Source organism: Mus musculus, chromosome 19 (genome assembly GCF_000001635.26).
Source record: "Mus musculus strain C57BL/6J chromosome 19, GRCm38.p6 C57BL/6J".
NCBI classification, from domain to species: domain Eukaryota; kingdom Metazoa; phylum Chordata; class Mammalia; order Rodentia; family Muridae; genus Mus; species Mus musculus.
Window position 1 is genome coordinate 12,537,401 of NC_000085.6, and position 144,179 is coordinate 12,681,579.

The following is a 144,179-nucleotide window of genomic DNA, read 5'->3' on the forward strand; positions in this document are numbered from 1 at the left end:
ACAATTGCTTTTGCTTCCTTAATCTTATCCTAATTATATGGCACTCTAAATACAGGAAGATAAAAACTCAGGTTTCATGAAAATTTAAAGGTACAGGGTAAAGCTGCTGAAAGTCTTATAGATACAAGAGCTGATATATCTTGTATCACTGGAAAAGGCTGGCCCTCCTCTTAGCAATCTCAAAGTACCCCATCAACTTTCGTTCACTTAAGACAAACTGCCAATGTGGCAAAAAAAATGCTGAGATTTTTAACAATGCCATATGAAGAGTCTTCTGGTTCTTTTTGTCCCTATGTGATTCTATCTTTACCTTTCATATTATAGGGAAGAAACATTTTGGAATAGATGGGGGTTCCTTTAATAATTCCAAATTATTAAGTTGCCTCTCAAGTGATACAAATGAAACCTGTTCCCAGTATGAGACTAAGAAAAAAATCGTCAAGGTATTACAGAACCCATACAACCTAAATGAAATAACAGAGAGGGATTAGGTTTTGATCAAAGTTTTTTCCTAGGATCCACTGTTGAACTGGCTGCTGACCCCATCCATTATTTAGAAATCTAAGCCTCCTCTTTGAGTCGACAATGGCTCCTGGCTATAGAAAAGATACAAGCAGTTACAGCTCTGGTTAATGAACAATTACAACTGGAACATATAGAACTTTACAACAGTCCCTGGAATATCCATATATTTGTTATTTTAAAAAAATCAGGAAAGTGAAGGCTCCTATAAGACTATCCTTAAGAATTAAGGCTGGATAAGCTCATAACATTAAATAATTTTCAAAAACTTTTAGGGATATAAACTTTCACGAGACAAAATAAGCTCTACAATAGGTACAAAAAGAAATTTCAAGCCAACAATTAAAGCAAATTAATTACACACAATCTTGCAATTTGGTTGTTGTATCCACTCCTCATAGTCCCACTAGATGCCTCTAGTAAAACATGCTACTTGAATAGATTTATTTACCCTCTCTGTACTCACCTCTTTGATTCTTATAGATATTCCATATAACCCATAAGGACAATCTATTATGGAAAGAGATTATCAGACTTTAGAGGGACATATTACTAAATTATAAAAAAGAAAATTTAACTATAGCTTCCACATCATATTCTCCAACATCCCCTTCTTGTGGTCAATCATTGTGGAAAAGGCCCCAGTGTACTGTTAACTGCTGGTCGAGGTATGCTTGCGTTTTCTCACAGGATGAAGACTCTCCTGATCCAACCCCATGGTGGCTTTCAACCACCTCAGCAGCAAAGCCAGCAGCTAAATCTGGTTCCACCCCCAGAGTATGAAGAAGCCACTGCTGACAGCAATGAGTCCTCCGTGAATATTAACCCTTTCTATTCAAGCCCAGAAGCTATGGTTGCAGAGCTTGTACCCCGATTTCAAAGACTTCTGATTTTCCTAAAATACCTTCTGAACTTTTACCTCTAACTCTGAACCAGCCTTGGTATGATGACCCAGGAGGTCTCCCGGCAGCAAATTTACATTGTCTTTTATTCTAGATGCCATTTTAAGCCTAAGTCACTTTCTATCTCTAGAAGTTAAGGACCTTATCTTCTATAGTCACAATGCCGATTTATTTACTCAAATAAAAATAAACAGAGATATAAAAATCATTTTTCATTAACTATTTTTTATTTCTTTATTAATTTTATGTGCTTGTGTGTGTGTGGGCATTGCACCATGTAAATGAAAGGCCCATGGTAACCAAGAGAAGGGTGCTCAATTCCCTCAAACTTGAGATTCAGGGGGTTGTGAACCACTATTGCTGGGAACTGAATTTATCACCTCTGTAAGAGCAGCAAGTTCATGCATTTAACTGCAGACTAACCCTATTCTTTTAAAGAGGGCTCTTCCCAGGCAGCCTGATCTTGTAATCATACTCAGTGAGGGATTATAAGCCAGCTACCACTAACATGATGTAATTGTGCACTTTCATAGTCTTTAATCATAAAATTATTAGTCTATTGAAAAGAACATGGAAATTGTCTCTGGAACTGTCACCCATGGGTTGCTTCTTCACATTATTGTTTAAGTGATACACTAAGCTGAGTGGGAGCCATTCAAAGACTATATCCATGATCTTAACCCTTCTGTTGTAGAATCTGAGCCCTAGATTTCTGCCAATAACTACTGCTACTAAGCTACAATGGAAATCTATGTAGCCTCTCTGGACCTAGTTTCCTGTTTGCAAAAAGCAGCAGCAACTGTAAATGAGACAAATATATCCTATGGTGATATGTCCAGAAGAGTGAGTGCCCATGAGTCTAGGATCACCTCAGACTTCACTCACAGCTATATGGTCTTGAGCATGTTATTTATTTTCCACCTCTTTTTCACCCCAAAAGGCATGGCATAGACTCACCATCAACTATTGTGAAGATTAAAAATACATCATGCAAGCTGGGTATGGTAACACATACCTTTAATCCCAGTGCTCAGGAGACAGAGTCAGACAGGTCTCTGTGAGTTTGAGGCCTGATCTACAAAGCAAGTTCCAGGACATCCAAGGGCAACACAGAAGAAACCTGTCTTGAAACAAAACAAAACAAAGCAAAACAAATAAACAAACAATATGCAGGCAATGGCTTCAGGCAATGACTGCCTGTGACAGATTGATTAGGGAATATTACTGTTATTGATACTGTTATCAATACTAAGACTTAACTAGGGACACTCTTAGAACAGTGGAAGTTCTGGGGAAATGAAAATTGGAAAGCACATGAGGAACTGGACTGTGTCATAGTATTTCTGAGGCCACGGATTTATTTCTCAATCTGTTAGTGAACTTGGGGGTTACACTTAGGAAAATGAACTGAGCAGAGGAGACAGGGCAAGACAAGGCAGAGGTTCCATCATCTTATATTCTTGCTGAGGTTATTTTAGGTTTAACTCCAATTTGATCTCCTTGAAAGAATCCTATAGAAAATTCTTGCTGAGCAAGATAGCAGGCTGTGATTTTTGCCTTTAAAATCCCCTTAGTCTAAATGCTCAGGGATGTTATACTTGGGCCCCCGACTACTCTCAGCCAGTTGGAATAAAGACTTTCAATTGGCTATAGACAGTGTCTGAGTGGCCATCTCTGTTGGACTCCCTCTCCCACAGACAACAACATGAATTTTCCAGTTCCTTTGCAAGTGTTTTAGCAAGAGTTAAGAGGTTAAGAATCTACTCTGTATCCATTTCCCCACCTCCTAGCTTTTCCCCTATCCAGACAGAATCATGTTATAGCAAAATATTCAATGCTTGCAGCTATCCTAAGCCAATCCAGGAGGAGCTAGGATTCCACTGACCTTAATACAGGAGTTGCTGCCTCTTCTTCAGTGAAGTCACAAAGTAATGGAGCCTGTGGAGGGTTCCCTGACCAGTCTCCTGGCCCCACTTTTCACCACCGCAGCCAATTACCCTTTAATTTCTCATTTCCCTTTTCTCTTTCTTTCCTGTCTTCCTTACCCCTCTTCATTTACATCCTCTGCCCTACCCCCCTTAGTTCTTTTTTACGCCCTCTTACACCCCCACCCCCATTTCTTGACCAATCTTAAAGATGCTGAAAGCTTACTAGCTTGACTGATTTCTCTCTCTGTTTCGATTTCCTCAGCCAGAGTTTTAAGAAACAAGATAAGAGGAAACTGAGAAAGCTGATAACATTTGAAATGTAAATAAAGAAAATATCTAATAAAAAAAAAGAGAAGAAACAAGATAAACAGATAACAGACACCTTGTCCTAACCCACCACATTGCTGCCTCCAGGACACAGTGGGACAAGAAGCAGCCACTGAAAACAAACTTATGCTTTCCTGGTCCTCCAAATGAATGGCACTTCTGTCCTTTCCAGCCCAGGGGTTCTAGTGCTGCCAAGCCCTTGTCCACCCTGGAAAGTACCTGTGTAGTCTCTGCACTTACATACCTGCTGCACATATTGCTCTCAGCCAGCAAACCCAGCCCCTGACTCAGGTCAGCTCTTCTATGAGGAGTAATCAATTAAGCATCTCTCAGAGACATAGTCTGGTCAATGAGAACGCACTCAAGGAAGGTCTGAGTAGGTAAGGGAGCAAGGCAAAGGAGAAGAGAGGGTGGGTGAAAGGAAGCTACACCCTTAGAAAATTAATCTCTGGCCAACTGGTTTGTTTTATGCCATTCCCACCTTAAGTTTCTTTTTCTCCATTTTATTTCTGACTTTTAAGAAGGAGGGAGCACTAGCTCTCAAACTGAGTTTCATTACTCTTCCAAACCTTCCCTCTTCCTTCCCAGTCGTCCTTACCCCTCTTCATTTACATCCTCCTCTGCCCCACCCCCTTACTTCTAGTTTACTCCCTCCTAGCCTCCCTCCCCAACCATTTCCTGACCAATCTTAAAGATGCTTAAAGCTTCCTAGCTTCACTGATTTCTCTCTCTGTTTCAATTTCTCTGCTCACCCTCCCAACACCTTTCAGCATTTACATTTGCCCCATTCTCTGCTTCTTTGACAGTTGAAGAGGGGGGATGGGCTGTTTCCTGGGTGGCTAACAAGGGGCAGATCTTATCTGTCACACATAAAAGCACTTCAAAATGTAATCATATAATAAAACAGTCTTCTGTAGCAGGTGTACCCTTTTAATCCCAGCTCTCAGGAGACAGAGCCGGGTGGTTTTCTGTGAGTTCAAGAACAGTCAGGTCTATATAGCAAGCTCTAGGTCTGCTAGGGCTATACAATAGAGAGACCCAGTTTAAAAACCCCAAAACCAAACCAAAAGAAATAAAAATCCTTAAAAAGTAAATTTGCCCATTTTATTCAGCTTTTGACAAGCACAATTAAAGAAAACAGAAACTATTACAACCTCTTTTGATCCCCTCCAGGGCAGAGAACACCTGCAGAGAAGACCTTAGAGCCCTGTACTGGTTCTAGCTGGTTGCTAACCCAAATGGGGGCTCCCAGAAATCTGGTGTTAAATAAAGTTCAGTTTATTGCCCTTGGGGTAGTTAAAACAATCACTTCATGAAATCTTAGGAGAGATTCTTAGGAGAGAGTGAGGGAGAAAGATCAAGCTGAGCTGAGCAAGACTCTGACGTGCTGACTTCTGGTTTGCTGCGGGAGATTGGTTAGCATTTAGTAGCAGAGTCAAGATTTGTGGATTACAGGAAATTTAAGATTTTGAAACAAAGGGTGAGGTAATCTTGTTTTGCACAGTGTTCTTTATGTTTTCTATTGAAGGTTGGTTGGATTTTTGAGGAACCTACTGGAAAATCAAGAGGTTTTTCACCTTTCTAGTCCATGGTAGAACATTCCTACGATAACACATTTGTGTTGATGGAAACAGTTGGTGAATAGTCGTACGGATGAAGTAGCCACCTATGTGAGTGGAGCTGCTTCCTACGCACATGCCTGAGAAAGAAATCCGAATACAGCACTTACTCTGTGACACTCAACAAAACGCTGTGGGGCTGGAAAAATAGCCTACCAGATGCAGAGGTTTATTCCCCAGCACCTACATAGTGGCTCACAAGTGTCTGTGACTTCAGTTCCAGGAGATCCAATGTCCTCTTCTGACCCCTCCAGGCACTGAATACACACAGTACACAAGCATAAATCCAGGCAAACACTCACACATACAAAATTTTAAAATAAAGTAAAATCTCAATTATGATGGAAAAATCTCAGGAGGCATTTTCATGACGTGGCCAAGATGGTTTCACAGAAATTGCTTTCAAAAAATTAGCATGGGTCTCCTTCAAGCACTGCTGAAGAAATGATTACTGCAGTTCACTTTGGCTGCAGACAGAGCTGTACTTCCCACTTAAAGCATTATAGCACATGGGTGCACAGGTTTGTCTCAACTGATCTCTGAAAAAGTAAAACGTAAAAACAAAATTCTAGGCCTTTAGGCCCAGGCTTGTGAATGTGACCTTTGTGACTCAATGCTCCAAGGTATGCTAATCATAAAACAGATAGCGACATTCCTCCACCCACCCGCTTTCTGGGTTCAAAGAGTGTTCATTCAAAGAATGTGCTATTGTTAGGGCCTCTTAGAAACTGTCTTGAGAGATAACCTGAACACTTGTGACACTTGTGACTTTGTACTTCCTTGTGACTCTTAACTGGTATCTTTGGTATTTTCCAACAATGCCCTCCCCAATTCCTTGAGTTGTGGTTTATTCCTTTAAATACCCCCTTACCCAGCTACTCGGGGCGCCACGGTCCTCTACCCTGCGTGGTGTATGACCGTGGGCCCTAGAGCACTCTTGAATAAAAATCCTCTTGCAGTTTGCAGCAAGATCGTTTCTTGTGGGTGATTTTGGGGTGTCGCCTCTCCTGAGTCAGAACGTGGGGGAGTCCTCACATTGTGGGTCTTTCATTTGGTGCATTGGCCAGGAAACGGGACCACCCTTCACACCCGAGAACCGACTTGGAGGTATGGGGATCCCCTCTTGTGTACGTGCCGGCCGGTGTCTCTGTTTTGAGTGTCTGTTTTCTGAAACAAACATTGGAACATGTGCTTGTTGTGTTGGGTTGTTTGTGTTTTGTCCTATGTTTCTGAAGCACGGCGAAGTCTGAGTTTGGATCCGTCTGAGTTTATTGAATTTGTGTCTTGGTTTCAGGGTTACGAGATCGTGGGTTCGAGTCCCACCTCCTGTCTTGGTTTTACATCTGGCAGAGTGAGGAAGGAGTGTGCTTCTCTGGTTTTGGTCATCTAGGTAGAAGTGGATGACGTTGTTGGTAGACGATGGGGTGATGGGGTTTTCTGAAATGCACGCAGTCTGTATTTGCAGCTATCCTTTTGGGCCATAAGGACCGAAGGACTGTGGTCGGCAGACGTGCTAGGAAGACCACAAGCTGCCACCCTGGGGGACGCCCTGGGAAGTAAGGAGAGCCAGGGATGCCTGACCGTCTCCGGAGATCGGTCAGAGGGACCGAGTTCTGTTGAAGCGGAAGCTTCCCCCTCCAACATCATCTAATTCTTTTGCCTGCTTGTGGAAGACAAGAAAGGGTCGAGTGTGTCTAGATCTGTTGGTTTCTGTTTTGTGTGTTTTTGTGTATGTGTTTAGAGCTATGTGAAAATCTAGAGAAGCAAAGGTAATTCTCATAGGTGCTTTATACCCTGACTAGAGATAGTTTACACCTGAGATGTGAGAGAATGGGTTTTGAGAAAAGCAGTACTCTCCGACTATCTGGGGATAATTTGGTAAAAAAATAAAATAAAATAAACAGTATCAATTGGTCTTTGGAGCCCTGCACCTGTAGTTAGGAATCTAGTGTGGCTGGAGAAGCCCTGCTAGGAGCTGATTATAAATGCTGCTCTTATAGGGACCAGCAGCTTCTCAAGTTCTATGGTAAGGGAACAGATGGCTGTTTTTCCTACAAAAATCTCTGTGCTTGTGATTATTGGATTCATCAGGTGACAAGGTGCTCCTCTCTTGAAATTACAGCTAGAAAAATTAAGAATTTTGTTTGGTTTAAATGAGCAAATGTATACGGCCATTTCATTTTTGTTTCTAAATAGTTTCAAAAGTAAAATATGTTTTATATGTCTTGGTTATAGATTAGTGGCTCATAAGTTATTGGTTATGATTAAAAATTTGTAACATTGGTAACAAAAAGTTGACTTAAAACTGGTAACTCTGAGTTAGAGTAATTTAGAACTACAACATGCAGCATGAGACAACCCATGGGAACAGGTCTCTAAAGATACACCTGAATTGGGTAATCTATGTAATTCTTATTCTAGAAACCCGACTTAAGATAGGATTTAGGGTAGTGTCTTTTTGAGGTATTGGCGGCTACACCTTCTTGTGTTTGTGTGCAGGAACAGGCAGCCAAACTTTGTAGCAAGTAATGTTTTTAGAGTTCATTTTAAAAAAAAATAGGTTGTTTACACTGTTAAAATTGGGTTTTGCTCCTCAAAATTGTGGTTGTACTCTCATGTTACAAGAAAAATTAAAGGCTTCTCCAAAATCGCAGCCACCAGCTAAATTGGCTCCTCCAAAATCTATAAAGCCTCCTGAGTAGCCTAGTCCACTACCTCCCCCTTATCCACAGCCTCAACCCCAGCCGCTGAGGGAACCCCAAACCCCTCAGGGCGTCGAGAGTTGGACCGCTGTGGGTACATGGAGCCGCAGAGCACAGAATCTGGGTGGACTCTGGACCCGCCCAAACTTTAAACGCTTCAGTACTGGTCATTTTCCTCTGCTGATCTTTATAACTGGAAAACTAACCACCCCCTTTCTCAGGATCCCCAATGCCTCACAGGGTTGGTGGAGTTCCTTATGTTCTCTCATCAGCCTACTTGGGATGATTGTCAACAGCTGTTGCAGATGCTCTTAACAACCGAAGAGCGAGAGAGAATTCTGTTAGAGGCTAGGAAAATAGCCCGGAAGCCAACGGGTGGTCTACACAGCTACAAAATGAGATCAACATGGGATTCCCTTTGACTCACCCCAGTTGGGACTGCAACATGGCTAAAGGTAGGGAGGGCTTAAAAATCTCGCCAGGCTCTGATTTCCAAGGTGCCTCAAGATGGCCCACTAATTTGGCTAAGGTAAGAGGTAATGCAGGGGCCGATCGAACCTCCCTTGGTGTTCCTTGAAAGACTTATGGAAGCCTTCAGGCGGTTCACTCCCTTTGATCTTACCTCAGAAGCCCAGAAGGCCTCAGTGGCCTGGCCTTCATAAGGCAGTCAGCTCCAGATATCAGAAAGAAACTTCAGAGATTGGAAGGTGTATTACAAGAGGGAGACAGTTACTCGATCTAGTGAAAGAGGCAGAGAAAGTGTGTGTGAGAGAGAGAGAGGCAGGAGGCAAAAGAAAGAGAAAACAGGAGGGATCATAGACAAGAGAGAAATTTGACTAGAATCTTGGCCGCAGTGATAGGAGAAAAAGAAAAAGACAAGATCTAGACAGGAAATCTAGACAACAGAAGACAGAGCCTCAGCTAAAAAGGCTCAGCTATGTCAGACTAAAGTTATCTATTTGGGATACACCCTTCGAGACGGGAAGCAGTGCCTAAAGAAAGCCAGGAAAAAGACTGTAACTCAGATCCCCACCCCAACTACACCAAGGCAAGTAAGAGAATTCTTGGGTACTGCTGGCTTCTACAGACTCTAGACACCTGGGTTGGCGACCTTAGCTGCCCTGTTGTACCCCCTAACCAAGGAAGGGGAGGTGTTTTGTGGATGTAAAAGGGAGAGCAGGGGTCACCAGAGGAGTCCTTACTCAGACTTTGAGACCTTGAAAAAGGCTAGTGGCTTACCTATCCAAGAAGTTACACCCTGTTGCCAGCGGGTGGTTTTCTTGCCTGAAAGCTATTGCTGCCATAACACTGCTTGTCAAGGATGCTAATAAGCTCACTCTGGGACAGCAAATAGCTGTAGTGGCACCCCATGCTCTTGAAAGCATTATCCAAAAGCCCCCTGACTGATGGATGGCGACCAACGTTCCTGTGACACATCAGAGCTTTTTGTTGACTGAACGAGTGACCTTTGCTTCGATACACCTGCTGTCCTCAATCTCACTAAACTACTGCGTGAGACTGCACCTACTCATCACTGTGCTGACATTCTGACAGAAGAAACTGGTACTTGAAATGATCTGAAGGATCAGATCAGCCTTGGCCTGAGAGTTCGAGCTGGTACACTGATGGCAGTAGCCTTGAGGTTAAAGGTAAGCAGAAGGCGGGGACAGCAGTACGGTGGTGAACAGAAAGCAAGTGATCTAGGCCAGCAGCCTCCCTGAAGGGACGTCGGCCCAGAAAGCTGAACTTGTGACTTTGAGACAAGTTCTATGAATGGCAAAAGAAAAGTCTACACTGACAGCAGGTATGCTTTTGCCACTGTACAGAGCAATATACAGACAAAGAGGGCTGTTGACATCTGCAGAGAAAGACCTAAGATGCTGTGGCTAAAGAAAATCAGATGGCAGATCTAACCGCCAAACAGGTGGCCCAAGGAGCAATGATGCTGGCAATCAAGGAGCCTAAAGATTATTATGACATCAGAGAGACCAGCTTTAGATACACCCCTGAGCACTATCAAGTTATGGACAGTATTTGATCCACCTGGGGGCCAAAAAATTAAAAGGTGTGGTTAGGTCCTTTGATTACTATGTTACAGGACTCTCTGACTTGGCAGAAGAAATAGTCAAAAGCTGCAAGGCTTGTGCTATGACGAGGTAGAATTTCTCCCAGGTAAATCAGGGACTGGCCAAGATATTGGGAAATGATTAAAAGTTACATTGTGCACGCAGGCCCCAAAGCTCAGGACAGGTAGAGAGAATGAATAGAACCATTAAGAGACCCTTACCAAATTGACAGTGGAGACTGGCGCTAATGATTGGATAGCTCTCCTACCCTTTGTGCTCTTCAGGGTTAGAAACACCCCTGGACAGTTTAGACTGACCCCCCTCCACTGGTAAAAATAGCCTCTGTACATAGTGCTGACATGCTGCTTTCCAAGCCTTTGTTCTCTAGGCTCAAGGTGCTCCAGTGAGTGAGACAGCGAGCAAAAAAAGCAGCTCCAGAAGGCCTACTCAAGAGAAGAAGACCTGCTACATTAGACGTCTCCACACAGAAAACCTTGAGACTCCGGTGGAAAGGCCCTTATCTTGTACTTTTGACCACCCTACTTTCTACCTTTATGGGACCCCTTTTGATTTTGCTTCTGCTTTTAATTATAGGTCCATGTGTGTTAAATAGGCAAGTCACCTTTATTACAACAAAAATTAGTGCAGTGCGGCTTTTACTTTTGAGACAACAGTATCATGCCCTAAAGGATCAAGTACGTCAGGGAGAAGATAGTGTCTAGTTCTAAGATTAGAACTACTAACAAGTAGAAGTGGGGAATTAAAAAGTAAAACGTAAAAGCAAAATTCTAGGCCTTTAGGCCCAGGCTTGTGAATGTGACCTTTGTGACTCAATGCTCCAAGGTATGCTAATCATAAAACAGATAGCGACATTCCTCCACCCACCTGATTCCTGAGTTCAAGGAGTGTTCATTCAAAGAATGTGCTATTGTTAGGAGCTCTTAGAAACTGTCTTGAGAGATAACCTGAACACTTGTGACACTTGTGACTTTGCACTTCCTTGTGACTCTTAACTGGTATCTTTGGTATTTTCCAACAATGCCCTCCCCACTTCCTTGAGTTGTGGTTTATTCCTTTAAATACCCCCTTACCCAGCTACTCGGGGCGCCACGGTCCTCTACCCCGCCCTCTTGCAGTTTGCAGCAAGATCGTTTCTTGTGGGTGATTTTGGGGTGTCGCCTCTCCTGAGTCAGAACGTGGGGGAGTCCTCACGTTGTGGGTCTTTCAATCTCCACCAGCCCAAGGGTTTCCTGCATCATTCTATTGCCAGTAAACTCCTAAGACCAGGCCTGCGCCAGCACCCAAAGGGGTAACTCAGTGTTTTTTCTTTCAACCTGGGCTGTTGGTTTCCTTTGCCACACTGCAGGACTTACCTTGCCACCCCCTCCCATCCCCCATCCACCCCACCCCCACCAGCTGCAGGAATCCAGCTGTTGAGGAAAACAAAAGCACTAAGGAACTGCAGATCTGGCCAAGGCACAGGCACAGGCACAGGCTGATCTTTTTTCCTGGTGACTGGAGAGCCTGTACCATGTGGTGTGCTCCAGTGAGAGCTTAGCTCCTGCGTCTTCTTCTTTTTTTTCCTCCCCACAATCACAGTTCTTCTACCAGCTGTGTGAGGGCTCTAAGCTTCTCCCTTGATAGAGGCCACTGTGGGACCCAGATGACTTCATCGGAAAGCTAATCAAGGCAGGGAGTACTAAATCTGACTGTGGCCCCTAGAATTGGGGGTGATTTGGAGGAGGATTTTTAGGGTCTCCTTGGGTATTATCTTTATAAGTAATGTCCTCTATTGTAATGTGGTCTCTTTCTGGTTGGGTGGTAAGAACCAACTCTAAGGCTTGTAAAATATCTCTCCCTAGAAGATTGGTGGCTATTTGAGCCACCAGGGGGCGTTTAAGGCCCGTAGCCCCATCTGGGTCTTCCCATTTGTAAGCCTGTTTAGTGATGAATATATGAGAGGTATCCCCTATGCCTATGAGCTGGGGCCCTGGGATCAGTTGTCAATCACGTGGTATCTCATGCTGTCTTATAACTTATATCTCATTCTGTCTGCTCCAGTATCCGTGAAGCGCTTGGATGTTTTATTGTCTATTTTAATGGTTAATTTTGGATGGGAGCCTTCTGAGATGCTGGACACTCATAAGGCTTCTAGCTCTTACTGTCGTGGCTGAGGGCTGCCCCGTATGGAATTTAAAGGTTCCAGTGGCTTACCATCCTTATATACAGCAGTACAGTATCTCTCCTGGTGGAGACCTTTTCTGCAGCAGAGACAGATTGTCTTAGGGAAATTAGAATCTCTTAGGGGGAGAAGGTTTTGGGCATTCATTCCTCCAATGTCCTGCCTCCTCACATTTGAAGCAGATTCCTTCTGTCTTTACTGCTGCTACAAATTTCTGAATCATCGTTGTAATCTGGTGTGATAAAGTTCCTATATCTTGGGTTGCTACCATCTACCTATCACGATGTTTCTCCTGGAGACCCTGGCAAACTAGTCTGGACTTAGAAGTTGTACCTTCCCATACGATGGTTTTAAGAAGGAGGTCTCTGGCTGTGGGGTTGGGAATTTTTCTTTCTATGCTCATTTTAGTTCTGAGAATAAAATCAGATAGGGGTTCTCAGGGCTTTTAATGGAGAAAGAGCAGAGAGGAGGCAGGGTTTTGTGACCCTGAGAGTGGAGTGAGCCTACAAGGACCTGCTCATAGTACCCTGCTGGCTGAGTTGCCTATTATATTCCAATGGAAAAGACTTCCTGGCCAAAGAGTTCATTAAAACCCCATGGGGTGTCACCTCTGACCTGGTTGTGCCTGACTTATTGGCATTTATCTTGAATGGGGCTAGGGAGGGAAGAACGACAAGTATCTCTCCAATCTTGGGGGTTATTGAAGTTGGCAATATGGCTCAGTAGGAGAGATTTTGTCCAGGGTGCATGGATGCCGTCTTCCTTCACTGCCTGCCTGAGTTTTTTTAAGTCTGAGGCTTGGAGTGGGTACCAATTAAGTGGTCTATTTTGACTGGGGTTAATATTAACTGGGTATGCCTGAGTGGTTTGGTTTTCTAGTTCCATCTCAGACTCCTGCGTAGCATAGGAGGCGGGGTTAGTTTTTGCAAGAGAGTCTCAAAAATTACAAAGTTTTTGGGTGGTAATTGGTTGGGGGTAAGGGACTATGGAGTTAGGCAGGGCTTTGTCTATGAATTTTGAAGGTATTTTGCTTTTATGGCTTGGAGAAGGGGGAGGAGCGATACCTCTCTCTGGTGGAAGTGAGGGAAGGGACTGGTGGTAGCTCCTTTGTTTTTTTAATGGAGCCTTGCCCTTGAGTGGGAGAGGGAGGGGCAGGAGAAGCAGATAGTTTGTTTAGTGTTTTCTTTGAGGCATAAGGAGGCAGAGGTGGGTAGATGGATTTTATTTTTCTTATTAATTGGGTAAGAGCTATGAGATCTGAAATAGAGTGGTTTTTAGGATCTTGATCTTTGGGTTCATCTGACTGAGAGGGCTCAGGAGCTGTGTTGCTACCAGCCTGTCCTATTTTAGATGCCCCTATGCATTGCTGAATGGTTGCTAAGACAGCAAAAAAAAAAAAAAAAAAAAAAAAAAAATCACGGAAGGGTATTTTTCCTTTTCAGATATCTCTCTTTTTGACAAGAGAAGCTACTTGGATCCCTGAGTCTGGGCTATAAATATCATTGGCCATGCATGGCACTATCTGAAGAACTTCTTCCCAAAACAAGAAGGCTTGGTGGGTTTTTTGGTTGGTTGGTTTTGGTTTTGTTGTTGTTGTTGGGTTTTTTGTTTGTTTATTTGTTTGGGTTTTTTTTGTTTTTGTTTTGTTTTTTTTTTTTTTTTTTTTTTTGGCTATCTTTATTTTGTGGTGTACAAGTTTATTTCCCTGGCCTGGGGTGATTTTTTTTTAAGTGATGGTGAGTTGCCCATGATAGAAAAGAAAAGAAAAGAAAAGAAAAGAAAAGAAAAGAAAAGAAAAGAAAAGAAAAGAGAAAAGAAAAGGGAGAGGGAGAGGGAGAGGGAGAGGGAGAGGGAGAGGGAGAGGGAGAGGGGAAAAAGGGAAAGGGAAAAAGAAGGGAAAGGGAAAAAGAAGGGAAAGGGAAAAAGAAGGGAAAGGGAAAAAGAAGGGAAAGAGAAAAAGGAAAAGGGAAAAAGGGAAAGGGAAAAGGGGAAAGGGAAAAAGGGAAAGGGAAAAAGGGAAAAGGGAAAGGGAAAAGGGAAAGGGAAAAAGGGAAAGGGAAAAAGGGAAAGGGAAAAAGGGAAAGGGGAAAGGGGAAAAGGGAGAAAAAGGGAAAAGGGAGAAAAAGGGAAAAGGGAAAGGAAAAGGAAAGGAAAAGGAAAGGAAAGGAAAAGGAAAAGGAAAGGAAAAGAAAAGAAAAGGAAAAGAAAAGGAAAAGGAAAGGAAAAGGAAAAGGAAAGGAAAGGAAAAGGAAAGGAAAAGGAAAGGAAAAGAAAAGAAAAGGAAAAGGAAAAGGAAAAGGAAAAGGAAAAGGAAAAGGAAAAGGAAAAGGAAAAGGAAAGAAGCGCTTATCCAATGGGAATGTTCCCTTGGCCTATTTGGCTTCGAGGGATTCCACAGGGGTCCAAAACGCTAAGCCTTTCCACTGATTTAGGAACTGGCAGCCACCCCGTGGCTTTTAAATGGCTGCTGCATTACCAGGTTTGTTTGTTTTAAGAAGACGTTAGATAGTCTTTACAATGCCCATTGCGGGATATTGGGATTTAGATAGAGGCCAGAGGGACCTTCAGCCAACACCAGAGAGTAGCTCTGGCCAGGAGGCTTCAGTTGCCCCTTTAGTTTGTCCAAATCCACTCGATGGCGCTTACTGAAAGCACAGTAAGAAAAGACAGATTGGTTGTTTCCAGACAGGGTTGCGGGGGCTCACTTTCCCGCAGTATCCCTTCGGTGCAGTCGTGTCTATTCGAGTCCCACATTGGACCCTAGATGTGGGCCTGTGTACCAGAGGCTGTGGCCCAGCCAGGAGCAAGAGTTCTGGCAGAGGGAAGAGGTGGGGAGCAGGAGGATAAGTCACTTCTACCTCTGTATTTGGTTCCAACTCTGTCTTAGTCTTGTCAAAAATCAAGTGAGAGTAAGTATAATAGCCAGAAGCTGGAAACAACCCAGATGTCCCATGACAGAAGAATGGATACAGAAAATGTGGTTCATTTACACAGTGGAATACTACTCAGCTATTAAGAATGAGGACATCTTGAGTTTTGCAGGCAAATGAATGGAACTAGAAAATATCCTGATTGAGGTAACTCAGACCCAAAAGGACATGCATAGTATGTCCTCCCTAATAAGTGGATATTATATAAAAAAAAAAAGTACAGAATACCCAAGATACAGTCCACAGAACTCAAAAAAGTCAACAAGCTGAAGTGCCCAAGTGAGGGTGCCTCAGTTCCACTTAAGAGAGGAAACAGCTATCACAAGTGGGAGGGAAAGTGGACAGTGGATGGGGCGGGGGGGAGGTGAGGGTCTGGGGGGGCTGTCATGGGGAGTAGGGGGAGAGGGGAACCTGATCTGTTATTGGGTGAAGGAAAAGGACTGAAGCCCTGAGGGGCAGCAGAAAGAATGGAAATAGGTAACTTCAGGAGATAGGAGGTTGGGGGGACCCTTCAGAATGCACCAGAGACCTGGGAGGTGAGAGACTCTTAGGACTCAAAGTGAGAGACCTTAGATGAAATGCTCTACAATGGGGAGAGGGAACTGGTAGAGTCCACTTCCAATAGAAAGACAGAGCATCAAGTGGAGGGATGGGGTTGCCATCCCACAGTCACAGCTCTGACCTGTAATTGTTCCTGTCTGAAAGAATTATAAGGATGGAAATAGAGAGGAACATGAAGAAAAGAAGGTCCAGTGATAGGCACAAAGTGGGATCCAGCTCAAGGGGAGGTCCCAAGGCCTGACACTATTAATGAGGCTATGGAGCACTCACAAAAAGTGACCTGTCCTGACTGCTCTCCAAAAGATCCAACAAGCAGCTGAAAGGATCAGATACAGATATTTGCACCAAACCAATGGACAGAAGCAGCTTACCCCTGCTGTTGAATTAGGGAATGCTGAAAGACACTGAGGAGAAAGGCAATCCTGTTGGAGGACCAGCAGTCTCAGTTAATCTGGTCCCCTGAGATCTCTCAAACATTGGCCCACCAACCAGACAACATACACCAGCTAATATGAGGCCCCCAACACATATACAGTAGAAGACTGCCAGGTCTGTGTTTATTCAGAGATGATGCACTTAACTCTCAAGAGACTGGAGGCCCCAGGGAGTTTAAAGGTCAGGTGGGGTGGGGGGTGGGGATATCCATGTGGAGACAGGTGGGTGGGGAGGAGGTATGGGATGTGGAAGAGTCAGAGGGTAGATGGGGGGTGGGAATAAAATATGGAGTATAAAAATAAATTAATTTTTAAAATGTAAACAAAATAATTAATTTAGAAAAAGAAAAGAAAGAGTTTTTTTTATCCAATATATTTTGATTATGGTTTTTCCCAATTCCTCCCAGTCCTCTTTGTTTCCTCCCATCCATCCATACCCATTTTTTCTCTCTCTTATTAGAAAACATCAGTGTTGGCATTTCTTCTAGGCTTTGCCCCACAACTACCTGGCAACATTCAGGCATGCCTGACTTAAAATAAAAGGAGCTTCTTGCCTGCTCCTTACTCTCTTCTCTGGCTCTCTTACCCTTTTCCCCCTCTGTCCCTTCTCTCCCCATTCCCCTCCTCCTCTCTCTCTCTATGTGCTCATGGCTGGCCTCTACTCCTCTGCTGCTGCCCCCCTCCTCTCCATGCCCTAAATAAACTCTATTCCATACTATACTGTGGCTGGTACCTCAGGGGGAAGGGATGCCTCAGCATGGGACTGCAGAGGTACCCCACCCCCACCCCCGCCTCCACGAAACATTCCTGGCTTCTTTTTATTTTTTATAAAATGCAACAAACAGTCATCTAAAAAATATATATATAAAGGAAAATGAATTAACAAAATTCAGTGCCACTTTTGGAGTTTTTTTGTCTCATATTGCTTTTTAAAAAATCCTTACAGGTTTTGTGTATATATGTTATAGTTTCTGGTGTTATAGTTTTGCTATTTCTGTATGTGCGAATATGTGTTTCTCTGTGTCTATATGTGTTTCTTGTACTTTTTCTTCAGCCCTTTTCCTTCTGTTTGTTTGTTTTGTCCACTCTTTCCTCTTTTTTTTTTTTAAGATTTATTTATTATTATATCCAAGTACACTGTAGCTGTCTTCAGACGCACCAGAAGAGGGCGTCAGATCTCATTATGGATGGTTGTGAGCCACCATGTGGTTGCTGGGATTTGAACTCAGGACCTCTGGAAGAGCAGTCGGTGCTCTTAACCACTGAGCCATCTCTCCATGCCCCACTCTTTCCTCTTAAGCATAGCACTTATATCTGAAGGCAGGATAGAATCTCACAATCCGAATGCCCATGAGGTCAATGGGGCCTTTACCTACTATATTCCTCTTTTCTGGAGTATTAGATTGGGCCTCAGTAAGGATTCTTGTGGGGAGATGCATGGCTGGGCTCAAGATGACTCCAGAACCAAACAGGAGGCACACCAAGCACAGGACCTAGGACTCTGGTGGTAATGGTGAGCATGGGCTGCCAAGGCTCTAGCCAGGAGCAAAGGACAGTTAACTTTAAGATTAGGGCAGGAACCACTGTAATTTGGGATTGTGGGAAAGGGAGAAGACAGTAGTGTAAGGTGCTTCCTAAGGGCAAAGATCTCTTGTAGGGTGCAGGCTTCAAGACTCAGTCAATCAGAATCTGCAAGTGACCTTGATTTTCTGATTGCGTACAAGTGAGTGAAGATATTTTAACCCTGATGAAGAAGATGAAATTTACAGCTGGGTGTTAATGTGAATATATGGTGAAAATGTAAAAAATAAATACCGTCATATAAAAAGGAACAGTTTGCAAATCACGAAATATCAAAGCATATATATTTATTAGATATCAAAATATCATTTTAGAATTATCTTAAAACAAAATATTAAAAATTAATAACAATAAAGAGAAGGCAAGTAGGAAGAGGTATGGTTTTTCACATATTAGCTTCTTATCTTTTTGACAGAGATGAGCTAGAAGTTTACAGATATCTGCTCGTGTTGAGGACTGTGCTATAGCCTGACTCAAGAAACCTACATCTCTGGGTCTTCAATTCTATTCCATTGATCTACCTGCCTGTCAGTGTCATTATGCAGTTTTTATTACGATTGCTCTGTAGTACAGCTTGAGGTTACAAACACACATAGTATGCACTCACTGATAAGTGGATATTAGCCCAGAAGTTCGGGATACCCAAGATACACGTCACAGACCACATGAAGCTCAAGAAGGAAGACCAAAGTGTAGATACTTCGGTCCTTCTTAGAAGGGGGATCAAAATACCTGGCTGTGAGTAATTTGCGGTTGGCACTTCCTCTCAGGGAAAGATAACTATTTACCATCTCACTCGTATGAGTGACAGGACACTCACAGGATAAAATTATGGAATGTACTGCTCACACATGCACACACTGTCTCTCATCAGGTAACAAGTCCATCTGACAAGGAGGGTAAGGATCCACCACCCGAGTCCCCTCACCAGGGTATTGACTTTTCCCTCTACCGAAACTTATAAAAAGAATCCAGCAGATAGGCTCTATGTGTGGGTTGGGGTGGAGGGTGGTGTTTGGGAGAATTTCAGGCAGAATAACCAAGAGGGGGAAAGGGGGATAAAAGGGAGAATGGTGTGATTCTATTTCAACTAAAAACACGTTTAAAATAATCATTATATATTATATAGCATAAAATATATAATGATTATTTTACATTTAACTATATATAATTATATATATATATATAATTATAATTATATATATATATATATTTAAATTTCAGAATGCAAACATATAAAACCTCAGGGCTCTTGAGCGTCCTGCTACCTGGAGTCTTCTCCAGGCCTGTGAAGTGTATTTCCTCCTTTTACTTTCATTATTAATATTACACACTTAGACTTTTACTACTTCTGCTCCTGTGTCTTGTTCGGTTCTGTGACTGAGACCTGAAACATCCCTGGACATCTCACCACAGGTCACAGGGAGACAACTCTTGGTACAAAGGGTGGCACTATTTAGAGGTAGTGAAATGCTGCCTTTGAGAGGTCAGAGCTTGGGAGAAGGTCCTTAGGCCTTTGCAGGTTCCCTCCAGGAGGCTTGTGGGAACCTGAGCTGTGATGTAATGATTTGGATCCACCATGCAGTGTTGTATTTAGGAGGCTGCACCTCAACAATGAACAGGACTGCTGAATCATGCAGCCCTTTAATACTTAAATACATAAATACCTCAGAAGCTATGAACGAAAATAGGCATTTTGTCTTTGTAAGGAATGATCCCAAATGTTTCATTACAGTGATAACAATCTGACTTTCATACGCCCTATGTACGGGAGGCAATAGCTTCTGGAGTATTGTATTGATTCATCAGCAAATTTCGACTGTTCTAATCTAACAATTAGAACAATCTAATTGTTTCAGGAAAACAATTCCCAGCTTTCTATGAGCTTCGGGAATTGTATCCTTTCACTCTTTTGGGGGATTCTTTCCTGCTTTAACACAGTTATTCATTGATTATCAGTTAGTTAACTTTCCAAGAACTAGCCACTGAAGACCTCCTAGACTCTCCTGGTAGCTGTAGCTCTCTCTGCTTCATTGCCCCTCCACTTGCACCTTGGCTCCCCAGTGCAGACAAGGTGCAGGCACTGCCTCTTTACCTTTTCTCAGATGTACATGGAAACTCTGTGCAGTGAGATAGACAGAAATAGGACTGTATTCATGTCTCTTCTCTCTTGAGGATCAGAGGTAACTATTTTGTGTTCTTGGTTGTCTAGTTTGGCCATTGCTGTTCCCTGGATCTTGCCTGTCTCCTTTTAACTATTTGTGATGAGAGAGTAAAGATTTTCTCATATCCATTTTGGCCATAGAAGTTAATTCTATTTTAGTGATATTTCTGAAAGTTTCTATAATGCCTTTTGGACTACACTCTTACCTCATTTTTGGTCAAGAGCATGGAATCTGAGTCTATCTCTGGTTCTGCAAGGAAGCAGGACATTCTAAACTTTCAAAGAATTATAAGATTATCAATACTAAAGATTCACTTAGTTCAACTGACCTGTAAATCGCCTCAAAATAAAATGTTCCTCATACTGCAGAGCCATGATACAACTGAAGACATGTTATAAAGATGGAAAGGGACATCTTTAAGGAGACATGTACCTATAGACCCTAAGAGCCCTCCCCTGGATGCAGTTGTCTACTTCTAACCCTGCCCCCTTTTCTGAGTTCTGACTCAGAAACACTCCCCAACCCTCCCCATTTTCAGACACAAGGCCACATCCTACAGGCCAGCTTGCCCTGACACTTTAGGGACTATGCTCCATAAAGACCCACAAGCAAATGCAGCTGCTCACAGACTTCTATTGATGGTCCAGGCTACTTTCTTGGCCTTTCACTCAGAAAACACAACTTCCTCTCTTTCCCATGATCATTCCCTGACTGGCAGCTGCTCACTTTGCTTGAAAAAACAAAAACAAACAAACATAAAAACCAAAACAAAACACCAAGACTAAAGTTCTTCTTAATCTGTTTTTAAATTATTTTACCTAAGGGATAACACCATAAAAGACACCTTGTATCTAAAACTTATCCTATTTACAAGAATAAGAAGAACAAAATGGAACAGAAACTCAGGAAATAGCCAACCAATGACTGACCCAACTTAATATCCATGCCATGAGCAAGAACCAATCCCTGAAACTATTAGTAATACTCTTTTATGATTGCAAGCAGGAATCTAGCATAACTGTCCTCTGAGAAGCTCCACCCAGCAGCCGACCAAAACAAATGCAGAGACCCAAACATTAGACAGAGGTTGGGAAGTCTTGTGAAAGAGTTGGCAGAAGGATTGAGGAACCTGGAGGGGGAAGGGACTCCACAACAAGACCAACAGAGTCAACTAACTTGGACCCTTGGGGGCCGTCAGAGACTGAAGCACCAACTAAAGAGCACACCAGGGCGGGACCTAACCCTTATCGCCACCCTGAGCACATATGTAGCAGATGTGTAGCATGGTCTTCATTCTGGTCCTCCAACAACTGGAGCAGGGGCTCACCCTGACTCTGTTGCTTGCTTGTGGATCTTGCTCCCCTAACTGAGCTGTCTTATCTGGCCTCAGTGAGAGATGATGTACCTAGTCCTGCAATGACTTCATGTGTCAGGGAAGGTTGGTACCCAGGGAGGACCCCCCCCCCCCCCGCTGCTTCTCAGAGGTGAAGAGAAGGGATGAATAGGGAAAGGGATGTGTGTGTGTGTGTGTGTGTGTGTGTGTGTGTGTGTGTGTGTGTGTCTGTTACTGGGCAGAGGAGCTGTGATTGGGATATAAAGTGAATAAATAAATAAATAACAACCAAACAAAACCAAAAAATAAAACAATTTTTAAAAATTGGGAAAATTATATATGACAGGCTTGTGCAGAGGTTTGAAAACACTTAAACTGGGAGAGCCTCTATCTCGGCATATATTAATGTCTAACTAAAGGTCAGTTTTCCTTTCTTTTGGGAGGAGTTGTGATGTTGAAGGAAGAATATAGTATTCATGTAACTGGTCAACCCGTGTCTATTCATGTAACTGGTCAACCCGTGTTTTTGCCAGCTGTCTTACATGTTTTGTCTGTTTGTTCATCTTTTTGTTGTTTTGTTTATTGTTTTTTTGTTTTGATTTTTTTGTTGTTGTTTTGAAGGCAGGATCTCACTAGGCTGCCCTGGCTAGCCTGGAACTCATAATGTAGATCAGACTAGCCTGGAACTCACAGAAATCTGCCTGCCTCTGTTTCCCAAGTGCTAGGATTAAAAGCATGTGCCAGCATACCTGTCTTATCACATATTTCTTTGTAAGTTTAGCTCAACAGTCTGGATAATCTCTCATTGTTTAGTGTCATTTACATTTTTGTAATTTTTAAAAATATAAAACCAAAAGAAATATATCTTTTCACAATACATGTCTTCCTTCTCCTGCATAATAAATGAGTCACTCATTAATATAGTTAATTGAGAACATCTTAAATTCTATAAGTTCATAAAGCCCTACTGGCCTTACACATTTGAATTAATCATATACTTTTCCTCCCTTTTGGTTTCATACATGTTGTAGTCATCTGGACAACTCACCTTTTTCTTCATCACTTCAGTGTGTGGAAAGGTCGTGAATCAATACATGCATAAATCTCAAAATATAAAAATAAAATAAAAAATTCTTCTAAAAACTGAGGGTGGGGTGCTATAGAGTTCTTCCAGTATGCCAAACCTTTTACTATGCTCTTGATTGAGTTCAAAGGAGAAATCAAATAAGTGTATTCTCTGCTTTCTGCAGGTAGGGTGTCATCAGCTGTGTCAAAGCTCCTGCTATCCTGACCTCTGAAATAGTGCCTATACCTCACATTATGAGCTAAAATAAATCTTTTCTTAAGTATCTTTGGTCAGACTATTCTGTCACAGCAACAGAAAAGAAACTAAGACTGTACCTGCATCTTCAGTACTTACGTTCATAGACACCTGTGTCAGTAACAAACTACAGAATTCTCAGTGATGTCACAAATCTTATCCATAGCTATAGACATAGATCGTCTTGTTCTCTAGATAAACATCAGAATTCTTTGGTATATCTAATTGCTTCCCTTTATTACCTATGATACCCACTTAAATCACTGTTAGAAAGGAGTCTGAAGTCCCAGGAAAATGACCACACACTTCACAATATTTCAGCAAGGTAAAACTCCACTTCCACAGAAGGGTGTGCCAAATCAAGCAGATAAGCACCCAGTGAGAGTTCCACTGGGTATTCATTTCCAAACTCAAAGAGATCCCCTGCTTCTCTTTGAGTGGCCAAAGATTGACTTCATATTTCTTGCCATTGGCCCATTGTGAAGTGGTACAGCAGGTAAAGGAAGTAATCTTTGAAAGTAGCATGGAACAGCAAGCACATAGCTTAAGCTTAGAAAATTCTTGACTGGGAGAAAGATTTTTGCAAGATGGTATGTTTGCAAATTTCTGTAAATATGAACTTCCTTTGTCTCATCTGACCCTTTACTAGAAAACACACGATGTATACTTTTAGGTGTACTGCTCTTTCCTGTAGCCTCTAAGGTCAGCAATTATCCCCACTTCTCTTGTAGGTATGAAGAGTAGCTTACTCAGTCTCTGTCTCTTTCTATTGATGTTCAGAATTTCAAACACTAAAATCTTTAACAATTAATTTGCAACATATTTTTAATATAACCCAAGTAGATGTTCTTGCATATTATTTGAAAGATGAAAATGAAATACAAGACAGCTTCTTTCTGTTCAGTCTCCAAACAACCCAAGTCATAGGAACTTAAGTGTGTAGAACTCACTGTTGATTTCGTTGGCTCTGCTGTGTGTCCATCAGCTTTATAGGTGTCTAAAGTTAGAGCAGCAGCAGGAGAAGCAGATCAGCCAGGGTTGCAGTGTCTGGCATTTGCATCGATGCTGTAAAGAGCTACTTTGATGGCGACCATTTCCTAATTTACCTTCCTGTCTTCTAAATGACCTCTGAGGATATGTTTTTGAACCCAGTAACCCCATTGTTGCCCCCTGAACATAATAAAAATTTAGCTCTTAGCATCTTAAAATGTTACTGTTCTTGATCCCTTGTAATACATTGCTTTTATCTGAATTAAACATGGGCTTTCTTCTGGACAATTAGATGCTAATTAGAGTGTCAGAATTGTAAAACATTTTTTCAAGTGTGCAAGACTCATCACCTGATTCAAACCTTGTTTGGATCTTCCAGATCTTTATTCCAAATACAATTAGATAGGTGCAACTGGGACTGTCTGAAAACTGGTAAACAATAAAGGAGGTCGTTTCCCTCATATGAACACACAGGCTTTTGTGTCATATCAAAGCCTGCCTAGATGCTAGGTTTTTTTTAAAATAATAATAATAATAATAATAATAATTATTATTATTATTATTATTATTATTATTGGAAAACAGCATGGACGCTCCTAACAAAGCTTGGAAGAGATCACCCTCGAGATCTAGCTATCCCACACTGGGGCATATACCTAAGGGACTCTAATCCTACTAAAGACACACTGTTGAACCATGTTCAGTTGGAAACAGCCTACATGCCAATCAATAGCTGAGTGAGGAAAGAAAATATTGAATAATTATACAATGGAATATTATTTAGCTGTTTAAGAAAAAACTCAAATAATGAAATTTCAAGTAAATGAAATAAAGTTAGAAACTAATCATTTTCCGTTATGTAACCCAGATCCTGAAAGACAAACATACTATGTTACCTTATAGGTGGGTGTTAGTTGTTAAGTCTTGTATAAACAAGCTACAAACCTTATAATCACAGAAGTTAGGTATGAAGTAAGGCATTGGGCAAAGGGAAGGACTGTAAAGGAAGGGCAAAGAGAAAACAGTTGTGAATAGATCAGCGGGGTTAGAGTGTTGGGGACACTGGAACAGGAGTGTTCAATGGAGGTGGAGAACTCAGGGGGAGTAAAGTACGGAAGAAATCAATCGACAGCTAAAATTACGGGCCATATGAGAGGTTGGATGGAAACCTCCTATAGCAGAAGCTTATTTAAATATATACATGTATGAAGGAAATATAAATGAAATCATCAAATGGCAGGGGAGACAAAGCTCCAAGTAGACATCTTTCACCACTAAATGAAACCTCCAGTGCCAGTAGTGGGTTATATCTAAGATCGAGATGCCGTATCAATCAACCGTGCAGCTGGAGAATCTCCTCAGGTGTAGGTGGGCATTTCACCCTGCAGCTGGTGTGTGAGCACAGCTGCTGAGGAGTGGAAATGCAGGGAACTTGGCTGTGCCAACATCACTGGATGCTGGACTTCAGGGAATCTCTAAACAGCACTCTGGGGCTGGGAAAATGCAGTCTAAGATGTGTGGGGCTGAACTTGGGGTACCTGAACTCGGGCCTGACTCTTAGATATTTTCTATGAAAACTAGTTGGATATTTGAGAAAATTAGTGAAATACAATATCAAACGTATTTGCAACTATGTAGTTCCTGGAAAAACAATCCTGGGCTGTTGCATTTAGGATAATGGAATAAAAGGCAATAAAAGAGTCAAGTTGAAATCCTAAATCCCATAGAGGGCTAATCTCCAATACATACAAAGAACTTAAGAAGTTAGACTCCAGAAAACCAAATAACCATAGTAAAAAAATGGAGTATAGAGCTAAAAAAGAATTCTCAACCGAGGAATACTGGACAGCTGAGAAGCACCTAAAAAAAATGTTCAACATCCTCAATCATCAGGGAAATGCAAATCAAAACAACTCTGAGATTCTACCTCACACCAGTCAGAATGGCTAAGATCAAAAACTCGGGTGACAGCAGATGCTGGTGAGGATGTGGAGAAAGAGGAACACTCCTCCATTGCTGGTGGGATTGCAACCTGGTACAACCACTCTTGAAATCAGTTTGGCCGTTCATCAGAATATTGGACATAGTACTATCTGAGGACCCAGATAAACTACTCCTGGGCATATACCCAGAAGATGCCCCAGTGTGTAATAAGGACACATGCTCCACTATGTTCATAGCAGCCTTATTTATAATAGCCAGAAGCTGGAAAGAACCCAGAAGTCCCTCAACAGAGGAATGGATACAGAAAATGTGGTACATTTACACAATGGAGTACTACTCAGCTATTAAAAACAATGAATTTATGAAATTCTTGGTCTACTGGATGTATCTGGAGGATATCATCCTGAGTGAGGTAACCCAATCACAAAAGAACATACATGATATGCACTCACTGATAAGTAGATATTAGCCCAAAAGCTCAGAATACCCAAGATACAATTTCCAAAACACATGAAACTGAAGAAGAAGGAAGAGCAAAGTATGCATACTTTGATCCTTCTTAGAAGGGGGAGCAAAATACCCATGGTAGGAGTTACAGAGACAAAGTATGAAGCAGAGACTGAAGAAATGACCATCTAGAGACTGCCTCACCTGGGGATCCTTCCCATAAACAACCACAAAAACCAGACACTATTGTGGATGCCAACAAAAGCTTGCTGTCAGGAGCCTGAGGTAGCTGTTTCCTGAGAGGCTCTGCCAGGGCCTGACAAATACAGAAATGGATTCTCATAGCCATCCATGGGACAGAGCACAGGGTCCCCAATGAAGGAGCTAGTGAAATACCCAGGGAGCAGAAGGTGGTGGCAGCCCCAGAGGAGGAACAACAATATGAACTAACCAGTACCCCCAGAGCTCCCTGGGACTAAACCATCAATCAAAGAAAACACATGGTGGGACTTATGGCTCTAGCTGCATACATAGCAGAGGATGGCCTAGTCAGTCATCAATGGGAGGAGAGGCCCTTGTTCCTGTGAAGGTTATATGCCCCAGTATAGGGGAATGCCTGGGCCAGGAAGTGGGAGTGGGTGGGTTGGTGTGTGTGGGGGGGGGTAAAGGGGATTTTTAGAGGGGAAACTAGGAAAGGGGATAACATTTGAAATGTAAATAAAGAAAATATCTAATAAAAACAAAATGACATTTGGAAAAAAAAAAGAGTCAGGTTGAGTTGGTATCCAGCTAGTACACAAGGCACTACCTTCAAAGCATGCTGAACATACCTGAGGAAAAAAAGCCAGTGTTTATAACTTACTCCTGAGATTTTATGCTTGAGACAAGCACAGACACAAAAACACCTTCATGACTGTTTGCAGAACACAATCAGACACAGGCTAGTTCATTTTAGGGAAAGAAGAGTAAAAAGAAAGTTTTCTGAAAAAAAAAATATAGATTACAGAGTTACCAGGTCTCTTTTTCTTTCTCAATCTCCTCTTTCTCCTCCTCCTCCTTCCTCTTTCTCTTTGTCTTTCACTTCCTCTTTCTCTTCTTCCTCTTCTTTTTCTTCTTTTTAACTAGAGGCTTTCCTCCTTGAGCACCACAAAAGTAACCCTTACATCTATTCTATTTGTCTTTGATCTTTTACTAACCAGAGAGCTGCAGACACCACCCAAAATGTTTGTGAGGTTTCTGCATCATTCCACCTCCAGAAAGTCCTACCAGAACTGAAAAGATAAGTCCTCAGAAAGGGTGAGCTCCATTTTTTTCTTCTTTTTTTCCCTTGTGGTAGGAATATTTTTATTTTTTTATTAGATGTATTCTTCATTTACATTTCTAATGCTTTCCCTTTTCCTAGTTTCCCCTCTGAAAATCCCCTATACCCTCCCCCTCCCCTTGCTCCCCAACCCACCTACTCCTGCTTCCTGGCCCTGGCATTCCCCTATACTGGGGCATAGAACCTTCACAAGATAAAGGGCCTCTTCTCCTACTAATGACCGACGAGGCCATTCTCTGCTACATATGCAGCTAGAGACAGGAGCTGCGGGGGTAGGGGTGGGATACTGGATAGTTTATATTGTTGTTCCTCCTATAGGGCTGTAGATCCCTTCAGCTCCTTGGATACTTTCTCTAGCACCTTCATTGGGGACCCTGTGTTCCATCCAATAGATGACTGTGAGCATCCATTTCTGAATTTACCAGGCACTGACATAGCCTCACACAAGACAGCTATATCAGGGCTCTGTGAGCAAGCTCTTGTTGGTATATGCAATAGTGTCTGGGTTTGGTGGTTGTTTATGGGATGGATCCCAGGGTGGGGCAGTCTCTGGATGGTCCTTCTTTCAGTCTTAGCTCCGAACTTTGTCTCTGCAACTCCTTCCATGGATATTTTGTTTCCCATTCTAAAAAGGAATGAAGTATCCACACTTTAGTCTTCCTTCTTGAGTTTCATGAGTTTTACAAATTGTTTCTTGGGTATTCTAAGTTTCTAGGCTAATATCCACTTAACAGTGAGTGCATATCATATGTGTTCTTTTGTGATTGGGTTACCTCACTCAGGATGATATCCTCCAGATCTATCCATTTGCCTAAGAATTTCATAAATTCATTGTTTTTTTAGTTTTTTTTTTGTTTGTTTTTCGAGACAGGGTTTCTCTGTGTAGCCCCAGCTGTCCTGGAACTCACTTTGTAGACCAGGCTGGCCTCGAACTCAGAAGTCCACCTGCCTCTGCCTCCCAAGTGCTGGGATCAAAGGTGTGCGCCACCACGCCCGGCAAATTCATTGTTTTTAATAGTATAAATGTAACACATTTTCTGTATCCATTCCTCTGTTGAGGGACATCTGGGTTCTTTCCAGTTTCTAGCTATTATAAATAAGGCTGCTATGAACATAGTGGAGCATGTGTCCTTATTACATGTTGGGGCATCTTCTGGATATATGCCCGGGAGTGGTATTGCTGGATCTTCCAGTTCTCTCAGCATGAAAATTTCCTCAAGCCCCAGAAATAAAATGGATCTTTGCCAGCAGAGAAGGGCACCTAACTAATTGGGCCTAAGGGGAAACAAGGTCACTAGGTCACGGGTGGATTGACTTTTTACAGAAAGAGCAGTTTGTAGTGTTGAGCACAGCCAACCAACCACCAGCCAGAGCAAAAGGATATAGGTGGCTTCCAGTACCCCACCCTCATCCAATATCCCTGCACTTGCCCTCTACTCCTTACTCTTTCTTGCAAGACCAACCACTTTAAATAATGGGTCAGAGTCAGCTCTACCTTCCAGGTTTCTCTATCTGGAGTTAGAATTAGCTCTACAGGGGACAAGGATCCTAGAACATATGACTGGATAGGGCTTTGAAAAGGCCCTTTTAGGGATTTTAACCTGGAACCTGCTACTGTCCAGCTTTGAATTGGCCACTTGGGAAAGAGCCTACTTAGGGTGGAGGGTGGAAGTGAACCCCAGTTGCCCCTACATCAAGGCCAGCTTGGGCAAGCCAAAACTCCTGGTTATGCAGTTCCATCTGTTGTGGCAAAGGGGCAAATGAGGCTTGCTGAGTTCGTGGGAAGATGGGAGTTAGGACACTCAGGTCATTTCTTAGGAGGCAAAAAACCCTGTAGGGTCTGGTGACCTACCAAATGTCCTTATTACAAGTCCATGTTCCAGATGTTCATCAGTTTACTTAGTTCTTACTTGTTACTGTTTCAGATAGTATGTTTTTTTCTTTAATGAACTGTTAATTTAATGTAGGTGTGATTGTTCAATACATAACCAATTTAAAAAAAAAAGAATAAAACTGCCGGAGGAGGTTTCAGAGTATGCACAAGGAGTCAGTGTTGAGTCAGGAAAATCTACGTGTCACAGGAGATGGAAAGAGCAAGGCTACTATGGTTATAATGTTAAATTAGTATTTACAGACACACTTTAAGAAAGCATTGCTGGTTGCCAGGCGTGGTGGCGCATGCCTTTAATCCCAGCACTTGGGAGACAGGGGCAGGCAGATTTCTGAGTTCGAGGCCAGCCTGGTCTACAAAGTGAGTTCTAGGACAACCAGGGCTACACAGAGAAACCCTGTCTCAAAGCAAGCAAACAAACAAACAAACCAAAACCCAAAACAAACAAAAACAAAAACCAAGAAAGCATTCTAAATTTTGAGTTATTCCTTACATCAAATGGAGCTGTGGCCTGCCCTTCTTACTGCTCCTGGGGACTAGCTGATAAAGCAGGTGGCTCAGCTTTCTGTATGGCACCACAGGCCTTGCTGTTGTGCGTTATACAGAGGAACCGTTTGACTGAGTTCTTCTCTCTCACTTCCCCTTCAGCTCTGGCCTTGCTAGCCCCTGAACACCAAGTTAGTAAGGAGCTTATCCACCAACCATAATGTAAATTCTTCTTGGCAGAGCTCCAGGAGTCAGGCTTTGAACCAAATTCCTACCAGAAACTCTCTCGGATTGCTAACTTCCACAGCTGCTGTGGAAAGCATGTCCTATCCGGACTTTTGCTTTATGTGTAACTCTCTGTCCTGATGTACCCATGCTCACAGCTTGGAATGGAGAGAATAGCCATATGCATATATTAGTAAAGGTTTTTTTTGCAGTTGAAGAGTTGAAAAACACATCCTGCTTACCCTGATCCAAAAATCTGGACCCCATTTGAGATAGAGGTGAGGGATGATAAACATGCATGAAACAGGCAGGAAAACAGCCAGTAAACCTTGGAAACAAAAGAAGTTTGAAACAAGTATAAAAAAAGAAATCAAGAAAGCTGATCCAAAATGATAATTAGAAACCCAAAATGATAATTAAGTTTACTAATTGGGGGTTTTGTTTGAAGAGTATTTTTATTGGTATCTTTAAAGCAAATTATCCTGTTTAGTAGTGCTGAATACCACTACAAAAACAAACACCATTTGAGGATGGGAGAAATACCTGTATTCAATACCTCTGTATTAAACCATGCTGGGGCATGACATCAGATATAGTATTCTCGTGGACTCAAAAACATTTCAAAAAACACATAAGCAATAAATGAATAGTGTAGGTATATGCTATTCTGTAGCACATTTTAAGTGCTTTTCATATCAATAGACTTGCATAGTTTGTTCAGTTCCAACGGAAGCTATTATTAGTCCTCCATTACATATAAAAAAATTGAAATTGCATGTAGGTTAGTCTTTTGTTCAACATCACAGAACTCTGTTATATGTGCAGCTGGAGCCATGGGTCCCTTTCAAATTACTCTTTGGTTGGTGGTTTAGTCTCTGGGAGCTCTGGGGAAGGGCTTGGGAATAGGAGAGTGGTATTGTTGAGTGTTTTCTAAGATGCTGTCCTGCTTTTAAAATGTGTTTCCAGTGGTCACTCTCTATGAAGGAACAAAACCTGCCATCCTTCCTCAGAGTCCCTGATGAGTTCTCCCTTGAAGCCACAGACAACAGTTTGTTCCCCTCTTTGTGAATTTTCTACATTTCAGAACCCTTTTCTTTTTCTTCCAAACTTGCATGAATATAAAATTGGACACAATTGGTAGATGCTTGGTCCTGGGGTTCAAACAATCGTTTATTTTCCTCTGTTTTACTTTTACATTGACTAAATGCAATGACTATGTAGCTGCCATCTAGAAAACAGCAGAGGGGCATGGCATGATTTGTGTATCCTTCAATTTCTTCTTTGCCACACCAGCATTTCTTTGCCCTATTGACTTTCTATCTTGTCTTTGGCAGGACTGAGAGTGTTGAGTTGTGCATATAAGCTACTTGTCCCATGAATGTACTCCCCATGAATGAGCACATATTTCATGTTTTTGTGTGTGTGTGTGTTTCCTATGGTTCACACCAAAGGTATTTTTCATATTTGGGGGAGGAGTCTGATCTTGCCAAGTTTTCTCAGGTGAAAGTGGTCTTTTGGCCTTTGGTGTTGGTTATATCCTTTGGCATTTTAAAATTAAATTACTTTATATATGTACATTTCAAAAGTTGTCCCTCTTCCTGGTTCCCTCTCCCCAAGTCCTTCATCCCATCCTCCCAGCCTCTCAGAGGGTGCCTCCCACCTGCCCACCCCCTATCTCACCCCTACCAGCATCCCTCTTCCCTGAGGCATCAAGTTTCCACAGGACTAAGGGCATCCTCTCCTAATGAGGCCATACAAGGCAGTCCTCTTTGACATATGTGCCCAGGGAAATGAACCAGTCCATGTATGCTCCATGGTTTTGGGGTTAGTCTCTGGGAGCTCTGAGGGGTCTGGGTTAGTTGACACTGTTATTCTTCCCATGGTGTTGCCATCTCCTTCAGCACCCTCAATCCTTTCTCCAACTCTTCCATATTGGCGTCTGATCTCAATTCAATGGTTGGCTGAAAGCATCTGCATTTGTCTCAATCAGTTGCTGGTAGAGCCTTTTAGAGTGTAGCCATGCCAGGCTCTTGTCTGCACACACAACATGGCCTCAGTAATAGTGTCAGGACTTGGGCTACATGCATAGGATGGATCCCATGTTGGTCTGATCACTGGGTGGCCTTTCCTTCAGTGTCTGCTCCATTTTTGTCCCTGTATTTCCTTTAGACAGGAACAATTCTGGGTTAAAATTTTGAAGATGGATGCCCTTGTCTCAAATGGGGGGCCATGTATATTTACTAGAGATCTCTTTCACTTCCATTTCCCCATTGTCCCCATTTTTGTTTAGATAAACTCAGTTGATATTTTATCTTCTGTCCTTGCATCTATAGTAAACTGTTAGTTCCCTTTTTATGACTTTTGGTTAGTGGCTTTACAACCTCTTGGAATGTGTTCTAAGTTGTAGATGTATTCTTGCTATCTCATAAGCAATTAACTCATGAGTCTTGAAGACTGGCAGAGTTCTCACTGCAGTTTTGACATCAGAGAGAACTTAATAACAGTCCTATTATAAAATATCTTAATAATTACTAATATTATTTCAAGAATTCTTATATAATCATCATTAATAATTAAGACCTACATAGCATCACTATAAGATTACTACATCTTTGTTTTTCTGCAAAGTTCTGCTCAAAAGGGTGGGCTAACACCTAGGGATTGTTATATATATTTAATAATAATAGTAAAATCATATTAATAGCAGGAATTTTTCCTAAAATGTAATATTCTTGGTCTTGCCTAGAGAAGCAAATCCATCAATAACTTTAACAGTTCATGGTGGAACCAATTGAGGAAGATCACCTGCTAGTTTTAGCTCCTCTTTGATGACTCCTGGTAGACTATACATTCTTTCGTAAGTTTCCATCATCTCCCATTTTTATAGAACTTTATCTTAAGAACCAGGAAAGAGGGAAATGAGAGGACATAAGTCAAGGTCTGTAAGGAGGAAAGTCTCAATGAAAACAAAAAGTGTTGACCGTTATTGTTTATAGTCTGCTTTAAAAGAACCTAGAGTCATCAGGAGATGGGTCTCTGTGCATGCATGTGGGTTTCTTAATTACATAAATTTTGGTAAGAAACAGCCTAGACATGCTGGCAATATTCCCTAGGTTAAACCCTGTATTGTTTATGTTGATGGGGGGAGAGGGGGGCTGAGCATGCCTGAACTGCTCTCTACTATTCACTGCAGATGCAACATCACTCTCTCCAGGTTCTGCTGCTGAGACTTCCTGCCCATGAGGGGTTATAGCAATCTGTGAGTCAAACAAACCTTTCTGATTTTAAGTTGCTTCTGTTGGGGTATTTCACTAAAGCAATAGAAAAAGGAAACGAAGACAGAATCTGTCTTAGTTTCTCTAAAAGACTCATTTTCTCTAAGTCATATCCATCATGAGAAGGATGCCAACAGTCAACGGGTTTGCACATCAGCAAAGTCACTAGCTAGTCATGCAATTAGCAAAGTGGGAGCTTGGTTAAAAATTAAGGCTGTCATCATTTGTAATGACAGTAACATTCTCCGTTAAACAGAAAGAAGAATGCAAAGCAATATAAATCTTCTCTGTCCAGGCAGAGTCTCTCAAAATGCATCCCTGCAGTTTAGATTTCGTCAGAAACACCCTTATTGCAAACATGGGAATATGGTAATAGACCTCCATACATTTAAATATTTCTGGATAAATATAGAATTCTTTAAAAAGGATGTTTTTTCCCTTTTTGAAGTATTATACAGTTCACTTTGGTCTCAAATTCACAATCTTCTATTCTGTACCCTGTGATGATGGGATCACAGCATTGTGCCACTGTTTCTGCCTGATGAACTGAAAGTGAAAGACGTGTCACATGTGTTCCTCAAGCCTGCTGTTACAGGGTAGGAGAGAAATAAACTCATCTCCACTTGTCATGGATTTTCTAGCTATTTTGATGCCTTGCTTTCTAAAACCTGGACACACACACACAAGAAAAAAAAAAGAAAATGTTTTGACATTGCACCTCAAATGCATGGCATTTATCTGCAGTTTTGATATAATAAAAAACATTTTAGTTTCAGAGGACACAATCATTTGCCATGACAGAGCCTAAGAGTATTAGGCTCTGAATATCTCACACTACCACGATCAATTTAAAAATAACAGGAATTACAAATCATTTGGTCATTAATATCTCTCAATATCAATGGACTCAATTTCCCAATAAAAAGACACAAGCTAGCAAAATGGACGTGAAAACAAGATCCATCATTCTGCTGCATATAATAAGTAAATATACTCTGACATCAAAGACAGACATTACTTCATAGTAAAGGGCTAGAAAAAGATTTTCCAAGCAAATGGACCCAAGAAGCAATCTGGTATAGGCAGTCTAATTGCTATTGAAATAAGGAAGGTGGGTGTGTTTAAAACGTAAACAGTCTTCAGATGGCTCCCATTTGACTCTCTGTATGAGTTACATAATATCATGAAGAAACTATCCAGGAGTGAATATTGTACAAATTCCCTTCTTAGCAGACAATGTTTTTAAAATCATCTCACTTCTTCTGAACATAAAATATACCCTAGAAAGAACCACGCCACAGCTGTGCTAGCACATGCATGTGAAAATCATCTGGTAGGCCACAGGAAGTCTTGAGTTTTGTCACAAATGTGTAAAATCTAGTCTAGAGGGAGACTGTGGGACTGAGTAATGATGTAAACTGACTTACATTGTTAAAAACCATTCTAGAATCTATGTGAACTACAAACTCTGGGGTGTGGTAGATGTGGAAAAGAGCATATAGCTAGATATATGTTTTAGGTTTTCAGAGATGTTTGGGTTCTCCAAGGTGGTAGCAATAGTTGTAATCTGCTCAGTCTCTGTGAGCTGCTATGGAAACAGGTTAGTTGATTCTGTGGGTTTTCTTGTGGTATGCTTGACCCCTCTGACTCCTACCATCTTCCTCCCTTTCTTCTGCAGGATTGCCCAAGCTCTTCCTAATGTTTGGCTGTGGGTTTCTGCATCTGTGTTTCCATTCATTGCTGGGTAAAGCCTTTCTGCTAATGATTATGTTAGGCGTCTGTCTGCAAGTATGAATGAATATCTTTAGTAGTGTCAGGGGTTGGCTTCCTCACATGATATGGGTCTCAAGATGGACCAGTCATCCCTGGCCACCTCCACAATTTCTGCACCACTTTTCCCCAGACTATCTTGTAGGCAGGACAATTTGTAGGTAGAATGCTTTGTGGCTGGGTTAGTGTCCCAAACTGTTCATTGGAAATCTTGTCCAGTTATAGAAGATTACTGGTTCAGGCTCTGTATCCCCCATTGCTGGGGTCACCCTTATAGATTCCTGGGACTTTCCACTGCCCTAGTTCTTTAGCCATGCCCTAAGCATCCTCCTTCTTGCCCCATAACAGTTGTGTCTCCCAGTAATCTCTTCCCACTCCCTGCCTGGCTCCCTCCCTCCTCTTCCTCCTTTTTAATCACAGCTCATATTTCTGGAGTGGACACTCTCTTTATGAGTAGAAAATATTTACTCCCAATGATGCACATCTGGAAAAAAATCAATTTATTAGGTCATCGAGATGACTCAGCATCTGCTGCCAAGTCTGACTGAGTTTGATCCACTAGACTCACATGGTAGGAAAGAGCCTGAATTCCTGAAAGTTGTGACATGTGGCATACACACACATACACATATTACACACAAATAATAAATTTAATACATTTTTGAAAAATGAGTCTTTGACAAGGATTTGCAGCTTCTTTCTGATTTGTTCAAGTACTGAAGCTGGTCTGCTGTGGGGATGTTACCCCCTAGAAAGGCCCTGAGTCCTCCAGCCTTCCTCCTCCTAGCTCATTCTCTTCCTGCCTGCAGCCAGAAAGCATGTCACTAACCTGCTGCCCTGGTCTCTCTTGCTATTTGGAAGAAAATCCCTGGACCTGCCTGAAACCAGGAGGGAACCCAGATCTAGTCCTGGCTCCTCAGCTTCCCACTGAGTCCAGTTAGCATACCTCATTTGACTAGGCTCTAAAAGGAGATCCCTGGAGAGTAGAGGACCACACCCACTCGATTGGCGGGCTTCCTTGACTAGGCGGCCCTTAGAGACCAGGGCGGATGCACACTGCGCTTGCTCTGGTCCAGTCCCGCGCTCTGAATGCAGCCAATGGACTGAAGCACAGCTGGTTGCTGTTCAGAGAAAGGACCAATCCGCAGTCTCTCCACCCTCTGAACAAAGACGTCAAATGACAGTCTGGTTCTGTTTTTTCTAAAAGACCCGGGATTCCAGCGGCTGGAGCGAAGCTGCCATAGAGTGGAAAGATCCAGTAAGTAAAAAGCCACTTTAAGATTAATTTCTTCATGTCAGAATGTGGTGTGCAGCAAATATTCACCAATATATTTAGCAAGTCTATTTCATCTTGGAATAAAAATACACAAGTGACAAATACTGATTTCTTTCTCAGGCTTGCCTAGCAGGTGGAGTGGAAGCTATCCATATTCGAATAGGTGGTTACTACATTAACCTGATTTGTCTGCTGTTTCCATCAACATAACCCAGTATGTTCTGCTGAGGACTAGAAAATACCAGTCATCTTTAGTGTTCTTTAAGGGCACTGTGACGGTTTCCTCCCAAAAGCAGACTTAATGCTAGATGTTGGGTTCAAGTGTAGCTGGTCCTAGCTGTGAGCCAGGGAAGGTGGCAGGTCCATAAACAAACTGTGCTACTCTGAAATGAAGAGTGGGTGAAATCTCAGGCACACTGGTGGCATGGGGGAACTTCTAGCGCTGGAAAGCCCTTGGGACAGAGGCAGAAGGGCTAACCCATCTGAAGGACCCAGGGAGCCCAGGGTTGTTTTCAGCATTCTAGCCTCAGCGTGCTGGTATTGATGATGTGGTAGTGTAGGAAGAGGCAGGCTTAGATCAGCTCTGGTCTTTGCCTCTGGAAAGCCTTTCTGAGAGAAAAGTAAGTAGGCAAGAATGTGCACATGGCTAGCCAGAAAATAAGCGCCTTTAAGAGAGGGGGAAGTGAAGGTGGGGGAGGGAGACAAGGGGCTGGAGAGGAAGTTATTAGGCAATAGGGAGGGACGGATGTGGCTCAGAAGCCAGAAAGAGGCTTAAAGGGGCTTGGTGGGGCAGGGCGTTATTCAGAAATAGGGAGAGTGAGAAAGGCCAGGGGAAAGAAAAAGGGGGCAAGAGAAAGGGGAAGAAGATGGAGAAAGCAATTCCAGGAAACTGTTAGGGAGACCGAGGATGGGACTTGGTACAGGCCATATTGGTTTATTGCTCTACTAAAGAAAGATAGTACATGTAAGTACTTTGTCTTCTCAAATTATAATGTGGTATACTCGGAGGAATTTGTATTCACATCATTCTAACTGAAAAAGCAAGGAGGAGTGGAGGCAGGAGGGGATCATATGCCGGGCATGGTGGCGCACACCTTTCATCCCAGCACTGGGGAGGCAGAGGCAGGCAGATTTTTGAGTTTGAGGCCAGCCTGGTCTACAAAGTGAGTTTCAGGATCCCCAGAGCTATACAGAGAAACCCTGTCTCGAAAAACAAACAAACAAACAAACAAACAAACAAACAAACGAAGGAGGGGATCATACAATGAACTTCCAAATACCTATCATATAGCAAATAATTCTGTATTAGAGGATATTTCCACCATTTTTTTTTGAGACAAAGTCTCATTTAACTCAGGCTGGCTGTGGACATTTTAACCTGATCCTCCTCCACATTCTAATAAAATATGACCCAGCATGAATACCGAAAATCGTTTGTGTGGGGGTAGATATGGAATGATTCAGAATTGTTTAAGCATGTGCCTGTGAACTGCCAAATTCATATTTCTTTCTGTTAGCTTTTATATTTTACAATATGAACCATCAACAGACAGGGAACCTCACATTGTTTTTCTGGTTGAACAGAAATTTCTGCCCACCAAGATCAGCTAGTCCAGACCAGTTCCTCAAGTACTCATGCACTATCATTTTCTTAAGTCCAAGGCGTGTCCCTGTGGGTAAATATTGGCCTCAATCCCAGCACTAGCAGGAATATTCTCTGAGTAATCGTTCACAGATGGCCGTTCAATTTTCACAGCAGATGAGGATGACTCTGCCCCTCCTTTTAGGGTGAGGAAGAGGCAGAAAGTAGCCAGTAGCCGGGCGGTGGTGGCCCAAGCCTTTAAAATCCCAGCACTCGGGAGGCAGAGGCAGGCAGATTTCTGAGTTCGAGGCCAGCCTGGTCTACAAAGTGAGTTCCAGGACAGCCAGGGCTATACAGAGAAACCCTGTCTCAAAAACCAAAAACCAAAAAAAAAAAAAAAAAAAAAAGAAAGAAAAAGAAAGGAAGGAGCCAGCCAGTAAGCCCAGGTCCCTGCAGCTCCAACATGGCTGCCTAAGCTAAGCCCGTACTCTTGGCATTCACCCTGCTGTGCAAATTCTCATAGGATGTCCCTGCCATATTTTTAGTTGCTTCTGCTTTTCACAAACACAGAACTAGTTCAGGGGGGCTAGTAGACATCCTTCCTAGCTCCTTAGCAGCAGTTACTGGTAGAAATCTAGGACTCAGGTGCTACAATGGAGGGGTTAAGATCATGGACACAGGCTTTACATGGCTCCCACCGGGTATGTGCTTCAATTACACATAGAGAAAAGAAGCAAGCCGTGGGTGGCTGTCCGCAGACAACCTTTCTGTTTTCGTCTGATCACTTTCTACATGGATGGAAACACGACTAAAATGCATAATTAAGTTGGGTGTGCTGTGCTCACTTTCGTCCCAACTCTGAGGAGGGTGAGACAGGAGGGTGGCCAGTTTGAGGTCATCTTGGCCTACAAAACAAGACATGTTTTAAAGGAAAAAAAAAAAATAAAGGTGATGTCTGTATCTTAGTTGCATTTTGATGTGAATAAATTGGCACTGCAATTGTACAAAAAGACAATCCTAACTTGTTGAGTGTGACTTTCATCTACTAGTTAAAAACACACTACAGGGTTTCATATGTGGCCCAGCTGTTAGAGCGATCACCTTTTATTCACAAAGCCCTGGATTTGAATCTCTGTACCGCTTATGGCAGATGTGATAGTACATATCTATAATCCAGACTGTTGAAAAGTGGAGGCAGGAGGATCAGGAGTTCAAAAGTCCATAGCCAGCCTGAGTTATATGAGACATTGTCTCAGAAAAAACAAGAACATATATTTTCGCTCGCGCGCGCGTGCGCACATGTGTGTGTGTGTGTGTGTGTGTGTGTGTGTGTGTGTGTATGAGAAAAAACTTACAAAGAAAAATTATTTGGTATATGATAGGTATTTGGAATTTCATTATATGGTCGTCTCCTGTTTCCACCTCCTTCTTGTCTTTTCGTTAGAAAATAATGTAAATATAAATTCTCCAAGATATCCTCACTGGAGTTTTGTGATTTTTGAATAGAAGTTTGAGCTCTGTAGAATGAACTGAAACTTTTAAAGCAAGGTTCCGAGAACTATGTGATGGAGCTTATGGAAACTTATCAGTTCACTGCCTACAGCACTCATTCCTTGACTGTGTCTTCTGATGGTGACCTACTGAAGAAGCACAAGCTTGCTCTCCTTTGTGGCATATGGTCTAGTGGTTCTTAGCACCGGAAGGGCCTCAAAGGCAGGAAACAGAGTTGGCAACAGTCCCCTCTCCCACTGTTAGTGGTGTCAGTATGTCATTTAAACCATTTTTTCCTCTTTTGCTTAGACAGCAGGGAGAAGTGCCATTTCAAACAAAGGACCTAAAGCAGTAACTAAGTTGGATAAACTTTCCATATTACTTTTTGATGTTTCTTACCAATTTCTTTTGTTTTCAGACCACTACTCAGTTCTCTTCATGCCTGTTTGCCTGGCCTTATCATCTCCATTTTAAACCAACAGCAGATATTAACATCAGTGTAAGTAGAAAATAATTTTGAGTTTCCAAGCTGCAAACCCTTTGTAGGGTATCTGCATCTGAATTCTCCATTTATTTCCATCTGTGGGTTTGGATGCACCATCTCCCTTGACAAGAATACCCTTTTCCCAAAACAAAATCTATATAGAACCTGCTTTCTGTGGCAGTGGTGGGGGTTAGATAAAACAGATGATTTGTATTTGGTATATATAGTGTTTGGTACAGTGCAAGACATGTTCATGGGACACGTGATGCTCTGTTCTTCTTATTTGAGCGATTATCTTGGCAGATAAATTATCTGCTTGCACTGTTAAAGTCCCGAGACAAGCAAGGCAGAGATGAAGGGGAATGATAGGACCTAGGACCCACCCAGTTCATCTCCCCTGGCCGGTGTTTCAGGTCTTACTTTTTATTTATTTTAATTAATTAAATACACAACTAGCTAATTAATTTTACATAGGTTCCCAATCCTGCTCCTCTCCCAGTCCTTCCTTACCTCCTCTACCTTCAATTCCCCATCTACCTCTCCTCCTTTTCTCTTCAGAATAAGGTAAGCCTACCTTGGATATCAACCAACCTAACATATCAAGTTGTAGTACAACTAGCGCATCTTCTCCTACTGAGGCTACACAAGCCAGCCCAATAGGAGGAAAGGGTCCCAAAGGCAGACAGCAGAGTCAGAGACAGCACCTGCTATCACTGTTAGGAGTCTGACATGAAGAGCAAGCTACATAACTGTAACATATATGCTGAGAAGCCTAGGGCTGTCCCATGAATGCTCTCTGATTGACGGTTCATTCTCTGAGCCCCTACAAAGCCAGTTGATTCTGTAGTGTGCTTGACCCTTTTGGCTTCTACAGTCCTTCCCCCTGCCTCTTCCAGAGGATTCCCCTATATCCACCTAACGCTTGACTGTGAGTCTCTGCATCTGTTTCTATCAGTTGCTGGATGAAGCCTCCCTGATGATGATTATGTTAGGCTCCTGTCTGCAAGTATAGCAGAATATCATTAGCAGTGTCAAGGGTGGACTCCTTCTATGGCATGGGTCTCAAGCTGAACTAGTCATTGGTTGGCCAGTCCCTCAAATTCTGCCCCTATTTTACCCCAGAATATCTCTGAGGCAGGACAAATTGTAGGTTGAATGTTTTGTGACTGTGTTGGGGTCCCAGTTGTTACACTGAAAGCCTTCCATGGTCACAGGGGATGGCTAGTTCAGACTTCATATCCCCCATTGCTAGGAGTCTTCACTAGGGTCACCCTCATAGATTCCAGGGAGGTTCGATTGCCCTACATTTCTAGTTAGTTGCACAGTTCCACTTCCGATTCTAATTCTCTCTCCCAGTACTCCCTTTCTCTGTCCTTCCCTGACCTGACTGATCCTTCCTGGTTCTGTTCCCATTAGATTCCATCCAATACTCCATTATGTAAATGTAGTATATTTTATCTATCTTTTCAGTTGAGTGACATCTAGGTTGTTTCCAGTTTCTGGTTAGTATGAATAAAGCTGTTATGAACATATTTAAACAAGTGTCTTTGTAGTATGGTGGTATGTCCTTTAGTATATGTCTAGGAGTGGTATAGCTGGATATTAAGGTATAAAGTTTATTCCCAATTTTCTGAGAAACTGCCAAATTGATTTCCAAAGTGGTTGTACTCATCTGAACTCTCTCCAGCAATGGAGGAATTTTGCCTTCTTCTACATCCTCTCCAGCATGAGCTGTCACTTGAATTTCTGATCTTAGGCATTCTGAGCATTCTGACAGGGATAAGATGGAATCTCAGAGTTGCTTTGATTTGCATTTGCCTGATGACTAAAGATGTTGAACATTTCTTTAAGTGCTTCTTAGCCATTAGAGAGATTCCTATATCAAGAATTCCCTGAAGCCAGGTGTGGTGGCGTGCACCTTTAATCCGAGCACTCGGGAGGCAGAGGCAGGCGGATTTGTGAGTTCGAGGCCAGCCTGGTCTACAAACTAAGTTCCAGGACAACCAGGACTATACAGAGAAACCCTGTCTCGAAAAACAAAACAAAAAAGGAATTCCCTGTTGAGATCTAGATGTACCCCATTTTTCATTTGGATTATTTGCTTTGTTGTTGTCTACTTTCTTGAGTTCTTTATATATTTTGGATGATAATCCTCTGTCAGACATGGGGTTGGTGGAGATCTTTTTCCAGTCTATAGGCTGCTGTTTTGTTCTCTTTACAATATCCTTTGCCTTACAGAAGCTTTTCAGTTTCATAAGGGTCCCATTTATTAATTGTTGGCCTAGTGGCTACACAATTAGTTTTCTCTTTTGCCAATGCATTTAAGGATATTCCTCACTCTCTTCTATAAGTTTTATTGTACTATGTTTTTGTTGAGTTCTTTGATCCGTGTAGACTTGAGTTTTGTGTAGAGTGATAGATATTGCTCTATTTGTATTCGTCTACATGCAGGCATTCAGTTAGACCAGCACCATTTGCTGAAAATGCTTTCTTTTATACATTGTATAATTTTGGCTTTTTGGGGGGGGGGATCAAAAATCCTGAGTTCATAGGTATATGGATTTACTTCTATATGTTCAACTTGAGTCCATTGATCAACCACTTTTTTATGCCAATACACATTTATGCAGATTTTATTACTATTGCTTGGAATCAGGGTTGGCGATACCTCCAGAAGTTCTTTTATTTTACAGGATTGTTTTATCTATCCTTGTTTGTTTTTTGTTTGTTTGTTTGTTTTTTGTTTTTTTTTCCATATGTAGTTGGGTATTGATTTTCAAGGTCTATAAGGAACTGTGTTCAAAATTTTATGGGCATTACCTTGAATCTGTAGAAAGATTTTATGACTGCCATTTTTACTGTTACTCCTATAGATCTATGTACATAGGAGATCTTTCCATCTACTAATATCTTCTTCAGTTTCTTTCTTCAGAGGTGTGAATTTCTTCTCATACAGGTCTTTAACTTGTTTTGTTAGCGTCACAACAACATACTTTACATTATTCGTGACTATTGTAAAGAGTATCATTTCTTTAATGTCTTTCTTGGTTTATCATTTATATAATGTAAGGGTACTGTTTTACTTTTTGTTGTTGTTTTTGTTGTTAAATCTGTATTCAGATACTTTGATGAAGGTGTTTATCACATGTAGGAGCTCCTGGTAGACTTTTTTGGGTTGCTTATATGAACTATCATATCTACAAAAGAGATATGTTGATACTTCTTCCTTTTGAATTCATATCTCCTTGATTTCCATTAGTTGTCTTATTTCTCTAGAGAAAAATTCAAGCACTATGTTGAGTAGATAGAAAGAGTGAGCAGCCTTGTCTTGTAACTGATTTTAGTGGAATTGTTTTTCTCTTCATTCCATTTGAGGTTGGCTATAGGCTTGCTGTATATGCCTTTATTATGTTTAAGTATGTGCCTTGTATCCTTGGTCTCTCCAAGACTTTTATGATGGTGTGTTGGATTTTGTCAAAGGCCTTTTTCAGAATATAATGAGATGAGCATGTTTTTTTTTTTTTTTATATAGTGGATTACAATGACAGATTTTCATATGTTGAACCATTCCTGCATCTCTTGGATGAAACCTACTAGATCATGATGTGTGATGTTTTTTGATGTGCTCTTGGATGCAGTTTTCATGTGTGCTGTTGAATATTTTTGCATTAATGTTCATGAGGGAATTTGGTTTGAAATCCTCTTTCTTTTTTTTAAAATATTTTTTATTAGGTATTTTCCTCATTTACATTTCCAATGCTATCCCAAAACTCCCCGATACCCTCCCCCCCACACTCCCCTACCCACCCACTCCCACTTTTTGGCCCTGGCATTCCCCTGTACTGGGGCATATAAAGTTTGCAAGTTCAATGGGCCTCTCTTTCCAGTGATGGCCGACTAGGCCATCTTTTGATACATATGCAGCTAGAGTCAAGAGCTCCGGGGTACTGGTTAGTTCATATTGTTGTTCCACCTATAGGGTTGTAGATCCCTTTAGCTCCTTGGGTACTTTCTCTAGTTCTGTTAAGTACGTGGTTTAGGTGTCAGGGGGACTGTGGGCTCATAAAATGAATTTGGCAATGTTTTTTTCTCTTTCCATTTTGTGGCATAATTTGAGATGTATTGATATTAGCTCTTTTTTAAAAGTCTGCTTTGGGGATAGCATTTGAAATGTAAATGAAGAAAATATTTAATTAAAAAATGCCTTTTAAAAAAAGAAAGTCTGGTAGAATTCTGCACTAGAACCATCTGGCGCTGGGCTTTTATTGGATGAGAGACTTTTAATGACTGCTTCTATTTCCTTAGGAGTCTATTAAAATTGTTTAACTGTGGTAAGTGATATCTGTCAAGAACATATAGACAGATTCTTTCAGATTTTCCAATTTTGTGGAACACAGGTTTTTGAAGGAAGACCTAGTGATTCTTTGGATTTCCTCAGTGCCTGTTGTTATGTCCTCTTTTCATTTCTCATTTTGTAATTTAGATATTCTCTCTTTGAATTTCAGTTAGGCTGAATAAGGACTTGTTTATTTTCTCAAAGAGCCAACTTCTTCCTTCACTGATTTTTTTGTACTGTTCTCTCTTTTTATTTAATTGGTTCCAGGCCTGAATTAGAGTATTTCTTAACACCTACTTGTCTTGAATGTATTTTATTCTTTTTGTTCTAGAGCTTTCAAGTGTGCCTTTGGGTTGCTAGCTTGATATCTCACTATTTTTTTTTTTATGAAAGTACTAAATGCTATGAACTTTCCTCTTAGCACTGCTTTCATTTTGTCCCATAACTTAGAGTATGTTGTGCATTCATTTTCATTGAATTCTAGGAAGTCTTTAATTTCTTTAATTTTTTTTCCTTAACCCAGTGGTCATTCAGTAGAAAGTTGTTCAGTTTCTATGAGTTGTAGGCTTTCTGTTGTTGCTGAAATCTGACTTTAATCCATGATGGTCTGTTTGGATACAGGGGGTTATTTCAAATTTCTTGTATCTGTTGAGACTTGCTTTGTGAGTCAGTATATGGTCATTTGGAGATGCTGAGAAGAGGGCACATTCTTTTGTGTTTGGGTGAAATGTTCTGTAGATATATCTCTTAGGTCCATTTGAGTTACAATGCATTTTAGTTCCATTTTTCGTTCTAGTGTATTTATCGGATAGATTTGTGAATAGATACTGTTTAAATCTGGTTTTGTCTTAGAATAACTTGTTTACTCTAACTATGATTATTGAAGGTTTTGCTTGATGTAGTAATCTGGGCTGGCACCTGAGATCTTTTAGAGTTTGCAAGACAACTGCCTAGGCCCTTCTAGCTTTTAGAGTCTCTCTTGAAATGTTGAGTGTACTTTTAACAGGTCTGCTATCATATGTCCCATGGACTTTTTATTTTGCAGGTTTTAATTTTCTTTATTCTGTACATTTAGTGTTTTGATTATTTTGTGGAAGGGGGTGCTTTTTTTTCTGGCCCAACTTATTTGGTGTCCTGTAAGCTTCTTGTGCATTTATAAGAATCCTTTCCTGTAGGTTGGAGAAATTTTCTCCTATGATGATTTGTTGAAAGTATTTTCTAGTCTTTTGAGCTTGGAATCTTCTCTTTCTTCTATTCATAATATTCACAGTATTTGGTCTTTTCCTACTCTTCAAGATTTCTTGGATGTTTTGTGCCAGGAACTTTTTAGAATTAACATTTTCTTTGACTAATATATCAATTTCTTCTATTATATCTGCTATGCCTGAGGAGCTTTCTTTCATCTCTTGTACTCTGTCGATGATGCTTGTGTTTGTAGTTTCTGTTCTCTTAACTAGATTTTCCACCTCCAGGATTCCTTCAGTTTGTGTTTTCTTTATTGCTTCTGTTTCCATGTTCAGGTCTTGAAAAGTTTTATTAATTTTCTCACTTGTTTGTGTTTTTCTGATTTTTTTTTCATTTCCTCTTTAAAAGACTCTATTATTTTTCCTAAGGTTGGATTTAAGGTCATTTTCAGCTGTGTTGAAATATGCAAGACTTGAGGTAGTAGGATAGCTGGGCCCTGGGGGTGCCATATTGCTCTGGCTCTTGTTGATTGTATTCTTACAAGAGAGTCCAAGCAGGTACTCAGAACCAGAGAGATTGCCCAGTACTTGGAATCCTAAATGCAACAGTGGCACCTGAAACCACAGAGGTCATACAGGTCACAAAAACCGAGGCAGAGGTACCTGAACTTGCAGGCCTGCTCATCACCAGAACCCTCCTCCACTCGGTCCAGAAGACTAGAGACAAAACAGAAGCCAAGGGGGTAAAAACATCTAAAACCACCCTTTGAACAAAGATAAACTCAGAAATCAGCACCCAAACCTATAAAAATCTCAAACCTAGATGACTAGAGGCTAGTATTCTGTCACCTGCGATCCAAGCTGTGGGTCATAACATGGATCCCAGGTGACAGGATACAGTTCAGGACTGTTGGATGTGCTCTAAGGGGAGTTTACAGGCAGAGGAAAGTGCCGTCCCTGAAAGTCTCTAATTTCTGGGAAAGCAGTTGGAGTTGTGGGTTGGAATATGGAGCCCAGGGGATGAGTACAGTTGAGGGATGTTGAGCTATCTCTAAGGAGAGTTAGAGGACGGTAGGTAGTGTTTTACATGGGTCCCTTAGCCAGTACTTACATCTGGGAAAGCTTGTGAGCCAGAATCTGAAGCTGAGGGAAGGGGTAAAATTTGGGGCTGTTGCCATCCAGTTCATTTTTTACTCTTTATGCAGATATTTCCATAACTTGAACCATTTTTTTTTTCTTTTTTGGAGGTTGAGGACGAAGCCCAGGCCTTGCAATTGCTAGTCTACCACTGAACTAAATTTCCAACCCAACTTAAACCATTTTGGAGTTTGAGTTTCAGCTGAGCCATCTATTTCATCTCTAAGCCAAAATGAGCTGTAAGAAGCGGAAATCACAGATCTCATTTAATCCAAGGAAAAATAAAAAAATTAAGGACTATTTCTCTCAGGTATGTCTATAAATGTTGCTAGTGGGATATACTAGTAGCTAGCTGTTTTAGCCACCATAGGTCCTAGGTTACATAGGATCTAGTGCCAAGAAACTGCCTCATTGTTGAATGGGACAATGACACATTCTACATCTTTCTCACCCACTTTATTTAGTTTGGTGAATGGCATCAAAGATAGGGAATTGTATTATAGCTTTTAGCCCTATCAAATTAGCATTTAATAAAAAAACTTAATGCAATCATGTCTAAAACATTAATAAAACTGACTAAATGTAGTATGTCAAACCAACCTGTGAAAAAAACAAAATTAATACTGTTGAATCGCATCAAAATGCTGTATGATTGACCTCTTCAGTCATAATAACCTATATTTGTTTAGTACTTTCCAGTTTGCAAAACTGTAAATTGTATATTTATTCTTAGCATAAAACTTATAGGCAAGTGAGGAAGGCTTTTGGTTTCAATTTGCTTATGAAGAAAAAAGAGAGAATGGAGTTGCTTGGGCCTGTGATGAAGACTTGGGCAAGTTTAATGAGCTATTCAGAGCCTAACACTCTCAGGCTCTGTCCTGACAAATGATTGTGTGCTCTGAGACTAACATTTTCCTTTATTACATCAAGGCATCTGGGAAGTGCCAGGCGCAATGTCAGAGCCTTTGCCTTGTTTCTTTGTGTCCAGGTTTTGGAAGGGAAGGTATCCAAATAGCTAGAAGATCCATGGCAAGCTGATATCTGTTTATTTCTGTCCTACTCCATAATAGCAAGCTCGAGCAACACATGTGATCTCTCTTTCCCTTTCAAATGTGTCAGGGCAGGAATGTGGTACAATGTAATCCCAGAATTCCAATAGAATAGAATAGAAGATTTTGAATTTGAGACCAGAATGAACTATATAATACTGCAAAGAAGGAAGGAAACATCACACACACAAAAAAAGCCCATACCTATCCAGGAATATTTAAGTCTATTAAAGTATTACGATGTGTGCAAAAAGGATGTTTCTGACCAAATCTAGACTATAGAAAAAGTCTGAACAAATATAAACTGCAGAAATGCATTTTGAGAGACTCTATGCCTGGGTGAGTAGATTTATATGGCTTTGTTTTTTTTGTTTTGTTTTGTTTTGTTTTGTTTTCTCTTTAACTGATAATGTTAGTGTAATTACAAATGATGACTGGCTTAATTTTTAACCAAGCTCCAACACTGCTACTCCCATTACCAGTGAGTGACTTGCTGGCTTCTCATGACGAATATGATTTGGGGCTAATGAGTCTTTCAGGCAAACTAAGGCAATTGCTGCCTTAGTTCCTTTTCCTGTCACTGTGATAAAATAACCGGACAAAAGCAAATTAAAACAGGAAGGGTTTGTGTGACTCACAGTTTGTGACAACTCATCATGGGAAGGAAGTCACAGGAGCATGACCTTGAGAGAGTTAGTTATGTTGTATTTGCAGTCAACAGTAGAAAACAGTGAACATGCGCTCAGTTCCCCCATTATCAACTTAAACAGTCCGGGACCCAACCTAGGGGATGTTGCCAACATGTTTGTAGAGTGGTTCTTCCCAGGATTGATGAAGAAACACCCCACAGACATTCCCAGAGACCCATACCACAGGTAATTTGAGGTTCTGTCAAGACAGTTAACAATGGCTGCCATAAACAGTTTCAGTTTTCATTGAGAATTTCCTATTTCTGGAATTTGACTTATGTCCTCCCATTTTCCTCTTTTTTTTTTTTTTTTTTTGCGTCTTAACATAAAGTCTTATAAAAAATAGGAGATGATGAAAATTTACCAAAAAAATGTGTAGTCCAATTAAAAAAAAATGAGAATTTGTATTAGAATCCACTGTGCATTTGTAGCTATCTACATAGGATGTAACCAAGATATTTCATGTGATTATATTAATTTAAGGAATTTATGTGCTAAAGAGAACAGCTTGCATGAGTTTCATGATACATGCTGCCTAAATCACAGTATTAAGGAGATATGAAAATTGTGAGGTTGAAGACAAACTGGGCTGAATACTGAATTCCATGGAAGCATTAATTGCATACGAAGATTCTGTTTTACAAATTGCTAAATAAATTCCGGATTATGGAGCACCTGTTGCTGTTGCAGAGGAACTGGGTTTGGTCTTCTGCATTCGCACGGTGGTTAGTAAATACTAGTAACTCCAGTTCAGGGGATCTGATGCTTTCTCCAGACTTCTGTGGGCACCAGGCCTGCGTATGGAACACAAACACATTAGGTAAAAAAAATTGATATACATAAAATGAATAAATCTTAAGAGCAAATTAATGGTAAATAAATAGCTTAATAAAATGTTATTGTAACACATCTTATGCTTGGATAAGATAAAATGTATATTAAAAAAATGAGTTGACATGCCATACAGGGAAGCTTGCAGACCTTTGGGTATCTGAAGAACACTGTGTCTGCACTCCTTTTTTGTTTGTTTGGTTTTTCTGTTTTTGTTTGTTTGTTTGTTTGTTTTTTAGAAAAATGCACCATGTATAACAAAAGGAGCTTTTCTCTCCTATTTGATATTAAGTTGAGGTTGTATTTTAAATTCAAAGATGAACCTTGATTTAATTCTACTTATTGGTCTTTAGAGATTTGTACTGAATTTCCCATATGAACTGTGTGTTGACACTAAAGACGGACACAGGCCTCGAGATGTCAGAGTTATAAATATCTACCATTTATTTTTAGGTCCCCAAAGAAGAGCAGAATGACCCCAACACAGTAAAAGTGGACTCTAAAAAAATGCCAAGGGATATAACCAACACCAGGGACCAAAGACCACTTTCACCCAGGAAAACTCGACAAGATCAGACTCCTCCCCTAAATAAGAAAATCACAGTAACCTTGGGTGTGAACTCTAGGAAACACAAAAACATGAAATATGAGCTCACGTGTAGGGAGACAAGCAGCTTGTATGCAGCACTCAACACTCTCAGTGCTGTCAGAGAAGAGGTAGAAAGTCAAAAGGGCAGAGAAATGCTGGTGTGTGGCAAAGAAGGAATTGAAGGGTACTTAAACCTTGGCATGCCCGTCTGCTGTATACCAGAAGGCAGCCATGTCGTCATTACATTTTGTCAATGTAAAAGTAAGACACAGGAAAATAAACAATTCTTTGAATCACAGGACCAAGCATCTACCAATTACGTCCGATTTTGCATTCATGCAGTTGGGAGTAAGAGGAAAAAGATTCTGAAGTGTGGAGAACTTCAGAAAGAGGGGAACAAACTCTGTGTCTATGGCTTCAAAGGAGAGACCATCAGGGACACTCTGAGGAAGGATGGCAGGTTTTGTACTTTCATAGAGAGTGACGATTGGAAACTCATTAATGACCTGGACACCATCATAGAAAACACACAGCCAGTTGATGAGTTAGAGGGCAAGCTTTTTCAGGTTGCAGCTGAGCTACCAAAGAACCCCAGAGTAGTCTCTGTCACTCAGAATTCTGGGTCAGAGAACAGAAACTTTCATAAGCTAGAAGAGTACATTGTGAATGAGTACACTACATTGAAAGAAGAAGGAAAAAAACTTAGAGCATACATCAAGGAAAAAAGTGAAAAAAGGAAGAAGAAAGCTTCCTTATTCAAAGTGCATAAAGAACACTTTGGGAAAATGACAAGAAATTCTACTCCTGTTAAAGTGGTCAAACATCTTTCGAGGGTCAGTGACTCAGTTGGGTTCCTATGGTGGAACAACAATGGAAATGCAGGCTGTGCCACCTGCTTTGTTTTTAAAGAGTTGTACATTTTGACTTGTCAGCATGTGATAGCTAGCATTGTGGGTGAAGGCATAGATTCAAGTGAGTGGGCAAACATAATTAGTCAGTGTGTAAAGGTGACCTTTGATTATGAAGAGTTACTACCAACAGGAGACAAGTTTTTTATGGTTAAACCTTGGTTTGAAATATCTGATAAACACCTTGACTATGCTGTCCTGGAACTGAAGGAAAATGGACAAGAAGTACCTGCTGGGCTGTATCATAGAATAAGACCTGTGCCACATAGTGGGTTGATTTATATCATTGGCCATCCTGAGGGAGAAAAGAAGTCTATTGATTGCTGTACAGTGGTCCCTCAAAGTAGTAGAAGAAAAAAATGTCAGGAAAATTTTCAAGCAAGAGAGGAAGCAGGCTTCTGTTTTTCTACATCTTTTATCCATATGTACACACAAAGAAGTTTCCAGGAAATGCTTCACAACTCTGATGTGGTTACTTATGACACCAGTTTTTTTGGTGGGTCTTCTGGATCCCCAGTATTTGATTCTAATGGTTCATTGGTGGCCATGCATGCTGCTGGCATCACTTGTACATACCAGGCTGGAGTTTCCAATATCATTGAGTTTGGTTCTATTATGGAATCCATTGATGATCATATGAAGCAAGATAAATATAAAGAGTGGTATAACACAATTTCTGGAAATGTTCAGAATGTAGAAATGCTGAGCATAGATTTCTGAGGGCTGGAAAGGGTTTAGTCTTTTAAAACTTTAAGGGAATTGCCTATTGTGTTTTTCTGCAGACAATAATGTTTTATGAAGTTTCAAAATGATTGCTTTCACCCCAAAATGGCAGTTCTAGATTACGTCCTAGGTACCAGGCATTTTTAGTTTATTCAAACAAACAAACAAACAAACCAAGACAAAACCATCAATTGAACTATTTATGTAAGGTAACATGGAAAAGAAAATTAAGTGCTAATGTGGTCTCGGAGATCCTAGTGTCAGGAAATGCTACGATGTGAGAAAGTTCAGAGCATAGAAACTGGAGTTGTTGGCCAAAAGATTCATGGAAAAAAAGAAGCCTACCATGCTTCTGGAAACTTGAACCAATTTCAAACATACTCATTTGGTTCTACGCTTATCTCCCTTCTCTGCTGACCAGAGCTCAGCCAGGACACTGGATCACAGAGTTTTCAGCCCTAAGATGCCCCTGATCATAGATGCCCTTCTTCCACTTTGGCTTTCTTACTTAAGACTTGGATCTGAAATTAACCTTCAAGGAATGGTTTTGGAAATCATTGAGCAGGCAAGGAACTGGTCTCTGCCATAGAATTTGTGCACCTGAGAGTTCCTGGTCTTGAGTTATGGAGAGCAAGCACTGGTTTCTACTTCATAGGATTCACAATGGAGAGGGCTAGGAAGATACTGGACAATTTTCAGCAGTGTGACACTCAAGTCCTGGTCCCTTGGAGAGAAAGGACGCGGTGTTCAAGAAGTAATCTCATCAAAATCAGAGTCAATGAGACCTTACATACAGAAGACATGAGGTCTTAGATTATTGGAGGGAAAGTGGAACGAGTAGTTGAGATGCTGAGGGAAGGTTGCTAAGAGATCTGGCATTGCTTCAATTCTTCCCTTATCAGAACGAAATATGTCCTGTGTTAGAGCTAGCATGATCGCAAGCCACAACTCCCCTTATTTTCCAGACACCTCCTAGTCCTATTGTGAGATATTTTGTGTCCCCTGCCCAATGTATTGTTCCCAAATCAAATACAGATGAATCACCATTAAACATAGTGAATTTTGAGATACAAATTAAAAAAATTATTTGTATGGAATTCCCTTTGTTTTTGGTCCAAATATTCATTCTCAATATTATAAAGTAATAAATGTTGTTTTCACAGCTGTTTTCTTTAGTTATTTATTTTTTGTTTGTTTGTTTGTTTATAACTTATAAGTTACTCTTACCAGCCAAAAGATCCTCATTATTTTTAAGTTCTGTTGGGAGTAGAGGGGGTTCCGACCCTGCAAGTATTATGACTGACAACGAAGTGGACTGCAAAGAATGAAAATTGGGGCATCTGAATTGCGGCAGTCAGATGGGGATCAAATTTAGAGAAAATGGCTTAATTTTCTTACACATTTAAACACAGTAGGACTTTGGGAAAGTAGTTTCTATGTGGTAATTCTCATAGAAAAGCCTTAGAAATGGATACATTGAAATCCCCTTGCAAAATGCCCCACTATAGAAAAGAATCTGAGACTTTGGTCATAAGAACAGTGCATGTTGACTGGGCTACATACAGTGCTTGGGGCTAGAACCTGCAAAGGAAGATTTAATAAGCCTGAGGGTGGATCCTACAGATGGAGGGTACACAGTACATGGGGGCTTTTCATAAGGATAAATTCTATTTTCTAAGAGAAAGCCCATGACTGGGGCCTAATTGGTTCTCAAGACTTGGGGGAAATTCAGGTGGCTGCTGCTCCTAAAAGAATAGCCTAGGGCACCAAGTTGTTTGACCAGTTTCACTCCAGCATTCCAAGTGACTAGGCATTCATTTCCTTAAAGAAAATAGGCCTGCCTAATTGACAATCCTGGTTGCGGCAATGCTTAATCTAAGCTGTGCTTCCTACCAAATTCCATATTCGCTCCTTAAAATTAATCTGTAAACATCCCAAGTCAAATTCTTACAATGTGTCCTGTCGTTTGCCCATAGGACTGACTTGTCTGCTATACTCTTCTCTACTGAGAGGCATGCTCTACCTTCTCAGCTCTCAATCTATGACTTTTCTTAGATTTATTTATTTATTTTATATGTATAGGTGTTTTTGTCTCTGTGTATGCCTATACACTAGGTATATGCCTAATGCCTAGGAATCCAGAAGAAGGCATGAGCTCCTCTGGAATTTGGAGCTATAATTGGAGGGTTGTGAGCTGCCATGGCTGGTCTGGGAATTGAACTCCAGATCCTCTGGAAGAAATGCTCATAACCCTGGAACCAACTCTCTAGCTTGTCAACATGTAATCAATAACTATCTTTTCTATTACATATTCTGCTCTGTACATTCCAGAACCTGAGAGGATTCCCTGATTTGTGGAATCAAATTCTGTCAACCAAGAAACACATGCAGTGGGCAAAGGAAGAGGATTAAAAGTCCCCACTGACACACATGTTAATACGTCTGACTATGAGCTAGCGATCCCAATGGCTCTTCAGTATTACTCAAGTTATTCTCAGCAAAGGAGAAAAAAGGATGGGCTGTTACATTGGGTAAGCAAGTCCCATGGCCCTGCAGAAAAGGGATGTAGCTATAGCTACCAGATACATGACTTACTAGTGTGGATATTAATCATGTCAGCAATAAAGGACTTCTGTGGTACATAGCTTTGCGTTAACCAAATCATTAGAAATCCATTCAGTTTAATACAAACCAGTTATCCAACACCAAAGATAGAATCATGTAGGTGATTTCTTTTTTCTAACTCTGAACCCACTCTTTGTCTACCTCCTCCTCAGCTGCTTTTGGGGGAGGGAGATAAAACATACCTCTGAGAGGTTTCTATTCCAGGGGGGCTCTGGGGGCCATGCAAAATTGTATACCCATGTTGGGAGGAATTCAGAAAGGGGCTCAACAGTATTATTTTGACTCATTCAACGAAGTCACAGTATCCCTCACTTTCCAACAAGGAGGAAAAAATACGAACATCAAAGCCTGGTCAGTCTGACAGAACCAATGGGAGGAAGCACGGTGCATGAGGCCAACACCTGGACCTGGGTATTCTGTAGCATTGAGAGTTACGTGGAGAGAAATGGATGCTGGCGTGAAAAGGTGCTGACAATCAAGTTTCCCTTCTCTATCTCCCCACAGCTGCACTTCTCTACTCTAGCTGGCCTGTACCAGAGTCTTTGATTTCCTGGGCTTCTAAGCAGGTGTATGGGGTAAAAGCCCCTGATTTTCATTTTGATTCTGTTAGTGGGAAGGAAACAATAGAATCAAACTGATGTAGGTTAGGTGATACTTTTGATGGGGAAGGAAGATAAAGGGAACCCAAAGAATAGGATCATTTGGATGGACTCAATACTTGATGCAGAAGAGGACCTCTTGTTTGACATCTGCTCCACTTGGACATGTCGATTGCCCTCTGGGCCTGCATGTAGGCTAGCAAAATAAAAGTGTGCTAAGGAGGTGGAAAAGCCCAGCTGTGGTGAGAGACTCAAGTCTGCAGGCCTGCTTAGAGACCATTTCCTAACACAACATTGCCACCTATTGGATGGAGCTGTGAGGTACATTCCCTCCCAATGGCAGCCAGGATCCTGTGTCAAAACAGACAGGTCACAAGGAGGCTTTCTTCTATTGGCATCCTTTTTGGGCAATGACTCAACTGATATTTCATAACAATGAAAGTATGCCATTTAAATATATAGTTTAACCAAGATTTTAGCCTGCATAGTCTTAGTGTTATTGATTTAACCAAAAACCAACCAACCAACCAACAAAACATAAGAGCCTTGCTGAAGGCAATTTACAAGTTTTTCACTCTGAATTCACAACAGGGGTCCTGGCACACACACACACACACACACACACACACACACACACACACACACCTTATGGAAATAGATCAAAACCAAGGATAATCAGGATATATGAACACCAGACTTATTTGAGGATCTTTATCCAGAGATGGTAAAGGCACATTCTCAAATCTTCCATACCTTATCAGGAAGAAGGATGTATGCCACCTGATAGATTTTTGGGTCAGTGAAGGAGGACAGGAATGTGGTTAACATTTAAATGATGTATCTAAGCCTTTCCTGTTACTCTTTTGGCCATATTTGATGGCTCATTGAAAGTTTTATCCACTTGAGGAAAGCATGGCAGATGGTCTAAGACAGCCAAGGAAGGGAGGTTTTGGTCATGGCAGCATAGAAGATGCCAACACTGCGAGACATGCTAGAGAAGGATGAGGAGAATGGACAGCGCCAGAGAGATGCAACTGAGATAAAAAAAACAAAAATATCATATCATATCACTGGATACAGAAAAGCATTCAGCAAAATTAAACAATAATTCACAAGCACTCTCAGCAAACTAGGAATAGAGCTTAATTTCTCAGTATGATAAAGAACTTTAAAAACCCTACATCTATTATGATATGTAATGATAGGAGACCTAAATGCTTTCCTGCCAAGATCAAACATGAGGCTATGATGTTTACTGTCACCACTCCAATTCAATACTAGAAGTCCTAGCTGATGTAATACAAGAAATACATAACACATGTATTAAAAGGGAAGAGAAAGGCTCTTTACAGAATACGTTTGTCTATGTATCTTAAAAAATTCCTAAATAATGAACAATAGCCACAAAAAGTTGCTGGGCCGGATGGATAAATGATTTAGTTCACTGTTGATGTTCTAACAATGTACATGAGGCTGAGGTACTTTTCTTTCCTTCCTTCTTTGTTTCTTTGTTTCTTTGTTTCTTTGTTTCTTTGTTTCTTTCTTTCTTTCTTTCTTTCTTTCTTTCTTTCTTTCTTTCTTTCTTTCTTTGTTTTTATGTGTATGGATGTTTTGCCTGCATGTATGTCTGTGCAGTACATGTGTGTCTGATGCCATGGAGCCAGGAGGAAGTTGTCAGATGCATTGGGACTGGAGTTACAAACAATTGTGAGCTGTCATCTCTCTAGCCCTGGTCTGGGTTATTTTTGAATAGTAGAAATTTGTTACTGTATCTGTGGAGACTGGGAAATCCAAGATCTAAGGACTTATGTCTCTGGTAAACCTCACTGCTTCCAAGATAGTGCCATTTGTTGCATCTTTTGATGACAGAAGGTGGAAGGACAAAGAGGCTTGATCTTTAATGAAGTACTAATGTCAATCATGACAGCTCAGCCTGGTAATCTTACTCCACTGAGCCTTAGGTAACATCTTACCAACATGCACGTTGTGGAGGGATCTATGTATATTGAGACCAGAGTGAAAATTGAAGCAACTGTAGAGTGAACAGATAATAACAAAAAATTCTTATTTACCAGCAATTAGCAATTGGAATCTGACATTTAAAACAATGTTTTTTACTCTGAGTGTGTCCTACTTATAATATTCCAACTTAGCTTATTATTACAGTTTGTGAATCAACAGTATATACTACTGATAGGGGACGAACACATATATAAATAGAATTGAATAGAGAGATTTTGAAAATGGATAGGTTCACGGAATATTTGCAGGTGTATTTGACAAAGGTACCAAAGAAATTCAGATGAAACTTTTTCATAAATCACACTGGAGCAAGAAGTCCCCAAAGTCCCAACAGAAAGAAAAGGCAAGGAGGGAGGGAGGGAGGGAGGGAGGGAGGGAGGGAGGGAGGGAGGGAGGGAGGGAGGGATCATTTTCCACATAATAATTAATTTAAATTGTACCACATATCTAGGTATAAATTGTAAAATCATAAGCCTTATAAGGAAAAGCAGAAAAGTCATCAAATCTAAAAGACCGTCAAGCAATTCTTACACTAAATACAGAAAGTGGAAGCCAGAAAGTTGTAAAAAACAAAAACCCTGTTAAGGATGAAAAGAGCCTCCAGCTTGATAGAAGATATTTTCAAGTCAAGTATCCAAAAGTTTTCATTGAGGATATTTTTAATGTTCTCACTTCATTTTAAAAGTAGCCAAACACATGAACAAACATTTCACAAAGAAGATGCAGAAATCAAGAAGTCACATAGGGAAACACTAAATAAGCATCACTATTATTAACACACGGCATGTTCACACACATTAAAAGCTCAAGAAATATCATGACACCCCTAATAGAAACGCTAAAAAAAGTATACTGATAATAGGATTCACAAAATGGCCCAGTGGCTAAAAGAGCTTACCACACACCAAATAACCCAAGTTCAATGCCCAGGACCCACATAATGATAAAAAAGAACTGACTCTACAAAGTTGTCCTTCCCTCTCCACATACACACTATAGTTTGTGCCTCCTCACAATGATGCTGATGAGGACGACAACGACGACGACGATGGTGATGGTGATGGATATGAGGAGACTAGATGTTGAGTACATTGCTTGGTCAAAGGGAGAAACGGCACAACCACACTAGAAGACTGGCTCCAAATCAATGGCTGGGGAGCTCCTAGATCCTAGAGTAGAAGATGCCACTGCTAATTCCTAAACAGTCTTGTGTCAAAATTCCTTCTCAATATTTATGTTTATGTCCATAGGCCTAGGCAGAAGCTTTCTTTAAAATATGGGTATTATTCAACACAGAGACTCATACTTACTTGTTCAAAGTGTTGAGAATAATACAGAGTTCTCAGCCCTAAATGGGACGTCTGTATTAACCCCTTATCAAGTTCTGGACAGTAACCAAGAGCCGTGGAATAGCCTGTAATGCTTTGAGGGGTTGTGTGGGGCAGCTTTAAAAGGTAACCCACACCTGGCCCCACACCTGGCACTAGGCTTTTTATTTGATAGTCATTAGTGTCTGGGGGTAGTTCTAATTAAACCCATTTTATGTATGTACATATACAACATCCAATGGGTACAGAGTATAAGAGTCTATTTCTTTGTTTCATATTGACTTTCAAAAGGCAGTACAATATTTCAGCCTGCTCTGATTTCTACATAGACAGCATAAAGTTTATACCATAAACGCATGCATCCCTTGGCACTGACTTTCAGTGGTCACAACTGTGACGTTTGACCAGCAGAGAGCATGAAAGCTCTAAGATGCTGGTGCAAACTGACAGAGGGCGTGGCTTCTGCATATCTGACACACCTCCAGGATTCAGGCCTGGATGAGGTAATAGCAGGCCAGAAGAAGAAGGCGTGGGGCTGAGCGTGCGTGTGTTCGTCAGTGTGTGTATGTCAGTGCGAGCAAAAGCCCTGGTGAGACTCAAGTGTAGGAGCTCTGGCCGCGGATACAGCCAGCGCTGAGCTGAAAACAGACAGGAAGTTAGTGGCTGCAAACCTCAGTCCCCGCGTTGGCCCCTGGGACCGGGATGGCAAGCGAGCTTTTGGACACCCGGGGACCCGGGAAGTATCCGCGGGCGTGAGCTCACCTTGGCGTTCTTCCGGGGAGGGGAGACACCTGGAAGCCTCTGAGCGGAGCCCCAGGGAGGGAGCTGTGCCACCGCCGTTGCCTGGCTCCCAGCGGAGAGAGGACGGAGGGCGTGACCATGCAACTCCAGCGAGGCTCAACTGGTGCGAGGCGGGTGCTGCGTCGCGCTTGGGCCGTGCGCCCTGGGTGGCTTTGCAAGGCGGGCGGCGAATGTGCAGGGTCAGGTTTTTTGCATGAAGCCGCTGGACCCCTCGGAGCAGCGGCAGCGACAGGGGCGGTGGAGCACAGTTGGAGGCGGGCAGCTACGGGTCCGCGTCCCGGTGCCTAAGCGACTGCAGACTCCCCCATGAACCACAGCTGAGGCTTCCCGGGAGGCGGTGGCGCCCGAGGCCGGGTGTGCAAGGACGGGGAAGGGAGCATCTCAGGGCACTTCATGCTCCAGACCTCAGCCTTGGACCCTAGTGGTGTAGGAATGGCTGACCGATCATGGCGGCTGGTGTCCCTACAGCCCTGCTGTGAAACACCACTTCAAGGCGGTGCTGCGCTGGTCCACGCGCGGGGCCAGCGTGGTGTTGGGCTAGGTGGAGAGACAGATTGCCCCCTACATCATCGACCTGCAGTCCATGAACCAGTTCCGCCAAGACACGGGTGAGCCATCCAAATCCCTGGTCTGTCCACTGACTCACCCAGTGACTAGCTTTGCTTACTGATGTCCTCACGTGATAGGTGTTGAGGGCAGGTGTTTCCCTTCCTTAGATCCTCACAGGATTCCAAGACCACCTTCAAGTATTTGTCCTGGCAAGTAGTTTAAATTGTCTTGATTATACAAACCCAGCTTCGGCCTAGCTGCAGGAGACCCCTTTATGCCCCCATCGCCACCCCCAGCCCCTACTGGCCCTTAGTGCAGGAATTCTAGGACTTTGCAGTTCCCAAGGAATGCGGGGTCTTCAGCAAGATACTGCTGGAGCCCTTTTACTGCTCACACCTCAGCTGACTTTGCTTTGCCTCAAGCACCTTTGGGGCTGCCGTACACCTCCCCCTCCCTTCAACCTGGCTGAATCTGGCCCTCTTCTATGGACCCCCCCTTCCCACTGACAACTCCTGGATGTAAGATTTGGGAAGCCGTAGGGTTCCTCAGTGTCTAGTTACAGTCTAGTGTGTGAAAAGTGCTGGAAAATTACTGGGAAGAGAGATTGGAGCCAGGGATTCCAGAGCTGGAGCATCTGGATGTGGTGGAGAGAAGAACCGGAGGACTGGGCTCCGGAATGCCTGGCAGAGAGGCTCCTCCCTTTGTCCACAGAGGACAGGACAGAGTGAACATTCTGCAACATTCTCCAACAGCCTGCAGAGTGGAGAATGTCTTTGCCAGCTATGCCTCAGACAGGGGCTGGGCGTCTAGAATATATAAAGAACTGCAGTAATTAAACTTCAAAATAGCTAGTCAATAAATCAGCCAATGAATGGAAGATACCGTTCGCAAAAGTAGGACCACATATGGACACCAGAGATTAAAAAGGCGTTCAGCATTCTTAGTTACCAGCTGAGTGAAAATTGAAGCTACGTTTTGGATTCCATCTTCCCCTAGTGACAATTACTAAGATAAAGAAAAGAGACAGCAGTGCTGTTGAGGTAATGTAACCTAGTACAGCCATTATATAAATTAGTATACATTTCTAAAAATTAAAAAAACAGAACTTCCCTATGATCCAGATATACTTCTGAGTGTGTGAGTGTGTGTATGTGTGTGTGTGTGAGTGTGTGTGTGTGTGTGTGTGTGTATTCTACCACAGAGATACCTGCACATCCACATTTATTGGTTTTCTATTCAAAATAGCAAAGAAATGGAACCAGCCCAAATGGAGCCAACAGATGAATGGATAAGGAAAACGTGGCACATATATAAATGGTATTTATTCAGCTGTAAAGAAAAATGAAATCACATAACTTACAGAAAAATGAATGAATATGGGAATTAGAAAAAAAAACCCTCCAGATTTAGACAGACAGCACATCTCTCACATGTGGAGCCTAGCCTATAAAGTCTGTCTGTCTGTCTGTCTGTCTGTCTGTCTGTCGTATGTAAGTTGGGGTGAATTCCTTGACTGTAGGCTCTGGAATCAGAAAAGAGTGCACAAAGAGGGAAAGAAAGTGTTGCAGAAGTAGAGGAAGGGCACAGGGAGGTGAATGTGGAGATGGAGGATGTGTGTAAGGTACAGTGGGGAGGGGGTGAGGGTATGGGGGGTGAGAAAGGTGAGGTGATTCAACAAAATAAATTTTGTCTGAAACTGGCACAATAAAACCTAATTCTGTGTGTTAATTATTAATGAAAAATAAACTATTTACAAAATAAAACTATGAAGACTGAGAAGTATGTACAAAGATGCCTCTTATGTTGTTCTTTTAAAATAACAGTAAGATTTTGGGGTGTCCTAAATTTCCAAAACAGAAAAATAGTTAAATAAATCACAAATTTCTGTGTCATAATTCTGATCATTATGTAAACACTAAAGCTAACTCTAAAAATAATTTTCCTTTCCCTTCCTCCTCTTCTTCTCTTCCATCTCATCTCCACACTCCCTTTGGAACATAGTTGCAAAGTTTTCAGTTACCCCAATACCCAGACTTCTTGCTAGATGCGATTATTCAATGGATTCTCTTAAGGGGTATTAACATCAAATTTGGAACCCAGAGAACTGACGTCAAGGTTTTTGTGCTTCAGTGAGATTTTTGTAGTGTCCATAATGCTGTGTAAAAGAAAAACTGGAAAGCTATCCAAACTTGGCTCTGCTAAAAATCACAAGGTAAGTGAAGTATGGGAGTTGCCGAGTTCCCTTTGATTTCTGGATCCTACCTGACACTAGCAAAAATGAGCAGTTTCAAAATCACCGAACAGCAAAACATTGACTAAAGTTGTTTAGTTAAGAGTTAACACTTGAGAGATAGTTGCCAGTAGAGTGCCTGCCATGTACTTAGGAGGACTTAACTCTGATCTCCAGCACTCAGTTAAATGTGGGGCACAGCTAAGCACTATGCTAGCGCTGAGAAGAGGGAGACAAGAGGGGAGGAGCCCCTGGGTGTGTTGCCCAGGCAGTCTGACCAAATTGAAAAGGTCCAGGTTCAAAAAATAAGGTGGAGAGTCATTGAGGAAGACACCTAACTTCTGGCTTCTATATGTATACACAACAGAATGAGCACTCCCCACTATGCAGAGAAACATGGACGGACACACACACACACACACACACCTATTTACATTTAAGTAACAATGATTACCTTCAACAACTCTGAGAAAAAGAAAGTGCATTTATATGAGTCTAACTGATAGAGATTCACAGACAGGAAGGAATATATACACTGATACTTGAGAAATGGGACATATTGTGTTTTGTTTTCTGTTGACATATATGCCAAAATATATGTATATGTGCATACATATACATACATTCATATATATCCATACAGATATGTAAATACATTGTTGTAAAGTCTGCATAACATCGTTTTAATTAAGTGTACAATATAGTGTGTTAAATATATTCACAGGATTTTGCAATTATACACATTATCTATACCTCAACTATATCATCATTCCCTAATGTGACCTCTTTACCTACTGAGCTCTTGGTAACCCCTATTCTACCGTCCCTGTCTGAATTTGCTTCTTCTACACTGATCTCCTATGTGGGATCATCTGATATTTCTCTCCTGTGTCTAGCTTATTTCATTTAATACAATGTAGTTAGGATTCACCCATATTATACCAAATATGAAACTTTTATGCCTTTATGGTTAATAATACTCCATCACATGTGTATACTCACACAACCACTAACTCCTGGTCAGCTGGTTTCACAGCTCAGTTTCTGAGTGATAGTGAGATTTCTAGGAGCAAAAAGCTGTTCTGTTTTGAAAAAGAGCCACAAATGTACACAGTGAACTTCCCAGTTACAGAGCAGATTCTGGAGCAAGGACCCCAGAGGGAGGGGCCTGAAATGACACACTTTTGAGTTTGCATAGCTTGGTACACATGCTCTAAGAACTTCTGCTAAACAGTGTCCTAGAAGCCAGATCCAAGCTCCTCATCATCACCGTCTATCACTGTTGCTCCTCCAGCTGGCTTCTGGAGAGACTGACAGAGGAGACAACTTTGCAGGTGAGGACCAGGAGAAGCTGGCACGTGGGAACTCCTCATCTCCTTTTGGCTTTCCACTGAAGGGGATGAATCACAATATTCCTGTTGGATAAAGGTAGAAATTTTTAGAACTCATTGGTTATGGAAATTTTGTGAGGGAAGAAAAGAGGTTTTTCATTTAGTAAGATTTAGGAAACCGTCAAATACCGAGCAGTCTGCTGGGATTTGTGAGAAATTCTTGATTGAGTGGAGGAAAGATTTATTATGAATTGATAAACAAAAATGACGAAACTGAAAACAGCTATTTGTAGCCCTGTGACAGCAAATGTGTTCGAGATTGGAAAGAAGTGTGCTAATTCAAGTTATATTTATTTGAGACTATGTGTGTGTTTGTGTGTGTAAATACTTTATAGCATATTAAGATAGTTATATTTCTTTGAGTTACTCATATCCAGATAAATGAATCTCCCTACTTAAAAATCACAAAGGTATTAACACTTTGAAAATGTGAATTGATTACTCAAAACATAAAAGATATGCATTTTAAAACCCTCATCTATAATACAATTCTATTATTAAGGATTCCTGATTAAAAATATTTACCATCATATCTATGAATGTAGATAGAGGGTGACATGTCTCTGTTATGCACAATTTTTCATAGAGAACTTTTTCCCATGAATTGCATTCTTTTGATAAATTTCTAACACAGAAATGGTTTCATAAAGAGTCTCCAAATGCCATTTACAAGAGGACTTTGCCCATGGCCACCACTGGCAGGTCACCAATATGTTCCTGTTCCCTTTCTCCTATATTACCTGAACAATACATTTCTGTTTCAGGGTGTGGGTGTACACACACAGAAGCTGGTTTCAAATGTACTCAGGGATACTTGCTAGTATCCTTGCAGTACTCTGATATCAAACTTCAATTTGCTTCTTATTTACATACAATTTCTGAGGTTCTGTCACCAGCACTGAAAAAGAATACAAATTTAAGCAAAACAAAACAAAAGGAATACAAATGAAGCTTCCCAAACCCAATCTGCTTCAGTGCTTCTGGCTAGGACTTTTTCTGTGGTTAGGATGCGTTTTGTGAGAGAAGAATAAATAAACAGGAAAAGAAAGGGAAGGCTGTTTTCTACATAGAGAGTGCAAGGGTCAGTGAAAGGCCTGCCATTGACCATTGTCGTTGGTGAACAAACATAGGTAAAGGGTCACAGAGAGGTCTCATTAGTCCACCCATTTCCCAACATGTTAAAGCAACAGGATCAAAAAAACATGGTGAGATTCTGGTCACTGGAGTCAATAGAAGCACACTCTTGCCAGCACTGTGAGTGCAGATATATATTCTCTTCCATCATCCAATGAACCAGTGTTCCAAAGGGTCAAACTAAAGAAGGGAAGTCTGTGAACACGCTGACCAGAGATCTGGAAGTCAGACAGAGCAAACAGGGAAGGGGCCATCTGGAGTTAGTGCCTAGACACTGATAAGTCAGTTCATGGACACCAAAAATAGGTCAAGGGCCATTTATAATGGCCAGGAACGTAGCAGGAATAGAGAGGGAAATGATTTAGGACAAATGTGGTTTTGTCTTGAAAGACTGAGCTGCGCAAGCCTCACACCAAAGCCTAACAAATATTCAAGTCCAACAAGATGATTTTTCTTCATGCTTCTAACAAGATACCCAGTGGTTCCACGGAGCATAGTAACTAGTGTGTTTTCTGATGGCCTGTGTCTTAGTTAGGGTTTTACTGCTGTGAACAGACACCACAACCAAGGCAACTCTTATAAGGACAACATTTAATTGAGGCTGGCTTACAGGTTCAGAGGTTCATTCCATTATCATCAAGGCAGGAACATAGAGGCATCCTGACAGGCATGGTACAGCTGGAGCTGAGAGTTCTACATCTTCATTTGAAGGCTGCTAACAGAATACTGACTTCCAAGCAGCTAGGGTGAGGGTCTTACAGCCCATACCCACAGTGACACACCTACTCCAACAGGGCCATACTTTCTAATAGTGCCACTCCTGGGTCGAGCATATACAAACTATCACAACCATGCCACAACCTGCTCTGCTCAATGGTTGTTTTGCAACCTCTAAAGTCCCGACAGACCTTATACAAAGGTCGGTACCAAGCATCTTTTTCTCGTGAAATCCTGATGCTCAAGCAGAACACTTGGCATGGTCACAGACTTTGTTCAATCATTTCACTCAGGGTTATAATTCCATCATTTGATAATTTCTATTTGGAACACAGGTCATAATGCAGAAATACCATTTTGTATTACATAGTTCATACTCAGTAGAACATAAGCCCCATAGGTCTCTTTTTTTTTATTACGTATTTTCCTCAATTACATTTCCAATGCTATCCCAAAAGTCCCCCATACCCTCTTCCCTACTCCCCTACCCACCCATTCCCACTTTTTGGCCCTGGCGTTCCCCTGTACTGGGGCATATAAAGTTTGCGTGTCCAATGGGCCTCTCTTTCCAGTGATGATTTACTAGGCCATCTTTTGATACATATAAGTGGATATTAGCCCAGAAACTTAGTATACTCGAGATATAAGAGACAATTTGTAAAACACATGAAACTGAAGAAGAACGAAGACCAAAGTGTGGACACTTTGCCCCTTCTTAGAATTGGAAACAATCACCCATGGAAGGAGTTACAGAGACAAAGTTTGGAGCTGAGACAAAAGGATGGACCATCTAGAGACTGCCATATCCAGGGATCCATCCCATAAATAGCCTCCAAACAATGATTCCATTGCATACACTAGCAAGCGTTTGCTGAAAGGACCCTGATATAGCTGTCTCTTGTGAGACTAGGCCGGGGCCTAGCAAACACATAAGTAGATGCTCACAGTCAGCTATTGGATGGATCACAGGGCCCCCAATGGAGGAGCTAGAGAAAGTAACCAAGGAGCTAAAGAGATCTGCAACCCTGTAGGTGCAACAACATTATGAACTAACCAGTACCCCAGAGCTCTTGACTCTAGCTGCATAGGTATCAAAAGATGGTCTCTTTTAAGATGGAGTAAGATTCAAGAAAATATTAGGATTGGGGACAAGGTAAGTGAATAGGTTACAAACACTACTTTGTAGTAGAACAAACAGTGGTGACATTTTCAGTTAATGGAAAATATCCCATGTCAAAGTTTATTTCAAAGTAGAAAGGGGCTGGTGAAGTAGTTCAGTTGATGAAGGTGCTTGCCACCAAGCTTGATTACCTGAGCTGTAATTTACATGGTAGAAGAAGAGAATTGATTTCCACATGTTGTCCTCTGGCTTCTCCATGTGTACGTGGTATGCGTTCCCCTTACCCCACCCCATCCCACCCCACCCCACACACAAGTAAATTGATTTAAATGATGAAATCTACAGCACTAGTAGTTGGCAATTTGTCACAGGAATTTAGCCTTATGCAACTGTGTGCTGCTTTTTAAAAAACGATTTATTTATTTAATATATATGGTTCCACACTGTACAGATGGTTGTGAGCCTTCAGGTCATTGTCCAGGAACTGAATTTAGGACCTCTGCTCCCTCTGATCATCCCTGCTCACTCTAATAAATAAGTACACTGTAGCTGTCTTCAGAAACACCAGAAGAGGGCATTAGATCTTATTACAGGTTGTTGTGAGGCACCATGTGGTTGCTGGGATTTGAACTCAGGACCTTTGGAAGAGCAGTCAGTGTTCTTACCCGCTGAGCCATCTTGCCAGCCCCTAACTGTGTACTGCTTAAGCGGTTCCTACATGGCTGCTTCAGTCCTGTCTGATGTTTGAGATGGAAACACCCAGGGAAAACACTTGAGGAGAGGGAAATGGACATGAAGTAAGAGAGAATGCAAACCAGAACTCAAAAGGGATAGACAAATCTTATCTGTCCTTTCAGGCTCTGGCTTCTTTCTCCTTAATGGAGCCGAACACACACATGGCAAAAATGATAGGGAAGTCCTAATGATACAGATCTAGGAGAAGAGTGAAGTATTTGCCAGCAATCTAGATCTACTGCTTTCTGGAATGAAATGAGCTAAAACAACCAACCAACCACAAAACATACAAAACCAAACATAGAAACTGCTCTTCCCAGAGGCCCCTTGGTCTTGCAAACTTTATATGCCCCAGTACAGGGGAATGCCAGGGCCAAGAAGTGGGAGTGGGTGGGTAGGGGAGCAGGGCGGGGGGGGGGGGGAGGATATAGGGGACTTTTGGGATAGAATTTGAAATGTAAATGAAGAAAATATCTAATTAAAAAATTAAGAAAAAGAGAAACTACTCTTCCCAATTTTATCTCCAAATATCTCTTCTCAGCGCTAGAGAGCAGGCTTAGTTAGTTGTTGAAGAATGTCTTGAAGAAGTATGAGGTCTTCAGATCCCCAGCACCCATACAAGAAGCCAGGCACAACATGCACCTATAATCCTAGTGCAGGAAAGGATGATACAGGTGGATCACTGGGGGCTTATAACTGAATTAATGGGCTTCCTCAGAGATCTTGTTTCAAAACATAAGCTCCCACAGCTGCAGAAATTGATTAGTGAATAAAGTACTTATAAAGCAACCATGAAGACCAGAGTTCAGATCCCTAGAATTCACAGAGCAGTTGAAATCCTAGCATGCCAATGGAAAATGAGAGGTGGGGACACAACCCTGGAAGCTCACAAGGCTGTGGCAGATGCAACAGGAAGAAGCAAGAAACCCTGCTTCAAACAAGATTGTCCTCTGGTCTCCACAGACACTTTTACTCACACACAACCACGAACACATATGTGAACATGAGTATATGCATAAACACTATACACACATGTGTGCTCATGCATAAAACACACAGACACACAGACACAGACACAGACACAGACACAGACACAGACACACACACACACACACACACACACACACACACACAAATAAGATTGAGAAAAAGGTGGGGGGCCAGGCATGGTGGTGCATGTCTTTAATCCCAGCACTCGGGAGGCAGAAGCAGGCGGATTTCTGAGTTCAAGGCCAGCCTGGTCTACAAAGTGAGTTCCAGGACAGCCAGGGCTATAGAGAGAAACCCTGTCTGGAAAAACCAAAAAAAAAAAAAAAAAAAAAAAAAAAAAAGATTGAGAAAAAGTTCAGAAGACACTCAACATCAGTCTCTGGTTTCCATAGCCACTGGCTCAGACATACACACAACCTCTTCTGTGGTTGGGTGTTAAGTATCTGCATTTCACTCTTTCAGCCACTTATTGGGCCTCTTGGAGGGAAGTCATGATAGGCCCCTGTTAGCTCAACATAGCATCAGTCATAGTGTCAGGCCTTGGGGCCTCCTCCTGAACTGGGTTCCACTGTGGCCCTGTCACTGGACTTTTCCTTAGGCTCTTCTCCAGTTTTGTCCCTGCAGTTCTTTCAGTCAGGAACAATTCTGGGTCAGAGTTTTGACTGTGGGATGGCAACTCCATCCCTCCACTTGATGCCCTGTCTTTCTACTGGAGGTGGACTCTACAAGGTCCTTCTCCCCACTGTACGGCATTTCATCTAAGGTCCCCCATTTGAGTCCTGAGAGACTCTCACCTTCCAGGTCTCTGGTCTATTCTAGAGGATCCCCCTACCTCCTACCTCCTGAAGTTGCTATTTCTATTCTTTCTGCTGGCCCTCAGGGCTTCAGTCCTGCCCCACCATGTCCCATCCAGCAGGACTTAGTTATTCCGTGGGTCGAGGAGGACCAGGGCCTGAAAGAGAAATGAGCGGAGAAAGGGAAGCGAGACTAAGCAAAGAGTTGTCAAGGTCTGTTTAATGAAGGCAAAGAGCCTGATTATAAGCACCCAGTGAGAGAAAATAGGGAGGGGCCGAGGGGTATAATAAAAAACAGAGAAAGGGATGGACATCTGGGGTGGATGCTGATTGCAAACATCTTGCAGCTTGTCTTGGAATGTTGGCCCTAAAACAGACCCAGGCAGCCTTCAAACATTCTGCAGTTTATCTTGGAGTGCCAGCCCTGACCTAACAGTCCCGGGAAGCCATCAAATATCTTGTAGCTATCTTGGAGTGCTTTAAACAGTCTCAGGCACCAAACGAAGACATGGAGGAGGAGGTGAAGCTGCCTTAATCTAAGCAGCTCTAGGCGTCAAGTGAAGGAGGGAGTGAAGCTGGCAGTCTCAAGCGCCAGGTGGAGGCAATGAAGGAGGGGGTGACATAATTCCCTTCAAAAGGTCAGCTGGATCTTTAGGGTGAGAGTAACTGCGGGACCTAGTTTCCCACGGTTCGGTCTCTCACACCCCCATACCTGATCATGTTCCCATTTTTCCCTCCCTGTCACCTTTCCCACCCAAGTCTCTCCTTCTCTTCCCCCCTCCTGTGATTGCTTTCTTCTCCCTCCCAAGTGGGGTTGAGTCATCCTCACTTGGACCCTTCAGTTTGTTAACCTTCTTGAGTTTTTTGGATTATATCCTAGGTATTCTATATTCTTTTGACTAGTAACCACTTATTAGTGAGTACATACTATGCATGTCCTTTTGGGTCTGAGTTATCTCACTCAGGATAATATTTTCGAATTCCATCCATTTCCCTGCAAAACTCATAATGTCCTTGTTCTTAATAGAGGAATAACATCCCATTGTGTAAATGAAGCAATCTTCTGTATTCATTCTTCTGTTGTGGGATATCTGGGTTGTTTCCAGCTTCTGGTTATCACAAATAAGGCCTCTCTGAACATAGTGGAGCATGTGCCCCTGTGGCATGGTGGGGCATCTTTTGGGTATTTGCCCAAGAGTAGTATATCTGAGTCTTCAGGTAGCTCTATTTCCAATTTTCTGAGGAATCTCCAGATTGATTTCCAGAGTGGTTGTATAGGTTGTAATCCCACCAGCAATGGAGGAGTGTTCTTGTTTCTCCACATTCTCGACAACATGTGCTGTCACCTGAGTTTTTGATCTTAGCCCTTCTGATTGGTGTAAGGTGGAATATCATTTTCATTTGCAATTCCCTGATCACTAAGGACTTTGAACATTTCTTTAAATGCTTCTCGGTCATTCCAGATTCCTCTATTGTGAATTCTCTGTTTAGTTCTATACCCCATTTTTTGATTGAGTTATTCGTTTTTTTGGAGATTACTTTCTTGAGTTCTTTATATATTCTGGATATTAGCCTTCTATTGGATGTGGAGTTAGTGAAGATTTTTTCACAATCTGTGGGTTGCTAGTTTGTCCTATTGACTATATCCTTTGCCTTATAGAAGCTTTTCAGTTTCATGAGGTCCCATTTATCAATCCTTGGTCTTAGAGCCTGAGCCATTAGAGTTTTGTTTAGGAAATCCCCCATGTACCCCTCCCCAAAATGCCAATGTTTCAGAGACCTGGGCACTGAGAGATGCTCAAGACCCAGAGGGAGGGACCTGCCTTCAATAGAAAGACAGGGCTTCAAATAGAGGGATGGGGTTTCCAGCCCAGAGTCAAAAACTCTGACCTGGAATTTTCCCTGTCTCAAAGATCAGCAGGGACAAAAATGGAGAAGAGACTGAGGGAAAGAAGGTCCAGTGACCAGCCCAAATTGATATCCAGCTCAAAGGGAAGCTGCAAGACACTATTACAGATGCTATGGTGTGCTTACAGACAGGAGTCTAGCATGGCTGCCCTCTGAGAGACCCAACAAGCAGCTGAAAGAGTCAGATGCAGATACATCCAACCAATGGACTGAAGTCAGGGACCCCTGTGGTTGAATTAGGGAAAGGCTGGAAGAAGCTAAGGAGGAGAGTGACCCCATAGGATGACCAGCAGTCTCAACTAACCTGGACCCCTGAGATCTCTCAGACACTGAGCCACCAACCAGGCAGCATACGAGGCCCCGACACATACAGCGGAGGACTACCTCAGTGAGAGAAGACTTACCTAACACTTGAGAGATAGAGGTAGGGGTAGTGACATTCTCTTGGAGATGGGGGTGGGGAGAGGAATGGGATGAGGAACTGTAGTAGGGTAGTCCAGGAGGGAGAGAAATGATTAGATTGTTAAAAAAGGTTAAATAATAATAATAATAATAATAATAATAATAATAATAACAATAACAATAATAATAATATTAACTCATGCCAAAAACAGTCGGTACTCATCATTAAGTTCTCATGCTAGTCACATTTTAATGAGGCTTTAGCAATTTTTTTTACAGAGGATATGAAGAGGAGAATTTTTATATACATGATTATTGCACAACAGGAGAAATGGACAATAATAATAGAGGCATCTCAGACCCTAGGATCTACAAATGTATGGGAGGTGAGGAAGAGGTCTGTTCTCTTATGAAGTTAGTCTCTTGTTTTCTTCAAAGAAAGGCTATGGAGACTCCTCATGGCAAAAAGGAGGCTTCTGTCTGAGAGTGTTGGATCAGACTGAGAGTGGACCAAAGGTCACCAAAAGTCATGTGATGAAGGCAAAATTAACTGAAGTTGGCTAATACAAACTTTGTTCTTACAGATTCATGGGGACAAAGTTCAGCTGTTTATTAAGAGAAATTAACAGAGCCATAGAGAACTTTGTGCAGGGTCATGGAAGCACAGTCACATCTGTAATGGACCAGAAAACATTTCCCCCTGAGCTCTGCCTATTTTGTTGGAAGCTGTTAGGGGAAAGGGGTGTTATATGTTCAGCAGGAGAAGTAGAGAATTTGACCTGTTTGGTTAATATTTACTTTCTGGTTGGTTAATGAATTCAGCTCATCATTTTTGAAGCAAAGAATGAGGTTTTTGGAGGGTCTGTATTTATCTCTGTCCTAGATGAACGTGGAGAGCACATGGAGACCCACTTGACTCAGGAAAGGATGCTCCTTGTATTGTGTTGTTTACCAAATACAAATTGGGCTATGAGGATTTCTCTTCCTTTCTTTCTTTTTTTCTTCCTTCCTTCCTTCCTTCCTTCCTTGCTTGCTTGCTTGCTTGCTTTATTTTTGACAGAAATAGATAAGAAGTTACTTTAAACATACAGATGATATGACTTAAAGAGACTAGAAACATGAGCAATTATGAATTTGCTTATTAAGACAAAGTTGTATAAAGTACTAGCAAAGATGGCACCATGATCACCCTATCTCCCCATCTCTTAGATTTGTCTCCTTTAAATTTCAAAATAACTTGCAGGTGTGTGTTGTGGGGAGGGAAGACTGTGTATGATCGTTTCATGATTAATCTGTGTAACTTTTGTTGGGTTCCTCTCCTCAGAGGTTTGAGGCCATGGGGACTAAAGACGTAACCCTTTTTATTTTTTTTTATATTCTATTTTTTATTTCTTTTACTTATTCCCTTTACAATCTGCTCACCATCCTCTCCTGGTCACCCAATCCCACAATCTTTCCCTCATCCCCCTCTCCTCTTCTCCTCTGAGGAGAGGGGTGCTCCAAGGTATCTCTCCACCCTGATACATCAAGTCTTTGAGGCTAGGCACACCCTCTTCTACTGAGGGCAGACAAGCAGCCCCCTCCCCCAAAGAAAATATCCCACAGACAGGCAACAGATTTATTTTTTTTAAAAAAGATGTATTTATTTAACATATGTGAATACACCGAATCTGTCTTCAGACACACCAGAAGCAGGCATCAGATCCCATTACAGATGGTTGTAAGCCATCATGTGGTTGCTGGGAATTGAACTTAGGACCTCTGGAAGAGCAGTCAGTGCTCTTGACTGTTGAGCCATCTCTCCAGCTCATGCAACAGCTTTTGAGATAGCTACCACTCCAATTGTTCAGAACCCACATAATGACCAAGCTGCACATCCTCACATATGTACCTGTATATGTTCTTTGGTTTGGGGTTCAGTCTCTGAGAGCCCCGAGAGTCTAGGTTAGTTGACTCTATTGGTCTTCCAGGAGGAGCAGCTGAGGCAACTAACCTGGACCCTTATGAAGATTTCTTTTACTTTTTTTTTTTTTTAGTAAAATCATATGTTTTATGATTTAAAAACACACTTAACAATCTCCCAAGGAATAACACCTTATTGAAAATGAGCAAGGATTTAGATGGAATCAAGCACGGGACTTCCATTTGCAGTAATAGGATGAGATGAAACCAGAAGATTATCTATTATGCACTGAGAACTACAGACTATCAACCAATTCCCACATCTCTAAGCTAAGCACTAATTACATCAAACATCTCCTCCCACTGATGTCTGATTACGCCATCCTCTGCTACATATATAGGTAGAGCCACAAGTTCCACCATGTCTTTTCTTTGATTGTTGGTATAGTTCCAAAGGAGCTCTGGGGGTACTGGTTAGTTCATATTGATGTTCCTCCTATGGGGCTTCAGTCCCCTTCAGCTCCCTGGGCATTTCTCTGACTCCTTCATCAGGGACCTTGTGCTCCATCCAATAGATGACTGTGAACATCCACTTCTGTATTTGCCAGGCACTGGCAGAGCCTCGCAGGAGACAGCTATATCAGGCTCCTTTCAGCAGGCTCTTGTTGGCATCTACCTAGTGTCTGGGTTTGGTGGTTGTTTATGAGGTGGATCCCCAAGTGGGGCAGTCTCTGGATGGTCATTCCTTCAGTCTCTGCTCTGAACTTTGTCTCTGTAACTCCTACCATGGGTATTTTGTCCCCCCCCCCTAAGAAGGAACGAAGTATCCACACTTTGGTCTTCCTTCTTCTTGACTTATGAGGATTTCTAAAACAACTTTTTCTGCTGAGTCACAGTGCCTGGGTACAATTCAGCATAGCCAAACCCTTGAAAAGTTGATCTGTTGAGATATATGTTGGCTTTAACTGTTTGATCTACCTTAGTCATGAGCCCTGTGTGTTTTACTATGAAGAGCTGAGGCTTTAGACTAGTTTATTAATAGTTCCTGACTATGAATGCATAGATATGTGTTAATTATTTTGGAGAAATGCCAATTAGATGCTTGCATTATAAAATTATTGTGTAAAGTTGTACATTCACTTTGGACAAAAGATAAGCACTTACTTACAAAGTCAAATACGTGTAATGTAGCTCTAGAAATAAAAGATGATCTCATGAACGTATACATTCACTAGCATGGTAATTTTACTAGTGACTGCCTATAAACCATAACAGACCAAGTATTTATTTGAAGATTAAAGGATAAAGAAACTCTGATTCATGCATACATGAATACTATCCACTGATTAATGTACTGCTGAAATATAAAAAACAAATTGCATTTGATAATTTAAAATGTGTCAAAATATGTTCTAGTATACAATATATTGAAAACACAACACAATTATAATATAGATTTAATATATAAATATATTATATAATTCCATTTGATTGACATATTGTTGAAGGGGAATTTTGTAATCAGAAAACTACTGATGATTTCTTGGGCCAGAGAGTCAGATAAAGAGATTGATGGAAATGAAATGAACATTTTGATAGTGCTGCATTATTATTATGTATCAAGGTTAAAGAATATCTATTATCTATTATTTATCTATCTATCATATATCTACTATTATCTTTCACTACCATCTGTCTGTCTGTCTATCTATCTATCTATCTATCTATCTATCTATCTATCTATCTTTCCATCTATTATCTATCTACTATTATCTATCCCTATCTATAATCTATCTATTATCTATCTGTCATCTATCATCTGTGAATTGTCTATTTACCATCCATCCATCCATCCATCCATCCATCTATCCATCCATCCATCCATCCATCCACTCATTGATCTATTTATCTGCATGTAAATTTCTAAAATCATCAACTCTGTTAGTGGTTCACTATAGCATCATTATAATCCATATGGAAGGGCTCAGAGAAGACACTCTTTGATTTTCACTTTTGTTGTTAATATCAAGAAAATATGAGATTCATTTAAGTAATAAGTTAGGCTGAAGACTGAGAGCAATCATAGAGCTGAGTACTTTGCTGTAGACTTAAAGGCTACTATCTTGTTTAAAATGACTTCATTTACCATGCTCTAGTGACACAGATAATCCCTCCCATCCTAATCCTTTTAAGTTTGCTTCAAATGCACAACTATTTGTATTGAAGAAGAGCTACTCAATGGAATAATCAGTGTATGTATCTGGTACTTGCGTAGCATGCGTAACAACCTAGATTCAATCCCCAAGACTAACATACACATACAAGGAAAAGTTGCTCATATATGCTTTGAGCATAGATATGTTAACTTCCTGTACCCTTTATTGCTAGAATTGTAGATGGTACAAAAGTGAAAGCAGAAACTTCAGAAATACTTTTGAAGTTTGAAAAATGATGTTCATGATCATGTCAGACAGAAGCACTTGTCATTTCTTCCATGTAGCAAGAAGTTTAGTAGAGAGGACACCCATGAAACAGTAGGAATATAGCTCATTATGAACTAGAACTGCCCATTGTATCTGCATGTCTTCCAGTTATCCCCATTCTTCTATTTTCCTCTTGAAGTTTTTGAAACTTGCTTATATGAGTACTATGTTTGCATAATTTCCTCTCCCCCTCTTTATTCACATGCCCCTGGGCCCCACACCAATTCTTTCTCAAGTTCATGATCTCTTACTCTTTATTATTATTAAGTGTATACACAGGCTTGACAGTATATATAGAAATATATAAACATAATCGTCTGCATTTGTTTAGTGTTGTTCACATTTTTTAGGGCTGACCTCTTGGGATTGGGTAACCTATGGGGGGGGGGCTCATTATTGGAGAAGACTGATCCTCTGTTCTCATCTGTCATTGATCATCTGTAGAGCTTCATCTAAGGAGACTTTTTGTGAGAATTCTTTCAGTCACACTGGCATGTCAGTTGACATTGTCATCTTTTTTAGGTCTTGTTTTGGTAACGGTTTTGCTGAGATTTCCTAGGTATAATTTTTTTCATATATTGTCTTAGTCACTGTTCTGTTGCTGTGAAGGGACACTATGACCATGGCAACTCTTAAAAAGGAAAGCATTTAATTGGGGGCTTACTTACAGTTTCAGAAATTTAGACGACTGTCATCATGGTAGGGAGTATGACAGCATGATATTCATGATAACTTCAGACAAAGGTACCTGTCCTTTCTTCCAAAAAGTGAGAAGTTTAGTAGAGGAGGCACCCATAAAACAGTAGGAATCTACCTCAAATTATGAAATAGGGCCTTTCAGACACAATGTCAGACATGGTTCTAGAGAAGTAGCTGAGAGTTCTACAACCAGATCCACAGGCAGCAGGGACAGTACGAGTAAATCACTAAGCTTGGCTTGGGTTTCTGAAACCTTAAAGCCCACCCCCAGTTGCATACTTACTCCAATAAGGCTAAACCTTCTAAATAGTGCTACTCTCTATTGACTAAGTATTCAAATCTATGAGTGGTGGCCATTCTTATCCCTATCACCACATACATAGAAGCCACTATCTCATAGCAGGTGTCTGTAACATTTCTTAATTCTTCTTTTAGGATAAGGTAGCTAAAAAGATGCTCCATTTGCGAAGTTCACAGATGCTGCAGATGTTGGAGAGCTCCTTAAGGAAATACCTTCCTGAGTCCTTAAAGGTGAATATGGGATATTCTCTGGGAAATGGACTATTGTCTAAGAAAAGGGTGGGAAAGGGAAGGAAGATTTACTGAGCTGTGTTCTGGGTCAGGTATTGACTTTGTGACCTAAAATTTAGTTAATGTCACCCCAAGGCATGGAAGGCATGCTATACACATTTAAGAGAAAATAAATTTCTGTTGTGACAGAGCAAGACCACATCACAGTGAATGGCAATGTGATGATTTGACCTAGACGATCTTTGCTGACACACAGGAATTGTTTTATATAACACTTGATGTTTCTCAGAGTTACAAGTTGACAAAATCAAGTGCATTAATATTTTCCTAACTGATCACATGCCTGACAAGAGGTTAACCACATGAGTCTTTCTCAGAACTAATAAATCAATTCCTGTTTTGCCAATTCTCAAAGAGTTACATATAATTTGGGTTGAGCAAGAAATTATGTTTTAGGACTATATCATTAACTTTGTATAAATAGCTTTCCCCACAACCATTTAAGTATGCTACACATGGACTAGAGTATTACTAGGGATAAGGAATATCTTTATATTACAGTGCAGATGTTAATTTATTCAGAGGACATAAAGCCTGCTAGAAATTACACTCATAGACATGAAGACTCAGAACATGAAAACAAAGCTGGTAAAACTGAAAAAAAAAACCTACAAGTAAAATTGAGGGTAATATTCTTCCTTCCATCATTTGTGAATGTGATGGAAATGATATAAACAGAGTGAAGACACAAGAAACATTAGGAGCTCATTGTATTAACTACCACTTAAGAAAACACTTTCCTTAACAAGAGCAGAATCCCCATTCTTTTTTTTTTTAATTTATTTTTTTTACTAGATATTTTCTTTATATATATTTCAAATGCTATTCTGAAAGTTCCCTATACCCTCCCTCCACCCTGCTCCCCTACCCATCCATTCTCACTTCTTCGCCCTGGCGTTCCCCTGTATTGGGGCATATAAAGTTTGTAATACCAAGGGGCCTCTCTTCCCAGTGATGACCGACTAGGCCATCCTCTGCTACATATGCAGCTAGAGATATGAGCTCTGGGGGGGGGGGTACTGGTTAGTTCATATTGTTGTTCCACCTATAGGGCTGCAGACCCCTTCAGCTCCTTGGGTGCTTTCTCTGTCTTCTCCATTGGGGGCCCTGTGTTCCATCTTATAGATGACTGTGAGCATCCACTTCTGTATTTGCCAGGCACTGGCATAGCCTCATACGAGACAGCTATACCAGCCTCCCTTCAGCAAAATCTTTCTGGCATTGTGCAATGGTGTCTGGGTTTGGTGGCTGATGATGGGATGGATCCCCGGGTGGGGTAGTCTCTGGATAGTCCATCCTTTCATCTTAGCTCCAAATTCTGTTTCTGTAACTCCTTTCGTGGGTATTTTGTTCCCTATTCTAAGGAGGAATAAAGTATTTACCCATTGGTCTTCCCTCTTCTCGATTTTCTTGTGCTTTGCAAATTGTATCTTGGTTGATCTATGTTTCTGGGTTAATATCCACTTATCAGTCAGTGCATATCTAATGACTTCTTTTGTGCAGAATCCCCATTCTATTCAAGCATTCATAGGATGTTCTCAAAGACAAGCCCCTCATATACACACAATAGGAATTTAAAATTATTCAAATCATATTAAGTGTGTTCTTAAAAGTAATGGAACTTGGGGTCTATGGAGATGGCTCAGTGATCAAGAGTGCTTTCTTTATGTGTGTAAAAATAGGCATAGGGAGTCCCTAACACTCAAGTAAAAGGTTGACACGTACACCTATATCACCAGCGCTCTCTGCTCTAGAGACAGGAGGATGTCAGGGACTTACTAATTACTAGCCTAGCTTCAGATTTAGTGAGAAACCCTGTCTTAAGGGGACAAGGTAGAGAGTGATAGTGCAGCACACTCAATGTCCCTTTGCAACTCTCTCACCTCTGCAGACATATAGGCATGCACATATCACACACACACATTCATACACACATGAACATAAATACACTTACATGGAATTAAAGTTAACACTGAGAATTGTATGTGCAAATTTTCTGCAAATGATTCAAGAAATAATAAACTATGCTTAAAGTAAAAAGGAAAATTAAACTAAGTTAATTGAATAACAATGGAGGCATAGCAGCAACTGAAGCATTGATTAGTGGGAAATACAAAGCCTTAACTTTTTTTTTAAAGAATAATTTCTTAAGAATGATTTTTATGAATGAAACATGATTTGTTCCTATCCCAAAACCTAGAAAAATATATGGATCAAATAAACCCACTAGCAAGCAGAGAAAAGCAAATTGTAAAAGGAAAAAAAATGCACATTCAAACAGAAAGAAATGAATCTGAGTGATTTAAAAAAAAAGAGAGTGGGTGGGTGGGGGAGCACTCTCACAGAAGCAGGGGGGTGGGGGATGGGAGAGGGGGTTTGCGGAGGGGAAACCCAGGAAGGGGATAACGTTTGCAATGTAAATAAATAAAAGAACCGATACAAATTTTTTTAAAAATTTAAAAAAGAAAAAGATGTTATAACCAAACTGACCTAGGATAGAGAAGATAAACGTCTCCTAAATGAAGAATGAAACATGAGACATCACTAAAAATCCAATGAACATTATAAACATAACAGAAATGTTGGATAATTCACAATGTACTCATAGATTTAGATATGATGTTGTTATGTGAAAAGCTCAAATCAACAATGTTTGTTAAAGGAGAATATACAATCTCAATAGCCCTACATATGTACATGAAAACATTGTGCCAAAAGAAATGCTTTCTCTAGGTGGCTTCACAGGGTATTTATATAGCATATATAAGAAATAAATAATACCAACCACACAGCATTAGCCGGCATGTAAAAGAGGAGGGAATACTTCTAAATTTATTTTTATGAAGTCAGAGTTACCCTGGTAACAAAACCAAAATTGTATATCAATAGAAAACTATAGATTTATGCTCATCATTAATGTAAACAAAAAGTCCTCAAAAATACTATCAAGATATCAAGATATAGTTAAATAATAGATTTGATTCATGTTTATTTTAATCAATATAAATCACCATGTCAATATACTACTGAATAAAAATCATATGATCATTTTTGTTTATTTTATGAGATAGAATTTTACAATGTAGCCCAAACTGCCTACAATTTACAAGTAATTTACAATGGCCTCAAACTCAAATAGCAGTTCTCTGCTTCAGACTCGACAATGCTGCAGTTACTGAGGTAAACCTCTATGCCTGGGGGAGACAAGATATCACCTAGTAATCCAAGCTGGCCTTTAACTCCCCATCATCTGACATCATGCCTCTGAGTGCCTAGATTACAGGTGTACACCACTGCACCTAGCTTGATTTTTAGTAATAGGTAGAGAAAAATGTGACAAAATGTAATAGTCTCAAGGAATATGAAACTCCAAAAACTAGGAAGAAAGAGAATTTGTTGAGCTTGACAAAAAACATGTGGGCATGATGTATAGTTAATACCTTTCTGTATAGCAAATTAATCTTATTTAATGAAACATTGGTGAAATAACTATTATATAAGTCAAGAAAAATAAAGTAATGCCTATCATGGAAGGAAAGAAGTAAAATATAGTATGTTCTCAGAAGTTATGATCATCTGAAAGGTCTACAAAACAATTTTCTGTTCATTAATTTAACAAGGTTAAAGGATTAAAGATCAATATACAAGTAGAATAGCTCAATTCTATTTGCCTACATTAGCAATTAATGAATAATTAGAATCCAATATTTAAAATAAGTACCATTTACAATAGCACAAAGCAAAACAAACAAAAAGCCAGAAATCCCCACCAAACATCAACCTCCCAAAGCATTAGGTAGAGACTCCTGTTGTTAACTACTGCTATACCTGGATTCTTCTGGACAACAGGAATATGTTTAATACAACTATTACACTGAGTGTGAGGGTGAGAAATATGAATAGCGTAGTGTTCTATTTACTTTCCCAGCCTCTCTGATAACCTGCATAGCTGTCATTCATACACTAAGCCACATGAATTTCCTGCAATCCCAAATCACCGCGCCTTCTGATTAGACAGGAAAGGTATCTATCAGAATGACAGATCGTATGATCCAGGTTTAAATTCTTTGACCAAAAAGTTCATTGGGCCATATTGTAGAAGTTCAATAATGTCAGGGGGTAGTGTGTTTGCATACAAAATGAGTAGAGTTGAGAAGTAAATATTGTTGTAGTTCTTTTTAATCAATATTCCTAAAGTCTCAAGTAGCAAAAAGATAGTAGAAACAGAGTCTCTTTCTAAACAGTGAATATTGAATAGTTTAAACACATGTCAACTGTAATTCATCCTAAATATTAAATATTAGGCAATTAAGAAAAACTATGTAAATTCCTGTTTATTGACATGAAAACATGTCCTTCGTATATTATATGTGAAATCCATACACATTAGGAAAGTCCATTGTTTATATACTTACATGGGCATATATTTATATGGCAGAAAATAGAAATTTATAGGAAAAACTCAATGATGTAAGACTGAGTTATTACTAATTCATCTGCATACTTAGCTATTATAATAGTCTCGTGATTTTGTTTGAAAATTCTATCTGCTTTGAAGTAATAAAATATTACTTGAAGACTGAACTAGATATTGTATGGTTCATGCCCACTAATTTCATAGAAATCAACATCATTCTTGTATGAAAGCAAGGTTTTTACTGTTCCTTTGTAATGAGCTGACCATTCGGTTGTTAAAATACTTAGGTTTATGGGACTGTCTTCCACATGAACCAGGGAAACCCATTCAAGCTCAAGGCTCTGGTGGACAAGTGGCCTGATTTTAATACAGTGGTTGTCCGTCCTCGGGAACAGGTAAGTTATATCATGGAATGAATACAACTCTAAGTTTACAATTGTCTATGTCTAACATGAACCTGGAAATGCGCAGGCTCCAAGGAAACAAAGATGACCCCTGATGATGCCAGTGTCACTCTTCTAGACAGAAACAAGATTAGCACATGGACTCTAAATGGAAAAAAAAACCACAAAGAGAGAGAAGAGATCAAAAACAAAAGAGAAGAAATAAATTATGAAATGTCAGTAGTAAGGTCCTATTTTATCTTCAAATGTAAGTGGATTAAATGGTGCCTCACAAAGATCTGGGAGCCTGTAGGTGTCTGACCTAGGTCCTCTGCATATATGCTATGACTGGGTAGTTTGGTGTTCTTGTGAGAGTCCTGGTGGTGAAAAGGGGGTCATGGCTGTCTTTGACTCTTTTGCCTACTTGTGGAACCCTTTTTCTCCCACTGGCTTCCCTTGTCTAACCCTGATGTGATGGTGTACAGGTGTTCTCATTGGAGCTTGCAGTGTTTGGTTCATGTCCTTGGGAAGCTCGATCTTTTATTAGGGGAGGCAGAAGAGAGGGGTGGATCTGGGGGAGAGGACAGGTGGTGGGGAGAGCCTATAGGAAGAGGAGAAAAGGGAGGGAGGGGAAATTGAAGATATATAGTTTATATATATGATATATATACACTATATGAGAAGAATCAAAAATCATTTTTAATAAGAAAATCTCAATCTAAAGATAAAGAGTAGATTTTAAAAATCAAAAATATATGACCCAGGTATAGGGTGCATACAAGAGACTACACTCACTTTCAGAAAAAAGTACACTGGATATGAACAGATAAAAACGTAGTTTATGAATACCATAAACATAAAAAGCAAATATTAATGAACTAAGTAAGACTAACAGATATCAATTCAATAAGTGTAAAAGACATCAATACCTCACCTTCAACAAGGAGTAAACAGTTAGTTCAACAAGGCACAAAATGGCTAAGAACACTGTATTTGGATTAGTTTTAGACAAAGCAGATCTAACACACACTAAACTTCCTTCCAACAGCAGCAGAATACATGTTTCAGAATACATGTGAAAACACTCTCCATAATATTCCACACACTAAATTGAAATCATACTTAGAATCATTTCAGACTATGCTGTTTTGAAAATAGATATTAAAGAACCAGTTGTAAGGGGAAGTTCCTGACAATTTTATATGGAAAAGAATGATCCCAAATAGTTAACATTACATCCCAAGAAACTAGAAAAAGAACACATTAGATCCCAATTGGTTGGGGGAAAGAAATAGCAAGTATCAGAAAAGTAGACCAGAGAATACAAAATCCACTGAAAGATGTTTTTTAACTGTTTGTTTTCTGAAAATATATAAAAAAAAATCTGCAAATTTTTGACGAGTTTAAGGAGAAAAGAGGGAAGAGACATTTGAATGAAGCAAAAGTGAAGATACTACAGCAGACATCATAAATGAACTGAGACATAAGGAACTCGCTCTTTTGAATAGTTACATGTGCATCACTGGGTGATCCAAAACATGTAAATTGTTTGTAAAGATACATCCTACAAATACTGAATGAAAAACAAATAGAAAGGCTGAAGAGACCAATAACAAATAGAAACCAGAAAGGGCAATAAAAACCTCCAAACCTCTTTCCAAGAAGGAGGCAGAAAGCTTGTAAGAGCCAGAGGTGGTGGATGATCCCCCAAAACAGCATCTTCCAGACACAACAGGGCTGATACTCGTATGAACTCACAGAGACTGACAGCACATACAAGATCTGCACAAGTTCAAGCCAGATAAAACCCCAGCATGGAGAAGGAAAAGCAGATAAAAGTCCCACGCCTAATCAAGGATCTATTTGCAACTGATACTTCCTGGGAAAGGGACAAACCCATTTTCTCTAATGGCATGTTATATCAACCACACTGCAGGACAGGGCCCTGGTACTTGCTCAACACAAAACAGACTCTTGTTTTGTTTTGTTTTGTTTTGTTTTGTTTTGTTTTGTTTTGTTTTGTTTTGTTTTGCTTTGCTTTGCTTTGTTTTGTGAGCATTTTGAGTTTGTTTTTGTCATTGTTTTCTCTTTTTTGTTGTTGTTCATTTGTTTATTTTGATTTCATCCTTTTGTGTGGCTTTTTTTGAGAGAGCAGTTGGATGAGTGAGGATGTGTAGAAAGTCTGGGAGGATATTCTATGTAAAATATATTCAATACAATATATAATATTATATGAATATTGTATGACTACATATAAAATATATGCAATATATCAAAATATATTGTATGTACAAATTTTATAAATATATAAAAACATAAACAACAATAATAACAACAGCAAAAACCCCTAGCAAGCCAAAGAGTAACAGTAACAGCAAATGGTTTATGGTTAAGGACTACAAACAGTTCAAGAAAGATCAGAACTAGGACTTACTCTTTTTATGTTATCTTGCTGTCTAGGCCAGTGTGGTCTGGAACTCACTGTATATTGCAGCCAGTCCTTAAATTACTGTTTCTCCAGTATTAGCCTCACAAGTTCTGGGATTACAGACATGTACCACCATGTCCCATGCCTAGCTTATTACAAAATATAGACCTAGATGAATTCTCCTTCATACATTTTATAAGGTCACTATCACTTTCGTAGTTACAAAAGACAAGAAAATTGCTGGTTGTTTTTCTATGAATATTAATGCAATGTTTGATAAAACATTAACTATCTCATGAGGCTGGCATGGTATATGCAAATGAGCAGATGCAGTCCATCACAGCATCACATGGTCACATCATTGGAAGAAAAATTTTTTTGACAGAATTTATTACTCTTTTGGCAAAACATAACAGTCTACTCATAGGAGAAAAGTACCCCAACACAAATGCAGATCTGTCATTTGTCCTAGTAATCCCTCTTCTGAGCACATATAGAAATTAAATAAAGTCTGCAAGCACTGCAAGAATCTCTATTGCTACAATTATTGTAGAAGTATTTGTATTACCTCAAATGCAGAAACAACCTTGGAACCCACTGATAGATGAATGGGCACAGATATCAATATATAGAACTGATTTCTGGATGAAATGTTCCTTAGCATTAAAAAGGGTATTTTACTGTTTTCTAAAAGATGATTAACTGGGAAGACATTATGGTAAGTGAAATGGGCAATCACAGAAAGAAAAAAAAAAAACCTCTCACTTAATGTTAAATTACAAAAAAATCAGATGTATAAAAAACAAAAGAATGATCGAACTATGTAACTGATGGTGGTAAACAAGGAGATACATGCATAAAGGCAACAAAGAGGCTCCAAGATCTAATGTGCAACTTGAAATTTTACTGTATTTTCTGTTAAATTACTTAAGTACTTGCTAGTATTTCTAATGAAAAAAATAAGAATTATGTGAGACAATAGGTCTCCTAATTGGATTCAGTATAATAGTAAATAATTTATTATTATTATCATTATTATATGTATTTTCATAATATCACATGTACCTAATGAAAAAATAAGAATTATGTGAGACAATAGGTCTGCTAATTGGATTCAGTATAATAGTAAATAATTTATTATTATTATCATTATTATATGTATTTTCATAATATCACATGTACCTTAAACATATACAATAGTACTTATTGTTTTAAAAATAACCTCACCAAACAGCACACAATATAAATTTAAGTTACTCAATATATAAGAATGGAATAATATTTGTTTTTCCATTGTGTTGATAAGATGGATCATCAGTTGTAGTATTGCCTAGCTTCAAGGGCATTTCTGTGCAATATTTTCTGGCCAGCCTGCCCTAGCTGGATATTTGTCCTTCAGTCCTTTCCTTTAGGCTCAAAAAAATTCCAGCTGTCATTTATAAACTTTGAGAAGAGCTTTTTGAACAATTTATGTTATGATTTTGCCAGAAATATCCAATTTTTTGTGCTTTGTGCTTTACAGTATAAGAAATCATGTTTTATTTTTGTGTGGCTTTAATGTGTATATACAAAAGTCTAAATACAAGATCATCTTGTCGATTTCAATATTGTCATGTTAAAAATATATGTATGGACTGGAGAGAAGAATCAAGGGTAAAATGTTTGCTGTGTCAGTTTGAGGGCCTGGGTTCAGATCCTTAGAAGCGCCATAAAGCTCTACAGTGCATGTGTGTGATCCCAGCATGCTTACAGAGAGGTGGAACTTGGGAGACAGGGGAATTTTTGGAGTCTGACAGGCAGCTAGACTTGCATTGGCATCATCAAACAAACTTCCTTCTCTCAATGTAGATGGTGAGAAGTGGCCCTCAAAGATGCTCTCTGATCTCTGTCCACACACCACACTCCTGCTCGAACATGCTGTACACACGAAGAGAAATAAAGCATATAATTATTTTGAGGCTCTTCGGAACCAGAAGACTTGTTCTCACAAGGCCTTTGACCTTCTCACAGTTCTTCTTTTTCCTGAGTATTACTAACTTAGGGGAGAATGTTTTGCTGGGTGTGGTGGTGCATGCCTTTAGTCCCAGCACTCGGGAGGCAGAGGCAGATGGATTTCTGAGTTCGAGGCCAGTCTGGTCTACAAAGTGAGTTCCAGGACAGCCAGGGACCCTGTCTCGAAAAAACAAACAAAAACAAAAACAAAAAGAATGTTTCATAAGCCATCCTTAATTGATTTTAAATCACAATGGTACCTATACATAAAACATAAAAAAGTTTAATCAGAACATTCCCATAATGGAGTTTTGAAGTGGTTTAGTGTCATTAATAATTGAGGAGTGGTGCTGGCATGTGAAGAAAACATCGCTGTTTAGGTTTGATTCATGAGTTTGAAATTTCCAGCAGGAATGGGAAAGCAGTTCCAGCCATGGCTGAAGCTAACGGCTGCTGAGAGACAGTGAGGCCCATGTTCTTGTAGGTGATCCTGCATCCATATACATCTGGACAGCCCTAATTGTACTCATGGTCACTTTAGAAATATATGTAAAGTTGGAGAGGAAATGTATCAGGAGGAGTCTGGAGGAATTGGAGTGACAGAGTGAGATGAATATGACTAAATGCATTATATATACATACACATATACATGCAATTTTAATTATTAAAAATAATAAGACAAGGAGTGCAATGAAATTTAAAAATATTGAAATTACATGATACAATCAATATTATTTATTCCATATTGCCCAACCAAATAGGAGATGGGAGATGACCTTGATCAGCACACCAACACTTACCAGATATATTCTAAAGATCCTAAGCACTGTTTGGAATTCCTTGGCACACCAGATGTCATCAACTGGAAACAGCATCTGCAGATCCAAAGTAAGGGGACTGGAATGTGTGCTTACTGCTGCAATGCTCTGTGTGTACATCTGTGGGATTGTTCTCTATCCTGGCACCTTACTCTGCAAGCTTTTGTAATTTCTTCAAACTTCCGAATCCCAACCTAATGAACATACCTTGGTCTGTCTTCCAACTCCCGTACAGTGGAATCAGTTTCAAATATTGAAGACTATGGCATTGTTAGAAGAAACAGTGAACTAGGTAATTTTTGGTTAACTGAATGTACTTTGAAGATGTATTCAGGAGCTCTGAGGACAACTAGATAGAAGACAGGGCTTGACCTCTGACCTGTTTCTGGTACAAGAATGGTAGTTTGTTATAGCATACAGTACCTGCCAGGTCACCAAGGCTTATATCTAATGTGGTTACAAGCATGCTCTCTGAAGTTAAAGTCACAGGGGGGGAGTTCCCGGTTCTGCCTCCAAGTTGTGATTCTTAAGCAAATGACATTTCCATTACTCAGTGTCTTCATGTGGAAAAAAAAATCTGATACAAAAAGATACTAAAATATAGAATCAATGACAGGAATAAGTGAGGCATAAGATAAATACCTGGGCATATAACATACTTAAACAAAATTGGCTATTATTTGAATATGCTCCTTCTGTTCATGGAGGCATAGTATTCTGCTGTACCTGAGAGAAAAAAAAAATCCAGGGAATAACTTTAGGAATGGACACACACAAGCTACAATTAAGGCAAAGTTTTCTGATTAAATCTTGTAGACATCTTTAGACCACTTCTTTGATCTACATGGACAGTCACTTATTGCCTGTTTCACTCCCATCTAGGTTCACAGTCCAACCTAAATGAAGCAATAATGGACCTTGCGGCGGGTAAGATGGTCAAGGTCAAGAGAACACAGTGCATTCTCTACATGATGCCTGAGACAGCAAAGAAACTGGTTCCTTCCCTGTTGGAGGATAAAGAGTACTTAGACCATCAATCTGGCAGGCCCCGGGCTATGTGAGTTGAATTGAAGATGCTTTGTTCCACCCAGATCTCTCACACAAGTAGCTCCCTAACTTCTCTACTTACATCGAGTACTTTCAATAGGATTGTCGCCACAAACAGTTCTTGGTTTTCAGGATTTCTTTGGACTGTGTACGTGTGTATGTTGATGTGTTTGTAAGTATGTTGTACACACATGTGGAAGTGATGGGACAACTTCAAGTGTTGTTTCCCTTAGCACCACTCAGTTTGTGGTTTTGTGTCTTTGCCTTTGTGAGACAATCACACTTACTGGGATTTGTGTGCTTCGGATAGGCTGTCAGGTCCAGGAATACAACTATCTTCAGTTCCCCAGAGCTATGATTACAGACTTGTACTTCCAGATCCAGTTTAAAAACAAACAAACAAGCAAACAAACAAACAAACAAACAAACAAACACATGAGGTCTGGGGATGAGACTGAAGACGCCATGTTCTCTGTGTAGCAAGCACTTAAATGACTGAACTATTCCCTAATCCTATCACTAGTTAATTCTCAGTTCATTTCAATGGAGTTCAGACTCACTTTGGTCCCTATAAAACATGGACTCACCCTCTTGTTGGGTATCTATTCCTGTCCCACCAGAAGCACTGTCCTTCTGCAACTTGATCCTCATATGTTCACACATGCCTCTGCCTCTGGAAGAGTGCATTTGGTTTTTTTTTTTTTTTTTTTTTTTTTTGCTTCTATAAAATGTCCTCCCTTCCAATATTCGCACACTTTCCTCTCCATTTTTTCGCCATTTCTTTCTCATAGCCTCATTTTATTTTCATTATGACTTCTTTTCAGAGAACCCCATCAAAAGATGCAATTATTATGAGACTTTTTATTTCCTTTACTGTACTTTCATTTGCTAGAAACAGCTTATTTTTAATATATCTACCTACAAGTTGCTAGAAGATGCCTACAATATTCAGAATTCCTGAAGGGCAAGAGTTTCAAGTTACTAGGTGTGTGGAGTGGCTTGCTCATCCTGAAGATGATGGAGGGTGTTACTGTGACCAGAGTCTGGACCTTCTGGTCATGCATCCTGAGTAGATTATTTACCTCTCTGAAGGAGTCCTCTCCCTTTAATATACATAAAAGGAGCTGTCTCTGTACCACATTGTTGGCTGCTTGGACTTTTTCTTTGTCTTGTATTCAAGTATTGAAGATTTCATGCTATGAGGTTTGGGGGAAAGGCTTAGTCTGTTTAAGTACCTGGTGTGCAATGCTGAAGATTTGGGTTGAGATTGCCTAGAAAATGCATGAAAAGCCAGATGTGATCCTGTGCCCGTTTCCCCAGTGCTGCTGTGGTGAAGTAAAAACTATCACCAGGATCGCTGGACAGCTACTGAACTGATGGACTCCAGCTTAGTGAGTGAGGCTGAACAAGTCTGAGAAAAACTCCGAACATGTTCACACGTGTGCACACACACACACACACACACACACACACACACACACACACACACTCACACACTCACACACTCACATATACACGAGTTCATGATCCTAAAGTCTTGCTTTGCTGATGACTAGGCTGTGCTTTTGAGTGCTTATTCTCTATTTGTCCATGTTTCCTATCCTTATGATGTCATCTGCTCTATTTCCTGTGGGGCGGTAAGTGGGTCACAGCAATGCTAAGAACAGCACAGAGGGGTTTTTTGTTTGTTTGTTTGTTTTTAAAGAAAGATTTAATAGCTTTTGTTGTACTGTTACGGGTACTTGTAAGACAAAACCTTTTATAATATTAATTTCTGTCTTTTGATAAAATGGCTATTAGCCATCCCTTCTAAAGAGGATAACATGAAGGTAGACAAGCATTAAGTTAGGTTAGCTGCCTACTCACACAAGGCTAGCCAGACAGTGCTGAGCTGATCATACCACTACTGGTGCTCTCGTGCCTCTCAATAGACTTTTGTAGGGAGAGACAAATATTTCACACTGTATATAATATTTAGGGCTGCTTTTTTTCTTTTTTCTTCCCAGTGACCAAGAAATGTTTAAACTCTCAACACTGGATGTTACCCACGCTCCCTTGGTGGATAAATTCTGGCAGTTTGGTGGCAATGAAAGGAGCCAGAGATTCATTGGGCGCTGTATCCAGATCTTTCCCAGCTCATGTCTTCTGGGACCTGAAGGGACTCCTGTGTCTTGGGCTCTGATGGATCAAACTGGAGAAATCCGAATGGCGGGCACAGTGCCTGACTACCGGGCACAAGGCCTTATCTCCCACATCATTTATGCTCAGACTCTGGCTATGGATAAACGTGGCTACCCTGTGTATAATCATACAGAACAAACCAACAAAGTCATACAGAAAATGAGTCACACTCTACACCATGTCCCCATGCCCTGTGACTGGAATCAGTGGTATTGTGCACCTCTGTGATTCTAGTACTCAACACAAGGCTGTGTTGGGTCAGCCATAATAAATCTGGAGGAGTGGTCATAGAGAAAACACAGATTGTAATGAACAATAAAGGAGTGGGCATTGCTTGGGCTCTGGGGAAGCAGTGTGAATGGTCAACACTATACCATGGTCCTTACCCTCATATTACTTTTTATATCCAGCAGACCTGTAATGGCCAGACCTCTCTGCTGAGCCATCATCTTTGTTTAGTTTTCTATATTCTGGATATCAGTGACACATGTACTCAGTGGCACATTACAATCCTCATGTGGATTATTGCCCATGATCAGTTTTGTCGGGATGTGGTGCTGATGGGGGACTAGTGTGTGCTTTTCTCCAGCATTCCTTTGTTTAGGAGTTAGAATACTTCCCATCAACAGGTACTCTGAAAAGATCGCTTCAGTGGAAGTCCTTTGATCTCTGTTTAATTTCCATGCCAAATAATGAATGAATAAATATATGATAGTAGTTGGATGATACCTGGAAATTTTATTGTATACATTAAACATGTACAATATGAGGCTTTGGAAGTACTGGTAGATAGTGAGAATATTTTCTATAATGAAACCAATTCACAGATCCATCATCTCAGATATTTACCATATTTTGATTTGGCATTAAGAGAAGCTAAACACCTCATTCAGTATTAATCTCAAACAGTTCAATGTTATTATGACCTTCATGTTATAAGTAAATCTCTAGATTTCCTTATTAGCATATCTAATGTTTTGTAATTCTCTGATACGCATATTCTCTCACCTCATTCTTAACCTTGATGACTAGCATTTTGATGTTTTAAATTCAATATGTAGCTGAATTTGTATGTTAGGTTTTTTTCTGCTTAGCTTGTCTCATAGAGCCTATCTCAGATATTTTGTCTCATCACCCATGTTCATTCACTTTATGGAAAATGATAGGAACTGGTTCTTGTAAAAGATATTATTACATTGCGATATGTAATTTTCATACCACAGTTTCTTTATCCATTTGCCCCTCAGCAGACATTTAGGTTACTTCCCTGCCTTGACAATTTATGAGTGATAGCACAAGGAGTTTGTCTTTATGAAATAATTGTCTTCATTATATACACATCTCAAAGAAGGATTTACAAATATCCTGGTAGTTCTGTTTTTTCTTTATTTGTTTTTATTTCTATTTATTCACTTTACATCCTAATCACAGTCCCACCTTCACACTCCCCTTCCGAATCCCCCTTCCCCTTCTCCTGAGGGAAGAGGGGGCCTCCCATGGGTACCAACCACCCTGTCATATCAAGTCACAACAGGACTAAGTGCATCCTCTCCCTCTGAGGCAAGACAATGCAGCATAGTTAGGGGAAAGGGATCCAAAGGCAATAGTGTCAGAGACAACCCAATTCCAAGTGTTAGGGAACCCACATAAAGACTAAGCTGCTCATCTGCAACAAATATGTAGATTGTCTAGGTCCAGCCTCTGCATGCACTTTGGTTGTCAGTTCAGTCTCTATGAGCTGCCCATTGTCCCAGGTTAGTTGACTTTGTAGATCTTCTTTTGGTGTCCTATACCTCTCTGGCTCCCTCAATATGTCTTCCAACTCTTCCACAGAACTACCCAAGCTCTCCATGATGTTTAGTGGTAGGTCTCTGCCTGTTTCCATCCACTGCTGAATGCAACCTCTCAGGAGAGAGTTATGCTAGAATCCTGTGTGCAAGCATAGCTACAGTATTATTAATAGTGTTAAAGGTTGACTTTCTCCCATGGGATGGGTCTCAAGTTGAGCCAGTCATTAATTTCCCATTCCCTCAAACTCTGCTTCATCCTTACCCTTATACATTTTGTAGGTATGGCAAATTCTGAGTAGAAGGTTTTGAGGGTGAGTTGATGTCCTCCTCCCTCCCCTGAAAGTCCTACTTGACTATAGAAGGTGACCACTTTAAGTCTTCATGTTTCCCACTGCTAGGAGTCTCAGCTAGGGTCACCCCACAGACTCCTGGGAGTCTCCTTCCATCCCAGGTAACTTGCTAGTTCCAGAAATGCTCCCCACCAATTTCTACTATCTATTCAAGCCCTCTCCACACACACACCTTTTCCTACACATAATCCCCACACCAGTTTGCCTGCCCAACACCTTCCCCCAGTCCCAGTTCCCTCTTTCCATATACTTCTGATATCTATCTTATTTCCCCTTCTGAGTAAGATTCAAGCATCCTCCGTGGGTCATTTTTATTACTTAGCTTCTGAGGATTATAGCATAATTATCCTATTCTTTATGGTTAATGTCCATTTATAAGTGAGTACATACCATGTATGTCTTTCTGGTCTGGGTTACCTCACTCAGGATGAAAATTTCTAGTTCCATCCATTTGTCTACAGATTTCATGATGTACTTGTTTTTAATAGCTGAGTATTCCACTATGCAAATGTACCACATTTTCTTTACTTTTTGGGGGGAGGGAGGTGAGGAATACATCTGGGTTGGTTAGAGTTTCTGGTTATTATTAATGAAGGTGCTATGAACATAGTGAAGCAAGTGTCCTTGGGGTATAGTGGAGCATCTTTTGTATATATGCCAAACAGTGGTTGAATCTTGAGGTGGAACTATGCTCAATTTTCTGAGAAACTGCCAAATTGATTTCCAAAGTGGTTGCAAAAGTTTGCACTACCATGAACAATGAAGAAGTGTTTCCCTTGCTCCACATCTTTGCCAGCATGTGCTGTCACTTGAGTTTTATGCTCTTAGCCATTCTGACTGGTATACAGTGGAATCTCAGAGTCATTTTGATTTGCATTTCCCTGATGACTAAAGATGTGGAACACTTCTTTAAGTGCTCCTAGAACATTTGAGATTCCTGTGTTGAGTATTCTCTATTTACCTCTGCACCCTATTTTTAAATTGGGTTATTTGGTTTGTTAGTGTATAATTTCTTGATTTTTTTTATACATATTGGATATTAGCTCTTTGTCAGATGTAGGATTAGTGAAGATCTTTTCTCAATCTGCAGCCTGCCATTTGTCCTATTGATGGTATTCTTTGCCTTACAGAAGTTTGCAGTTTCTTAAGGTACCATTTATCAATTGCTGATCTTAGTGTCTGAGCCATTGGTGTTCTGTTCAGGAAATTGACTCCTGGACCAGTGGTTGAAGGCTATTCCCCACTTTCTCTTCTAATAGATTTAGTGTATACTGTTTTATGTTGAAGTCTTTGATCCACTTGGACTTGAGTTTTGTGGCAGATAATAAATATGGATCTATTTGCATTCTTGTACATGCAAACATCCAGCTAGTTAAAGCAACACCTTTTCTTGAAGATGCTTTCATTTTTCCTCTGTATGATTTTGGCTTCTTTGTTAAAAATCAAGTGATCATAGGTGTGTGGGTTTATTTCTGGGTCTTCAATTCTATTCCATTGATCAACCTGAGTGTCTATATGACAATACCATGTGATTTTTATTACTATTTCTCTGTAGTATAGCTTAAAATTAGTGATGGTGACACTCCTAGAAGTTACTTTATTATACAGGATTGTTTTCACTAAACAAGATCAAGAGGATAGAAATTGGAAAGAAGTCAAAGTATGGCTATTCTCAGATGATATGATAGTATACATAAGTGATCCCCAAAATTCTACCAGAGAACTCCTACAGCTGATAAACACCTTCAGCAAAATAGCTGGATACAAAATTAACTAAAAAAAAATTAGTAGCCCTCCATTATACAAACGAGAAATGAAAATTTGGGACATTGAGGAAACATCACTAACAATAGCCACAAATAATATAGAATATCTTGGTTTAATTCTAACCAAGCAAATAAAAGACTTGTATAAAATGAACTTCAAGTCACTGAAGAAAGAAATTGAAGAAGATATCAGAAGATGGAAAGATCTCCCTTGCTCACAAATCAGTAGTACTAACATAGTGAAATGGCCATCTTACCCAAAGCAATCTACAGATTCAATGCAACTCCCATCAAAATTCCAGCATAATTCTTTATAGATATTGAAAGGGCAATTCTAGACTTCATATGGCAAAATAAAAAACTCAGCATAGCTAGAAACAAACCTATACAATAAAAGAACTTCTGGTAATTCTGTTTTATAAATTCTTTTAAAGTTCCCATACAATTTCCCATAATGTCTGCACCAATCAAGAGTCCAATAAAGCACACAGAACATCTCTCCCTTTCCATACCAAGCCAATAGGATTTTATTCTTTGAAATTTTCACACATGTATGCAATGTATACTGATAATATCTTCCCCAACACACACACACTCTCTCTCCAACTGCCTTTATTCCCCCAACATACCTGCCTCCCAAATATCTAAGAAATTTAGAGACATGTCCAAGAGAAGAGGATTGTGGACACATTCCCTGTCCTTTGACTGGCTACATGTTTAAGTAAGTGAGCTGAAGAAGATTGAAGAGGAAGGGCCTGCTTCTAGAATTGGGACAAACTGGACTCCACTCCTTTGTTGCAGTCAGCCTTTGTGATTTACATAATTGATGGCTTTACCCTATTGATGGTAACAAAATAGTTCAGTATAGCTTTGTTATGGAGAAAATCAAGGCCAACCATAATGGCTTCAAATAAGTGATGGAAATGTCAATTGCTGTGCTTAGATGACTCAGGATTTCAAAAGAAGACAAAAAAAAAAATGTGTAAGTTTGCACAGTGCCAGTCTTTTGAATGAAGGAACATATAAGCTCTTTTGACTATCTATGTAGATCATAGCTACCTACTTTCCCTGGTTCTCTGGTTTGAGCATCTCTTCTTGCCTTAGCAAAAGTCCTGACTAGCTAGGAAAATGATAGTGATCAAAGGGACCCTAGCCTGTCAAAGTTCCCTCCATAGTGGTTACACATAGCAGATCTGGGGCTGAAAACTTTTTAATGACCTTGTCTGTTCTTAGAGAGATGGAGCAAGTGTTAATATGTATCGACAATTTATAAAGAAAAGCCTCTATCACCAGGAAAGTGTAAATCAAAATTATATTAAAATTCCATCTCACTCCAGTCAAAATGCCTACCTCAAAGGACTCAAACAGAAATTTCTGGCAACAATGAAATGAGCAAGGAACTCTTATACACTGCTGCTGGCAATGTAAACTAGTTCAGTCACCACAGAACTCAATATGGATGTTTCTGAAGGAAATTAAAAACAATTCCACATGTTCCATCCATACTACTTTCAGGGACATACCGAAAGAATCAAAGATTACTACAAAGATTGGCACATACCTGTGTTTACCACTACACTATTCATAATAGACAAGATAGCCATCAATAGATGAATGGATGATGGGTGTGTATTATATCCACTTACAGCAGGACATTATTAAGTGAAAATAAGAACGTAATTACTTTGCTTATAAGAAAATGTACAGAACTGGATGGAGGTCATCTGTGAAACAGGCAGACCCCTAAAGAAAAGTATTTTCTGTCATATCTGGAAGCTATAAATGAGAGTAAAACAGAGGTATGGTAGGAAACTTGGAAGAGGAAAAGGGGGAGGAGATAAGAAAGGGTAATAGAGGAGGCTAATATAGAACATCATTTACTATTGTGGAAAAAATCAAAATGTATCTTACACAATATGGGAATTTAATAGAGCCCCTTTGTTGAATTTTAAAAGGAATAGACATCTGTAGACTAAATATCTTTCTAACTTTACCACAGTGGTCATTCTTTTCTGTCTCCATAGAAGTGAGCTTGGCCCAGAGTGAACCTGATAACGTAAGTTTGATCCCCAGGACCCAGGGAATGGTGTAGAGAGAGAACCAATTCCCACAAACTGTCCTCTGTCCTCCACACATGCTGTTGGCCCCTGCCATCCTTATCATGTAAAATAATTAGATGCAAATTTGCCTTAAAGTTAGGTTAAGAAGTCCCTACAGCAAGTCATTGGAAGTTTAACAGTATCCTCAAAATGGGCCGAGCTGAACTGCATTTTACCCTGAGAAAAGGCATTCTTACTGTGTTAACACTGCAGGCAAGTCCCTTTCTGGCATTGATAGAAAAAGCAATTTAATATTCAGCTCTATGAATCAGACTTCCTGCCTTGTTGCTGTTGCAGATATTTGATGATGAGAATGGGAAGGAAGACGGTATTGCTTACCTAACTGCCCCTTTCCACCCTGCTGACTCATGGTGTCTTTGTTTTCTATAGTAAAGGCAAGTGGGGGCAAAGAGCAAAGTGATATTTAGAAGAGAGTAGTTCAGAAGGCAAATGTCAGCCTCATCTTGCAGAGCCGATTCCTACAGCATGAGATCAGCAAAGGAGGGAAGAGTTAGATTTCTGGAGACCTGACAAGCTGAAGATTTTGTCAACGGGCTTAGAGCAAAGTCCACATTTTCTGCCTCAGTTCAGTTAATTTCTGAAAGAGATTCACCAAAGCTCACTCACTCTTCCGGTTCTCACCAAGCCTGCTGTATCAGACTTTCATCTCTCAGAAGTCCATTTTTACGAAGATTGCTGAGACAGCTTTCCAGGTAAGGATTTGTCTCAGAGTAGCAGAGATCTGTAAAATGAATGAGTCTGGAAGCCAAATTAACACACAGGAACTCTAGATCATAAAATGGTTGTGTGAGATGCATAGGCAATGAGTAGATTTTAGCTGCTTTTTAAAGTATCTATCATCCATCTGTCTATCATCTATCGGTCTGTCTGTCTTACTTATTTTTATTGGGGCACATGTGCTACAGCCCACTTGTGAAGGATAGTGGACAGACAGCTCTGTAGAGTCGATTCTCTCCTACCACCTTTTTGAGGTCTTTGGAGATCAAACTTAGATCACCAATCTTGTGCATAAGCACTTCTGACTGCTGAGCCATTGTCCCAGGCCAGGGTGTCAGCTGTGCTAGCCAAACATAAAAACAAGATTCTCAATATCTATTGACATAAATGTTGATTGTTTCACTCTGACAGCATACACACACACACACACACACACACACACACACAGAGAGAGAGAGAGAGAGAGAGAGAGAGAGAGAGAGAGAGAGAGAGAGAGCAATGTGCCTTTTAACCTTTTCTTCCTCCCAAGTGAATGATACAAAAATGATGGTACTACATGAACCCCAGAATATGTGCTAAAAATGCCTGAGGGAAAAATAGCAATTTCACTTGAAGAAATACATAACATGCATGTATTCTATAAAAGGTACATTATCAAATGCAATGAAAAATTCTTAGATGTTCTTTTTGTGCAAGTAAGTATAGAAATGGTTTTTGGAAATGGATGACTATGGTACCTACTATACGGAAATACTACGCTCCTGTGCTCATCCTTCCATTTTCATTACAGGCTAGGTAGGTTTCTCTGCACATGATGGACAAGAACGTCATTAAGCTTAAAGTTGGAAAGGAAGCAAGAATTCACACTTCAATGATTTAATTATTAATCAAATTTTATGTTCAAAGGTTGCATCTGAAGACAGCCTAATTTTGAATTTACCTATGTTTTCTTTACAACTCATGTTTTGTGTATTATTTAGGAGTGATTTTATGACCTGTCCTGCAGTTTTTTAATGGACTTTTAATACTTTCTCCACATCTACATTCACTGTATATCATTCCTGAAGGTGTGGGGTCAATGTTTTAGAGTTTTGTACTGTATTAGCTTGTATTAAAGATTTGCTTCCCCTATACCTGAACGTTGAAATTTTATTCAACTGTGTTTTATAACTGTGTTTGTGTAACTTTATAAAGTTCTGTTTAGGGCTGTTCTGTTCTTCTACATTTCTTTCATCATACTGATGTCCATTCCTGGCATGGCAGGGCCAGCAACTCCAGAGTTCATTTATAAGTTGCTCAGTGGTGCTGGCTACAGTGTGTCAGGCTTCTTGAAAAATGTCACTATAGGCAGCTTTGAATTCATCCTGCTTACTGGGATTCATGCTTGATACTTCCTCAAAATTGGTTCTCATCACACCAGTCTCAAAACTCAGCAACTTGACACATCAAAAATTTTAACCTAAACCTACACTGGCCTCTTAGTCTCATGTCACTCTTGTAATCGCCAGGGGTACCGAGGAAGCACATGAAAGGCAATGCTGAGGTTTGGGAAGTCAACGTGAACAACCTGACCTCATTCTTTAGTGGTTAGGTCTGTGGAAAATGTCTAGTCTATGACTTTCTGGAATGTAACTGCCATCTGATGAAACAGGTTTCTTTTTGGTCCCCACAAGAGAAACAACAAGCCAAGCGAAGGATGGTATGCTCTCAACAAGTATGTGGGTAGCCTTGAAATGAGAGCTTAGAGGAGGCACTCAAGGGGACGACTATGTCTCCATCTCGTGCCCTGCCAATAATGCACATGATTCTACCTTATACTCTGCTTCGTGAAGCATGGGGAATATTGAAGTAATAACTGCATATGAACCCCTGCCTGGGACAGGGGTACTGGTTACATTTACAGATGATGTTTCTTTTGCTCTTTGCTGAAACTTGATTATTTAGATGGAATGTTAGGTTCATTGTTCTGATTCCATTATGGCCATATAATGGCCTTATCTGATGTTACTTTTCTGTCAAAACATTGTTTCTCAAATTCTTAAATGTGATGGCTGGTGTTGTCAACTTGGCAGAAACTAGAACCTTGTGAAAGATAGATCTTGGAACATTTCTGTGGAGATTATCTTTACTATGATCATTAATTCTGGATGGGACCATTTCCCAGGCAGGGAATCCTGGGCTGTACATGTAGAAAAAGAGCTAAGCACTGTGCATGTATTTATCCTTCTCTACTTCTTAAGAGTGGGTAAACTGAGATCAATTGCTTTGCAATCCCACTGCTGTGACTTCTCTATCCTGTTAGACTGTACCTTGATCAGTGAGCCATAATAAAGCCATTTTTCTCTCAGTTAATTTTGTTGGGAAAATTTAACATAGCAACGGGAGAAGAGTCTAAGACAATGAATTACAGAAAATAGGATAGGAAACTTTGTTTAGATCAGTGACCCAGGAGGACTGAAACAAGTATAAGAGCAAATTGATTTCGTGTCTCTCTAAAACCCACAGTGGAAAATGTATCACTCTCCGAACCTAATAGTAGTCACCCAGACAACTTAGCAATGGCAATCAGCACCAGTTGTTGAAAAGTCTAGCATCATACATCCACCAAACTGTTTAGATGTCTTTATAGACAAGTAATCACAGAGACCATGCAAAATACAGCTGCTACCTCAAAGGGAGTAAAAGAGAATTCTTGAATCAAATATGTGTCCATAACCTGGGAATATGGATTCAGGTTACCCCAACTAACACGTTCTGACAGCGAAAACATTTCATGAAGTTCTACAGTCACATTACTATAAAGGTCAGAAGTCAGAGCAATCTCCAAGTATGTAGGTAGAAACATCATGTAGGCTTGGTCACAGCAAAGTGGAGACATCTCTGCTATAGGTCTCAGGTGCTATCTGATGACAATCGTAGCTTTTGAGTTAGAAGATGTCAGAGCCTCCTAAGTTCATAGATACCCAAAGGTTTTCCAGACAGTTAAAACATCAAAAGAAGCCGGGCATGGTGGTGCACGCTTTTCATCCCAGCACTCGGGAGGCAGTGGCAGGCGGATTTTTGAGTTCGAGGCCAGCCTGGTCTACAAAGTGAGTTCCAGGACAGCCAGGGCTATACAGAGAAACCCTGTCTCAAAAAACAAAACAAAACAAAAACAAAAAAAAACAAAACAAAAAAAAACATCAAAAGAGTCTTAGATTGGAGACAGAGGTGAGAAATGTGTGGCTGGAAGGGTTCTGAAAATAGCTAGAGATAATTTTGCCTCTGAGTGTACAATATCTCAGTTCTCCACAACTACAGACTTCTGATTAGTTGTCCAGCTTTGTGGAGTACTTAACTTAGGTATGCTTTCCTGGAACTTCTGTTCACAACTAAGCAGCCGGTTCTGGACTTTTACTCCATTGATCTATTTGTTTATCCTTTTGCCAAGGTACTCTGCCTTGATAACATCTGCTTTTGATTAATAACAAGGCTTATTACACTTACATGAATTTCATCAGCAGTTGTGTCCCGTCCCACAAATGCAAATGGAACCTGGGGGGGTTTCATGATGGATTAGATCAACTTGTAGATAACTAGAATTTTATTTTATTTTTTATTTAAATGTGTTTGTGCATGTGTCACGTGAGTGGATGCCATGGAGGTGAAAGGAAGGTGTCAGATCCTTTGGAGCCAGAGGTAGAGGCCAGTGTGAGCTGATATGAGTGCTGTAAACTGAATTTGGGCTCTCTGGAAGAGAAGCTTAAGTGTAGAAAGTTCTCTCCTTTCCTTATCCTCACAATTAAGAATCCCAAGACTCCCCCTCTGTGCTCCACTGTGGATATTTTCAATAATGTCTTTGAATTTATTGATCGTTTTCTGTCATTGTCTAATCTGCTGCTGATCACATGCTATGTGTTTTTGTTTTAAATGTTCCATTGTTTTCATTTTCATGAGTTCTATCTTGAACTTTTTTTTTTTTTTTAAATAGCCCTGGTTGTCCTGGAACTCACTTTGTAGACCAGGCTGGCCTCGAACTCAGAAATCTGCCTGCCTCTGCCTCTGCCTCTGCCTCTGCCTCTGCCTCTGCCTCTGCCTCTGCCTCTGCCTCTGCCTCTGCCTCTGCCTCTGCCTCTGCCTCTGCCTCTGCCTCTGCCTCCTGAGTGCTGGGATTAAAGGCATGTGCCACCATGCCCGGCTGATCTTAGACCTTTAAAATATTTTTTATCCTAGGTTTTGTTTTTATTTATTGTTTTAGCTAGTGTTCTTTCTTCTTTTCTATTCTGTTTCTCTATCTCTGTGTCTCCTGTCTCTGTCTCTATTTCCTTCTCGGTTTCTCTGTCTGTCTCTGTCTCTCTGTCTCTCTCTGTCTGTCTGTCTGTCTGTCTCTCTCTCTCTTTAACACACACACACACACACACACACACACACACACACACACACACACACCTTAAACTACAATCTCCATATACTCAAGTTATCACTTTCCCCCCAGTGACTTCACTTTGCCCTTCTGTCACCTGGTTACTGAAACTGTAAACTTCTTTAAACATAAAGCTGATGCAATTGGTTTTGGGGAACAGAGTGCAGAGCCTGATACATGCTAGACAAAGAGCTTGGCAAGGGAACCATTTTTCCAGCCTCTTGTTGTTTTCCTTTCTCCGTGATCATAGTCCTATGTCATTTGGCAACTTGTATGCCAACCTTCAACACAGTCTAGAATCATCTCTAAGGGAAAACTGCCCAGATCACCCTGGCTTGTGAGCATGTCTATGGTAAATAATGTTTACTATTAATTGATGTAGGACACCTCTCTGTGGGCCACACTATTCCCTGGACACTGGTATTGGAATAGATAAGAAAACTACAGAGCCTGTTAGCAAGCCAGCAAGCAGGATTTCTCCATGGTTTCTGCTTCAAGTTCTTGCTTGAGTTTGTGCCCTTAGTTTCCTCGGCTACTGACAGTAACTTGTAAGCTGAAACAAAAAACAGTTCATTGCTTAAATTGCACTTGCTTAAATTGTGACTATTTCAGGTAGAAAGATAAATCTAGAACCTATTGCTCAAAAGCGGGAAATCTTTCCCCTGTTTTTAAAAACCCACATAGTTGCCTTGTTCTGGACTGGAGCCTGGTAGCTAATGCACTGCCAGTTTCGATGCTAATTTTTTCCAATGTACTTTCTTCTTGCCTTCACTGAGAAGTTATCTTTCTTTATTCTAAATAACACTATTTAATTACAGAACATTGTGACATAGACCTCCTTCCCTTTCTAAATAGTTGGGCTGCTATTGGATCAAAATGATGTGGTGAGTTAATATTGATTGATTGATTGATTGATTGATTGACTGATTGTAGATGATGCTCACACTCCAACATTCAGTTGAAGTAAAAAAAAAAAGTAGAACTTGCTTATGGGAATTGGTTCTCTTTTCTTCTACTATGTGGGTCCTGAGGATCAAACTTAAATCACCAGGAATCATCTTTCTCAATGAGATGTCTTGCAAGCCTTTACATGGTTATTTTCTAGTGTATATCATAGACTCAAGGATAAGGCTTGGAGAAAGAACTATACAAGAAAACCACAGAACAATGTTGGGATGAGAATAGCAGCTGGAATGCAACAATTATAAAGGTTTCTTGTCTATATCTAAAACATGTCAAAGAACCCTAGATTAAAGTTACATCAAAACATCATGCAATATTAACTCACATGAGGAGAAGGAAGAGGAGGAAGAGGAACACTAGCAATAAAATAACACAGTTGAGCATTGCTTATATGGCCAACATTTTACTGAATACACTGTATGTTAGTTAATTTAGCCCCATAAACACTCTGTGACCCACATGAGCTATCATCCCATCTACCTTTTATAAAATCAAGGCTCTGAGGCTAGGCAACTTCCTGAGTAACGGCATTACTGGAGATGCCAGGAGAGACACTGATGCAACAGAAACGCAAAAGACTAAAATGCACTTGTTCAGTATATGATGAATCCAAGGGCGAAAAAGGGAACTGAGAAGTCAGAGAGAGTCTCCTGTGATCCCTGAAAGTCTTGTGCTTCCTTGGAGCTGGTAAGAATGTTATAGAAGGGGAGATTTGGCTATTTATACAGAACTTTTGTTTCTGTCATTAACGAGTGTTCATCTATTATTTCTTTAGGCTAAAGTGTCCTCATGATTGTTCCATTACAAGGTGCACAGATGCTACAAATGTTGGAGAAATCCTTGAGGAAGTACCTTCCTGAATCCTTAAAGGTGACTTAGAAAATGCTAAGGGAAGTAAAGAGAAAGTGTATGTGAAAGAGCTTAACATTTATGTTTCACTATGTATGCGTATGCATGTGTGGTGCAATTGATGTGTGTGGTGTGTATACATGCATGTGTGGTGTAATTGATGTATGTGTTGTGTGTATGCATGCAGGTGTGGTGTGACTGAAGTATGTGAATATGCATACATATGTAGTGTGATTGATGCATGTGCATATGCATGCATGTGCTGTGTGACTTATGTATGTGTGTGCATGCATGCATATATAGTGTGATTGATGTGTGTGAATATGCATGCATGTGTAGTGTGATTGATGTGTGTGGTGCATATCCAAGTATGTGTGGTGTGATTAATGTGGGTGCATATGCATGCATGTGCTGTGTGACTTTGTGTGTGTATGCATGCATGTATGCTGTGATTGTGTGTGTGTGTGTGTGTGTGTACATACATGCATGTGTGGTGTGCATGATTTGTGTGGTGTGTACATGCATGAATAGAATATGTGCATGAGTCCCAAGGGTTATGTCAAGTACCTTCATTAATCACTCCCCACCTTATATATTGAGATAGAATCTCTTGCTGAACCTGGAGCTTAGCAATTCAGCTAGTATAGCTAGTCAGGTTGTATAGGAAATTTCCTGTCTGTGCCTCCCAAGCAGTGGGATTACAAGTAGGCTGTCAGAACTACTAGGCTTTTATGTGGAAAGAGGGGTTAGAACTCTGATCTCTAGACCTCACCCTTGGGTGGTGAGTACTTTATCCACTGAGCCATCTCCCCAGACCCTATGAGATATTATTGTGAGCAAACCCATATCTTAAAATTTTCCCATTTAATTTACTCTTTTCTTTGCAACATATTTCCCACTATATCTGTGTCACTGGTTAAGAATATGAAGATATAGTCAGGTGTGATTGTACATACCTTTAATCTGAGCACTTTGGAGTCAAGAAACAGGTGGTTCTCTGTGAGTTCATGGCCATCATGTCATAGTAAGTTCCAGGCCAGCCAGGGATACACAGTGAAGCCCTAACTCCATAAAAATGAATATGGAGATATAAATAAGCAATTCAGCATATTACAGTAGGAAAGACTGCTTGGGAGACTGGTGCTTGCCTGCAAGCCTGACAGCCTCCGTTTGATCTCCAGATCCCACTTGGTGGAAGGAAAGAAGTAACTCCTAAGAGTTACCATCTGACCTCTACACACGTGCTGTGACAGACACATATCTCACCAATAGAATAAATAAATTAACTAAGTGTAAGAATAAGAAGAGCTAGCTATTTCCCCATGCCTCACCAGCAGTGAGTTGCAGAACCGTTGTGTGCACACATGGACTTTACTCTCTGCTCACTGAAGTTCTTCTGTTGCTTCTTCTCAAGAGACCCTCCTTAGCAGCCCTTGAGATTTCCTGGAGTTTTCTTCCATGGTTAACTGAAGGTACATATTAATGTTTAATTAGTTCATTTCAGAAGAATGCTTGCCATGTGAAAGGTAAACCATCTTGAATGTGTTTGAAGTTAGTAATGGGTCTCTTGCTCTGAATTTAATGTATATCAGTCTGTTTTGGGGTTGGCTGCCATTTTTATCCCCCAAACTCATTACAACTTTTTTCTTTTTACTAGAAGTTTTAAAATTTACATTGCAAATGTTATCACTTTTCCTCATTTCCCTTCCAAAAGCCCCCTTAACCCATCGCCCCTCCCCTTGCTCACTAACCCACCCACTCCTGCTTCCCTGTCCTGGCATCCCCTACACTGGGGCACCGAGTCTTCACAAGACCAAGGGCCTCTCCTCTCACTGATGTCCCATAAGGCCATCCTTGGCTACATATGTGGCTGGAGACATGGGTATCCTTTGGTTAGTGGTTTAGTCCCTGGGAGATCTGGGGGTACTGGTTGGTTCATATTGCTGTTCCTCCTACCAAGCTGAAAACCTCTTCAGCTCCTCAGTCTTGCTCAAGCTCCTCCATTAGGGACCCTGTGCTCAGTCCGATGGATGGCTGTGAGCATCCACTTCTGCATTTGTCAGGCACTGGCAGAGCCTCTCAGGAAACAGCTATATCATGCTCTTGTCAGTAACCACTTGTTGGCATCACAATAGTGTTTGAGTTTAGAAACTGTATATAGGATGGATCCCCAGGAGGGACAGTCACTGGATGGCCTTTCCTTCAGTTTCCAAATTTTGTTTCTGTATTTCTTCCAATAGGTATTTTGTTCCCCCTTCTAAGAAGGACTGAAGTATCCACAATGTGGTCTTCCTTCTTCTTGAGCTTCATGTGGTCTATGAATTGTATCTTGGGTATTCCAAACTTCTGGGCTAATATCCATTTATCAGTGAGTGCATACCATGTGCGTTGTTTTATGATTGTGTTACCTCACTCAGGATAATATTTTCTAGTTCAATCTATTTGCCTAAGAACTTCCTGAATTCATTATTTTTAATAGCTGAGTAGTACTGCATTGTGTAAATGTACCACATTTCCTGTATCCGTTCCTCTGTTGAGGAATCTGGTTTTTTTCCAGTCCCTGGCTATTATAAATAAGGCTGCTATGAAGATAGTGGAGCATGTGTCCTTATTAGATGATGGAGCATGTTTCGGGTATATGCCCAGGAGTGGTATTTCTGGGTCCTCGGGTAATACTATGTCCAATTTTCTGATGAACTGCCAAACTGATTTCCAGAGTGGTTGTACCAGGTTTCAATCCCACCAGCAATGGAGGAGTGTTCTTCTTTCTCCACATCCTCCCCAACATCTGCTGTCTCCTGAGTTTTTTATCTTAGCCATTCTGACTGGTGTGAGGTGGAATCTCAGGGTTGTTTTGACTTACATTTCCCTGATGACTAAGGATGTTGAACATTTCTTTAGGTGCTTCTCAGCCATTTGATATTCCTTGGTTGAGAATTCTTTGTTTAGCTCTGTGCCCCATTTTTAATAGGGTTATTTGATTCTCTGAAGTCAAACTTCTTGACTTCTTTGTATATATTGGATATTAGCCCTCTATTGGATGTAGGGTTGATAAAGATCTTTTCCCAATCTGTTGGTTATCATTTTGACTTATTGATGGTGTCCTTTGCCTTACAGAAGCTTTGCAATTTTATGAGGTCCCATTTGTCAATGAGAAAGTATTAGACAAATTCCAACACCCTTTCATGATAAAAGTCTTGGAAAAATCAGTAATTCAAGGCCCATACCTAAACATAATAAAAGCAGTATACAGCAAACCAGTCACCAACATCAAACCAAATGGAGAGAAACTTGAATCAATCCCACTAAAATCAGGGACTACACAAGGTTGCCCACTCTCTTCCTGCATGTTCAATATAGTACTCAAAGTCCTAGACAGAGAAATTAGACAACAAAAGGAGGTCAAGGGGGTACAAATTGGAAAGGAAGAAATCAAAATATCACTATTTTCAGATGATATGATAGTATACTTAAGTGACCCAAAAAATTCCACCAGAGAACTCCTAAACCTGATAAACAACTTCAGCAAAGTGGTTGGATATAAAATTAACTCAAACAAATCAGTGGCCTTCCTCAACTCAAAGGATAAACAGGCTGAGAAAGAAATTAGGGAAACAACACCCTCCACAATAGTCACAAATAATATAAAATATCTTCATGTGACTTTAACTAAGCAAGTGAAAGATCTTTATGACAAGAACTTCAAGTTTCTGAAGAAAGAAATCAAAGAAGATCTCAGAAGATGGAAAGATCTCCCATGCTCATGGATTGGCAGGATTAATATAGTAAAAATGGCCATCTTGCCGAAAGCAATCTACAGATTCAATACAATCCCCATCAAAATTCCCCAAGTCAATTCTTCATAGAGTTAGAAAGAACAATTTGCAAGTTCATTTAGAATAACAAAAAAACCCAGGATAGCAAAAACTATTCTCAGCAATATCAGAACTTCTGGTGGAATCACCATCCCTGGCCTCAAGCTGTACTACAGAGCAATAGAGATAAAAACTGCATGGTATTGGAACAGAGACAGGCAGGAAGGTCAATGGAATACAATTGAAGACCCAGAAATGAACCCACACACCTATGGTCACTTGATCTTTGACAGAGGAGCTAAAACCTTCCAGTGGAAAAAAGACAATATTTTCAACAAATGGTGCTGGCTCAACTGGAAGTTAGAATGTAGACGAATGGAAATTGATTCATTCTTATCTCCTTATACAAGTCTCAAGTCCAAATGGATCAAGGGCCTCCACATAAAACCAGGTACACTGAAACTAATAGAAAAGAAAGTGGGAAAAGAGCTATGAGCACATGGGCACAGGAGACAATTTCCTGAACAGTACACAAATACCTTATGGTCTAAGATCAAGAATTGAAAAAATGGGACCTCATTACAACTTAATAAATACACTAGAGTTGACCAAGACAGATGCATAGCTATAAATGCTTACATTTCTCTATTGGTGAGTTAAGGTCATTGATTGTTCTTTTGTTCTTTTAATATTTATACTGTTCAATTTTTAATATTCCTTTTTATTTAATCTGCTTTTTTACACTCTAGATTTTATTCCCCTTGATGTCCACCCTCTGACTGTTCCATATCCCATATCTCCTCTCCACCCTGTCTCCACATGGATGTCCCCACCCCTCCACCCCCCACCCCATCATACCTCTAAACTCCCTGGGGCTTCCAGTCTCTTGAGGGTTAGGTGCATCTTCTCTGACTGAACCAAGACCCGGTAGTCCTCTGTTCCATATGTGTTGGGGGCCTCATATCAGCTGGTATATGCTGCCAGGTTGGTGGTCCAGTGTCTAAGATATCTCCAGGTTCCAGGTTAATTGAGACTGCTGGTCCTCCTACAGGGCCACGCTCCTCCTCAGCTTCTTTTAGCTTTTCCCTAATTCAACTACAGGGGTCAGCAACTTCTGCCAATTGGTTGGGTGCAAATATCTTCATCTTCAGCTGCTACCTGAGTCTTTTGGAGGGCAGTCATAGTAGGTCCCTTTTTGTGAGTACTCCATAGCCTCAGGAATAGTGACAGGCCTTGGAGTCTCCTCTTGAGCTGGATCCCACTTTGGGCCTGTCGCTGGACCTTCTTTTCCTCAGGCTCTTCTCCATTTTTGCCCATGAAGTTCTTTCAGACAGGATTAATTATGACTCAGAGTTTTGATTTGGGATGGCAGCCCTCTCCCTCACTTGATGCCCTGTCTTTTTGCTGGAGGCAGGCTCTACAAGTTCCCTCTCTCCACTGTAGGGCCTTTCATAATTTTTTTTTAATGAAATGAAGTTCACTCCAGTGAAGCTTCAGTATAACTGTGTGTTTGCTGTGTATGTACATGTGTATATTTGTGTGTGTGATGTAGGTATGTGTGTGTTTGCATGTATATGCTTGTGTGAATATTTATATGTGTGTAAGACAGTTCAAGTGTATTTCATTTGTATGTACATTTCAGTGTGCTTGTGCCCATGTATGTGTGTGAACATATGGATGTGTGCTTTTGTGTGCATGCATGTATGTGCTTTAGAGAAAGCATATTTCCAGATTTGTGCTACTCTATAAGACAGGTTTCCTAAAAAAATGCTTCAATCTAACATGAAATGAATGAATTCAATTCTCTCCTTCTCTAGCAGATTGGCCACTATCTTTTTATAAAGAAAAATATTAAAATTCCTTTAATTGTAGTTTACTTTTTAAATTTTTCATTTACTAACAATAAACTAATGAGAGAACCAATATTGTTACTTACCACCCAAATAAATCTGTGCTAAATCAAACTAAAACCAAAACTTCCCATTTTTGAAAAGCCCACTGATATTAGCCAAGACCCTCTATATACCTTGGCAATCCATAGAAGTCAAGAAACCTCCCAGAGAGAGCACATTTTTCTTGGAAATTATATCATTTGACATTCTTTGGACAACTAACTTGAGCTATTTTTATGTTAAACAAATATTTTCAGAAATTATGAAGGCTAAATATATTTTATATGCTTTGTAATTTAGAATTATAAAATATAAAATTCTCCATTCCTTGTGTTAAAGGTGAATGTCAAACATTTTGAGACAACTCTGGGTGTTTCTCAGTGGTTTTGTTGACAAGGTGATTTTTTTTTTCCAACTTCCCAGATTTCATAAGGGAATGCTTCATTCTTTAGTCTCTTAACTGTCACACACACTTTCTCTTAATGGAACTTTGGAATTTCCACAAAGAAAGTTGTTCTTGAAAATTGCTCATTTTATTTGTCTGAATAGTTTACTACATATGTTATGATTCATATTGGAAGACAAAACTTCTATCAATTGAAGCTAAAAAAAAATAGTGTGTGAGGTTGTTTGGTCCTTAGCCCCTCATCATTGCCAACTGTCATAATTTCATAGGAATAACTTCTGTCCTGATTACAAAAGGTAAATTTCCCTTCATCTCAACAAGAAAACCATCTCACCTCCTTGCAGGTTTATGGGACCGTCTATCACATGATCCATGGAAACCCATTCAACCTAAAAGCCCTAGTTGACAAGTGGCCTGATTTTAACACAGTGGTTGTCCGCCCTCAAGAACAGGTAAAGTGACTGGTGTGGAACAGATACACTTTTATGGTAATTCATGTAGAATCTAACAAAACCTATCCTGTGTTATATTTAAGAATATACATGTATGTAAATAAACATATGTATATATAATAAAAATTAATAAAAGGAAGAGGTCATGAATTTGAAAAGAAGAAGTATATGGGAGAATTTGGAAGGAGGAAAGGGAAGGGAGTAATGTAATTATAATCCCCAAGACAAGATTGATTCCATAGAAGCCAAGAGTATAAGATTATACTGGTAGTTTCTAGAGACTGAGGTGCTGCTAGAAATTGGGATAATACTTGTGAAAAATTACTAAATTACATTTAACAAGAACGAATAAGTTAAAGAGAGCTATTATACAGCATTTTTGACTGGTTACATTTTATTCTGAAGTGTTTACACCAAAAGTTCCACAATGGTATATTGTAATTAGATAGGCTAATACATGTCACAACGTATAAACACACATAGCCATATGTTTCACAATGGCATTTCAATTTATGGTGGACCAAATGTATGGCAATAGCCCAATCCAAAACTATTGCCTAGAATGGGGTGATAGCTTCATAGGTAAAGTGCTTGCTACAAAAGCATGAATACCAGAGTTTGAGCCTCAGAACCCACTCAGAAAACGCAGGTGTGGGACATATGCTTATACCCCTAGTGCTAGGGAGACATGGCGGGTGATCTTTGGGCTTACTAACCAGCCCCATAACTTGCTAGGCATTTCCAAAGCCAATGATAGACCCCAGGGGAAAAACATGGATGACACGTAAGGAAGGACACCCAAGGCTTTCATGCTTTCATTTGTCTTCCATATGTAACTACAAACATATACAACACACACACACACACACACACACACACACAATCTCTCTCTCTCTCTCTCTCTCTCTCTCTCTCTCCCTCCCTCCCTCCCTCCCTCCCTCCCTCGCTCCCTCCCTCCCTTCTAACAGCATTGTAACCATTTTGGTTTGTATAAGCATAATCTATGATGCTCATCATACAAAAGCATCTAGTATCTCCCTTCTCAGAACACCTTGCTACTCTAAATGTCTGTCTATACTTCGATCTTGCAATAATAACTACCATCTCAATGTCTGTGCTCTTGATTAAAAATGCTAATGTAATACATTTAGAGCAGATAATATTATTCTGGAATGTTCTAACCTAATTTGAATATTTGGATCTTTGATCTTGTTCTCACAATTTAAATGATTCAGAAATAATAAGATTATACTAATAAAAGAAGCTATCTTTTATTATAATTACAATACAGAGAAGCAGAGATGGCACAGGGCTTGAGAACACTGACATTTTCAGAGAATCTGATTTCATTCTTATCATACACGTGGTGGCTTACAACATGTGTAACTGCAGTTCCAGAAAATGCAATGCTCTCTTCTAGCCTCCCTGACATCAAGCATGTATGAAGTGCACAGACACTCATGCAAGCAAAGCACCCATACACATAAAATAATAAAATAAAATAAACTTTAAAAATGTAAAGTATGATGGGACTAGCATTAGTCATAAATGATAAACAATGTGTGTTCTCTTTCCTTTCTCTGTGACAACAGGAGATGACAGATGACCTTGATTTCTACATCAATACTTACCAGGTCTACTCCAAAGACCCCCAGAACTGTCAGGAATTCCTGGAGTCCTCAGAAGTCATTAACTGGAAACAACATTTGCAGATTCAAAGTATAAGCAATGGGAAATGGAACCTTTCCCTTCTGTGTCTTGTCTCCCAAGGTTTCCATGCTTCCCCCAAGTTCTGTGTCCTCAGACAGATGTGCATCACCGTTTTTACTTGTAAAAAGTAAACTACTAAACAGGGATTTTCAAAGAAAGAGAACCTATAGAATACATATATATTTATATATAACAAAAGGAGACTTATTAGCTTGGTTTACATGAAAGGGATTCTGTAATCCAATAATGGATTTCTGCAATTGGAAAAGCAGAGAACTCAGTAGCTACCCAATCCACAAAACTGCATACTTTGACAATTGCAATTCAGTGCTGATATATTGGAAGTTTTCTGGAGAGCCATAGATACTGTGCTTAATTTGGAAGGCTGAAGAGGCCGAGTCTGATGTCAGCAAAGGACAATAGCCACAATGGTAGACAGTAGACAATAGGGAGACATTGCTTTTTCCTGAGACCTTTCTTCATCTGGCTACCCATAAAGGTGTGAATCACTTTGAGAACTAGTCTTCCTCCCTACATTAATACTCTTCCAGACTCTTCAAGAGGCATATCTTTTAGATGGTTCTAAATTTTGTCAAGTTGACAACAGAGGCACACCGTCACAATAATTCCTATTCCCAGAAATGTGTGCCGTATTTTATAGATGTATCCAGAATCCTTAGAAAAAGTGGGTGCAGCAGCGCAGCGTTACCATGTCAGCAGTGAAATTGACAGTTTGTAGTGTCAAAGGGCACTTCTCAGGTCACCAATGGCAACAGGACTGGTGATAAGCATGCTCTTAGTGTCAGACTTCCTAAGTTGGTATCTATCTGTTCCTCTCTATCTGACCCTTATGTCTTGCCCTCTCTGAGACTGTGTCATTGTATGTAAATATCAAAGTAATAACAGTTCCAAATAACAAGGATAGCAAGTGCTTAACATAAAGCTGGGTGTCCTGATTGCCCTAATTGTCAACTTGGTACAAGCCAAAGTCACCTGGGAAAAGTTGCCTCATTTGGGTAATTGCCAAGCTCAGATTGTAGGGCATTATTTTAATTGTTAGTTAATGGAAGAGTGCCCAGGCCACTATGGGTAGTACTAACCCTAGACAAGTGATCTTGGATGGTATAAGGAACTAATTGAATGTGAGCATATGAAAGAACCAGAGAATAAGCCAACAAGCAGTTCTGTGGTTCCTGCCTTCAGTTCCTGCCCTGACTTCCTGCAGTGATGGATTGTGGCCTGGAAATATAAGCCAAATAAACCCTTTGACCTGAATTGAGTTTCATTATAGTATGTATAAAAGTAATGGTATGAAACTAGAACAGGGGGATAGGTCAGTTAATATTTGCTGTAATAGAAAACTCATACTAAGGTGAAGCAGCAATTCAGTCTGGGCATTGTGGGAAGTTACTTAATGTTCTCCAGTATATTTGTTCATGTATAATATGTTGATTGGATGACTCTACTTGTTGCTTCACCATAGTCTGATTCACATGTCTAGATGTTGGTTCTGGCTGTCATTTAGTGTCAGCTCTTTTTTGTGATGATGGCATAATGTGTCTCTAGCCAGCTAGCCTAGGCTAGTTTAAATAAAGCTAGTCTTAAAATAATAGGATCAAAAAGAGAAAGGCCCAAGTTCTAACACTGTTAAGCCTCTCCTTGCATAAGTCTATTATCCCCATTGGTCATATGAGATATAGAAGGAGAGTATGCCAGGAAACATGCCAGGAACTATGGCTAAATTCTGAATCATTGCTTCAATAATATGTTACATTAGGGACATAACTCAGAAGATGATAGCTACCATATTTTAAAACTCAACCTCTTTGATTTTTCAAAACTACACAATTATGTAGCTAAAACAACAACAACAACAACAACAAACCTTCATTCCAGCCTTTGTCTGCTCACAAAATGACTATGAATTGGTTCATTCCCTTTTGTGTTTTCAGTTTTATAAGATAGGGGGTATTATGTCAGCCATGGTTATTCTCACTGCAGCAGGAACAACATGGTCACAATCAAGATTTTATCTTAAATCTTACACTTCTACCCCATTAGAGAGCTCACTGAATGTGCCAACCATTACATCTCTCCTTATCAGCTCACTATGTGTTTCCATATAACCTCATCTAGGTTCCCAGTCCCACCTGAATAAGACGATACAAAATCTTGCAAGCATCCAATCTTTTCAAATCAAACATTCAGAAAACATCCTCTATGTATCATCAGAGACAATCAAGAAACTGTTCCCTTCCCTGCTGGATACAAAGAATTTATCGACAGGAAGTGGCAAGCCCAAGGCCATGTGAGTTTGACAAGACCTGCTGTATCCTTCTTACATCTTTCTCCTACAATCTCACCTCCTGACCCTAATTTTACTTTAGTCTTTGCTGTCCACACTAGTAGGTGGCCCCCATTCATGCTCATGTGAGCAACTTTAATTAAATTCAGTTGCCCACACTACACACACACACGCACACGCACGCGCACACGCAAAAGAAATGAAAGGAGATAAACTTTTTGTAAAGAGGTCCAATGGGGGGGGAGTAGAATGAAGGTAATTAAGAGTGTGTAAGAACCAACAAATCACACACACACATATACATGAAATAATAAACTTTTTGAAAGGTGCAATTATAATGATAATGTCAGCAAGACAGTTTATCAGGTAAAGGCTTTGATGAACAAGGTTGAATACCTAAGTTACTAAGTTCAATCCCTGGGACCAATATGGTGAAAAAACAGAACCATCTCCCACACGTGCTTTGATCCCAGTATGTCTATTCCATACTCTTATACTCACTCACAATCATTAGAGAAAGGAAATGAAAATTGATCAGAATAATTTATAAAAGAATAAGTTAGACCACATTCCTCTGTTTACATCATTATATGAGTAAAGTCCTCTGTCCACTGTTCTGACCTTTATTATTCTCTCTCATTTCTTCCAACAACACTGGCCTTTCTGTCCCTCTAGCATAAGCCTATCTATTCCAGGACTTTGCATTTGTCACTTCCAGGCTCTGTCCCTCAAGATAACAGGGGTAAAAAGACATATACCCTTCTACTCACAGATTTTGCTTTTTCTTCTTGGGCCCTCTATAGTGATCAAGACAAGTTTAAACTTTCATCCTTGGATGTTGTCCATGCTGCCTTGGTGAATAAATTCTGGCTTTTTGGTGGCAATGAGAGGAGCCAGAGATTCATTGAACGCTGCATAAAGAACTTCCCAAGTTCCTGTGTCCTGGGGCCTGAGGGAACCCCTGCATCTTGGACTCTAATGGACCAAACTGGAGAGATGCGAATGGGAGGCACTATGCCTGAGTACCGGCTCCAAGGTCTTGTCTCCTTTGTTGTCCATTCACAAGACCAGATTATGACAAAGCGTGGTTATCCTGTTTATTCTCACACGGAGAAAAGTAATATCGCTATGCAAAAAATGAGTTACACACTGCAGCATCTCCCCATGCCCTGTGCCTGGAACCAATGGAAGTGCATGCCTATGTGAAGCTGGACTCAAACAGAAGCTGGTGTTGAGTGGGCCCAGGGATGTAACTGGTGGTGGACAAAGAGTGAAGATTACTGAAAAGATAGAATAAATGGCAACTAGCTGCAAAAGAGAGTTTCTGTCTGTCCTCTGGGGAAGCAGTGTGAATGGCCAACAGATCTGCCAAAGCTCCCTTTTGTCAGATTACTCCTAGACTTCCCTTAAGTTCCTGAGTTTGAATCAGGCCTGTGTCCTTCAGTAGTGAACTCTGAAGTAGTAATTTAGCTCCTTCACATTCCCAGGATCTATATGATACTCCTTTATCAGTTGCACAGGGCTCCAAATGGCTCCTCCTAGAAGCCATAGCACAAAACTTGTAGACTACTGTTACTCTTGCTAGTGATAGGCAGGGGATGTTTTCTGGTTACTGTGCCTATTCCTCTCTGTCTATTGCCTTTCCCTTGGTGATCAGCAAGTACATTCTCCTTGTCAGGTCTTTAGAAAGTAGCTGTTCCTCTGTTGGGTGTTTCATACATTATATATGGACCATATAGTTTATCAAATTAAACATAATATACATAGCAGAGGAAGACACTAAAGAACAGTCCAATTTTGGTTTTCCAGTACCTTCCTTGCCCTGAGAAAATGATGCAATGTAGTTTTTAAAGGCTTGGCTTTCCAACCTATTGCCACCCTAAAAGAGTAAATAGAGTCTGTGTTGATTTCACAAGTATAAGCTAACTTGTTTATGCTAAGGAGAGCAAGGGGTGAGTTATAGAGAGTACAGTATGGGTATATCAAGGTAGGAGCTGAGGGCAGAGAAGCCAAGCTTGAACACTTATTGTCTCATCTCTTCTTGCCACATTACTTCTGATGTTTGAAGTCTATCAAACACAGAGATTTATGTCATGGGAAGGTGTGTTGTTGGTTGATATCTTAGTTATGATTTTATTGCTGTGAAGAGACACCTTGAATGCTTATAAAGAAAAAGATTTAACTGGGTCTGGCTTATAGTTTCAGAGGTTCAGTCTATTATCATCATGGTGGGAAGGCTTTTTCGTCCAAAACAGAAGTCACATTTACCAGATTCATCTCAGTCAGTGAACTGACTGAGTATACTGAATTCCATCTTATATGTTACATCAATAATTCCCTAAATTTAAAGGGGAACTAGTAAAGCTCATTACCCTGATTTGCGCACTATTTATATCTTAATTTTGTATCTTCATATATGTCTATAGCATCCACCCAGAGCTGTTGTATACATAACATTGTCACAGCTGACACTGCCTGGCATTATGAAGAACCCACAACACATACTATAATATTAGTTATGCATTATCAATAACTCTTATAGAAAGGTCTGGAGGCGTGTATCAGACCACCTTTATTAAATAAAGGAGCCAATTTCTCCAAGAAAGCAAGAGTCTGTGTATACACTGGTGTGAATGCAGCTGTTCTCAGAACCCTAGATTCATGCCAAAAGCCATAAATTTTCTTCAGGATTGGCTTTACTGTTTGTGTGTTGCTGAAAAGCAGCATTTATCCACTGCTTATTCTAGGCATTCATTTTTAAAGTAACTGCTCTACTATGCAACCGCTTGCACCAAGCTTTGGAAGTGGAGACAATAATTAAGTGAAATTAAAAAAAATCAACCCAAATTTATTAATATTGTTTAAGTTGAATAACACCCTGATTAGATCTAAAGTTTGGCTCTGTCTGGCAGCCTGCATAATTCTGAATTAATTTCCCAATTTCTTTGTTAACAAATTACTTAATGTAAAAATGAACACAGTGACTAATCAATTTAATGGGGTTTTAGAGGATTAAATGACTAACTACACATGATTCACCTAGCACATAACATAGAAATGCAAGCTATGAGACTTAAAGCTCTTATATAGGCTGGGGTATATGGCTCTGTGAGTAAGTGGCTTTGAAAGCAAGAGGACCTAGAATCAAATCCCCAGCATGTCAGTAAAAGCTGGGCATGGCTATGTGTACCTGAAACCATAGCACTGGGGGAAGAATGAGGAGAAATAAACTCACTGTCAGCCTTCTGTAACCAAATCAGTTACATTCTGGTTTATTGAGAGACCATGTCTCAAGAAATAAAGTGGAGGGGGCTGGAGAGATGGCTCAGTGGGGAAGAGCATTGTCTTCTCTTCCAGAGGTCCTGAGTTCAATTCTCAGCCACCACATTGTGGCTCACAACCATCTGTAATGGGATCTGATGGCCTCTTCTGGTGTGTCTGAAGACAGTGACAGTGTACATAAAAATAAATAAATAAATCCATGCATACATATAATAAATAATTCTTTTCAAAAAAGAAATATAGTTGAAAGCAATAGAGAGTGGGTGTGCACACACACACACACACGTATGTACACACACATAGTTACACACACACTCATGCACACACTCACACACATACTAACACATACACACACACACACACACTCACATAGGCATGTGACCTTGGATGAGTCACTCCCTACCCCTGTGACTTAAATACAAAATTAATGAGTTGGGAAGTCATTCTTATGGTCTGAACTTCACGAACAGGTTTTCTAAGTGTCCAGGAGGGAAAAGCTGTCTCCAGGATTATGATTACAACATTGTCTTAGGGCTTTACTGCTATAAACAGACACCATGACCAGGGCAACTCTTATAAGGACAACATTTAAATGGGACTGGCTTACAAGTTCAGAGGTTCATTCCATTATCATCAAGGTGGCAACATGGCAGCATCCAGGCAGGTATGGTGCAGAAGGAGCAGAGAGTTCTACATCTTCATCTGAAGGCTGTTAGCAGAATACTGGCTTCTAGGCAGCCAGGAAGAGACTCTTAAAGCATAACAATGATACTATTGATTTCTCTGCAAGTGCTTTGGCATCCTAAGGGATTTTCCTCTGATGGATATTACTTTTCTTTCACTGTAGCTACTTTATCATCCCATCCTTCACTTCCTCCACACTAATTTCCTTGATATATCTTTATAATTCCAAGCAAGATCCTGCCTCAGGGTCTTTGTACTTCCTGTCTCTCTTCGTGCCATACTTCCTACCTCCATTTAGCTCTCCTCTTTGCCCTTGCTTGAACAGCTTATAAAATAGTCACTCTCCCTGTGTATCATCCATCCTTCCCAGTATTAATCTCCCTCTGCCTCTCCTTTTAAATTGATAAGAAATTCACAGAAAGATTTCAAAATAACTGACACTTAGAACATCCGCTGTAGTGTCCAGCTATCATATCTACACGGTTTAAAGCACATTCAGTTAGCCTCACAGGAGAATTGTAGCAGTTAATTAGCAACACTTCGATTCCTCCTTTTTTTTTTTTTTTTTTTTTAGTACCTGGGAATCACTAATCTCCTTGTCTCTGTATGTTTACCCATTCTGTGTATGAAATAATAGTAAAACTTGTCACCTTTTGTTCTGGCTACTTTGACTTAAATCGTATATTAAACCATGCCCTTGTCTTTTGGCTAAGATCAAGCATAACAACATTTTGAGGTTCCCAGGCAGTGCAGCACACATAGGCATGTCACACATGTTTTGTAGCTGAGCAGCACCATACCGTTTAGGTGTGGCACATTTTGGTTTATGTGTTATCAGATGATAATACGTGGACTTCTCATGCCTTTTTGAGATAGTGAATAATCATGATCATCACATAGAAACTTAATTTGAATTATTTTTTTAAATCATTGGTGTTTTGCTAATAGGCATACCTTTATGTTACTTGGTCTTTTTCCCTCGTAGCTTTTGACACTCTTTCTTTGTTTTGTATGTTTTTTGATTTGGTTATTATGGGCTCTGGGAAATTTCTCTTCTGCTCCAGTTGATTTGGTGTTCTCTTTTTTTGTTCTTTGTTTGGTTGGTTTTTTGTTTGTTTTTTGTTTTTGTTTTTTTTAAATAGGCACTTTCTTCTTTAGGTTAGGAAATTTTTCTTTTATAATTTTGTTGAAAATATTTTCTGTGCTTTTCACCTGGGTTTCTTCTTTCTCTATTCCTTTATTTGTAGTTCTGCTTTATTCAATGTTCCAGGTTTCCTAGATGTTTTGTACCTGGCGTTTTTTAGATTTAACATTTTCCTTCACCTTGTTTTCAGTACCTGAGATTCTCTCTTCCATGTCTTGTATTCTGTTGGTGTGGTTTGCCTTAAGTTCATGTTTGTTGTTTTTTTTTATTTTTAATTTTCAGTTTTCTTTATTAATCCTATTTTGACTTTCATGCCTTGAGTAGTTTTCTTTATTTCATTCCACTGTTCATGATTTCATAGATTTCATTAATGAATTTATTCATATCCTCTTTAAAGTCCTTGAGTGTATTCTTTTTTATGATTAGATATTTTCTTTGTTTATATTTCAAACGTTATCCCCTTTTCTCATTTCCCCTCTGTATTAGTTAGGGTTCTCTAGAGTCACAGAACTTATGGATAGTCTCTATATAGTAAAGGAATTTATTGATGACTTACAGTCTACAGTCCAATTCCCAACCATGGTTCAGTAGTAGCTGTGAATGGAAGTCCAAGGATCTAGCAGTTACTTAGTCTCACACGGCAAGCAGGCGAGGGAGCAAGAGCAAGACTTCCTTCTTCCAATGTCCTTATATTGTCTCCAGCAGAAGGTGTAGCCCACATTAAAGGTATGTTCCACCACACCTTTTAATCCCAGATGAAAAGTGTAGCTCAGATTAAAGGTGTGCTCCACCACACCTTTAATCCCAGATGACCTTGAACTCAGAGATTTAATCTTCTGGAATCCATAGCCACTATGCCTCAAGATCTCCATACCGAGATCCAATCAGAAACTTCTATCTCCAAGCCTCCAGATAAGAGTCACTGGTGAGCCTTCCAATTCTGGATTGTAGTTCATTCCAAATATAGTCAAGTTGACAAACAGGAATAGCCACTACACCCTCTGAAACCCCCCTATCTCATCCTGCCTCTACCTGCAAACTAACCCACTCATTCCCACTTCCTGTCCTGGCATTCCTCTATACTGGGGCACCAAGCCTTCATATGGTCTTTGAATTGAACCCTGGGTATTCTGAACTTTTGGGCTAATATCCACTTATCAGTGAATGCGTACCATGAGTGTTTTTTTGTGATTGGGTTACCTCACTCAAGATGATATCCTCCAGATCCATCCATTTGTGTAAGAGTTTCATAAACTCATTGTTTTTAATAGCTGAGTATTACCCCATTGTGTAAATGTACCACATCTTCTGTATCCATTCCTCTGTTGAGGGACATCTGGGTTGCTTCCATCTTCTGGCTATTATAAATATGACTGCTATGAATATAGTGAAGCACATGTCCTTTTACATGTTGGAGCATCTTCTGGGTATATTCCTAGGGGTATAGCTGAGTCCTCAGGTAGTAATATAACCATGAGCGTATTCTTAATAGCTATTTCGAAGTCCTTGTCTTCTACTTCAGGGCTTTGTGCTTATTGTATTTCCCAGGGCCTACTTATTGTAGAGGAGTTGCTATGCTACAGTGGAGACATATTGTCCTCACTGTTATTGACTGTTTTTGTTGTTGTTATTTATTTATTTATTTACACTCCAGATTTTATTCCTCTCCCCCTGTCCACCCTCCAACTGTTCCATGTACCTCCTCCCCAATTCCCTATCTCCACGAGGATGTCCCCAACACTGCACTCCCTACCCCACGAGAACTCTAAAATCCCTGGGCCTCCAGTCTCTTGAGGGTCAGGTGCATCATCTCTGACTGAACCTAGACCTGGCAGTCTTCTGCTGTATATGTGTTGGGGCCTCATATCAGCTGGTGTGTCCTGCCTGGTTGGTGGTCCAGTGTTTGAGAGATCTGTGGGAGGGGGTCCACATTAACGGAGACAGCTGGCTCTCCTACAGGGTCTTCCTCCTCCTCAGTGTCTTCCAGCTTTTTCCAAATTCAACCACAGGGGCCAGCAGCTTCTGTCCATTTGTTGGGTGCAAATATCTGCATCTGAGTCTTTCAGCTGCTGGTTGGGTCTTCTGGAGTGCGGTCATGCTAGGTCCCTTTTAGTGAGCACTACAGAACCTTCAGTAATAGTATCAGGCTTTTAGCCACCCCCCCCCCTTGATCTGGATCCCACTTTGGGCCTATCACTGGACCTTCTTTTCCTCTCAAGCTCCTCTCCATTTCCATCCTTGCAGTTCTTTTAGACAGGAACAATTATGGGTCAGAATTTCAACTGTGGGATGGCAACCCCCTCCCTCACTTGGTGCCCTGTCATCCTGCTGGAGGTGGGCTCTATAAGTTCTCTTCCCCTACTTTTTTTTTGCACCACAAAAATGACATCACTACAGAAAATCACAAACAATAAAAATGCAGAGTTTTGAATCTTAGTTCCATTGGATCCAGCTAGAAAACAACTCTCAAACCTACAGTCTCAGAGAGCATTGCAGAAGATGGGTGGAAAGACTGTAAGATTCAGAGAACCAAGGAATTTACTATGAGTTTGTGTCTCCTACTAATGCCAGAAGCTTCATCCATAAAGTCTCACCAACATGACTGTCTAAACACTAGATGAACAAAGACAATACTAATAAACATGCCAAAGTGTAGACCACAAAGCCTAATTCTGCACAAAGAACTACAGACAACTAAGGAATGCTGAGAGTGGGAGAAATATTCATGTCCAGGGAAGAGCATATTTGTTGGTTACCCCACACCAAATGTCCAGCCCTGAAAACATAAGTACAAGTTACATTATACAGACTGATTGGGTTGTATTTAAGAATATGTGTTTATATACATACATACATACATACATATAACAACAATTAATGAAAAGAGAGGTCATGAATTTGAAAGAGAGCAAGGAGGGGTATATAGGAGGATTTAGAAGGAGGAAAGGGAAGGAGGAGATGCTGTGTATTATAATCTTAAATAGTAAGATAAAATAAATAAGAGTAGACAAGTTAAAAGAAACTCCTTACATTGTACAATGAAATAGTAATTTTTGTTAATTATAATTGTCACACATTATTTCAAAATGTAGGATTGTGTCAATCATTAGAATGGAAACATTTAAATGTCACATTTATTGGTATATGACATTTATGCTTTTTACTTTACTTGACTATTTTGTGTGCATATTTGCCTATAAACATGTGTGCGCTGTTGTACAAGCCTGCATGGCCAGGGATCAGAGTTCAACCTTGAATGTTGTCTCTCACTCCACTATTCACATTGGTTTTGAGGTGAGGTTACTCACTGGCCTAGAACTTGCTCATGAAGCTCAGATGACTGGTCAGTGAGCTACAGGGATGCACTGGATTCTACCTCCTCTGTGCTGAGATAATGAACATGGAGCACCATAGCCTGGTGTTTTGTTTATGGTGATGCTGGAAACTCAGACTCTCACATTTTCACTGCAAGTAGTTCACGAACAAGACTTTGCCTTCAGCCACAAGTCTCTCCTTAGTTAGATTTCTTCTTTCTATTTTTATTTTTGGTCTTTGTATAATATGCAAATTAAAATTTAAAGATAAGAAATTAAGTAGCCCACTGTGCATGGGTTCTTGTTTTTAGATTGTTCTGATCAATTGTCTATTTCTCTGTTCTTAGTCTAGATTTATACTTTCATGAATATTTAAGCTTCATAATAGTTTATAAAACTAGAAAGTATGGACTAGACTATTAAACTTTCATTTCAAAATTATTTGGGCTAGTAAGTTCCCATTGCAATTCAATATACATTTCTATACCTGTTTGTTGTTTGTTTCTGTAGGTTGGGCACTGGCATTTTGGTGGCTGGTTCACAATCACAATAGAATGCATTGTCTTTAGTAGTGTTCCATTTTTCAATTCATGAACAAAGAATGCCTTTATATTTATTAAGACATTTTATTTCAAGAATGGACCATCTAGAGACTGCCATACCCGGGGATCCATTCCATAATCAGCCCCCAAACGCTGACACCATGCACACACTAGCAAGATGTTGCTAAAAGGACCCTGATATAGCTGTCTCTTACGAGGCTATGCCAGGGCCTAGCAAACACATAAGTGGAGGTTCACAGTCAGCTATTGGATGGATCACAGGGCCTCCAATGGAGGAGCTGGAGAAAGTACCCAAGGAGCTAAAGGAGTCTGCTACTCTATAGGTGGAACAACAATATGAACTAAACAGTACACCCCCCCCCACCCCCCACCCCACCCCCCCACTCTGGCGCTTGTGTCTCTAGCTGCATATGTAGAAGATGTACCTAGTCGGCCATCAGTGGAAAGAGAAGCCCATTGGTCTTGCAAACTTTATATGCCTCAGTACAGGGGAACGCCAGGACCAAGAAGTGGGGGGGGGGGTAGGGAAGGAGGGTTTGGGGGACTTATGGGGTAGCATTGGAAATGTAAATGAAGAAAATACCTAATTAATAATAATAATAAAAACAACTAAAAATTTTTTTTAAAAAGACATTTTTTTTTGGATGTAAAAACATGAGGTAGTTTTAATGGCGGAGCTCTGGGGTGAAACGTATCTCACACAAGAGACAGTGGTTTCGACCACAAGGCTTGGAAGCTAGGGGTTTTTATAGAAAAGGGGCTAGGGCTGGGGGAGGAATTGGCGCGGTTTCACATGATTGGTTCATTTAAACATCAGCAGAGAGGAATTGGCACAGTTTCACATGATTGGTCCATTTAAACATCAGCAGCCTGTTAACATTTAACTTAGGTCAGAAGGGCGGGAGATAGGGAGGCGCTGGGCCAGTTCGGCATGTCATTCTCTTTATCTTTATGGCTAAGCAGCCTCAGGAATGTCTTAACGACGGGCCTGCCTGGGCATGTCCTGGCCTGTTCTGCTATGTTCTCAGCCCCAGGTTTCAAAGCTCACAAACAACTCTTTGGGCTATTTGACATAAATTACATGAATCACAGGTCTCAAGTTTTATTTCCTTTCATTCCTCTCTTCTTCTACTAAGTAATTCTAATCTTAGAATTTGAGAAGTCTATATCTCTATGTGGAGAATAGAAATCAACAGAATAAGAAGGGATAGTAAACAGAACTAGGCAGGGACCCTTCTAGTAAGGCTTGAGGGTCTGGGCATGATGTAGGTGTACGTGGATCAGATCTCTGGCTGGAACTGGTGAGATGTCTTTTGTGGTACCTGGCTCGTTCACTGTAGCCAATTGTGACCAGCCTTCTTTCTGTACCACCTGCAAGCCTTTTAACTTAGCAAACAGATTATTATTACAACAACATGTAGGTTTAAACACATCATTTAAGACAATTATGGGCATGGGGAAGGAGCACCAAGTCTGCACCAGTCTCTTTTAGAATTCTATTTATCTTTTCTACCTGTCCTAAGCTTTGGAGCTTGTATGCACAATGTAACTTCTAATCAATTCCCAATATCTTGGCCAGTCCCTGATTGACCTGGGCAACAAAGGCAGGTCCATTATTGGACCTGATTACCTTGGGTATCCCAAACCTTGGGAAGATTTCTTCTAGGATCTTCTTGGCTATCACATTGGTTGTCTCAGTCCTTCAACCGCGAGGCTACTGCCATCCATGTACCAGCTCGAACTCTCAGGCCAAGGCTGATATGATCCTTCAGATCATTTCAAGTACCAGTTTCTTCTGCCAGAACGTCAGTGCAGTGATGAGTAGGTGAAGTCTTGGGCAATAGGGTAGCGAGATTGAGGACAGCAGGTGGAGCAAAGGTCACTCGTTCAGGCAACAAAAAGCTCTGATAATTTGTCACAGGAGCGTTGGTTGTCATCCATCAGTCAAGGGGCTTTCAGATAATGCTTTCAAGAGTGTGGGGTGCCACTACAGTTATTTGCTGTCCCAGAGTGAGCTTATTAGCATCCTTAACAAGCAGAGCTATGGCAGCAATAGCTTTCAGGCAAGAAACCACCTGCTGGCAACAGGGTCTAACTTCTTGGATAGGTAAAAGTCCCAAAGTCTGAGTAAGGACTCCTCTGGCGACCTCTGATTTCTCTTCCACATAAATAGTGAAAGGCTTGGTTAGGTCAGGCAAAGACTGGTCATCAGTAGGGCCTTTTTAATTTCTTCAAAGGCTTTCTGGTGATCTGGGGTCCACACAAACACTTCCCCTTCCTTGATTAGGGGGTACAACAGGGCAGCTAAGGTCGCCAACCCAGGTATCCAGAGCTTGCAGAAACCAGTGGTGCCCAAGAGTTCTCTTACTTGCCTTAGTGTAGTTGGGGTGGGGATCTGAGTTACAGTCTTTTTTTCTGGCTTTCTTTAGCCACTGCTTCCCGTCTGGAAGGGTGTATCCCAAATAAGTAACTTCAGTCTGACACAGCTGAGCCTTTTTAGCTGAGGCTCTGTCTTCTGTTGCCCAGATTTTCTGTCTAGATCTTGTCTTTTTTCTTTCTCTCCTATCACTGCGGCCAAGATTCTAGTCAAATTTCTCTCTTGTCTACAATCCCTCTTGTCTTCTCTTTCTTCTGCTTCTCACCTCTCTCTCTCTCTCTCTCTCTCTCTCTCTCTCTCTCTCTCTCTCTCTCTCTCTCTCTCTCCCCTCTCTCCTCTTTCATTCAGGGTATCTCTCTCATCTTGGCATCTATCTCTCCTGAGTCTGCTGAAGCTTTGCTCTTCCTTACAGTCTAAGCTCACCTTTTTCTAGACCTCTATACCCATTTGTCAGAGCCTGGTGATTAAACTTGTAGGTGCTCCTTACCTGGGACAGAAGTTTTAAGTGGGCGGATGTCTCCCTCACTGGTTAGCAGCTTAGGGCGGGGCTACCCTAGAAGAGAAAACACGTGGGGCAGGGAAAGGGGAGCAGCTCTCACAGCTGGCTGCACCGGCCACTGATATCTCAAGGTGAAAGCACTTTTTCTGTTAACAAGAGATGGGATGCAGGGGAAAGGGGACAAGAAGCAGCCAGGGAACCTGCGGAGCTCTTGGCTGGCCACTCCCACAGTGTCTTCCTTTTTTTCTCTTCCATTGGTCCAGCAGAGGTGGGGCCTGGGGTCAGGGCTGGAGGAGGTTGGCTCATGGTGCAGGCTCCTGAGAGCAGGAGGAACCAGCAGCCCCCCCAGGAAGGGGGGGCAGACACTCAGGGATGGGGGAAGGTGGCGGAGGCAGCAACTCTCGCTCACGGGGCACAGCCGGCCTCTCCGGCCTTGGGGCTGCGTCCCAGAGCCCTCGGACGCACTGGGGGAGCAGGCCTGTCAGCTAGAAAACAGTGCTGAGTTGTTTTTCTTAACTATCACTGACAAATTCTGTCCTAACGTCAGTCCAAGTCCACAGTCGGCACCACACACACAGTCTGTCCCATGATGAAAACACAAACACAAACAAGACAGCAACAGAGAAGAAAGAAAAAAATAAAACACCAGTATCTAAGCACACTGGTTCCTTACTCTGCCAGATGACAGTCAGACCTTTCTGACTGTCCTTCACCCTTGGAACATCTTCCAGGGGTTACAGCTTGCAGGGCATCTGGATGACTCCCTCCTACGGCTACTGGGTCCTTACGGCCCACAGTGGCAGCTGCCAGAATACAGAATACAAGGTGGGACTCGAACCCACAATTTTGGAACTGTAAAACCAAGGCACGAGGTGGGACTCGAACCCACAATCTCAGAACTGTAAAACCATGGCACAAGGTGGGACTTGAACCCATGATCTCAGAACTGTAAAACCAAGGCACAAATTCACAACCAAGACACAAATTCACAATCTCAGAACTGAAAAACCAAGACACAAATTCAGCGGTGCCACACTTAGACAACAGACAACATGTAAGACGCACACAAACAAATGTACCTCCAAGGGGTCTTTCGGGGTTCCTGGGTGTCACGCAGATCTCGCTGGGGTCTCCAAGTGAAAGAACCTAGTGGGGAAACCCCCACTCAACTCCCCATTCGGCATGCACCCAAGAATCATGAACAGAACAGAACGCCTTGATGTAAAAACATGAGGTAGTTTTATTTGCAGAGCTCCGGGTCGAAACATATCTCACACAGGAGACTGTGGTTTCGACCCTTTAATGGCGGAGCTCCAGGTTGAAATGTAGCTCACACAGGAGACAGTGGTTTAGACCAAGAAAAGACATTTTATTTCAGTATTTTTATGGTTTTTTTATGGATGCTTGACTATGTTTATGGTTGAATATTTGATTAACTTTGGCAGTTTGATCTTCTTTGGTTTTGGTTTTGCCACACCTACTCCAACTCCAGTGAAATCTGTGTGATAAGTCCAAAATCTTGGCCGTAGTCCTGAGGCAAAAAGTTTCATGGAAACTTGTCTCCTGAAGAGTCTTTGGCATCCCATAACACAGATGTGTTTCATATTTGCCCTTGGAATAGTGTGGAGGGTCTTGTAGGCTTTCATTCAGTATTTTACTGGATAAGAGCTAGAAATCTCAGGGCTAGTTCAACAAAGTAAACTTAGAATAACAGCTAAGTCACTCCCATTTGCAGGAATTTACAATGGTCTAGGAAGAAGGAGGGTTGTGGTTTAAGGAGGAATTAGAGTATTGCATTATTCATGAAAAGGTTAGCAAGAGCGGGAACCCCCCTGTTGGTGGGTTATACAATAGATTAGAATTGTGACTAGGGTGTAAAATCCTCACATGGCTCCTAAAATAGATGACTTTAGATAGGGCCACTTTTTATCTCAGTTATAATCACTGCCTGGTTCCTGTCAGTCTTTTATGTATGCATTTCTATGTTTTGTGTCATTATACACTGGATGATCTCAATGTACCTTGGCTGATGTGTCACCTACCTTCTTTATTTTCTTCTGTAATATAAGTCTAATGCTCACTTTGAGAAATTACATTCAGATCCAGCACTCTTTTGTGTTTGTGTCTTTTTGTCATTTTCACCGACTTCTTGTCCACCTGAGTACTGGGACCCTGATTTCTCTGGTGGGTTGAGGGACCAACTGAGTCCAGTCTGTGCCAGGTGGTGCATAGAACTGGGACCTTGGCCAGGTAAGAATTTTTTTCTTCTTCTTCTTTTTCTTCTTTTTCTTCTTTTTTTCTCAGGCAAGAATGGGATCTCTTTACAGTTTACCATAAGAAAAGTTAAGGAATCCCACGAAAGCAAGTTTTTTCTTTAGCCCTAGATTCCAGGCAGAACTATTGAGCATAGATAATTTTCCCCCCTCAGGCCAGCTTTTTCTTTTTTTAAATTTTGTTAATAAAAGGGAGGAAATGTAGTCTCCCCTCCCCCAGCCTGAAACCTGCTTGCTCAGGGGTGGAGCTTCCTGCTCATTCGTTCTGCCACGCCCACTGCTGGAACCTGCGGAGCCACACACGTGCACCTTTCTACTGGACCAGAGATTATTCGGTGGGAATTGGATCCCCTCCCCCTTCCTTCATAACTAGTGTCGCAACAATAAAATTTGAGCCTTGATCAGAAAAAAAAAAAGAATGGGATCTCTTCAAGGGTCTGCAGACCTGCTGGTAAAGGATAACCAGTTTAAGGAAAGTGAATAAGTGTTACCACGGGGCAGTCTGAGTCAAAAGAGAAAGTTGTTTCTGTCAGTCTTTAAGCACATGCTGAACAGACCAATCCATAAAACAGGTTCCCTACAGGATTACATTAAAGCATGTTTAGACGCCCCACCAGCTGTAGTGCAAGAAAAGGACTAGCTGTAGCAATGAAGGGACACAAATTCAGCGCCAATGTTAAGAACTCCTATGAGGTGCTCGCTTTGGCAGGATATATACTAAAATTGGAACGATACAGAGAAGATTAGCATGGCCCCTGCACAAGGATGACATGCAGATTCGTGAAGTGTTCCATATTTTTCAGAAGTGGATGCTCACAGTCATCTATAAGATGGAACACAGGGCCCCCAATGGAGAAGCTAGAGAAAGCACCCAAGGAGCTGAAGGGGTCTGCAACCCTATAGGTGGAACAACAATATGAACTAACCAGTACCCCCCAGAGCTCGTGTCACTAGCTGCATATGTAGCAGAAGATGGCCTAGTCGACCATCATTGAGAAGAGAGGCCCCTTGGTATTGCAAACTTTATATGCCCCAGTACAGGGGAATGCCAGGGCCAAGAAGTGGGAGTGGGTGGGTAGGGGAGCAAGGTTGGGGGAGGATATAGGGAACTTTTGGGATAGCATTTGAAATGTATATAAAGAAAATATTTAATTAAAAAATACAGCCAAAAAAGAAAAAGGCTGGCACACAATTTAAAAACAAAATCTCCTATGAGAATGAAAAGTGTTCTCAAGGGAATGAAGCTACATGTTTGGGTTGTGGAAAACTGGGACACCTGAAGAAGGATTGTAAAAATCCCTCAGGAAACAAAAAGGGCCTTCCTCTAGGTCTCTGTCCATGCTATGGTAAAGAGAAGCACTGGAGGAATGAATGTAAATCAAAGTTCCATGAAGATGGGCCTCCACTTACTAAAGAAGCAGGTGAAGTGAGTAAGACAGAAAACTAGATAAGGGGCAGCCTGTTAGCCCCGTTCAGGAACTGTGGGCCTCATTATAGGATGCAGCTCCAGTTATAAGAAAAACTTTGAGTTGTGGATTCTGATACATTAGGTGACATTAAAGTTATGGTTTAAGTGTTAAAAGAGACAGTACAACTTCATAAAGGTCAAAGAATAGCTCAATTCTTACTATTACCTTATTTACAACTCCCCAATCCTACGTTGTGCCAAAAATTTGTAGATAAAGCTTTATTAGAAGTTAGCAAATCACATCCTCAAGCACATGTAATTCACTTTGTGGGTGGTGTTTTTGTTGGGTGCAGAAAGTGGCAAAGTGGGCAGAGCAGGTTTTGCAGATGGCTATGGGATGTTTGACTAAGTGTGGGCTGATGGTGGCTTCAGGAAATATTTCAGCATGGTAGACCTTTGGGCTATTTGGGGCATTTAGGGTATAGGGAGTGTATCTCTTCTCTGAGTTATCCTTGGATTGGATGAATTGGAAGCTTTGCATGGCTGCCAGAAGCTGTTAGGGAATTTTTGGTTTAAATCCTGGTTTGACAAGCTGCCTCATATTAGCAGGTATAGGAAAGGAAAGGAAAGGAGAGGAGAGGAGAGGAGAGGAGAGGAGAGGAGAGGAGAGGAGAGGAGAGGAGAGGAGAGGAGAGGAGAGGAGAGGAGAGGAGAGGAGAGGAGAGGAGAGGAGAGGAGAGGAGAGGAGAGGAAAGGAAAATATCCATCTCTTGATTCAGTCTCAGTTTGCACAGCGGAGGCTGATTAAAGTCTGTTGCTTGCATTGAAAAATTGCATTCAGATTCAGCACTCCCTTGTATCTGTGTCTGTCTGTCATTTTTGCCAACTCCTTGTCCACCTGAGTACTGGGACCCTGATTTCTTCTGCGGGTTGAGAGACCTACTGAGTCCAGTCTGTGGCATGTTTTGTTTCTTTTTTGTTTCTGATTTTTTTTTTTAATTTTGTTTTGTTTTGTTTGAAACAGGGTCTCATTGGGAAGCCTGGCTATCTTGGAACTCACAATATAGAGTGTCCTTGAACTAATTGAGAATCACCTGCCTCTGTCTCTGCTTGCTGGATAAATGTATAGGCTACTGGGAATAGTTTGTTAGTACTTTAAGTGGAATAATTTAAGCTTTTTTTGAGTACTTAATGTGAATAGATAGAAAGAATTTATTTAGAGGGTCTTAAATTGTGCCATTTCTAAAATTTTGTGTATTTTTAAAGATTTCTAAAACACCTAGCTTACAGCCAGTATCATGGGAAACCTAGTACTATTGAATGGACATAGTAATGAACGGCCTTCAAAGCTCTTATCTGGTTTTGTTTGTTTGAGACAGGGTGTACCTATGTAGTTCTTGAAGTGCTGGAGCGCTCTATGTAGATCAGGCTGGCTAGAACTCACAGAGATCTTTCTGACTCTAGAGCACAGGGATCAAAGGCATGCACCCGCATGCCTGGTTGAGTTCTTACGATTATACTAATAGAAGAGTGCATCTCTCAAATATCATCAAAGATCCCTTTGTTTTGCAGTAGTTGCAAAATGAATATAGAAACCTACAACTGTCAACATGTAAAGAATAAGAAACTGTTGAGTTCTCAGCTCTAAATGGAGCAACTGCATCACAGCCCTTTCCCTAAGGGTCAGAGAACATTGCTGGAGAGAGATTAAAGAACCAGAGCTAGTTGATGTCTGCAAGCAAAACAGCATTTTCTAGACATGCCAGCACCATTGCACAGAGGAACTAACAGCATCTGTGCCCACTTGCACGTGACCTGTGCAAGATTAAGCCAGCCAGAATGCAGCCCTGATGGGAGAGGAGCTGAGGAGCTATTGGTAGCTAATGGCTACTGATGGAGAGAGGAAAGTCAGTTATCCTCAGGGATGTGGCCCTGAGAAGCTACCCATGCTCCAAAAGGTGGTCCTGCACCCGTGAACACATAGGTGTATAGGCATCACTACAAGAACTCAGGGGAAAAAAACAAAAACAAAAGCAAAAATCCCGAAGTGCATGATGTTGAGAGGGGGAAGGGAAAGTGTTGGAGGAGGCTGGAGAGGAAGGATTTGATGAAAACACAGGACATCAAATTCTCAAACAATAATAATAAAAAAAACCGAGGGAAAATAACATGTCATATCAAATGTAGCTTTAGCTTCATTTCATCCTTCTTAATTGTGTCTTTTTAATTGATTTTTGGATGGCTTGCTCTGGATCAATGCTTCTGAGACAGGTCTTTTTTGTTTGGTTCGTTGGTTTGGTTTGGTTTTGGTTTGGTTTGGTTTTTTTGAGACAGGGTTTCTCTGTATAGTACTGGATATCCTGGAACTCACTTTGTAGACCAGGCTGGCCTCAAACTCAGAAATCCACCTGCCTCTGCCTCCCAAGTGCTGGGATTAAAAGCGTGCGCCACCACTGCCGGGCTATGGAACAGTTTTGAGCAGAACAGATGAAAACAAGAGTGCTCATCCTGTGGGTAAACTTACACAACAGGTTTTCTTCCTTTTCCTCTTACTAGTTTCATAAATGTCACACTGGATACTCCATTAAATTTTCCAAGCAAGCCGGGTGTGGTGTTGCACGCCTTTAATCCCAGCACTCGGGAGGCAGACGCAGGTGGATTTCTGAGTTTGAGGCCAGCCTGGTCTACAGAGTGAGTTCCAGGACAGCCAGGTCTACACAGGGAAACCCTGTCTCAAAAAACAAAACAAAACAAAACAAAACAAAACAAAACAAAACAAAACAAAACAAAACAAAATTCCAAGCAGAGCTAGAGAGATGGATCATTCTGTACTTGGCGTGGACTCAAGGTCTCTCTTGAGTGTAACATTAACTGTGAGATTTAATAATTGTTTTTTAAATTTGTGAAACTTACTTTTATTACTAGCTGGCTGACCAACTGTACCTTAAAAGAAAATATTTACATAGCTTATGTCAATTATACCTTAATAAGTTTATTGTATTTTCCTTTTCTTTTTCTTTTTTTAAACTATCTTTAATCATTTTTTCCAGTCCAATAGTTCTTCCCGTCCTAGTCTGCCCTCTGACGGCTCCTTATCCCATTCCTCCTCCATCTCCAAGAGGATGCCCCCAACTACTCCCACCCCACCAGGCCCTCCTACTCCCTGGGGCTTCAAGTCTCTCAAAGGTTAAGTGCATCTTCTCTCACAGAGGCCAGACCAGGCAGTCCTCTGCTGTATATGTTGGGGGCCTCATAGCAGCTCTCTACATTATATTAATTTATATTGTTACATGTCTAACTTTTATATATTCCTGTACATATACATTTCTTGGAATAAAAATTAGTGGTTTGTAGCAGTCTTAGTTACTGTTTTATTGCTGTGAAGAGACTCCATGACCAACACAACTCTCATAAAAGAAAGCATTTAATTGGAGACTTATAATTGTATAGGGTTAGTTTCTGATCATCATGGTAGGAAGAAGACAGACATGGTGCTGAAGCAGTTGCTGAGAGGTTGGGCTTTTGAAACCTCTAAGCCCACTCCCAGTGACACACCTTCTCCAACAAAGCCATATCTCCTAATCCTGTCCAAAGAGTTTCACTACATGGTGACTAAGCATTAAAATATAGGAGCCTATGGGGATCCTTATCATTCAAATTAACACAGAAACTGTTTAAGCACTGATTATATATTTGTGTTGCTAAATGCATATTTAAGGGAGATGTCTAATCTTATTTCCTGACATTTGACTGGAGTTGGTGTCAGGAAATGCTGACTTCATAAAAAAAAAAAAAAAAAAAAAAAAAAAGGATTTCTAGTAGTGCCTATTTTCATTGAAAAAGAAGCTTTTTTTTTTTTTTTTTTTTTTTTTTTTGCAATTAGCAGACAGGAAACAGGTTAAGAAAGGTGGTGCATGTCTATAGTTCAAGCACTCAGAAGGGTAAGGAGCATCTGGGTGTAAAGAGTCTGTGACTCAAAACACACTCACACACACACTGAAAATAGCACAAAGGTTCCTTAACTGCTGAATGGAAGAAATGATATGCAAAGTTTAAATTATGAAATATAACTTCATTACAAAACAGATTTTATGACTGATAAGGAAATATATAAACAGACTTCAAATATAACATTCTAAGTGAAAGCACTGAATCCAATGGTTCCATATCCTAGGATATGGGTAAAGCCATTATAACAAAGATTAAATTGTGTGGACAAAAAGAGTTTAGGGTTCTCCAGACTGAGCAAGTAGAAGAGCATGACCAATTTGAAAACATGTAAGGATAGTCATGGTAGAGTAATATGAATATACCTTCCTCCAAATTGTATACTCTTTATATTTAAAAAGTTATGCTGTTTATAATTTCACATTAATTAGGAAAAAAGAAAAATAATAGATGATACAAACACACATAGACATAGACACATTTAAATCCTCTAGCTTCATACTAGCTGGAAGTTTATTTCTTTCTTAGGAAGGTGAAATGAGGACCTACAGATATCCTCAGGGGAAACATCCCCAGAGAGCTCAAAGAATCAATAATACCAAGCTGGTTCACATGCATTGTTCTCTGAAGTCCAACATTAGTTTAGAAGACCAGGACCACACTGCATACTGGCCACCTTTGATCATTATTCAGTCATCTGAATGTTGACATTCCTGCATACACATTGAATTTCTGACTTAGAGATTTCCTAGGAATCTATAAACATGGTTGAGAAAAACACACAGGATAAAAATGGTACTGAAGAACCTCAGAAAAGTGACCAGTTTGGGAGCTGTTCTATGTATTTTCCTCTACTTGTGCTCTACTGATACAAACCTGTGGATTACTTAGGAGAGGCAAAGTTATAATCTTTCCTTTACAAGGAAGGAAAAAGTAAGAATGCCCTACAAAGGTAGGGAGTATACAGTAATCTCATAGCTGGCTGGTTTTAGTGTCTTTTTCCTGTTTTTTGTTTGTTTGTTTGTTTGTTTTTCTGTGATGTTGTTGGTTTGGTTTGATTTTTGGTGTATTGCAAATCTCAGCACCTTTTGATTATTCCCTGCCAGAGAGCGTCTCTGATGATCCCTGGTTATTACTCCTTGGAAGGACGTCTCATTGCAAGCATACCATTCAGAACTGACGGTCACCCTTGTTCAAGGAACAAGGTAAGTTTCTGTATTCATCACCAGCTTTTAGTGAAAAGTACAGCTCATACAAAAGTAGCATTGGCAGAACCACTGTGAGCCATTTGGGCACAGAGTTCAAGGACTTAGATCCTTTTCCAAAATGCAGGGTTAGATCTATCTTGCAAATAACAAATATTTGACACTTGGGAGGTGCATGGTAGTTATGAAATACCAATGTCCTCCTTTCTAAAATCATAGAGTAAACAAAACGATAAGGTACTGCCTCATCAGGTGTTAACTTGATTTTATTTGTTATCTGTTTCACCGAGGACTTATTTTTGGAGACTTTTTTATTTTTATGTATATGGGTAGTTTGCTTGTATGTATGCCCATGTAGCACATGTGAGCAGTGCTGGTCAAAGCCAGGAAAGTCAATGGACCCACTTGGAACCAGAGTTATAAATGACTATCAGCTGCAGTGTAGTTGCTGGGATTTGCATTTAGGTCATTTGGAAGAGTATTCAGTGCTCTTAGTCACTGAGGCATCTCTCTAGTACCCACTCTGCATTGGAGATAAAAGAGTAACATAAAATGATTATATTTGTATCTAAAAAGGATTACACATGAATAAGCAAAAGGTCTGACCTCCATTTTAACTTTGAAAACATTTCCCTAAATGGCATAGTTTTATTTCTCACTTATCTCACTCATTTATTCATAGACCATCCATTTTATTTACCCTAAATAAAAGCGATTAGGATGAAAGTGGTTTTTATATTGAATCATGGCACTTCATAACGGCTGTGGAAATATTACTTAATTTCATTATCAAGTGTCTTCATCGTAAATAAGGAATACTAATAGGTTTTATGCATATGAAAGCATCCTTACCTGCTCACATGTCACATTCATACCAATTCCTTCTTATATGCTGTGTCCCCTAATATCTTCCGAAAGTGATTGCACTGTTAAGTCTTACATGTAGCTCTCTGGGGCTAGACTTCTTAGGTGAGCTGCTAAATGGGGTAGGAGATGAATAATGAGAAGGTATACTTGGTAGGCAAATACAAAATACAAATCTAAGAGCTTGGCATTCAAATAAAAGGATTCCAAAGTATTGTGTTTACATTAGAAAAGATTTAGACAAAAAGTGCAAACAGATTTTTCATGAAAACAGCTTATGCATTTAAATATAGCTCACAATCTGTGAACATTCAAGTTTTGATGATGATGATTATGTTTCAAGCAGGTCATGGCAGACGTAAGCAAAAGAAAGAACGAACCAAAGCTAAAATATAGATTCACAAGAAGAGCTTAAACAAAAGAGTAGCTCATATGGAATACATAAAACAATTAAGTAACCGTTTAATTATGAGTATGAGTAACCGGGTGTCACATAAAGACATATGGGAATTCATATATAGAAAAAAATAAAAACTTGGGGAATGCGATTTACAGACTTCAACACTTATCCACACCAGATGCCTTACATGTTGCCAAAAACCTTTCTTAGATCTTAAGGGCAGAGTTTTATTCTAATGCCTGGTTATGATTATGACGACGATGATGGTGATTATGATGACAATGAAGACACAACTAGCAATCATGAAACTAGGCTAGATGTAGTGTTTCGTTCAGTTAGAAAATAGATTTACCCATTTTATTTAGACAGCAATACCTCAACACTGCACACATTGTCACCTTAAGTTTGTAGATGTAAACAATCTGTTCTAAGAGAATTAAGCCAGGGCTAGTGGTTCTTAGACTGGAGATGTAAGGCTGACATACAATTCTTCCCAGAATCAAAGTTCTCTACCCGATGCTGCCTGACATCCTGGTGTCCTTCATTAGAATATTCTCTGCATTTATAGAAGCTCTTTCTACTTCAGTCATCTCACTAAATCTGTTGGCATGTGTCTCTCAGTGAGCTCACAGAGAGAAGCCTAAGACTAAGTTTATCCAGCAAAGAGAATGGCTAATAATGAATTGCAACTTGATCTAAACTTAGGTTACATTATGGACAACCATTTTGTCTGGGACCAAAGTTTGGTTTGAAAATTAGTGTACTTTTAAACAAAAATCATAATACTCATCCACTGACATTCTGTTATCTAAGAAGAAGAACCTGCTATTCACATGTGTTGAGAAATCAGGGAAAATATATGCAAACACATCTACAGGGCAGTCCATGGTGCTTCTGCGTACACAGAAGTGTGACAGTGCTTGAGGACGGGAAAAGATAAGATAATTGAGTGACTAGTTTCAGAAGTGACACATTGGAAAATCTATAAAAATGTCAAAATTGCACTGGAGAAGCAGACCAACCATAAAGAGCACACTGCTCCTTTAGAGGAAGTGAGTTCTGCTGTCAGTACTCACATCAGGTTGTTCATAATCACCTCTATCTTCAGATCCAGGGGAACTGAAGACTCTGAAATTCATAAGCTGTAGCACACACATGCACATAACAATACACAGACATAGGCATGAGAAAAAACCTTGAAAGTTATTAAAGTTTCAAGGCATTAGTTCAAAAAAATTAATACTTAAAAACTAGAGTAGTGAACTTTGACAGCACTTCATTCAATTGACTGAATTCCTACAGAAGTTGATATACAAAAATTCAATTATTGATGGATATGGTGGAACATGCCTTTAAACTCTGAACAAAAGCAGACAGCTCTTAAGGAGTTTGAGGTAAGCCTGGGTCTACCTAATAAGTTTCAGGCCAACCAGGGATCAAAATTGAGACCTGTCCTCAAACCATTAGCATTAAGATTATACTTCTATTATTGCTACTGCTATAATTAAGGTGTGTGTGTGTGTGCATGCGTGTGTGTGATGCATGATATGGCAATGTGCATATGTTACTCTCCTGCTTTTACTGTGGATTCTGAGTACTGAATTCAAGTCAGCTGAGACTGAAGCAAGTACTTTTAGCCAGTGCACCATCTCACTGTATCTAAGCATTAAGAATCATTGGAATTTAAGTTTTTATTATAATAAAATAATTCCTGATAGTGGTACAAAGACATTTCAGTATCTTGTCAATCTCTCTACACTAGATATATTCTCTTTCCTTATTTTTCCCACAGGGCACATTCTGGTTCCCAAATAACATTGATGGAGAACAGAACAGAGATGACAGGGTTCATCCTCCTAGGACTGACGAACGCACCAGAACTGAGGGCCCCTCTGTTTATCATAATCAGCTTTATCTATTTCACCAATGTGATTGGAAACTTGGGAATGATTGTGCTGATTCTCTGGGATTCTCGACTCCACACTCCCATGTACTGTTTTCTTGCTAACCTGTCTCTGGTGGACATCTTTTACTCCTCAGCTGTAGCTCCAACAATTTTGGCTGGACTTCTTGTAGGAAACATAGTTGTCTCCTACAATGCCTGTGTTGCTCAGATGATCTCATTCTCAGCCTTTGTCACTACAGAAGATTTACTTTTGGCTGCAATGGCCTATGATCGCTATGCAGCAGTGTGCAAACCCCTGCATTATACCACCATCATGACTCCAACTGTGTGTATATGTCTGATAATGGCCTGCTATACTGGTGGTTTCCTGAATTCCTCCATCCACACTGGGGACACATTCAGGCTTTCATTTTGTGGATCCAATGCAGTTCATCACTTTTTCTGTGATGTTCCAGCAGTCATGACTCTCTCCTGTTCTGATAGACATGTTAGTGAGATAGTACTCATTTATGGAGCAGGCTTCATTATCTGTTCTGCACTCCTTGTTATTTTGATATCTTATACATTCATTTTTATCACCATCTTCAGGATGCGCTCAGCTGCAGGATACCAGAAGGCTATGTCTACCTGTGTTTCTCACTTCACTGCTGTCTCCATTTTCTACGGGACTGTTATTTTCATGTACTTACAACCCACCTCCAGCCACTCCATGGACACTGATAAAACCGTGTCTGTGTTCTACACCATGGTCATCCCCATGCTTAACCCTATGGTTTACAGTCTAAGGAACAAGGAGGTGAAAAGTGCATTCAAGAAAGTTGTGGAGAAAGCAAAGTATTCCTTAGGATTTTAAGTCTAGCATTGTATGGTATTGTAACGCAACTCCATACCTATCACATTTTCTTAGGTACCTAGTGACCTAGAGTCAGGTCACATTGATGTCAAGTGGAAGAATTAATACATTTATCTTTTCAAATGTTTGCTTTTCAGAAAATAGAAATAATGCTGTAAATGCAATATCTGTTTTAGAATGGCTAATGTGAAGTTTAGCATGAGTTGGTTATGTTTTTCTAAACACTCGTGGCTCAGACTGTTTAAACACCATTTCTACAAGTATTTTTCTACAGGCCACTAGTAGTGCATATCTAAAGAAGATGCAAGGAAAAGCCCATGAGAAGAAGTTTCTGCTTGTGACACACATGGGTATAGACATTTGGATGCAGAAACATACACAGAGTACAATGGCATTCTGCTAGTATTCTCTTTTGAAGGTGTATGGATCCATGCTCTACATTCATGTGCACACACACATATGATGTTTGTATGTGCTTGAATACATGTGTGTTTAAGTGTGTTTGTGTCTGTGTTTATATACAGAGACTTACAGGTGACATGGAAGTCTTTCTTAATGACTGGCTGGCTGTTTACCTTTTCGATTGAAGAAAAGATCTCTCAATTAAGCCAAGATCTCTTCTGTCAGCTGGTCTAGATAGTCATTTTCCTCTTCTGATTCCTTGTTTCAACCTCTGGAATTATAGGTGGGTGCCCACACCCTTCCAAAATTTATGAAGGTTCTGAAGATCCACAACTCTGGTCTTTATGTTTGTATGATATTTGTTTTGCCCACTGGATCATCTCCCTAAATCCACCCTTAGTTTTCCACAAATAATTTAAATAATTTATTTTGGGGTAATAGAATATCAATTTGTTTACTTCTCTTCAATTGAGATACTATTCCACATGCTTCAAGTGATGTAGGTTTAAATATGTGCTTAAACTCTTTGGGTATTTTACTGAGAGGTTTAGCAATAAAGTATCTTAAATGAACAGATATTTCTTTGTGTCCGTCATTTTATAGAGACTTAATTTTTTGCTTTCTATGATTCAAAAGGAAAATTATGCTACCATGAAAATAGAGTAAAAACAAAGGACGTGTCCACTTTACATGTGACTACCCCCATATGTACTGCTTTTAAAGTGTCCTGGCAACTTATGTTTTCCATGTATTATCTCTGCAAGTGCTTCTGGGGACTCAGTGGTGCTCACTTATGCTTAACATATTTGCATCATCTCTTGTCACTCACAGTCTGTCCCCTCACCCCATTCATACTGATCCCCTTGATGGTCTTCCCAGCTGCACCCACATCCCTACTTCAGGAAACTTGAGCTTGCAGCTCCCCTGCATGGACATTTCCTTCACTACATTCACTTCTCTGCTTAAACAGGGGCTAGCCATCTTGGAAGTCTTCCATGACTCCCATATAAGACAGTCACTTTCCTTCCCATTTACACTGTCCCTCCATTCTGCCTTGTCTTCACAATGCTCATGAGCACCTCAGCTGGAATCTAAATCTAAGTAAGAGCATTAGCTTGATCTATTTTAACTTCATGCGCCTGCTTTGAACTTGAATACAATTTTGACCCATTGAAGATGCTCCATACTTATTTACTAAATGCATAAATAAATTAATAAAGTTCAGCCCAGATATGATAAAATGTTTGGACCACTAATGAAGTAGTGATAAACATAGCATAAAACTTTATAAGGTCCTATTCTAGACATGTAATGTATTTGAAAAGGTAGAGACTATTGTTTGCATTGTTTTTGCATTTTAACCTGTATTTTCACTCAGCAATGGTAGAGTACATTTATAGACTACTTGGGTTATTTCCTAAAAGCCCTTATTCAAGTGAATCATCTCATCTTTTTTTTAACCTTTAAAAGGGGAATCAAAGATGATTTCTGTCTGCTATTGGCAGATAAGAAAAAGCTATTGGGGCTGGATAGATGGCTTAGCAGATAAGAGCACTAGCTGCTTTTGTAGAGGTCCTGAGTTTAAGTCCCAGCAACTACATTCACTTTGCATGTGACTACCCCCATATGAACTGCTTTAAAAGTGATGGCTCACAACCATCTGCAATTGGATTTAATGCCCTTTTCTGGTGTGTCTGAAGATAGTGACAGTGTACACATATACATAAAACTCATATACATATGCATAAAATAAAATAAATAAATCTTTTAAAAAGCTATTGAACATTTAGCATTACTGAACTGCAGTCACGTGTTCATTATCTAGAGAGATTTTTTATTAAGTGAATACATACAAAGTTCTCTAGGTAATTTGCTATGCATAATTATATGCCTATACACACAGCTACACTTATTTTTATATCTTATGATCCTGTTGATGTTAATCTGAACACAAACTAATATCTGGCTTTAACTCAGCTATGTATTAAATTCATTCTTTCCCATTTGTGATTTCCTTCTCTGGTTATTTAGAAATGTAAGAGTAACAGTCTGCTATTTATGGATTGATTCATTCATCTTTATTAGACAAATAAAGAAATTCCATAATTGTTCATTGGCATCTTAATAAGAAGAAAATCATGTAATAGAAATGTCTCATTGAATGTAAACACAGCTGGCAATTGTCACAAAGATAAAGTTATACACACAAAAAGGTTTGGTGTTTTTAACGGCCTACTGTAAGAAAGAATAGCTCACTGGTGCTCCAAGAGCTTGGAAAAGTTAATGAAGGATGGTCATGGGAGTGGTAACATGAATATACCTTTGACCAAACCGTGAAAACTTTGTACTAAAATATTGGTGTTTATAAGTTAACATTAACTGGAGAAAGGAGGAAAATAGTATGTGATAAAAAATACATTTAAATAACCCATCTTAGACCCAGTGAGACTTTGGTTTTCCATTATGAAGGTGCAATGAAGACCTACAGGTGCCCCATGGGGAAAAGCCCCAGAGAGCTCATGGACTCCATCCATAGTGCCTGGCTAGCTCTTATTCATTGTCCTTTAAAGTCAATCGCTTTAGAAGACCATGATGGCAAGGTGACCATGTTTGGCCATCACTAAGCCACCTGAATGTTAATATTTTCCCAAACACACCGGTTTTCTTCTGAACTGGAGATTTTCTGAGAATCTTCAACCATGGTTGAAAAAAAAATACCCAAGGCTGTATTAATCAGCCTCATAGAAATGATCAGTTAGCAAGATTTCCTGTGTACCTTCCTCCACTTATATTCTACAAATACTGCTCTGTGGAATATATGAGAGAGGCAACATTATAATCTTTCTTTTACAGGCAAGGAAGAAGTAAGATACCCTTCTAAGGACACAGAGAGAGTTCATAGTAAATTCATGGATGGACATGTTTGAGTGTCTTTTTTCTGTGTTTTTGTTGCTTTAGAAAGCTCCTAACCTTTTGATTATTCCCTGTCAGAGAGACCCTCTGATGATACCTGTGAGTTACTCCACAAAAGGAATTCTTATTGCCAACTCTGTTCATAACTGACTGTCACTCTTGTTCAAAGAGCAAGGTAAGGTTCTGTATTTACCATCTGCTTTTAGTGAAAAGTAAATCTCACAGGATCATAGCATTAGTACTGTGAGTCATTTGAGCACCGAGTATGGAGTCTTGAACCATTTTTTTTTTAAAATGCAGAGTTAATTCTGTCTTTAAAAATATTAAAAATTTGTCAATAAAGAGCTGAATGATGTTTATAAAATTATCAGTGCCCTACTTTCTAAGAATTCTAGAGCAAACAGTAGAAATGAGGCACTTCCTGGTCAGGTATTAATTTGATTTTATTCGTTATCTGTTGGCATCTCACTGGAAATTTTAAAAAATATAAACTAAGATGATTATTCTTTAAACTAAAGAAATAATTATAACGTAATGAGACAAAGAATTAATCTTCATTTTAGTGATTCCCACTCAAATCCCATACTCTCATTTTAAATTTAACCACATATTTTTTTTCATAGATGATCCATTTGAGTGAAAACAACAGCTTTTTAGTATGGATAAAACTACTTCAATATGGAATCATCACTCTTTGAACTAGTTATGGAAAACTAGGCTATCAGGTAATTTCACCATCAACAAATGGTAAACAAAAATGGTAATATGTCTCATTACCATATAAGCAGAATTACATACACATGCGCTCTCACTTATGCTTCTTCATATGGCTCTGTGGTACCCACACCACCTAGTATATTTTAAAGTAGTCATGTGTGTTTAGGTCTACATAAAACCTTATCATGTAGGCTTGTCAGATGAGATGCTGATATGGCTAAAGAAACCTAAGAGGATGTAGTTGGTAAAAGGTAGATACACTCCTAAGGGCTTAAAACTCCAATAAAATTACTTTAATGTACTGTGTTTATATTATAAAATATTAAAGCAAAAACTTCACACATATTTTTTCACTAAAAGAAGTCATGAATCTCAATATAGCTCACAATCACAAACTTCCAACTCTTGATGTTTGTGATTTAATCAAGTTAGGGCAACCATAAAGAAAAGAAGGAAAAGGAACTCAAGCCAAAATAGAGATGCAAGGAAATATTAAACAACGGAGTGGCTCAGATGGATTACATAAAACAATCAATCCAATGGGCAGAACATGAGTGGCTGGGGTTCACACTGTTTTCAGATGACCTGGATGGACAGCAAAGAAATCAAATTCCTTTATTTGACTTAATTTTTAAAAATAAACAATTTTATACATTAAAAAAGGACCCTTTATACAGTTAAAAAAAAAAAGGATCTGAGTATTGAATTCAGGCCATCAAACTTGTGGCCTGCACTTTTACTCATTGATTCACCTCACTGGGCCTGGTTATAAAGAAATTAGAAGCACATATTGTTATTATGCAGTTCTTATTATGAACTATCCCTGTCATTGGTATGAAGACATCAACGTCTTGGTAGTCTCATCTATACTTCATATGGTCTTCTTCCTTCTGTTCATGACAGGATAACTTCCTAATTACAAAATAACAGTGATGGAGAACAGGACAGAGGTGACAGAGTTCATTCTTCTAGGTGTGACCAATGCCCCAGCACTGCAGACCCCACTCTTTATCCTGTTCACTCTTATCTACTTCATCAACATGACTGGAAACTTGGGGATGCTTGTGCTGATTCTCTGGGACTCTCGACTCCACACTCCCATGTACATTTTTCTTGGTAATTTATCCCTGGTAGACATCTTTTACTCCTCTGCTGTTACCCCAACAGTTGTTGCTGGACTTCTTGTAGGAAACCAAGCCATTTCCTACAATGCTTGTGCTGCCCAGATGTTCTTGTTTGTAGTCTTTGCTACGGCAGAAAATTTTCTCTTGGCTGCAATGGCCTATGACCGCTATGCAGCAGTGTGCAAACCCCTGCATTATACCACCACTATGACTCCAACTACATGTGCATGTCTGACCATGGCCTGCTATGCTGGTGGTTTCCTGAATTCCTCTATCCATACTGGGGACACATTCAGACTCTACTTCTGCAAGTCCAATGTGGTCCATCACTTTTTCTGTGATGTTCCAGCCGTCATGGTTCTCTCTTGCTCTGATAGACACATCAGTGAGATGGTCCTCCTATATGGAGCAAGTTTTGTCATCTGTTCTGCACTCCTTGTTATTTTGATATCTTACATATTCATTTTTATCACCATCTTCAAGATGCGCTCAGCTGCAGGATACCAGAAGGCTATGTCTACCTGTGTTTCTCACTTCACTGCTGTCTCTATTTTCTATGGCACTCTTATTTTCATGTACTTGCAGCCCAGCTCCAGCCACTCCATGGACACTGACAAAATCGTGTCTGTGTTCTACACCATGGTCATTCCCATGCTGAACCCTGTGGTCTATAGCTTAAGGAACAAGGAGGTGAAAAGTGCATTCAAGAAAGTTGTGGAGAAAGCAAAATATACCTTAGGATTTTGAGTCTAGCATTGTGTGGTGCACTGTAATGCAGCTCCATGCTTCCCTAGGTATCCTGTGAGATTTCAGGACACACTGACGTTAAGTACAAGAATCAATATCCTTATCTTTTCAAATGTTTGCTTTTCAGAAAATGGAAACAATATTATAAATGCAATATCTGTTTTAGAATTGCTAACGTGAAGTTTAGCATGTGTTGGGTATTTTTTCCTAAATATTCATGGAGCAGACAATTTATTCACCATTTATACAAGCATTTTTTCTACATGCTACTAGTAACATACATGTAAACTGAGAGGCAAAATAAAAGCCCATGAGAAGAAGATCTACTTGTGAACGCATGGGCATGCACAAATACAAAGAAAAAATATTCAAAGATAAAGGAACACTGAGCTATGGATGTTTTTGTTCTTGCTTTTTTGCATTTGTGTATGGTATGTATGCTTTTATATTTGCATGTTTTTATATGTGAGGGTGTATGTGTGGATGCTGGTACACATATAGGGGCCAGAGGTTGGGTTTCTTTGTCATTAG

The 144,179-nt window shown here is 40.3% G+C and overlaps 5 protein-coding genes, 1 long non-coding RNA gene, 1 other non-coding gene and 1 pseudogene across 9 annotated transcripts in view; 6 read left to right on the forward strand and 2 right to left on the reverse strand.

Moving 5' to 3' along the window:
- On the reverse strand, window positions 30,788-31,436 carry Gm16274 (predicted gene 16274; annotated as a pseudogene).
- Window positions 36,110-52,369, forward strand: Fam111a (family with sequence similarity 111, member A). 2 transcript variants are annotated; one of them, NM_026640.2, is made up of 4 exons: window positions 36,125-36,180; window positions 39,690-39,770; window positions 46,523-46,722; window positions 49,435-52,296. In NM_026640.2, exons 3-4 carry the CDS (start codon window positions 46,645-46,647, stop codon window positions 51,196-51,198), a joined length of 1,842 nt encoding a protein of 613 aa, NP_080916.1. In that variant the 5' UTR covers window positions 36,125-36,180; window positions 39,690-39,770; window positions 46,523-46,644; the 3' UTR covers window positions 51,199-52,296. The 2 variants fall into 2 exon arrangements, with proteins under 2 accessions (NP_001333474.1, NP_080916.1); NM_001346545.1 differs by lacking the exon at window positions 46,523-46,722 and having other exon boundaries at window positions 36,110-36,180; window positions 49,435-52,369.
- Window positions 48,468-59,166, reverse strand: A330040F15Rik (RIKEN cDNA A330040F15 gene). Its single transcript, NR_015503.1, has 2 exons — window positions 58,538-59,166; window positions 48,468-48,944 (listed from the first exon to the last, which is right to left on the reverse strand). It is a non-coding gene; the product is annotated as an RIKEN cDNA A330040F15 gene (long non-coding RNA).
- A 3,417-nt stretch (window positions 59,167-62,583) lies between these two features.
- On the forward strand, window positions 62,584-90,216 carry Gm4952 (predicted gene 4952). Of its 2 annotated transcripts, none has more exons than NM_001167907.1 (6): window positions 62,584-62,689; window positions 76,066-76,161; window positions 80,926-81,033; window positions 86,204-86,330; window positions 87,143-87,317; window positions 89,314-90,216. In NM_001167907.1, exons 2-6 carry the CDS (start codon window positions 76,084-76,086, stop codon window positions 89,714-89,716), a joined length of 891 nt encoding a protein of 296 aa, NP_001161379.1. In that variant the 5' UTR covers window positions 62,584-62,689; window positions 76,066-76,083; the 3' UTR covers window positions 89,717-90,216. The 2 variants fall into 2 exon arrangements, with proteins under 2 accessions (NP_001161379.1, NP_001013784.2); NM_001013762.2 differs by having other exon boundaries at window positions 62,616-62,783.
- Window positions 90,217-95,907: 5,691 nt separating this feature from the next.
- Window positions 95,908-114,337, forward strand: Glyat (glycine-N-acyltransferase). The gene is made up of 6 exons (NM_145935.3): window positions 95,908-96,206; window positions 102,372-102,466; window positions 108,903-109,010; window positions 110,603-110,729; window positions 112,857-113,028; window positions 113,829-114,337. The coding sequence occupies exons 2-6, from the start codon at window positions 102,386-102,388 to the stop codon at window positions 114,229-114,231; spliced, it is 891 nt and encodes a 296-aa protein (NP_666047.1). The 5' UTR covers window positions 95,908-96,206; window positions 102,372-102,385; the 3' UTR covers window positions 114,232-114,337.
- Window positions 114,338-127,854: 13,517 nt separating this feature from the next.
- Window positions 127,855-127,961, forward strand: Gm24521. The gene has a single exon (XR_003952958.1). It is a non-coding gene; the product is annotated as a U6 spliceosomal RNA (small nuclear RNA).
- Window positions 127,962-136,778: 8,817 nt separating this feature from the next.
- On the forward strand, window positions 136,779-137,843 carry Olfr1442 (olfactory receptor 1442). Its single transcript, NM_146697.2, has one exon. The coding sequence runs from the start codon at window positions 136,807-136,809 to the stop codon at window positions 137,743-137,745; it is 939 nt and encodes a 312-aa protein (NP_666908.2). The 5' UTR covers window positions 136,779-136,806; the 3' UTR covers window positions 137,746-137,843.
- Window positions 137,844-140,765: 2,922 nt separating this feature from the next.
- Window positions 140,766-144,179, forward strand: part of Olfr1443 (olfactory receptor 1443) — a 5,686-nt gene continuing 2,272 nt past the window's right edge. The window contains exons 1-3 of the mRNA NM_146698.2: window positions 140,766-141,235; window positions 141,684-141,785; window positions 142,681-144,179. The exon at window positions 142,681-144,179 is cut by the window's right edge and continues 2,272 nt beyond it. Coding sequence (NP_666909.1) covers window positions 142,710-143,648 — 939 coding nt within the window. The 5' untranslated portion in view covers window positions 140,766-141,235; window positions 141,684-141,785; window positions 142,681-142,709 and the 3' untranslated portion in view covers window positions 143,649-144,179. The remainder of the gene's footprint in view (window positions 141,236-141,683; window positions 141,786-142,680) is intronic.

What these genes read in the sequence shown, in the direction of transcription:
- Gm4952 (NM_001167907.1), top strand. Translation starts at nt 76,084, where the DNA reads ATGCTCCATTTGCGAAGTTCACAGATGCTGCAGATGTTGGAGAGCTCC. An exon ending in ACCTTCCTGAGTCCTTAAAG is followed by an intron (nt 76,162 to 80,925) that starts GTGAATATGGGA and finishes TAAAATACTTAG; the next exon opens with GTTTATGGGACTGTCTTCCA. An exon ending in ACAGCATCTGCAGATCCAAA is followed by an intron (nt 86,331 to 87,142) that starts GTAAGGGGACTG and finishes ACTCCCATCTAG; the next exon opens with GTTCACAGTCCAACCTAAAT.
- Fam111a (NM_026640.2), top strand. Translation starts at nt 46,645, where the DNA reads ATGAGCTGTAAGAAGCGGAAATCACAGATCTCATTTAATCCAAGGAAA. An exon ending in TTAAGGACTATTTCTCTCAG is followed by an intron (nt 46,723 to 49,434) that starts GTATGTCTATAA and finishes ATTTATTTTTAG; the next exon opens with GTCCCCAAAGAAGAGCAGAA.
- Glyat (NM_145935.3), top strand. Translation starts at nt 102,386, where the DNA reads ATGATTGTTCCATTACAAGGTGCACAGATGCTACAAATGTTGGAGAAA. An exon ending in ACAACATTTGCAGATTCAAA is followed by an intron (nt 110,730 to 112,856) that starts GTATAAGCAATG and finishes AACCTCATCTAG; the next exon opens with GTTCCCAGTCCCACCTGAAT. An exon ending in AGTGGCAAGCCCAAGGCCAT is followed by an intron (nt 113,029 to 113,828) that starts GTGAGTTTGACA and finishes GGCCCTCTATAG; the next exon opens with TGATCAAGACAAGTTTAAAC.
- Olfr1442 (NM_146697.2), top strand. Translation starts at nt 136,807, where the DNA reads ATGGAGAACAGAACAGAGATGACAGGGTTCATCCTCCTAGGACTGACG.